A 144,179-nucleotide genomic window follows, 5' to 3' on the forward strand; every position below is an offset into this window, starting at 1 on the left:
ACAGTCAACAGGCAGGACGGATATACTTAAACATGTAACCTCACAGACACCAACCGTATCACACAACATTTCAAGCCCTTTTTGGATATTTGTCTGATCATGGGTCCTTTCAGACAGAAGAACGTGTGGGTTGGCGGTGGACTGTGCATATACCAGATATGCAGGACCGGGTTCTACAGTATATTGATGAACGCCAATATGAACTCCAGGCAAGTGGCCCACCAATGTGGTGTAATCCAACATAAGATAATGTGTGTCCTGCTTGACAGTCACCACTGCCCCTATCGCCTTCAATACTTGCAAGGATTATCAGCAGCGGATTTCCCACTAGAGGAAGGCTTTTGTCGATAGATTTTGCACCAGACCATCACATTTATGGGATTTCTGTCTTCAATACTATTTACCAATGAAACAATCTTTGCCAGAACCGTCATCATCAGTCCACATAATCGTCATGTGTGGGCTACAAATATGGCACGTCGTCAGAGGAACTTTTATTCGTCAGTGCCATCTACCATGGAAATGATGCATTTTCCAACACATGTTGACAGGATCTTTTTCCCTCCATTTCCAGTGAGAAATCCGTCTCTGCAATTTATCAGTTTTATTAATATTCGCCATGTATAGTAGGGAAGTTGTTGTAGTTATAAGGAGATTATATTCTAATTTTTATGCCTGTTTCACTATTTTTTATGTTTCCTCGAAATGTTTTCATTTTGTAAGATAATCAGTTATATTAATTTATTAGAGTTTACTTAATTTCTCAGAGATTTTATTACTGCTTGTTTATTCACTTTTTCTTTATATTATATGTAAATTTTGTTAAATTATATTTTCTTTTTGCAATAATTTCGTTCCATTCATCATCTCAAGTGATTTTGTGATTTTGGAGCTAAGAATTGACGTAGTAGCAGCATAATTCATGCCAGCAACTACCCTTATACAAATTATCGAAGTGGATAATTTTGTTTAAAGCAGTTATTTATATTTTTAGAGTAAGATGAAATGTTAAAATTTCTTGTGGCTCTTTTTATGAATCTGTGAAACTTAAACAAAAATCTACGTTCAACCTGGTATTTTAAATATTAATCATATCTGCAAGTGTGCTATTAGTTAAGGGAACATGGAAAGTGAAAAATGTGAAAAATACGGAATTTTTGTTTTTTGCATATTAAAATTTTACTGAGTCTTCTGATTAATTTGCTTCAAGAATCACACATCTACCTTAATTCTAAGTATTTAAAAATAAATAAGTAAGAAGTGTTTGCGCTGCTCTTTGTGGGCTTTTCCTGACCCGTTTGACAGGTTGTTTTTTTTTTTTTGTGGGAGAACAATTCTTACATCTTTTGAATTTCCCTCTATTTTCTTCGACGAAAGGGATAGGGATTTTGCATGGTGTGGATTTTGTGCAGAGGCTGGCATCTGTAGCAGAACCTAATACAGTTGTACATCGAAGTTTGTTGTGTGATTTTCGAGATCGGTATTGAGAGTGTTGTTCTGACGTGTGTTGAGTAGGTAGACAGACTGGGTGCATTCCTGTTTGAATATATTTTTACTCGCGAAAATTTCACGTGTGAGTAGTAGAACATTTAAAAAGCGGAAATAGGTAGGGAAGAAACATGTTTGGAAGAACGTTTCTGCAAATGTAGAAGTTATTTCTGAACCAGATAATGAGGTTTCCTCCTCCCAGCGCAGTGTATCCCAGATGAAACAGAATACTAGTGAAGACAGCTACAATGAAATGTCTCAGGAAACAGATGAAAACAGTGTGAATGAAATATTTGACGTAAGTGTACGTCATATATTTTTAAAAATTATGTTATGTGTAAAAACTGTAATCAGGAAGGTCTTGAGTCTCACGTAAAGCGGCATTTTGGCGTTGCATGTAAAATAATGGTATCATGTGATATGCGTGATTGCAAAGTATCTTTTTTTTTTAACTTTTCTATACAAAGTGAGTCAGGAAAGTTATTTGAACTTAATTTGAGACTGGTTTATCCCCTTCGCTCTAATGGAAAAGGTGCAACCCAGGACAAATGATGTGTGGTGTATTGAACTTACCAAAGCCTCCCACAAAATTTAATATTTACAATAAAGCATTGGGTCTGTTGTGGAAGATATTGCACAAGAAACCATGCAGGAGGCAGTTGAAGACACTGTTAGAGTCAATGATAGTGTTAACAAAATGGACCTTACTCTAGCCTTAGACGCTTTGTGGCAAAAGAGAGATCTACAGTCACTCAGTGGTGCAGTAACAGCCACTAGTGGAGACGCTGCAAAAGTGAGTGATTCTGTAATTTTATCAAAATATTTCAGATGCCCTGACAGAATTAAAAATAAACATTCTGAAAACTTTCAAGCTAATTATGGTGGTAGCAGTGGTGTATGCCAGTTGAAGAGGTAAAGAAATATTCTATTGGTCTGTCTCATTGTACCACGCTAGATATGTAAATTTCATAGGTGATGGCGACTGCAAAAGTTCCAAAAAAATGAAGAATTGAAACCCTATGGTTTTTTTTAATAGAGGTGGAGCCCCTCCACGCCCACACCGGCATGATGGCCAACACAAAAGGTCTACTGCCATCTCTGCATAAGGGTTAGTATTCACTAAAGTGAGGTGTCGCAGGATGTGGGTACTGCGATGTTTGCGGACGTCTGGTTAGGATTAACCATTAATACGCGCTCATCTGGAGATAGATTGGTCGAAATCTGACGAAGGGTAGCGGTTTGAAGGGCAGAGGAAAAAAAGTGCCAAGGCAAGAGCCAAGGGAAAAAAACCTCTGCGAAAGTTAGGTCGGTTGGTAAGAGCAGTAGCGGTTGTCTTGCTGCCTGCGATAGGTTGTGCAAGGATAGGCTTTGTTAGTAGTGGGTATCATGCATGTCGATACCTTGACGTTGTGCGTTTGTGCTGCTCGGCGGCTGGCGCTGGGTGCTGGTACAGAGTCTTCGTTCAGCGTCAGCAACCTGCAACAGTTAGGTTTGTTCTCGATCTTGTGTCCGATAGGTCATATACCGGAGGCACAGTGTGAGAAACCCTATGGTAATGACATCAAAGTATAAAAGCTGGAATGTATTGGTCACATTCAGAAGAGAATGGAGTCAAGACTGAGACAGCTCAAAAAAAAAAAAAAAAAAAAAAAAAAAAAATAGGAAGAAAGTAACTTGCTGATGGAAAGCTTATTGGAGGTAGATACATTGGAGGTAGGTGCAGGCTGACAGATGATGGCATAGACAGATCGCAGAGATATTATGGGCTTTGCATAAGGCGGAATACCAAATGTGTAAGAAATGTGTAAGTGATATGATAAAGGCAATTTGGGCATTATTTTTTTCATACAATTTCGACAAATGCAAAACCTGAGCATAGTTTAAGTCCACCTGGTCTATCAACATGGTGTAAGTATAATAATTTGAAAAATACAGTAGAAATCTGTGCCAGAAACACAATTTACCTGCAGCAATTATGAAAGTAATTAAGCCAATATTTAGAGAATTATCAAATGGAACATTATTGGAGAAATGTCTACATGGAAAAACATAAAGCTGCAATGAAAGTGTGAATTATATAATTTTTATCATGATTTGTTATATTACAAAAAATATATGTATCAATTTTCGAAACATACTTCGTACTCTTGGCTTCATTTTCTGCACTAAAATAACTATTTACGAAATATTCTCTATGATCTCACAATAGTTTCCATGGAAAGTAACAATAACAATATTAAATTACACAGTGGAATGTAGCAAACCAACCACATCCGTGTGTTCTTGTGATTACAAGCTGCTCCTCACCACTACACTGACTTGCTGATATTTTAATAGCCATGCCCAACAGCTGGCAGAACTTGTGCATGATGAAAAGGTTGAACATTCACAAATGTGTACCTCAGGTTACGATTGGGAAAAATACTTGTGTTGCAGCTAAGACACAGCAAAAGCTAATGTACACAGTTGTTACCAGGGGGTCTGAAATATTAAAATAATATGCCAGAAATAAATGTTAAAAGTAAAATATTTGATGATCAATACCTTTCAATTTCTGTTCCTGTTATTAATCCAATAAGGAAGGATCGTAAAATAATAAAACTTGTTACTGATACAGGTTGACAGGGTTACATCTCCAACTACATAGATATTCTGCAAGCCACCGTACGGTGTGGGGCGGAGGGTACTCTGTACCACTGCCAGTCATTTCCTTTCCTATTCCACTCGCAAATAGAGCGAGGGAAAACCGATGATTTATATGCCTCCGTATGAGCGCTAATTTCTCGTATCCTTATGAGCAATGTATGTTGGTCGCAGGAGAATCGTTCGACAGTCAGCTTCAAATGCCACTTCTCTAAATTTTCTCAGTAGCGTTTCACGAAAAGAACGTCAGATTCTCTCCAGGGATTCCCATTTGACTTCCCGAAGCATCTCCGTAACCCTTACGTGTTGTTCAAACCTACCAGTAACAAATCTAGCAGCCCGCCTCAGAACTGCTTCAGTGTCTTCCTTCAATCCGACCTGGTATGGATCCGAAACACTCAAGCAGTCCTCAAAGACAGGTAGCACTAGCGTCCTATATGCGGTCTTCTGTAAGGTGAACCACTCTTTCCCAACATTCTCCCAATAAGTCAAAGTCGGCTATTCGCCTTTCCTACCACAGTTCTCACATGCTCCTTCCATTTCAAATCTGTTTGCAACGTTATTAATAATGTATCCGAAAGTTAGAGGTTTGTTCTTCCTACTCTCCCGCATCACCTACATTTTTCCACATTCTTGTATCTTTCTTTCTACAGTGACTCAACATCGACACCTTACCACGCACCACAGCATTATCAGCAAACAACTGCAGATTGCTCCCCATCTTGTCCGCCGTATCATATTTATATTATCAGCGGTCCTATCACACTTCCCTGAGCAGTACTGACGATACCCTTGTCTCTGATGAACACTCGACATCGAGCACAACATACTGGGTTCTACTACTTAAGAAGTCTTCGAGCCACTCACGTATCTGTGAACTTATTCCATATGCTAGTACCTTCATTAACAGCTTGCAATGGGGCACCGTGCAAATGCCACCTAGAAATCTAGAAAAATAGAATCTGCCTGTTGCCCTTTATCCATAGTTCTCGGTATATCGTGTGATAAAAGGGCAAGCTGAGTTTCGCACAGGCGATGCTTTCTAAAACCATGCTGATTCGCGGACAAAAGATCCTCAGTCTCAAGAAAGTTTATTATATTCGAATTGAGAGTATGTTCAAGGATTCTGCAGCAAACCGAAATTAGGGATATTGGTCTGTAATTTTATCGGTCCATTCTTTTACCCATCTTACGTACTGGAATCACCTGCGCTTTTTTCCAGCGTCTTGGGACTTTGTGCTGGATCAGGGATCCACGATAAACGCAAGCGAGGTACGGGGCAAATCTTTGTAAAACCGAACTGGGATTCCATCCAGGCCTGATGATTTATTTGCTGTCAAATCTTTCAGTTGCTTCTCTATACCATGGATGCTTATAACTTGAAATATCGCTTCTGGGGGCCGAGATTTCTTTCCAGTCCTACCTAGTTTTTATACCGTTGAATTACACCCAGACACCCGCCCGTCCCCCACCCTCCCCTCGCCCCCACCCCCACTTACACACACACACACACACACACACACACAGTGAGAGAGAAAGAGCTGGAAAAGGCCTCCCAGACATATCCAGAACGAATAATACACTGGTGTGCAAAACGTAAGGATGAAAGTAGCTTTCACATGATATGTTAGTGCCAAGAAACATAGCTCGATGAAACTTGGACCATACATAGCAAAAGCTGCTACATCATAGCACTGAAAGTAACTGAAAGAAATACGCAGTGTTATGTACAGAAATGACATTTTTATTCAAAGGTAATAATTACACTGAAGTCACCGCAACTTATGAGATTCCCATAGGCATTACCATAGATGGGACGTGGTTCTTAATTCTAGCAATACCAAGGCATTTTCCATAACGGGCATTGCCTAGTGGGGGTACTTTACATCCATCCTGCAAAAAGTTAAAAAAGAACAAAATTCGTTAATTGTTGTTGAATTATATTAAAAACATATTTTTTGAGAAGTACTCTGTCAGTCGGGTCCGAAACCTTTTAACAGACTCTTAGCAATACCAGTGCTCTTTCACTAGCATGTACTACCAACTTTATGACGACGATAAAAAATAAATGCAGATTTCGTTCATTGTTGTTGAATTTTACTCTCAACATACTTTTTTAAAGAGATATTGATGTGTAAGGCAGTGAAACTGGAAATACTGAATACAACTTTCACTGGGGAAGTGACATCTACTACTGAGACTTAAATTTTACGATTAAGTTTAATGGAAAAATTTAAAACATATATGGAATCTGGTAGAAGAGTTTGTTAAAAACAGTAAATATTTCTTTCAAAATTTTAAAACATAATGTAAGTTGTTAAATTACAGTATTTTCAAAAGGTGGGCATAAAGTACCCCTTTTGATATTGCAATGGTTAATTTGGTGTGTGCTCACCATGGATGGCAACACACTGTCCTGCACATGTTCCCTAGGTGGCCAGAGGGTTACTAAGAAGAGTAGATAAGCAGGGCGTATTCTTGAACAGATAATGATATTATTTCAAGGTCATTGATAAGGACTTCCATTATACACAGTTATGATAACTATATTCAAGGTCACCCTCTATCCCCCCCACAGGGACTCCTTTGCATTTGAACAAGGTCACCCAGGACCACGTCTGTTCTGCTTCCTCACCTTCGGCAACGGTGCAAGTTCATGATGTAACTCAACCCAGGTCGCTTGTGATACAAAATTGGCAGGAAACTTTTGGACGAATGGGAGCACATTAAAAAGGCAGGAAACCCTCTCTTGAATCAGTAAGATACGAGATCCCCCCCCCCCCCCATTTTATCATCCTTTACAACTATGTGAATTGCAAAGATCTTTTCATTCGAGGTCTGTGCATCAAGAGAAGAGCTTGATTTATCATCATAAACGAATTATTACTAACAATAATTCTATAGTGGAAGGGTTTGGAAATAACAACAATTATATTAACAATTAACTAATGGTTTATTATTAGCAACTTTTCGCAATACAATTTTTTACATAATGTTAATTTTTGCATATTGTTAATGTTTATTAACAATTTCTTTCTGCTTTCGGTCTGTTTGCAAAGCTATTTTTTGTGGGAAATATAGATTGGTTTATTCAAAAAGCTGTTGTTATGTAAAGACATATATATATCAAACTAAAAAACTTAAATACTACTTTTCCCATTTTATTTGCAGTTTTTCAGTCGATATACCATAATTACATTTTTCCTTCCGATCATTCTGTTTACATTTTAAACATTTTATGTCTATATATATGGGAAACGAGGACTAGAAAAACCAGGCACACACACATAACTACACATAATATTTACACACGTTCATAGTGTGCAGTCGTGCTCGCGTAGTGTACAATCGAGATTGCATACCCACACACCCAACTACGATGCTTGTTCCAAACAACCATTTCATACATGCGCCCACTATTTACATATATATAAATATGTAGTCCCACACGTAGTCACTCAACGAATAGTATGAGTACCGGAGGGACCTGATCCCATCCCAACGGATGAAGTGTTTGTTGTCATAACACAACAGCCCATTGTCAGCTGAAGGGCAGTATGTACTTAATCGCCTCGTGATCAAAATACCATCTGGTGTACCATACGCAGAGTGTCACCAACGCACCGTGGGCGATCTCCTCTTGTAATCCTCAATCGTGAGAGCCTCTGAGGCCGCCCGGTGTGTACCCTTATACCACCTCCAGTTTGCACCTGTATATGATATGCATACATTTTCGACCTGAGCCCCACAAACACCACAGTCTGCGAACCATTCGCCCCATCTTTCATCAGGCCAGTTACCTTCTTGTTTTATGGTGGCATTCCATAAAGATTATCGGTCACATATGCAGAAGTGTCGAATTCTTCGGGTTTCTATATAATTACTTCATGTGGATCACATCCTTACACCCAAAAGATGAAACTGTTTGTATCCATATCAAGTAACTTGGGATTTTCGAAGTTTAGTTTGGAAAACCCATAGCAGAATTGGTAACTGGAGTCTGGAGATGTCCAGAACACACATGTCAATACTGACAGTCTTCATGAACAGTGTGAGTACAGTAAAGCAAAGATCCATGATGACAGCGAAATGTTCCAAGGCATGGAAATTATGGCTGCGTTGGCAAACGAGCTGATAACAAGAACCCATACCACGATTTTGATGACAGAACAGGCCAGGGTGCTGTTTGCAGGCGCGGCATGTAAATCATCGATGGACTGGGGTGAGGCGATGAACGCATCACCATCATGTCCGGTTGTGGAGTGATTGTTGCAGGGGCAACACAAAAGTCCGGACGTCAATGACATCTGAAAGAGAGGAAGAAGAAATTAATCATCAGATTTCTGCTACTATGAACACACAAATATACAAAAAAAATAATCTTAAGTGCATACCATTAAGATCACTTGAGTCTAAGAAACTTCCTGGCGGATTAAAACTGTGTGCCGGACCGAGATTCGAACTCGGGACCTTTGCCTTTCGCGGGCAAGTGATCTATCAACTTCATTTATTCCTTTTTTCATTTTGTTCGATGTAGTTGTTGCATTTTTTTCGGCGTGGATGTCCCAGGACACCCGTTCAAGTTCAGTGTTGATCCGTTGACTCAGTGTTTTCATTACAGAGGGCAGCTAACCCTCTGACCGAACACATTGAGCTACCGTGCCGGCACGATCTGAGCCACCCAAGTACGACTCACGAACCGTCCTCATAGCTTCACTTCTGCCAGTACCTCGTCTCCTACCTTCCAAACTTCACAGAAGCTCTCCTGAGAACCTTGCAAAACTAACACTCCCGGAAGAAAGGATAATGCGGAGACATGGCTTTGCCACAGCCTAGTGGATGTTTCCAGGATGAGATTTTCACTCTGCAGCGGAGTGTGCGATGATATGAAACTTTCTGGCAGATTAAAACTGTGTGCCGGACCGAGACTCGAACTCGGGACCTTTGCCTTTCGCGGCCAAATTCTCTACCATCTGACAATCTGAGCTACCCAAGCATAACTGACGACCCGTTCTCACAGCTTCACTTCTGCCAGTACCTTGTCTCCTACCTTCCAAACTTCACAGCTCTCCTGTGAACCTGCAGGAGAGCTTCTGTGAAATTTGGATGGTAGGAGACGAGGTACCGGCAGAAGTGAAGCGTTGAGGGGGCTAACTGTGCTGTATTGGCCATCTGAGATAACAGAAAATAATACACATGGCAGAAATTTTTCCGATGTCTTTATGCAGGGTGATTGTGCGATGATGTTACAAACTTTTAGGGATAATGGAAAACGGTAAATGTATTTATTTCAGGTAAGGGACAATGTTCTTTAAACAACTGAGTCGAAACTTCCTGGCAGATTAAAACTGTGTGCCGGACCGACTCTTGAACTCGGGAAGCTGTGGGGAGGGGTCGTGAGTCTTGGTTGGGTAGCTCAGATGGTAGAGCACTTGCCCGCGAAAGGCAAAGGTCCCGAGTTCAAGTCTCGGACCGGCACACAGTTTTAATCTGTCAGGAAGTTTCATATCAGTGCACACTCCGCTGCAGAATGAAAAGCTCATTCTGGTCACTTCAGTCTAGTCGGAGACGATTATTAGTCCCCGATAAACCATCATCATAACCATTTTAACTATTGCGTTTCATATCTGAACCAAAACGATTCCCATTTCTAGCCGAAAACCATATTCCTTTGGTTATTTCAGCCAATAGGAATCGAGTAGGTTCATCTCTAGTCCTGTTGTTTTAGGCAGAATAGCACCAGCTCACACCTGTGCTTAGGCAATGCTATCTTACTCCGTTTCCCCTATTGTTATTAAGTATTATATTTCAGCGCAGGTGCGCATGCTACTTCATCACGTGGACAGTGGAATAATGCAACATATTCAATGATGAAAGAGAGGTATAATTTTCAGACGCTTTGAGACTTGAGACGTGGCGCGACCTTTATGTGCGGCATGCGCGCCGACTACTTGGGTGTGCCGGGGCTCAGACATAATCTGCTGGCTGCGCCACACCCACAAAATTCTTAGTTTGATAAAAACAAAATAAAATATATATTTCTCATTTGCCTTTATCAAAAAGTAATTAACTATTAAAACAATGAGATGGAAGTTAAAATTTCTGAGCTCTTATACATACCTGTTTGTTTCAGATATCTTTATGCAGAGGCAACCAAGCAACAACTCACCCTTCTCTGGCCAAGTCAAAGGCACTCCCCAGAATAACATTCAAACTATACTGTGAATGAAATCCCATCTTTTGGGCTTGCTTTCATGTTTCCTTACAAGTGACACACTACAATAGGCCCGCTTCATTCGCCAACAATTGTTTCAAAATATTTGCTTGCCAATTTCTAGCAATAATAAAGAATAAACCGAGATACAAGTAAGCCAGTTGTTACAGACTGCCTCAGTAATTAGTTTATAAAAACATAACAGCGGTGTTGTTTAAGATTTCAGTGAAACTGTTTTCACGTAATCTGGATTGTTATCGTTTTGTTTGTTGATGCAGTGGCTTTCAAGGAAGCACAGCAATCATTTTAAAAAATATCGAGACCCCCCAGGAAACATATGTTACATTCCAACATTGATACGCATCCACAGAAATGTTTGAAAGCCGGCTCGCTTGATGTACTGTACTAGCCACGCTCCAGACATAACTGTTGGCTGTGCCGAGCGGTTCTAGGCGCTACAGTCTGGAACCGCGCTACCGCTACGGTTGCAGGTTTGAATCCTGCCTCAGGCATGGATGTGTGTGATGTCCTTAGGTTAGTTAGGTTTAAGTAGTTCTAATTTCTAGGGGACTGATGACCTCAGAAGTTAAGTCCCACAGTGCTCAGAGCCAATTTTTTTGTTGGCTGTGTTCAAAGGGTACCACGCATATTTCAACAGCAAAACTTTGCAGGTTTCCGCTAGTGCAGAAGCCGTCAGTGTCATGTGTGGGCCGGCCGGTGTGGCCGTGCGGTTTAGACGCTTCACTCTGGAACCGCGTGACCGCTACGGTCGCAGGTTCGAATCCTTCCTCGGGCATGGATGTGTGTGATGTCCTTAGGTTAGTTAGGTTTAATTAGTTCTAAGTTCTAGGCGACTGATGACCTCAGAAGTTAAGTCGCATAGTGCTCAGAACCATTTGAACCATTTTTTTTTGTCATGTGTGAGCGTCAGGTATCGATCATACTCCAGTACTTATCACAGTACACACCACTTCTGCAATAACAGTAATGGGAGGTAGTGCGAATAATTTGTACTCTGCCAGCGAGAGCACACGAGAGAGTTGCAAAACATCAAGTAGCAGCAGGCACGCATCGTCCATGGCTCTGTGTGCACTGCCCCCATCTGAATAGACAGCCATATGTCTGTATCAAGGTGTTACTAGCATTGTGTGTTAAAATATGATAAAAATTCGAATGTTTTACCATTAGCACTATGAGAAGAGTGTTTATAAATCGCTCTGTGATATTTAATATGAGTACATCAACAGTGTGAGTTTGTTAAGCGATTTCCACAAACACAGTTTAGTCGATTATTCATACCGGTAGCAAGAGCCTCGGAGTAAAAGCCCAAGATGGCAGCAATTTCGGTCATACCTGCAAAGTGTCGATGTAATTCCAGTCCAGTTACATAATTTTTCGTACATGTGCTGCGACATGAATACCCCACAGCCAGAAATGTGATTTTTTTGTATTCATAGTGTTCCTCAACACACCAGGACGCATACTATTGGAGGAAAATCACTTTACCTTTGTCGAGGCCCACTTTATAGCAGGAGTGTAATTACTTTTTTTTAAAAATGGTAATGCATGACGTGAAAATGTTAAACATCTAAAAAAAAAGACATAAGACTCCGACAGTATCTCACAAACTAGTAGATAACGATGCTGGGCGGCCATGACGAATCAGAAGTGCTGAGCATAACCTCCCATTCACAGCAGAGGTGAGATATGGACAGCGATCGAGATGACAGAAACTCTGGACTTCTCTCCCTCCAGTGTGCATTGGCTCTACTCCAAAACAGTCGATTGTATGTGTTTCGAAAGCAGTATGTAATGTGTACTGCTTTTCGTTTGTGAAATCATGGCACTTTACATTGCATCAAAATATTTTAAAATTCCAAATAAAAATGGTTCAAATGGCTCTGAGCACTATGCGACTTAACTTCTGAGGTCATCAGTCGCCTAGAACTTAGAACTAATTAAACCTAACTAACCTAAGGACATCACACACATCCATGCCCGGGGCAGGATTCGAACCTGCGACCGTAGCGGTCACGCGGTTCCAGACTGAAGCGCCTAGAACCGCACGGCCACACCGGCCGGCGGTCAAATAATTAATGTGTTTTAGAAAGCACATAGACATTATGCTACTGGCCTACTTTTGTTTCTATTCCTTTGATATATGTTTATTTGTTTATGTATTTAATAATGTGTGTTAGAGCATGTTTATGGTCCAGCCGTAGGAATATTTATTTAATTTCAGGTTATTTAAATGTAAGTCCAGTATTTCGTATGTGTTTCAATATGTTTGTGAGTGTGCGTTGGCTTGGAGACATGGCGGGAGCGCTCTAGACCGTAGCGGTCGCTCGGCTCCAGACTGTAGCGCCTAGAACCGCACGGCCACTTCGGCCGGCAAAATTCCAAATAATTATGAATTGTAACTCGCGTGTATTGGGAGAGAATACTACAGAAGTCAGAATCAAAATAAATAACATAACCATTTCCTCAGACACTCAACTAGTGGGATTGTGAAAATTTTTTCTTGTCACAACGTCTCTCTTGAATGGGGCGTGTTGCCACTGTTAAATCACAGTGTCAATCCATGTCTTACATCTAGTCGTTACATTAAGGACATACAGTGCCTCTCTACTCCATATTCTGATTACTCCATCCGCATAATGCTGTTTGGGATGTGTGACGTCATGTCTCTCCCACCCTCTGTATGAATAACGAACTTCATACATTTTTTGTGAGGAGTCAGCGAGTTCTTTCAAACATTAGTGCAGATCTCTCAGTCATTTTGGGAGCAGATGATGTTGGTATTCTCATAGTTCTCTTTTTCGATACAAACTTGTGGCTTTCTAGGAAAGGATCTGTAGACACTTTGAGCTAGTGCTTATGTCACAAATTTCTTATAAATACAGATATCCTGCATGACCATTTAGTATCCAAATTTTACCGTATTTTTGACATTTTTGCCGTTTTTTCCACATTTTCCACCTTTTACCACGTTTTTCGATTTTTCCGTTTTTTCCATTGTTTCCATTTTTCCGATTTTTTGCATAGGAATGGCGTCGCACATACATTTAGAAATAAACCAGCATTACACAGATGGAATAATCGGAATATGCAAAGGGGAGGGACTGTAGGTCCTTAATGTAATTATTAGATATAAGAGAGGGTTTGGCTCTGCATATGGTTTAACAGTGAAAAGACCATTCTAGAGAGACACTGTGACAAGATGTTCAAATGTGTGTGAATTCCTAAGGGACCAAACTACTGAGGTCATCGGACCCTAGACTTACATACTATTTAAACTAACTTACGCTAACTTATGCTAAGAACAACACACACACCCATGCCCGAGGGAGGGCTCGAACCTCCCGCTGGGGGAGCCGCGCAATCCGTCACATGGCGCCTCAAACCGCGCGGCCACTCCGCGCGGCCTGTGACAAGACGACAGTGTCATATTCCCTCTAGTTCTTCGTGTGAGAGAATGGTAATGTCATTTATTTGGATTCTGAATGCTGTGGAATTTTCTCCCAATACATGCGAGTTGCAAGTCATAATTATTTGGAATCGTAAAATATTTGGATGCGGTGTAAATTGGTATGATTCCATAAACAACAAGCAGTACACACGAATCACATATTGACAAACCTAGGGAAGAAATTACGATAAGTTTGCTGTGGAGGATAAAGGGAATCTGCATACATGTCCAAAGAAACAGAAACCACACATTAATATAACTGATTCGTCTTGAAGAGCAATGCATCCACCAAATTCAGTGCAGGCGCACAATTACGTTCGGCTCCCTACAGGAATCTCGAAGTAGCGAGTATGGAGGACACGGACGGGGCTGAGGATAGGTGGCGCTGGGTGAGAATGTGGGTCGGCCGAGAGGTGTGCCACGATACTCTGCTCCATTGCGATAAACACTGTGTCCGGGTGGCGCAGTGGTAAACGCAACTGCTTAGTAAGCAGGAGATCCCGGTTTCGAATCCTTGGTTCCACTCTTTTCCTTTCCTTTCTCCCCCCCCCCCTTTCCACCGTCAATTTACATAATATGTCTCACAGCTGCGAATTCCACGTAGTGTCTCTTCTTTCGGCCATGTCCGAAAGAACAGACACCACGCATTCACGTAACGCATTCATATGATGCAACATTCCGAATTTCAGCTGCAGGACAGTATGTACCTCATGTTCTTGCTGATCGAATGACTACCTGCAAACACCACCACAGCCCGCTCCGTCATCATCAACGTGGAACGGGCTGATGTCATCAGGTCGTTTACCAACGTAGCTACGCTCTCTGCGCCCTGAACCATTTTACAAGTGAAACGGACCGTCGTTTCTAGATTCACTCAATGATAATATTGCAGTGGATGTTGATCCGCTTAATGAAACCACATTGCCCGACATAACGACATTTTCTAGTAAACTAACAGACACTCCCATAACGGAAGATCAGTACGAGCACACAGTGAATATTTAGCATGAGTTTGGCATCCCTGATTTGCTGAAATACGCTAGATTATACATGAAGATCGATGTACGCCTGCTCGCAGACATGTTTGAGAAATTCCGGAGTGTATGCCCGAGCACGTACTATCTGGATCCTGCCTTCCATTACGCCATGCCAGGGCTTTAATGGGACGCAATGTTAAGAAGAACACGTGTCAGCATGGCACTGCTGGCCGATGTTGAGATGCAGCTCTTCTTCGAATGTGCAATTCGCAGCGGAGTCTGCCAGAGCATGCAATGGTTCGCCAAGGGGAATAGTCCGCGAATGGTCGAGGAGGAGGCCGGCCAGGAAGGCCGAGCGGTTCTAGGGGCTACAGTCTGGAACCGCGCGACCGTTACGGTCGCAGGTTCGAATCCTGCCTCGGGCATGGATATGTGTGATGTATTTAGGTTAGTTAGGTTTAAGTAGTTCTAAGATTAGGGGACTAATGACCTCAGAAGTCAAGTCCCATAGTGCTCAGAGCCATTTGAACCATTCGAGGAGGAGTACACGCCACCTGACGGTTCAATCTGCATCCTTCACTTGGATGTAAACTTCTACATGGAAGTCATACAACAAACTTTGCCGTTTGGAAGGTTCTGATGGATGTACAAAGAGGAAATGGTCAGACTGGCTGCTGATTATGATGAGAGATATGTTCTGGAGGTAGAACTGACTTATCCTGTCATTTGCATGAAGCGCACAGCCACTTGTTTCCGTTTCCATAGCACCTACTCCGGCGAAATAGTTCCTTAAGCAGAGGTACATTCTGTACTACAGAATCCTCCAGCAATGTCTCTTTGTGGATGGAGCGTTTTAGAATCCCCCACGGAAACTGCTTCAAGCAGTATTGCCGGTTGAAGAAGTATATTGATGTAAACACCGAACAGAGGGCTCTCACGACGTGCGACTTTCAAAAAGACTTAAAAATTAATAAACAATTCAGTTTTCGGAAAAAATGGAAAATGTTAGAGAATACCGCGATATTCATTTAGTTTACTGGTGGAGGGGGGAGGGTCATTTTGGCGGAAGAGATTATATCACCAGGTCATATTTCCTATTCAGTGAAGGACTAGTCGCTGTCGAAGGCCAAGGTTTCAGTGGAGTTCACGAAGCCTAGCTATATCGGTATCTGTATTCTGAACCTTTCCTAATTCCACATGTACCGATTCCCCTATGAGTTTGCGCAGCCAAACTTTGTTGGTCCCAAATTACTTTCACCAACTGTGTGAAAGGCTACAATCCGTATAACGTAATTAGGTATAATCACATATAATGTGACACATATTGATATGCGATCGATAATCCTTATCGAATTACACCACAAAACAAGAAAGTTATTGGCCTAATGAAAGACGAGCTGAATGGTTCCCAGACTGTGGAATTTGTGGGGCTCAGGTCGAAACTCTATGCATACAGCATAGATACAGGCGTCACCTGGAGGCGGACTAAAGGCGTGCATCATGCGGTCGCAAAGGCTCTCGCGATTGAGGATTACAAGAGGTGCATGTTGCGCCAGGTAGTCTTTCGATCTGCGAGAACATGAGGTACATACTGTCCTGCAGCTGAAATTCGGAATGTTGGGTCATAACGACAAACAGTTCACATGTGGGGCGGTATCGGTACCCTCTTGTGCGTCCACTATTGAGTGATTGAGTGTGTGACTGTGTATTTGTTTATTTGTAGATTTGACGACCAAAAGGACACTGTTCCTGGGCACATTTAGAACCCATGTATGGCGAGAGGTCCCGCAAATGTTTGTCCTACTGTACCAAATGTAAGTAAATATGTAACTGAAGTATAGTTCGTGTATTTGCCTGTGCGCCTGAAACTCTTTGGTCTCTGGTCTCCTGTTATAGCGATCAGACAACTTTGTGGTGAATCTATGCAGACTTTTACTGTATACATGACACTCGAAAAGTCGATATGGCTTTCTTTTATGGACAAGCAAAGTAGTTTGGGCAGCCTTGTGGTTGTAAGATGAATGGTATGATGATCGTGCCAAACATCACGATATGTCTCTGCAAACATTACTAAAAAATGAAGAACTTGAAAGTGTGAAGAATAAAATACACCAACGAAAAAGGACAGCACCTTATGGAAGAAATGCAACCTTCAGTAGAGCAGTGGTAACACACAATACACATGTCTTGAATGGGTGAGTCCGATCTATCATAGGCGTGTGATGAGAAAACTACATTCCAACGCATTTCATCCTTTCGACATTTTGTTCCATCCACATACTCATAGCAATACTCTCCAAACTGGTTATAGTTCTCCGAACTGTGTCCACAAAAACTGCAATGTGATGGGGTGTTATCTGTTTAGAGATGAATCATCGTTTACAAACTAATGACAGATCAGTCTTTGGAATATACACTACTGCTCATTTGAAAATCCACACCAGCTGAGATAAGGCAATAAACAATGCTATAGATCTGTCAACGTGTCTCGCGTGCTTTTCGAGAACTGCATGATTGGCTTTTGTTTCAGTGATGAGACACCAACATCCATAAGTACCTACGCTCCTTAACATATATGCTGCTGTCGTTACTAGAAGACATCCCACTAGACAGAAGGCAGTCCATGTGGCGCTATCATGACGGATGTCAAGTCCATTTCGCACAAATATTAACAGACCTTTCTATCGAAACATTTTGCGATAGCTGAATGGGCCGCTCGGGAAACATAAAATGGGCTGCACTCTAAGCAGACTTAATCCTTTTGAGCTTTTATCTGTGACGAAAATTAAAATGCATAAAATCATAACTCAACACTATAAAATGAAGAACAACAGAACACTGAAAAACACAAACGAGCTTATAACACAGTTAATAAACTTACACATTCCACAAACAGCTGCACTCTTATCTTTCGATATAGAGACATTCTCCACCTTAATAGCGAATGCTAAGCCCGGAAAACTAACTGAAGAGAACATACTGACACACAAAAAACTAACAAAAATACTGTAGAGAAAAACCAAAACCGTTAATGTAATCACATATCAAAGCTATTTCAAGTTTGAGAAGGTATATTACTTACAAACAGATGGCCTGCTGATGAGATTTCTAACTTTAGGGAATTGGGAAACATATTGTTCTGCTAAGTAGAAAATGCAGTCGTTGATACCATAATCACAGATGATGGATATAAAATTGGTTACTGGTACAGGTTTGTGGATGACATGTGTAATATGTGTGGTAGGGAAACCGATAAAGGAAATAAACTTCATGCATACATAAACACAATCGATGAAAGTGTTACTTTCAGCACGGAAAAAGAAACAAAAACAAATACTCTTCTGGGACATAATAATTAAGAGTGGCTGCAGTAAGCATAAGTTTGATCTTTTGCAGAAAACCAGGAAGCAACAGACATGTCACATCAAATACCCAGAAGTCACAAACTAACTGCTCTCCAACACATGATACACAAAGTCAATGAATTGCTACTCAACAAAAAATACTCAGGTGACAAACATCATGGGATACCACCTAATACCATGTCGAACCTCCTTTTGCACGGTGTAGTGCAGAGACTCGGCGTGACGTGAACTCAACAAGTCATTGGAAGCCCTTGCAGAAATATTGAGTTATGCTACTTCTATAGTCGTCCATAATTGTAAAGGTGTTGCCAGTGCAGGATTTTGTGCATGTGCATGTGCATGTGCATGTCGGGTGATGTGGGTGGGCAAATAATACTGTCGAATCGTCTAAAATGTTCTTCCAACCAATCCCGAACAACTGTGGGCTGGTGAGATTGGATATTGTCCGCCTCGATAGCTGAGTGGTCAGCGCGTCGGATTGCCGTCCTACGGGCCCGGGTTCGATTCCCGGCTGGGTCGGGGAATTTCTCCGCTCAGGGACTGGGTGTTGTGTAGTCTTCATCATCATTTCATCCCCATCCTGAGCGCATGTCGCCCAATGTGGCGTCAAATGTAATAAGATCTGCACCAAGGTGGCTGGAACTGACCTGTAAGGGGGCTTCCCGGCCAGTGACGCCATACGATCATTACCATTTCCACATTGCACATTGCCGTCCATTAAAATTGGGGAAAATTTGGGACTATGAGGTCGACAGATAGCTGCAAATGGTCTCCAAGTAGCCAAATACAACCATTTCCTGTCAATAATCGGTTCAGTTTGACTAGAGGGCCTAGTACATTCCATGCAAACACAGACCACAGCACTATAGAGCCACCGTCAGCTAGCACAGTGCGTTTTTGACATCTTGACGCCTCCGTGGCGTCATGGGATCTGCGCCACACTCGAACCCTACCATCAGCTGTTACCAAGTGAAATCGGGTCTCACCTGACCAGGCCACGGCTTACAAGTCGTCTGGAGTCCAATCGATATGGACACGAGCCCAGGAGAGGAGCTGCCGGCAATGTCGTGCTCTTAGCAAAGGAATTCGCGGCGGTCTCTGCTCCCATAACCCATTAACGCCAAATTTCGCCGCGTTGTCGTAACAGATATGTTTGTCGTACATCCCACACTGATTTCTTCAGTTACTTCACGCATTGTTGCTTGTCTGATAGCGCTTACAACTCTAGGCAAACGGCGATGTTCTCGGTAATTAAGTGAAGGCCGCCGGCCACTGGGTTGTTTGTTGTGAGGGGTAATGCCTGTAATTGGGTATTCCCGGCACACTCTTGACACTGTGACTCTCTTTACATTGAATTCCCTAACGATTGCGGAAACGAAATGTCTCTTGCGTCTAGCTCCAACTACCATTCCGCGTTCAATGCCTGTTAATTCCCATCGTACGGCCATAATCAATTCGGACACCTTTTCACATAAATCACCTGAGTACAACTCACAGTTCCACCAATGCACTGCCCTTTTATAAATTGTGTACGCGATACTTCCGCCATCTGTATATGTGCATATTGCCATCCCATGACTTTCATCACCTCAGTGAATTAAACAGGAATCAGAAACAATACTGCTTACAGTAAAAAAAAAGGACATAACACAAATATAGCACAAATACTCAGTAACAAAATCAATACAAAACTAAAGAAAAATGAAAGTAAGCAGAGGCCACAAGAACCACAGACTTCCGCAAACAATGCAAACGCTACAGTACATACAAACACAAAGAGTAGAAACACTTACGACATGACTAACACAAATAAATGGTTCACGTTAACATAAGCACACAAGTCATCACAAAGGATAGAGAACGTACTCAAGAAACAAGGAAACACACTCCAGTCATATTTCCCTCGTCAGTAGAAAAAAGACAAATACCAAGGAGCCTAAATTTACCAGCTAGAATGTCAAGACTGCAAATCAGCTTACCTGAGAATGACCGCCAAAAATTTCATAATTAGATACAAAGAACTCTTAACAAGATGGGAGTATGAAAATATCCATTCTACCTTTGTCGATCATCTAGTAAAATTGCAACACGCAACTCCTAACATTACAGGAAAATTTTCACATCCGAGAAGCCCTTGCAATGAACGAGAACGTAATATAAGACCAAATTAATGTAACAAGTCAGTGATCATGCTAGCGACTAAATTAAAAAATACTGAACCAGACGAATATCAAACTGCTGTTATAACACAGAACAGTAAGGGAGTCTGTCGCAGGTGGGTCAGGCCCTCGACACAGTACGACACTGTCTGCCATATAAGAATACGCATTCAGCAGAAAGAAAACCAAAGGAAGTGAGACAAGCATATGCGTTAGCTCGTAAGACATGGTGCAAGAAACGCTATCTCATATACAAGAGCGTGTGGTGAGGAACTGACACAGCAGTTAACAGCCTAATAAGTGAGTACAGCGGAATAAGGACACATGCAGTCATTACGAACCAAGCCTCACATCATAGTCTCATACCAACTTCCTTTAAATACTCCAGCGTTCTAAATCTTATCATGAGTTGATCACTGGGATCGATGGCATTCACAGCAACAGCACTAGGTTCCAAGATGATGATACTGTAGTGCGCAACTTTAAATTGAACAATGAAATAAAGGGTACATTAAAATTATAAACAATTGAAAAGCAAGATTATATAGGATTAAGATAATCTTAAACTAGAAGAGAGAGCATCCCAGACTTCAGCACAGTCAATTAATTAGCCAACATGTACTTGAAATGATGATCTTCATCTGGTGAAGTTCATGCTGCTCGCCGCCTAAGATGTACTGATGGAGAAACTGACTATCTTCCAATACAACCACATCAGAAGATGATGTCAGCACTAAACATCACCACAGAAGCCAGCAACATGGCCTGTTTGGGTCCACGTTCCTATTGAGCACTCAGTCACCTTCAGGTGTTGAAATCTACTGTGCAGTATGGGGAGGAGATCAAACGACCACATGGCAACTGACAGAAATACATAACAGATGGGTCATCAAGGCTCATTGCAGGATTCGGAGCATGACCGAGCACACTCAATCAGACAGCGCAAGATCACTTCATGCCTGGCAATGGCAGCCCCTGCTCGCAGACAATGTGCTGCAGCACCAGGGTTTTGTCCTGGGCTTGCTAGAACGTAACACACAGCTCAATCAACACCATCTGAGGCTGGTGTGGCAGAACGACCACTTGTAAACATTGTGAATAAATGATTGAACTCTAATAATGTTTTGCTAGCATCAAAGACGCTTCACAGCTTCCCAACAGCTATTCTGTCTTCTCTCGGTCCCTCTGTAAATTGGTGCCAGAAGTGTGCATCCGATGCTGTCATCGGAGGATTTGGCATCGAAAGTCTTCGACTCCAACACCTGGAATTTAGAGGCAGTGCTTCAGTCTGGAACCGCGTGACCGCTACGGTCGCAGGTTCGAATCCTGCCTCGGGCATGGATGTGTGTGATGTCCTTAGGTTAGTTAGGTTTAATTAGTTCTAAGTTCTAGGCGACTGATGACCTTAGAAGTTAAGTCGCATAGTGCTCAGAGCCATTAGAGGCAGTGGTCTGCATCTATGCAGCAATAACCGCAGTGCGGTAAGTACAAAAGACATTTTTCTGTTTCTTTGGTTGTGAGAGTTTAGGCATAATGATGGGTGTGCTATATTCAAAGCATCTTTCGTGAAACCTGTGGAACCTGTTGACTTAACAGAACTCAGGCGAAATTGTAAAGAGACATATTTGGTATCTGTAAGATGTACTACTTGAAGTTTAGCGGGCTATAGTGAACTGTACACTAAGTTCATATCAGTAACTTGTTCTGATTGTAGATTGTATGGTCATGCAGCACACATGTGTGGTGAGTGTCGCTGGCTGATGATCAGGCGAGAATACGCATTCAGAAGAAAGAGGACAGTGACAGAAAATCAAAGGAAGTGAGAAAAGCATACTCTTTAATTCGTAAGACACGGTGCAAGAAACTCTACTTCTTACACAAGAGCACGTAGTGAGGAACTGATACAGCAAGTAACAGCCTGGTAAGTGAATATAGAAGAATAAGGACACATGTAATCATTACGAACCGAGCCTCACATCATAGTCTCATGCCAGCTACCTTTAAATACTCCATTGTTCCAACTCTCATCGTGAGTCGATCATTAGGATCAAATGGTTCAAATGGCTCTGAGCACTATGGGACTTAACATCTATGGTCATCATTCCCCTAGAACCTAAAACTACTTAAACCTAACTAACCTAAGGACAGCACACAACACCCAGTCATCACGAGGCAGAGAAAATCCCTGACCCCGCCGGGAATCGAACCCGGGAACCCGGGCGTGGGAAGCGAGAACGCTACCGCACGACCACGAGCTGCGGACGATCATTAGGATCGGTGGCATTCACAGAAATAGCACTCAATTCCATGCTTATGATACTGCAGTGAATCTGTGTCCTAGATGCTCCAGCACAATCTATGAACTAGATGACAATGTACTCAAGATGATAGTCTTCATCTGGAGACCTTCACAGTGCTCACCACCTTTGTATACTGTTGGGGAAACTGACTGTCTTCAACAGTGCACATCAGAATGTGCTGCCAGCACTGAACTTCATCGCAGAAGCCAGCAACAGGGCCTTTTGTGGTCCCTTGATCTGTTCAACACTCAAGACACCTCCAGGTGCTGAAACCTATTGGGCGGTAGGGAGGAGATCAAACAACCACATGAATACCAACACAGCTATATCATGGGTGGACCATAAAGGGTCATTGTAGAATTTGGAGTAGGACTGAGGACACTCTATGAGCCAGCATGAGATCACTTTGTGCTGTGCAATGGCCGCCCGTGCTCGCTGACAACCCGCTGCAGCGCTAGGGCCGTTAACATCTTCTCAGTGACCAATAGCCAAGGCTGGTGTGAAAGATCGATGACTGTAAACATTGCGAATAAATGACTGAATTTTAATAATACTTTTGTAGTGTCGAAGACGTTTCACTGGTTCCCAAGAGCTATCCTGACGTCACGCAGAGGCGTCTCCGCTCAGCTCCTTTGAACTGCTTACGCACACCACAACGCAAAGAAAAGGCGACTGGAAAACATGCAGCGACCATTGGCAACACCATAAACAGTAAACAGACACACCCAGCACACATTTAAAAAACGTATACAACGAACTTGAAGTCTATGTTAATTGTGCTTGCAAATACTGAAAATCTGACCTCGTAGTGTACAAAGGACAACGAGGTAAAATTCCAGCGTGATACATATGTCATAACATGTTATGAATAAATCTTAAGTAGAACCAAACAGTAATTTGAGTTTACGAAAATTTCTCTCCAAAAAATTATTTGTTACCTACCAATAAGAAAATAACGAAACGCTTTTATATAATAACATATCTGTAAACACTAAACAACAAGTTTATTATACACATACAACAAATGTGCATTACAGGCTATTGAGGATGCTTCATGGATAAAAGGAAATGAAACGGGTATTACATAAAAACAAATATGATTTTAAATTGCAGTTGTTTCAAAGAAAATGCCTTTTGTATGCTGCACATCGAATTTTTTTTTATTTTTATTTGTGCACCCAGACTCGTTTCGCCTTTTTTACAAGGCATCTTCAGTCGGTGTCCTGAAATATTACATGATTTGTTCTTTTTACACATAGGTTATGATTTCACATGTAGGTTATAGATTTAAAAACAGTTATGATTTTAATTAGTTGCATATATGGACCACATCTCCACTGACATAATAATAATAACAAACAAGATGTCTACAAGGAAACACCGACCACTCCCAAGAACATGACATCCTGTGCCTGTGAGAAGTCCATATGAAACTCAGTTTGCACTTTAGTCTGTCACGGATCGTCTTATAGCACATGTCAGTGCTCTAGGTCATCTTGATATGACACTCGCAACAATAAACAGACGGATTGTAGTGGAGCTATACGTTTGCTTACCTTTGGAACAGTAAGGCTTTTGTGGGAATTCTTGTCCTGGCGGGCCAGTGGCTGGGGTGCTGTCGTCTTGTCACAACTTGATCGATTTTCACACATCTTACGTGGTTGAAGTCCTCTGTGAAGGTTGTTACCAATGTCACAACGTGAGTTCGAGGGCGTGCTGAGAAGTAATGCCTCCGAATTTTTTATTCAGTTCTCAATATCAGTGCACTGTTACGTGTCATGCACATTACTTGATCGGTTTTCCAGCTTCGCTGTCGAAAATTCCAACACTTTCACTAGAGGGCTCCGAATCGTAACGTGTAACATGGCGGTGTATGATAAACATAGTGCTGTAATCGAGTTTCTAACTGAAGAAAACGTACTTCCAACTGAAATCCATAGCATAATGAAAACTACTTATGGTGATTGTCGTATCGATATCATTAACGTGCAACGTTGTCTCTTTCAGGCTCGTAATGAAGGAAACGGTGGTGCTAACCACATCGTGTGTGACAGAGCTCAGAGTGGACGATCGTGTATAGCAACCGACAAGATTCATCGGAATCGAGTTGATGAACTCATCAGAGAAAATTGTCAGACAACACAGACATAACTCTCAGGTAAGTGTTGCATATCATGAGAGCGTGTACAGACCATCACTTCATAACAGCAGTACAGGAAACAGTGTGCATGGCGGACGCCAGAGTGCTCACTCCTGACATGAAACAGAGGAGACTGTATATCTGTGAACCATTTCTTTTGCGTTTAGAGCATGTCGATAACGGATTCCTTAACAACATTGAGGCAGGTGATGAAACCTGGGTTCTGCATTTTGTTTCCGAAAACAAGCATCAATGGAGTTCCGCCAAAAGCATCACCAACGACAAAAACGTTGAAAACCATGTCATCAGCTCCTATGAACTGGATACACACACCACAACGCAAAGAAAAGACGACTGGAAAACATGCAGCGACAATTGACAACACCATAAACAGTAAACAGACACACCCAGCACACATTTAAAAAACATATACAACGAACTTGATGTCATGCTCACAGTAAATGGCCTGTGTTGTGCATTTGGAATTTGTGCCTAACGGCATCACCATAACTTCTGTAAGGTACTGCGAGACCCTCAGGAAACTGAAAGTATAAATTCGAAAAGTTCGTCCACACATGGAGCACTTTCTCCTTCAACATGACAACGCCAGACCGCACACGAGCACTGCGGCGTCAGCAACAATCCGATGCCTTGAGTTCATTGTCACAGACCAGACTTGGCCCCATCAGATTTTCATCTGATTCCAGAACTTAAAGAAGCGACCAGCCAATACAGTTAGTGTCCGTTGTTCTTATAGTGTAGGTGATAGCACACAAGACTTCTCACTCTTTGGCTCGGTTCGATTCTTACTAACGTCCCATGTCCAATTTTTGTATCACTCTCTTGTTCGGTTTTAGGGAACCAAATGAAGAATACATTTGGCGATACCGTCTCCTGCCGACCAGTTGAATTTGCACGTACAACGACCTGATCGGCTAACTACAATGCTAATTAACTCGAAAACAAATGCGGAGTTGGCAGATGCCCATTTGTTGTATGGATTAGCACGGGGCAATAGCCGTGGCGCGGTACGTTTGTATCGAGACAGATTTCCAGAACGAAGGTGTCCCGGCAGGAAGACGTTCGAAGCAATTGATCGGCGTCTTAGGGAGCACGGAACATTCCAGCCTATGACTCGCGACTGGGGAAGACCTAGAACGACGAGGACACCTGCAATGGACGAGGCAATTCTTCGTGCAGTTGACGAGAACCCTAATGTCAGCGTCAGAGAAGTTGCTGCTGTACAAGGTAACGTTGACCACGTCACTGTATGGAGAGTGCTACGGGAGAACCAGTTGTTTCCGTACCATGTACAGCGTGTGCAGGCACTATCAGCAGCTGATTGGCCTCCACGGGTACACTTCTGCGAATGGTTCATCCAACAATGTGTCAATCCTCATTTCAGTGCAAATGTTCTCTTTACGGATGAGGCTTCATTCCAACATGATCAAATTGTAGATTTTCACAATCAACAGCCGGCCGTGGTGGCCAAGCGGTTAAAGGCGCTGCAGTCTGGAACCGCGCGGCCGCTACGGTCGCAGGTTCGAATCCTGCCTCGGGCATGGATGTGTGTGATGTCCTTAGGTTAGTTAGGTTTAAGTAGTTCTTAGTTCTAGGGGACTGATGACCTTAGAAGTTAAGTCCCATAGTGCTCAGAGCCATTTGAACCGTTTTTTCACAATCAACATGTGTGGGCTGACGAGAATCCGCACGCAATTGTGCAATCACGTCATGAACACAGATTTTCTGTGAACGTTTGGGCAGGCATTGTTGGTGATGTCTTGATTGGGCCCCATGTTCTTCCCCTACGCTTCATGCACGATGAAGCTCCTGCACATTACAGTCGAAGGGTTCGTACGCTTCTCAACAACAGATTCGGTGACCGATGGATTGGTAGACGCGGACCAAGTCCATGGCCTCCACGCTCTCCTGACCTCAACCCTCTTGACTTTCATTTATGGGGGCATTTTAAAGCTCTTGTCTACGCAACCCCGGTACCAAATGTAGAGACTCTTCGTGCTCGTATTGTGGACGGCTGTGATACAATACGCCATTCTCCAGGTCTGCATCAGCGCATCAGGGATTTCATGCGACGGAGGGTGGATGCATGTATCCTCGCTAACGGAGGACATTTTGAACATTTCCTGTAACAAAGTGTTTGAAGTAACGCTGGTACGTTCTGTTGCTGTGTGTTTCCATTCCATGATTAATGTGATTTGAAGAGAAGTAATAAAATGAGCTCTAACATGGAAAGTAAGCGTTTCCAGACACATGTCCACATAACATATTTTCTTTCTTTGTGTGTGAGGAATGTTTCCTGAAAGTTTGGCCGTACCTTTTTGTAACACCCTGTATAATCCGTACGTTAATTCTAGGTGGAGACTGATATGGTAAGGATGATATTTATGGCGATGCAGAACACGAACGACACTATTATGGCTCATGGCAGATTCCCTTGCGGTTTGGCCGGCCGTAGTGGCCGAGTGGTTCTAGTCGCTACAGTCTGAGGCCACGCGACCGCTACGGTCGCAGGTTCGAATCCTGCCTCGGGCATGGATGTGTGTGATGTCATTAGGTTAGTTAGGTTTAACTAGTTCTAAGTTCTAGGGGACTGATGACCTCAGAAGTTGAGTCCCGTAGTGCTCAGAACCATTTGAACCATTTTTGAACCTTGCGATTTGACTCGAAATAACACAAGGATCTCGAACCGCAGTGTCAAGAGTACCAATTTCCGTTTCCTCGTTAGTAACTTTCCTTTGCCGCATATGTTCCCGATGCGTTAAAGGTCCAGTTGTTCTCAATTTATCACACACATATTTAAATGTACGACGTGTAGGGTGAGTACGATGAGAATATCTTTCAGCGTATAAGCCTCTAACTCTCACTGAATTTCGTTGGCATTCTCCATAAATGAGAAGCATATCGACTCGTTCTTCGAAGGACTACGTCAGTCACATTCGCTTGATTCGACGATACTAGTCTTACCGTTCCTATTAGTGTTGTATTGCGAAACCATCGAATGGTGTTTAGATGTCAATGGCACGTTAGATGCATACGTCATATTCGGCGATATTTAATATTTGCACGATATACGAGAGAGAATTGTCAGAGCATGTGCTTCGACAAGTGCCACACTGATAAGGAATACCACTCAATCCATGAGAAGACGATTGCAACACTGCATTGATACCAATGGTTCTCACTTCCAACACCCTCTGTAAATGGACGTCCATGCCACGTTTGTGACCTTCGTTGACCTTTAAAGACCGTGCTGTTACACATCATTGGATTCGTCTCAATAGCCACTATCACAAAATAAGTACCAAACTATAGCATCCCATTTAAAAAAACAAAGTTGACCTTCATATCTCTGACGCGACCCCACCTAGTAACACAAAATCATCGTCATATTATGGCCCCAGTTGTCCCATGCGACGTTTGTCACACAAACTTTTCAGCTACTATTATACTTTCGGAGTTATTCTAGGTGGCAATAGTTAGTGACTCACCCTGTATATTTCATTCATCCTGTTTCTTGGTAATATTGGCTTCCACATTTCCAGGGGGGACAGAATGAAATCTTCGGATGTCATTCCAATCGCTTCAGAACACTCTTCTGTATAACTGGCTATACAAAACTCACGTTTTCATGTGTGTTGCTCATAGAAGTACTTCCCGATATCTTTTCATCTACGAATGATTGACGACATTCTTGGAACTGTTTACATAAAGGGCTATCAAAAGGTTTCCGAACGAGCCAGAATCGGTTTGCTAATGAGGCAGAATCGCCGAGCGCATTGAGGCAATCATCCTACCGACGCATCAGACTGAAGATTCCCGTTTGGTAAAATACTGTGTCCTGCTGTGTGAAGAAGTCCGTAACTGCTTGCTGCACATCCTCGTCCGACAGGAATCGTCGACAGTTCATAGCCTTTTTTAACGGGTCGTATGCGTGATATTCACATTTGGTAAGATCAGGCCTATAGGGCGGGCGCTCGAGTGTCTCTAACTTGAGTGTCCCACGTGATGCTGATCTCCCAAAATCGAACGGTGTCTTATGTCGAATCGCGACCAGCAAGGAACTTGGAGCACCATTCTACAACGGTAGTTTTCGACAGACATGCTGCCCCATACACATTCTTCATCCTCCGATGGATGCCTACCCGTGTTTATCCTCCGGGAGCCCAGAAAAGAATAACAGCACGTTTGTCCTATTTGCACGCATTTGGTAATAACGTCGCCATAGTTCACGTTTCCTAATTTATCGCACACACTTCGGAAAGACACGAATGCCACACCAATCCCTTGCCTACATGTCGGTGCTTATACACCTGTATCGAAGTCGCGCTACGTTGCATATGAATGTATGAAATGATCGTATGGCATTGTTAGTCGGGATGTCCCGTTCGGGTTCGGCCGCCAAGTGCAAGTCGTATTTCAGTCGGTGCCACATTGGGCGACTTGTGGCCGATGACTAGGATGAAATGATGATGAGGACAACACAACACCCAGTACCCGAGAGGAGAAAATCTCCATCCCGGCCGGGAATCGAACCCGGGTCCACTGCATGGGAGGCAAGCTCGTTACCATCCAGTTAAGCAGGCGGTCATATAAGATGCAGCGACGCCCTCAATCGGAAATTTTGTGATCACACATCACACCAAGCAAAAACTCTTTACCATAAACGCTTTGCAGGGACTGAAACATTTCGCCTTGACAAGGCGCAACGCCAACGTAACTTTCAGCTCTCACCTTCATGCATTGAATGGCAGTAGAGCAAAAATGTACTGCCCTCACAAAAATCGGCTCGTATTTGGCAGGTCGCTTGTGTGCAACCAAACAACAAACTCTTAGGTATTCTTCCCCAGCACGCCCCCGTTACTGAGAAACCACCCCTAACGTTCATGATACTTAATCGACCTAAAATTAACGAAATCCATAGATAAATTTAAACTGAGAATTTTTCGTCGTCATATATGGCGTCCGCAAACGCGTAATTTTCCTAGAAATCGGGGAAAGAAACTGTCACAACTGCCGCTTACACATAATCAGCCAGAACAGTATGACCACCTGTCTAAAGGCCAGCATGTCCACCTTTGGCAGTGCGTCGTGGTATGGAAGTAATGAGCCCCTGGCAGGTCGCTGGAGGGAGCTGGCACCACATCTGCACACATTTCACCTAATCCCCATAAATTCTGGGGAGAGGGGCGATGACTCCACGTTCAGTCACATCCCAGATATGTTCGATGGGGTTCATATCTGGCGACTTGGAAGGCCAACACATCAACTGGAACTCGCACTGTTTTCCTCAAACCACTCCATCACACTCGAGGCCTTGCGACATGGCGCATTATCTTGTTGAATATGCCTCTACCATCGGGAAACATGGTCGTCATGAAGGGATACGATACTCCTTGGCAGTCATGGTGCCTTGAACGAACTCCACTGGACTCATGGATGCCCACGTGAATGTTCCCCTGAGCCTAACTGAGCCGCCGCCAGCTTGTCTCTGCCCCACAGTGGAGGTGTCAGGGAGTTGTTCCCCTGGAAGACGACGGATTCGCGCCCTCCCATTGGCATGATGAAGAAGGTATTGGGATTCATCAGGCCATACAATGCTTTGCCACTGCGCCAGCGTCCAGTGACGGCGGTCACGTGCCCATTTCAGTCGTAGTTGCCAATGTCCTGGTGTTAACAATGGCACGGCTGCAGAGGTCAATCATTGGGAGTGTACGGTGCTCAATGTGTTCAGACACACTTGTACTCTGCCCAGCATTAAAGTCTGATGTTAGTTCCGCCACAGTTCGCCGCCTGTCCTAGTTTACCAGTCTGCCCAGTCTGTGATGTCCGACATCTGTAATGAGGGGTGACGCCCACCCACAACGCCTGGACGTGGTTTCACCTTGGTTTCGCCATGTGTTGAAGACACTCACCATAGCGCTCCTCGAACATCCTACAAGTCGTGCAGTTTCCGACATGCTTGTGCTGAGCCTCCGGGTCATAACAATCTGCCCTTGGTCAAGCTCGCATAGATCGTGCACCTTCCACATTCTACACATGGACAGCACGCTCACTGATACTACATGTACCGTGCGTTTGTCTGATTAGCAGTCATTCCTCGCCAGGCAACGCTGCTATCGCCTGGACGGGATTTTATCGCCAGTAGGTCGGTGGTCATAATGTTCTAGCTGATCAGTGTATGTACCCAAAAGGCAGACGCTGTACAACGACAGGACCGCTGATGTAACGACCAAGGCATCTGGCTGATTAACAGAAAACCTGTGTTCGATTTCCAAAATGCATTCCGCTGTGCGTTCTTTTGTTTTTGTTTTTTCATTTGTATTTCCTTTCATATCGAAACTGATAGGCGTACGAGAGGTAATATGGTAATCAATAAGTAGAAATAACAAGATAGGCAAATAAATTTTTCAAACAACTTTGGATGGTAAGGAATTAAAATTTTAAGCGTCCTTGTACGAAAACAATTCCGAATAACACTGCTGCGAATTCGTTACGAAAGAACACAAACAGTCACCCAGGTGATGCTTGTTTACAGCGATGCGCGTTGCAGGACTTTATTTGGAGATTTCAAAATTGCAGTATGCTTCTGGAAACCCAGCGGGAATTGCGCAACCGGGAGGCTGCAACAACAATCCATAGAATAATTCATGAACAACTTTCAGCAGCGATTTTTCGGGCAGTGTTATCTAACGCGTAGTATGCATTAAAATTAATTTCCGAAAAAAGACATATTTTAAAATGTACACCAAGTCTTTTTTCCGCCATATCTTCAGAAGGAACGATGTAGTTGCGCGAATATTGCATTCATTAGTTGTTCTTGGTGCCACGAGTATATTTATTTCGAATGTTTATATGAGAAGTGCCATTCTGGAACTTGTTGAAGGAAATTGAGGACAAGTAACAGGGTGAATGGAAGGGCTTTTGTGAGGCAAGTAGGACTAAAATTTCAATTCTTTACTAACGAAAAAGAAAAAAAAACAATACAGCAGAATGCATTTGGGAATGGAATCGAAATTCTCTGGTCCACAGGAAGATGCCTTGGTCGCCGCAGCAGAGGCGCTTTCGTCGAACGGAGTTTATCGTATGCGCAATCGTAACAGTTCACGTGCGGCGCTCGCTAAATGAAGGTGACGTCATACTGTCGTAGGGGAGGGGCGGGCTGTGGGACTGTCGTCGTCAAGTTACCAATCCAAAGCTATTTTTCAAATGAATAAACACAGGTGTTCAAACAATAGCACAGATGTTCACCAGATGTGGGACACTTGTGTATTTGTTTAGTACGGTATACCCCTACAGCGCGGTGACAAAAGTCATGGGATAGCGATATGGAATTATACATATGGTGGTGGTATTACAGACACAAGGTATAAAAGGACAGTGCGTTGGCAGACCACTCATTTGGACCCAGGCGATTCATGTGAAAAGGTTTCCGGCGTGATTATGGCGGCACGACAGACTCTGAACGCGAAATGGTGGTAGGAGCTAGATGAATGAGCATTCCATTTCGGAAATCGTTATGGAATTCAGTATTCCGAGATCCGTAGTGTCAAGAGCGTGCCGAGAATACCAAGTTTCAAGCGTTACCTCTCACCACGAACAACGCAGTAGCCGACGGCCTTCTCTTAACAACCGAGAATAGTGGTATCTGCGTCGAGTTAATGGTGCTAACAGACAAGCAACACTGCGTGAAATAACCGCAGAAATCAATGTGGATCGTACGACGAACATACCCGTTAAGACAGTGCGGCAAAATTTGACGTTAATGGGCTATGGCAGCAGACGACCGACGCGAGTGCCTTTGCTAACAGCACGACATCGCCTGCAGCGCCTCTCCTGGGCTCGTGACCATATCGCTTGGACCCTGGACGAGTGAAAAACCATGGCCTGATCCGATGAGTCCCGATTTCAGTTGATAAGACCTGCTGGTAGCGCTCGAGTGTCGCACTAATCCCACGAAACCATGGACCCAAGTTGTCTACAAGGCACTAAATAAGCTGATGGTGGCTCCATAATGGTGTTGGCTGTGGTTAGATAGAACTGATCCGATCATTGACTGGAAATGGTTATGTTCGGCTACTTGGAGACTATTTTCGTCCATTCGTGAACTTCATGTTCTGAAACGATGATGGAATTTTTATGGAAGCTATGTGCAGTGTCACCAGCCCACAGTTGTCCGCAGTTGGTTTTAAGAACATTCTGTACAATTCGACTGTATTATTTACCCTCCCAGATCGCCCGATGTGATTTCCACCGAGCATTTGTGAGATATAATCGAGAGATCAGTTCGTACACAAAATCCTACAATGTTAACTCCTTAGCAATTACGGAAGCCTACAAAGGCAGCATGGCTCAGTGTTTCGTAGGGGACTTCCAGTGAATTGTTGAGTCCGTGCCACGTCGAGCTGCTGCACTACGCAGGCAAGAGGACGTCAGATGCTATATGAGGAGGTATCCCAAACTTTTGCTACCTCACTGTAGGTCGTGAAATCTTTACTTTAAGGGGCTCCGGAAAGGCTCAAAATCATGAAAAGTTCAATTTCTACTTTTTTTGCGTTTTCTGAATCTGCAGACTATTACCTTTTAATAGATATATAATTTATTCAATTCCGGAGACTACAACTATTTTTAATTTTTTTTTGAAATGTGTTCTACATGGGCGTGACCCACTGTGGCGCTGTTAAACTGCTGTCAAATGGTGTTATTATTAACCAATTATTAATAATAATTAATAATAATAATAACTGAATTGTTGAAAAAGTGTATTCACGGAAAAACTCAAAACCCCAATGAAAGTGTAAATAGTGTTATATGGTCGAGAATCCCCAAGACTGTATTTGTTGGATTAGAAACACTTCACTTTGGTGTGTATGATGCTGTTGCGACTTTCAATGATGGCAACATTGTAAGGTGCAAGGTATTTAGAAATATGGGAATGAAGATAGGTTCTAACATGGTACGACCGATGCTTGCTTTAGACAAGGAACGCCTTCGGGCTGCAGACAGGGCTGTAAAGAGTCTAGAAATACAAGCAAGAGTAAACAGGAGGAGGAACAAGAGGAAGCTGGAGGAGGAGTTTGCAGAGGATGAAGATAATCTATCCTATGGACCTGGAATGCACTAAAAAGTTAATCCAATCTTTGTCGCTCGATTCCCAAAACTTTTATTTTCTCATACTAATTACATGTTTTCTAAGGATCTTCCAAACATGTTTGTTTCAAACTTTCAGTAAATGTTACACAGTACCTTCTGCATAATTTAACACAGCCTTTTTCCAAAAAACTGTATATTTTTGAATATATAAATAAAAAATTGCAAAAAAATGTTGTGAATTTTCATTACAATTGAAAAAAAAATCATCTTTCATAACTGAACTAAAATTTTGTAAAATCCCTGTGTTAAGTTGTAGCCCATATTCCAATAAATAATCTGTAAAAAGTTCAACTTCCTACCTCAAATACTTTGTGAGGAAAGATGTAATTTATAAGCGTTATTTTAACATTGCAAGTATAGGGCATTCCGGAGCCCCTTAAGTATCAGTCTCCTGCAGACGGTCAAAGGAGTAAATGATATAAGGAACTGAGGCCTTGTTATAAAGTATATACTGATAGGCAAAGTCATAAGCATCAACTATCGTGTTCCGCAATTAAAATTATAAATAAGGAACGTGAAGAAAACAAAGCTAAACAACAAGACGATCGTTCAAAAGCATCTGAAGACAATCGTAATATTACAAATGTATTTTTTGAAGGCGGATTGCACAAGGTTTAGTGTAAGTTATAGAAGTGTTGGAACCAATTTTAAAGAAACGTTCTAGTGAAGAAGAACCTGATGAAGTTACATTTGTATATAAGATACGTTCAACAGAACAAGAAGATACAATGGAGACTGATGGGTTACAAGTAAGTTACAATTGCTACTGAGCAGAGTAGTGTATATAGTTGTGGGACGGCGGGTGGAATAATTGTTAATAATTTGTTCCTATTATTTATTTATTTAATGCTGTTGTTTCCCGTTCTCAACACTGGCTCTCTAACTACAATATTGGCAACCAGAAAGTGATTAGCAAAACGTGAAGCCTGTAATTAGAATTCCTAGTGCCCACTTCATCTGAGAAATAAATTTATAGCTACAGCTTATAGCTCTGAGGAAATAGGAGATTGTCTGGGATTCATAATCAAAAACGATTCTGTCTAACATGTTCACTATATTCTGAAAGTCACAGACCAAAAAGAATCCACACAAGCTAACTACCAGAGCAGTTCAGAGTCTAATGCGCTGACGCAGCTATAACTGTTCAAATTAAATGTTTAAGTGAATGCTCGCCATAATTTGATGATAATGTTCATCAAACGCCACGCTAAATAATGGTAGAATGTCTGTCCCGCGGCGGCACGTGAAAATACGACATACGCAAACTGAAGATGGAACATTAAAGTCATCCCAGAATTAACACTTCACTCGAAAACGATTTCATAGTTACACGTATCCCTAGTAACTTATTACGGCATCCGAGGCTGTTTATAGCAATGATACCGGCGCGACTCGACTCCCGGCACAGGTAGTGCGCTAATCAGCGTCTTGAGAGAACTGGGGCCTTTTTCTCTCGCGCAGCGTTCTTATATATAAAGCCGCGGTGCGGACGGCTAAGGGAACGCCTGATCAAATCCGCTCTCCCGACTAGCCGCTGGGCTAGTAACGCACCACTTTTAAGTTATTGAATAAATCATTGCTTCCTTTGCTGATGGCCGATGAAGCTCTCAATTTAAATGTGCAATCAGCACACAGGTAAGTAATCATAATAAAAGTCTGACGTGGCTAAGTCAAATATTTGGGGCGAGAGAATTAATTTAATTACACTACACGCAGTAGACGAGCTCTGAACTTGCCCTTTGGAGATACGCTATCGCTATAGTTTTATAGTTATTCGGTTGAAACTTCTCACATCTTTATGATTATAGCGGATCTCCCCTCTACTTAAATTTAAACATCCTAGCTTTATTTATTCGCCTACTTAATCTATCTTGCTTCCTTAATTTCTAAGACAAAAACCAGAAAATCATGAATTTCAACTAAAATTTTAATTTGTGAGATCCAGAATACTGTGTCTATTAAATTATTATGCAAAAGGAATCCAAATATAAATTTTTAAGTTTCTAGCACTTTTCTGTTGGGCCAATGATTTTTACAGAAAAACATCCAAATTTCGAAAATGGTTAAAGTTATTGAACTGACATTCAACACATATTGATTTAGTATTACTCCTGACATGCTAGAAACGTTTCAGGTTATTTACTTGATTTTTAAAGTATTGCACAACATTTATGACATCAGAGCTAGTTACAGCGGACTGGCTGGCACACAATGGAAAGACTGATGCGAATTTTATAAGGCGTGAGTATGCTGCTTCCCTACATAGTGTTGATAGTGATAATAGCAGAAGAATAGTTATATACATTTTTAGGGCCTACTCTTTCTGAAGAAGATACTTTTAGAAATATCGAAACCTAGGTCAAGAGCTAAACAAGTCTTTGGTTTGCAACTGACTGACTGATTTTTTCAACCTCTTCAAATTTATACAGTTGATGATTCGCAGCCATATTCAAGATTTTTTCAACAAGTTTGATATTTGTATTTGATGTACATGTGATGTATTAAATTTGTTTCACTCGTGAGAGTGCAACAGTATTCGGACAGTTCTTTGTTATGTCCAAAGAGGTCACCTTGTCCGATATTAAACTGAGGATTTTGAGGAATGTATACCTCACACTTCTTTTAACGTTTATTGCTAAGCCAATCAACATATTTATGCATTCTTGATGTTATTTGTGTAATACAAATATTTTACATAAAATCGTAACAATATCATAAGCATTACCAAAAATGACTCCAACTGTTTCATCATTGTTAAGTTTTTTCTTCTTATTTTCTTGTAATGCTTCCTCAATGCTCACTTTCCTTTTAAGTGCTTTAGATTCTTGTACCTTTTCTTGTTTTGGTACTTGTTCCTTTTGCTGTTGGGCATTTGAATTTGAGCAATTGCAAGGTGCAATTACTTCCCTGGGCATATTTTTAAAATTATTTTGGAAGAAGTTGTTAATATCTTCATAAAGTATAGACTGACAAGCAAGATCATATGCATCATAATGCTTATGACCTCGCCTATCAGTATACACTTTATAACGAGGCATTAGTTCCTTACATCTTTGCTTATGACCTTGCATATCAGTATATACTTTATAACGAGCCATTTCAATTAAATCCCAAAAGGAGTATCTTTTTTCTGTTTTTATTCCTGTAGTATTTTCTACTTTCTCCAAACACTGCTGACTGTTCACAATAAAAATATGTATTGGTTTTGATAAAGAATCTGGTTTATTAGCTACAGACACACTTTGATTTCTCGTTTCCTCGTTTAGTACAACTGATTAAAACTTGCATTGTTCAATTTCCAGGTTTTGAATATTTGTAGAATCATGTAATACCGGTTTTGTTTTTCTTAGAATGATGAAGAGGTATAAATATTTTGGTTTCTCACTGAAATACTTGATAAGTTTTTGTTTTCCAGTACAGTTACTGACGCAGAAGACTTTGACAAACACAAGATGCCCAATTCAGTTATAGATGTAATGGTTGTATGTACATATGCATGATTCATGGTGTCTATCACAAGCATGGGTGATACGCAAGTGCTCATTTTAGAAAAAGAGGAAAAAGAACTCCCCCCTTTTATTCCTTTGATCAAATGTTCATACAATGTTTTTCGATAAGTTTGATATTCGTACTTGATGTACACAGGATAAGTCCAGTCTGTTTCACTTGTTAGACTGTAAGAGTATTCAGACAATTATTCGTTACGTTGGAAGGGGTTGTCTGGTCCAATATTAAGCTGAGAATTGTGTTTGTTGCTAAGCTAAACATCATATTTATGAATTATTGATGATTTTTTGTAATACGAATGTTTAACATATAATCATAACAATATCATAAGCATGACCTGAAATGACTCCATCTGTTTCATCAGTGTTAAGTTGTTTCTTCTTATTTCCTTCTAGTACTTCTTCAATACTCATTTTCCTTTTAACTGCTTTAGATTCTTGTACTTGTTCTCGTATTGGTTTTTGTTCTTTTTGCTGTTGGTCATTTGAATTTGAACAATTGGAAGATGAAATTGCAGTCTTGGACATATTTATAAAATGATCTTAGAAGAAGTTATTAATATCTTTTCGAGATGGTCTCCTGTAAAGGACAGAGGCATAAACGACAAAATAGTAATGAAGTCATATTCATAAAATTATTTAAATACTTTTGGAGACTAGTACGTTTAATTTCATGTGTTTAAATGCATAGTGATCTCGAATTGGCTGAATACAAACAAATGCCCATATTATGTTCAGATTATTATGAAAGAAGGAATGTTGCATCGTAATTCGGAGTAACACAGGCAATCCAATATCGTTTTTATCTGTCGACACTGGGCAAGCGACTTTCATGTAAAATGTCTCTCCTGTACTGGAATATGCGTAATGGCTGTACGAGTACAGGTTGTAGACAAATGGCTGACGACATACGAAAGTTTGGCTGAGGCCGTGAGTCATACTCGGATAGCCATATGGTAAGACGACTGCCCGCAATAAGCGGGAAATCTGGTTCGCATCCCAGTGTGGCACAAATTTTCACTGTCGTCATTCAATCGTACAGTTATGGTTGTCCATATTCGCAACTGTGAATTCATTTAATGTATTTAAATCTATTTGATACGGTCACACAAACTTGAACAATATTCTAGGGTGAGACCCATGAGTGTTTTGTGTCCTTCGTAGGCTGACTGCATTTTCCTAGTATCCTACTAATGAATGGAAGTCTACCATTTGCTTTGTTAGCCGTCGTTCGCCAACACATCAGGTGAGCATCCAAATTCAGTAGCCCACTTAGCGCGGAGTAAGGGAGTGATATACTGCTTCCACTAACTTTCCTCCGTCCCTCTTCCCCATCCATATCAGGCATGCAGTATTAACAGGAAGCAACTTTAAGATAGGTGAGCTAATAGAATGAATTCCTACTCAACATATGAAGCAGGAATCCAAGAGGGAAAATGGCTTTGCCAGTGTACTATTGACACAGGGGCTATTGACAGGGGAGGAGGAGGGGTAGTGAAATTATTGTTAGCTATATAGTGGACTCCTGTTCTAATGAAAGAAAACAACCAAGAACTGAAAATTCAAATTATTCATGGGGAAACGCTGCAATCAAAAGAAAAGTGTGACAGTATAGTGCTGTGAATTGTTACAAAAAATAAGATTCCATGAATATGTGTGGTTTTCTTTCCTCAGGTTTTCTTTTCTCAGGGTGTAAGGAGAAAACTACAAAGGGTGACAAAAATATGGAAACATCAAAAACACGACACATTACCATACCTAATATGGTGTAGCTAACCCTTTGGCATTAAGAAGTGCTTCCAGTCGTCTCGGAATTGATAAATACTGGTCCTGTATGGTTTTCAGTGTAATCTCATACTGTTGTTCCTGCAAAATAGTGACAAGTTCAGGTGAAGATGATGGAGGTATATAGCGATCACCCACCCTTCTCTCCAAAGTAGACCTCAAACGCTTAATAATATCGATATCTGGTGACTGTGATGACCAGAGGAAATGTGAAAATTCATCCCCGTGCTCACAAAAACAACCCTGGATGATGAAAACTGAGTGAACAGGGGCTGTGTCATCTTGGAAAACACCATCGCTATTGGGGAACAAACATCGTACCATGAGATGGACTTGATCAGCCAAAATGGTTACATAATCCTTGGATGTAATGCGACCTTGCAGAGTAACCACTGGGGCCCACGAAATACCACGATGTGGCTGTCAAATCATCAGCGAACCCCAGCCATGTTTCACTCAAGGAACATAAATTCGGCCAGCAGTTGGAAAAATTGTGCAACAAGACTCATCCGACGAAATGTCATTCATCTATTGCCCCATAGTCCAGTTTTCAAGGCTTCGACACCACGTTTTCGTGTTCTGAGATTTTGCATCACAGATGATTGGTTTTTGGAATTTCATCTCGTGCAACAAGTCCTTGCTTCTGAAACTTCCTTCGGTTTTTTTTTCTTTTTTTTCTGACAGTCTCCTTAAGTGCAATATTCAGTTTTGTAATGACGTTCGCAACTATCGTCCTCTTTATTTTTCTTCACAGTCTTGTCCAATGAACGTCAGTCACCAACACTGAACACATACTGTCGCCCGCAGTGTGGCTTAGAGAAGGATGATTTTTCGTTTTCCCTGTATGCGATACGAGTCTTCGATACGGTGCCTCTTGAAACACCTAACACTTGGGCTGGCTTGGTTACGGAAACACTTACCCTACGAGCACAGCGATTTTCCCACTTTCGAATTCACTTAGCTCCGACATAATGCACTCACAACTACACAGAACAGTGTTCTAATCACGGCTGACACTTGCAACGTGTTGAGGACAGTGAATAGGTGTCGTTCGTGCTCAAATACAACAGCGCAACTTGCAAGCTTCGCCAGTATCTGCATTTACACTGAGACGACAAAAGTCGTGAGATACCTCCTAATATCGAACCTAGTTTTCTCCCATGTAGTGCAGAAACTCGACGTGGCATGGACTCAACAAGTCGATGGAAGTCCTTTGCAGAAACGCTGAGCCACGCTGCGTCTATAGCCATCTATAATTACGAAGGTGTTGCCGGTGCAGTATTTTGTGAACGAAGTGGCCTCTCGTAAATGCTCAATGGGATTCATGTCGGACGATGTGGGTGGCCAAATCATTCGCTCAAGTTGTCCAGAATGTTCTTCAAACCGATGACATGGCGCATTGTCATCCATAAATAATCCATCGTTGTTTGGAAACATGAAATCCATGAATGGTTGAAAATGACCTCCAGGTAGCCGAACATAACCATTTCCAGTGAACGATCGATTCAATTGGACCAGAGGATACAGACCATTCCATGTAAACACAGCCCACGCCACTATACAGCCACCATCAGCTTGCACAGTGCCTAATTGACAACTTGGGTCCATGGCTTCGTGGGGTCTGCGCCACACTCGATCTCTGTCATCTTCTCTTACCAAGTGAAATCGGGACTCATTTGATGAGGCCACGGTTTTCCAGTGATCTATGGTCTAACGGATATGGCCACGAACCCAGGAGAGGCGCTCCAGGTAATATCGTGATGTTAGCAAAGGAGTTCGCGTCGGTCGTCTGCTTCCATAGCCGATTAACGTCAAATTTCGCCGCACTGTCCTAACGGATTCGTTCGTCGTACGTCCCACATTGGTTTCTGCGATTATTTCACACAGTGTTGCTTGTCTGTTAGCACTGATAATTCTAGGCAAAAGCCGCTGCTCTGGAGCGGTTAAGTGAAGGCCATCGGCTGCTACGTAATCCGTGGCGAGAGGTAATGCCTGAAATTGGGTATTCTCGGCACAGTTTTGAACCTGTGGATCTCGGAATATTGAGTTATCTTAACGATTTCCGAAATAGAATGTCCCATGCCTCTAGCTCCAAGTAAAATTCTGTGTTCAGAGTCTGTTAATTCCCATGTGCGGTCATAATCACGCCGGAAACCATTTCACATGAATCACCTGAGTTTGAAAGACTGCCCTGCCAATGACATTGTGTATGTGACACCACCACCATCTGCATATGTGTACGTCGCTATTCCACGACTTTGTCACCTCACTGTATGTTCAAGCATGTACTTCTCCCGTTGTTTCCATATTTGGTCCAACCTCTGTACCTCGCCATGTTTCCATATTTTTGTCCAACCCCTGTTTGTCTGCAGGCCCATAACACAAGTTATTACAACAGAAGAACAACCTGAAAGAGAAAGTATGTGAACCGGCATCGAAAGCAGGGGTTAATGGTCAGGAGATCCATGCGTTGGCAACATGACTTCCCAATAAGGGCATCCACTGCACCATAAGTAGATAATGAAACAGCGGTAAGTCAGCATCGCGCTGTCCTCTGGACGTAATCACGTACTTAGCCAGACCTCTAAAAGGCCTTTGGCCGTATAATGCGTTCCAGTCTCATTTAAAAGTCACGAACATAAGCACTTTTCGTCAGAGGTGTTCGTTTGATCCTTTCCTTTATGAAAAAGGGCCCCCCTACGCCAGTGATAATAACGCTCTGACACTACTCCAGCAAATACATAAATAAAATTAAGGTAAAATCTTCTAGGTTGTCAGGGCGCGTGACGTTCGTCTTCAGTTTATTCTTACATAGTCGACGTTTCGAGCCTTCTCCTGGATGTCCTTCAGTTACTACTGGTGTTCACGGTTAGCTGAATACTGTCAGAGGCCAGTGTCCGGTTCGCTTATGCAAGGGAGTTTTCCCGCATTTGTTCTCAAGAAGTAGGGTTATTAGGTGAAACTTCTCCGGTTTAAGCTTATCCATTACAGATATTTTAGAACCCGTTACTGTTAATTGAATGTAAATACATAAAACTGCAACAAGTCACTTTTTTGAATAGGTTTTTATTATTTCTTGAACCGATTTTCAAAACTTTTCAGGCTCATCTTCAGATGGTTTTTCTGGAAGTTGCATCACTATTTCTATCATAATGCTAGTTGCTGTCTGTGACAAGAACATGGAACACGTTTTATGTATGGCCATGACTATTGTTTAACTGTCGATATGGATGCAAAATTAAATTTTTTACTTACTGCGACAGTATGGGCGGTTTTTTCGTCAGTACCCATCAGTCTGCTTCCATTTTGATGGCCAGTTGGTACATCACTTCACACACATCTGAAGATGAACCTGAAAAGGTTCGAAAACCGGTTCATGGAATAATAAATACCTATTCAAAAATGTGACTGCTTGCAGTTTTATGTATTTACTTTACCGGCTACTGTTGGTGGGCCATCGTCAAAGGACAGATAGATGGCTTGGTTCAAATGGCTCTGAGCGCTATGGGACTTAACATCTGTGGTCATCAGTCCCCTAGAACTTAGAACTACTTAAACCTAACTAACCTAAGGACAGCACACACATCCATGCCCGAGGCAGGATTCGAACCTGCGACCGTAGTAGTCGCGCGGTTCCGGACTGAGCGCCTGAACCGCTAGACCACCGCGGCCGGCAGGACAGATAGAGAAACAACCAGAGCAAGAGAGGGGAAATGTTTACTAAAATATTACTATCGCACCTGCTAGATGCTTCCATTCCTCGCGCACCTTGTCTGCGTGTTTACTTCCTTGATGGCAGAAAGCCATGTAGCTGAAAATCTGTAGCTGTCTACTCGATTGCAATTATATTCGTTCTTAGAAGTCTCGGCCGCTCCTCGGACTTCCCTTCTGTAAATGTTACTGTCCTTGGCTAGACCTCTTACCTTGTTGAAATCTATATCTTGGCGCAGTTCTCCCCTTGTTCAGCTAGATGAAAGGGAAACTAACAGATTTATGAAGGCAGTTCCTTATCGGTGTTATTAGTACAATTAATAACACATAATTTGAAAGTCCTGCGGAATACCCTTAATACTAGCAGTGCGTTCCTTAAGAAATTCATCTCCGATTACACGCTTTTATTGTCACTGATACGAAGGCATGCGGAGACAGACTTCTGAGGACCGCTTCCTTCTGGGCTCGGTGGCGGTGCAAAATGGCATCTACAGGATGTTTCAAAAATGACCGGTATATTTGCAACGGCAATAAAAACTAAACGAGCAGCGATAGAAATACACCGTTTGTTGCAATATGCTTGGGACAACAGTACATTTTCAGGCAGACAAACGTTCGAAATTACAGTAGTTACAATTTTCAACAACAGATGGCGCTGCGGTCTGGGAAACTCTATAGTACGATGTTTTCCACATATCCACCATGCGTAGCAATAATATGGCGTAGTCTCTGAATGAAATTACCCGAAACCTTTGACAACGAGTCTGGCGCAATGGCTTCACATGCACATGAGATGTACTGCTTCAGCTGTTCAATTGTTTCTGGATTCTGGCGGTACACCTGGTCTTTCAAGTGTCCCCACAGAAAGAAGTCACAGGGGTTCATGTCTGGCGAATAGGGAGGCCAATACACGCCGCCTCCTGTATGTTTCGGATAGCCCAAAGCAATCACACGATCATCGAAATATTCACTCAGGAAATTAAAGACGTCGGCCGTGCGATGTGGCCGGGCACCATCTTGCATAAACCACGAGGTGTTCGCAGTGTCGTCTAAGGCAGTTTGTACCGCCACAAATTCACGAAGAATGTCCAGATAGCGTGATGCAGTAATCGTTTCGGATCTGAAAAATGGGCCAATGATTCCTTTGGAAGAAATGGCGGCCCAGACCAGTACTTTTTGAGGATGTAGGGACGATGGGACTGCAACATGGGGCTTTTCGGTTCCCCATATGCGCCAGTTCTGTTTATTGACGAAGCCGTCCAGGTAAAAATAAGCTTCGTCAGTAAACCAAATGCTGCCCACATGCATATCGCCGTCATCAATCCTGTGCACTATATCGTTAGCGAATGTCTCTCGTGCAGCAATGGTAGCGGCGCTGAGGGGTTGCCGCATTTGAATTTTGTATGGATAGAGGTGTAAACTCTGGCGCATGAGACGATACGTGGACGTTGGCGTCATTTGGACCGCAGCTGCAACACGGCGAACGGAAACCCGAGGCCGCTGTTGGATCACCTGCTGCACTAGCTGCGCGTTGCCCTCTGTGGTTGCCGTACGCGGTCGCCCTACCTTTCCAGCACGTTCATCCGTCACGTTCCCAGTCCGTTGAAATTTTTCAAACAAATCCTTTATTGTATCGCTTTTCGGTCCTTTGGTTACATTAAACCTCCGTTGAAAACTTCGTCTTGTTGCAACAACACTGTGTTCTAGGCGGTGGAATTCCAACACCAGAAAAATCCTCTGTTCTAAGGAATAAACCATGTTGTCTACAGCACACTTGCACGTTGTGAACAGCACACGCTTACAGCAGAAAGACGACGTACAGAATGGCGCACCCAAAGACTGCGTTGTCTTCTATATCTTTCACATCACTTGCAGCGCCATCTGTTGTTGAAAATTGTAACTAGTGTAATTTCGAAAGTTTGTCCGCCTGAAAATGTACTGTTGTCCCAAGCATATTGCAACAAACGGTGTATTTCTATCGCTGCTCGTTTAGTTTTTATTGCCGTTTCAAATATACCGGTCATTTTTGAAGCACCCTGTAAATACATATTTGCGTTTCTGGGCTTTCTATACAGTCTGTGTCCTAGAGTACTGTCAGATTTTCTATATACTAATACATATAGGAATGATAGATCGACCTCAATATCTACTTCCAAGGTGAAGTTGATTTTTGCATGAATCTCGTTTTAGAAAATGTGGAATCTAGGTGAAATTAGAAGTGCAGTAAAAGAACGTATTAAAGAGAACGAACGCCACGCGCTATTAAAACAACATATGAGATCTGAATTCCAGGCGAACTGTGGCCAAGATGAAGAAATAAACGTCGTACGAGTGCCACCCAAGGAAAGCAACACTGAAAGCAACATTTATAGACGAAAAGTCCAAGAAGTGGTTGAGATTTCTAAGAACGAATGTATTTGTGGCAGATAAGACGGATACAGGACCACATCGCTAGCTGAGCGGCCACCGCAGCTGACTTCTATGCTGAGGACCAGGATTCGATTCTCGATATTGTCAGGGATTTTTCCTCGATGGGAGGACTGCAATGACGTGCACTCCTCTTCGTGATACCAAATGAGGAGCTACGTGACCGAGTAATAGCGGCGCCAGGTCACGAAAACTGACAACGGCCAGCAGAGCGAAGTGCTCATGCCAAGCCCCTCCACACTTCACCCAATGACACCAGTGGTGGAGGATGACATGACGGCTGGTCGGTGCCGATAGGCCCCGCCAGTGGCTGTGGACGGAATTCACGTTTACGTTTAAGACAGCTATACACTTCCAGCTTTCTAACTTTCCGCCTTCAAGGAAGTAAATACACAGCCACGGTGTGCGATGAATGCAAACAACTAGCAGGAAGCCCCCACTTGAGGTCTCTCTGGATGGTTACTGCCACGTAATTTACGGTAGTTACGATTTTCTGCAATATGTCATCAATTGTATAATTGTACAGTAGTGGATTTCTTTTCCCATATGCACAATATGTTACATTAATTTACGTTCAGCGTCAACTGCGAGTGTCTGCACCTTTCATCAGTCCTCTGCATGTCATTCTGCGTTGCTACTTTCTTAAGTATAGACAATCGCATCATCTGCGAGCTGTCTCAAAGAGCTTCCGACTCTTTCTACTACATCATTTATATGCAGAGTGATTATAATTAAACTTCCAAACCGCCGTAAAAATAACACCACTGGTCAGAATGACGTCAAATTTCAGCAGAATATTATCGGAGAAGGGGGAAAACGTATGGAAGAAGAGAAAAAAATAGTGTGGAAATTGATCAATAGATGGCGCTGTATGTGTCAGAACACGCAAATGGAAACACCTATCATGCGCATGGCCCATTGAAGTTGGTATAAACATGCTGGGTACATGCTTTTCCTCCTTTCGCGTCTGCGACGTTCTCCATGACTGTCTCAATACAGGATCGCGCTCTGCTTGTAAAGCTGTATTACAAGAATGATGACTGTGCACACGTCGCTCTGCAGAAGTTCCAGACACTGTAGGGTTGGAAAACGGCGTTGGTCCGTTGACTGCCGTCGGTCCGGAGAAAATTATTCGTAAATTCGAAAAGACGGGTTCTTTTGGTGTGCAACCTGGTAGAGGGAGGAAACGAATTGATTCGACGACAGTGGAAGCAGTGGCCACAGCAATGCAGGAGGAGACGAGTGGTGGTGTGCAAACGTGTAGTGCACGAAGAATTTCCAGAACATTTGACATACCCGTGAGGACGGTGCGTAAAATCCTACGAAACATCCTTCTTTGCTATCCATTCAAAATTACCCATGTGCACGAGTTGCTTCCTGTTGACCTGCCAGCAAGAGAGACCTTTGCTTTGGAAATGGTTCAAATGGCTCTAAGCACTATGGAACTTAACGGCTGAGGTCATCAGTCCCCTAAACTTAGAACTACTTAAACCTAACCAACCTAAGGACATCACACACGCCGGCCGGAGTGGTCGAGCGGTTAAAGGCGCTACAGTCTGGAACCGCACGACCGCTACGGTCGCAGGTTCGAATCCTGCCTCGGGCATGGATGTGTGTGATGTCCTTAGGTTAGTTAGGTTTAAGTAGTTCTAAGTTCTAGGGGACTTATGACCACAGCAGTTGAGTCCCATAGTGCTCAGAGCCATTTGAACCATTTTTGACATCACACACACCCATGCCCGAGGCAGGATTCGAACCTGCGACCGTAGCAGCAGCGCGGCTCCGGACTGGAGCGCCTAGAACCGCACGGCCACCGCGGCCGGCTGCCTTTGCTTTGGAATTTCTCGTTGGCATGGAATTGGACAATGATTGGCTGTGGAAGATTTTGTGGACTGACGAAGCCCACTTCCATCTGACAGAATTGTCTAATATGGGCAATAGAAAATCCACACGCAAATCAACCACTACCACTTCATTCTAAAAAAGGTCACTGTGTGGTTCGAGTTTACGGCATTATTTATCATAGGGCTAGATTTTTTCCCTGAGACATGTGCTTCCGGTCCTGTTACTTGTACCGTCACTGGTAAGCGCTATGAGTGTCTTTTGCGTAACCACGTCATTCCAGCTCTCCAACAGCGTGGATGTGTGGATGGATTCATTTTTATGCAAGATGGCGCACCTCCGCACATTGCAAATCCAGTTAACCAACTGCTGAAGCGCCATTTCGGAAATTCTGGAATTATCAGCCGCCATTTCCCTACAGCCTGACCGTCCTGATCACCTGCTCTTAATCCGTGTAACTTCTGGCTGTGGGGCTATCTGAAAGATATTGTATTCAGTGTTCCGATTGAAAACTTAGCTGCACTGAACGCACGCATTGCGCGACACATTCTGAACGTGACCCCGGAAACACTTCTATCAGTTGTGGAACATGGTGTTTCTCGATTTCAACTTGTTGCAGAAAACAGTAGACAGCATATTGAACGTGTTTTGCGCCAGTCACAAGGAAATTATTAATTCGATTTGATTTTGATTGACATTTTTATGCGGTTTTTGTCCGCAGGACAATTAAAAACCGATTTTTCCGATCGGATGTGATATTACCTTGCCGTGGTGGATGGGCTTACGTAACTAACAGTATCACATCTGTACACCCATGCACACTGAGTAGTACGGTCTGTTTAACGCCAACCGTGCACCTTAGGCATTATTGTATGTTTCATTTAGAATTTTTAGTCGATCACTGTTAAATTATGATGCTTACAGCGCCATCTGTTGCTACATTTTGCAACTATTTATTTTTCTTTTGCTATATGTTTTCCCCCTTCTTCGATAATATTCCGTTGCAATTTGACGTCATTGTGACCAGTGGTGTTATTTCTACAGCGGTTTGGAAGTTTAACTTTAATTACAATCACCCTGTACATTGTAAAAGGTAACGGTCCTACCACACTTCTCTGGGATAATCCGGAAATTACCTTTACATCTGTTGATTTTGGCCGGCCGCGGTGGTCTAGCGGTTCAGGCGCTCAGTCCGGAACCGCGCGACTACTACGGTCGCAGGTTTCGAATCCTGCCTCGGGCGTGGATGTGTGTGATGTCCTTAGGTTAGTTAGGTTTAAGTAGTTCTAAGTTCTAGGGGACTTATGACCACAGATGTTAAGTCCCATAGTGCTCAGAGCCATTTTTTGTTGATTTTGTTCCGTTAAGAGTGACGTGTTGAGTTCTATCTGCAGGGAAGTTTTGGTCTGATACTCGGTATACTCGTACTTTTTTCACTAAACGGCAGCGCAGGACGTATCAAATGCCTTCCTGAAGTCAAGGAACACGGCATCAACCTGAACGCCGTCGTCTACAGCGCTATGGGTCTAATGGAGGAACAGAGCGATACGAGTTTCGCAAATTCTCTGTCTACGAAATTTTTGTTTATATTTGCAGAGGAGACTTTCGTTCTTCAAAAATGGCATGATTGTTGAGCATAAAACATGTTCCATAATTCTACAACAGACTGTTGTCAACGATATAGGCCTGTAATTATGTGCGTCTGTCCTACGACCGTTCTTGAAAACGGGAATGCTGTGTACGCTAGGTACGCTTCGTTGCTCCAGCGATCTACGATAAACTGCTCCTAGAAGGGGAGCAAGTTCTTTTCCGGAATCTTTGTAGAATCTTTCAGGTATCTCATCTGGTCCTAATGCCTTCCTGCTACTAACCGATTGTAGTTGTTTTTCTATTCCGCGATCTGTTATCTCGATATATGCCACTACGACGTTCGTAAGATGATTGAAAAGAGGGACCGTATTACGATTTTCCGTGGTGAAGCAGCTACGGAGGACCGAATTCAGTATTTCGACCTTCTCCCTGTCATCATCCGTTACGGTACCAGAATGGTCACTGCGTTACTGAAGACATGATTTCGAACCCTTTACTGATTCTGCGTAAGACCAAAATCTCTTAGGGTTTTTAGTCAGATCGGTTGACAAAATTTTTCTTTGAAAGTCATTGAACGCTTCTCACACTGTTCTCCATACGCTCAATTTCGCTTCGTTCAGCTTTTGTTTATCAGCTAGTTTTTTATTTCTCTCGAATTGCGATGAAGCTCCGTTTGTTTACGTAGTAGTTTTCTAACACGGCTATTAAACCACTGTGAGCCTTTCCCATCTCTTAAAACTTTGCTCGGAACATAATTGTCAAAGACATACTGAACGATGCTTTTCAGTTTTATCCATGTACGCTCCACATCTTCCTCAGCTATGAATATTGAATGTTTACTACTCAGATACTCTGCAACTTGTATCCTATCACTCTTGCTAAGCAAAATAATTTTACTACCTTTCTTAAAATTCTTTATAATACCTGTAGCCATAGCTGCTATCACAGCCTTTCTTTGTAATACCCGTAGTCACAGTTGCTATCGCAGCCTTACGATCACTGATATCTTCCTCTGCGTTAACTGATTCGATAAGTTCTAGTCTGTGTCAATGGCTGTACGAAGGTGGATATACCTGTTTCCGTCAGGTAACCGAAGTTAAGCATAGTCGGGTGAGGCTATAACTTGGATGGATAACCGTCCGGATACGCCGAGTGCTGTTCACAATTTTCGCTTTGCCTTTATGGCAGATGGGCAGGAGGGGTGGTGGCGTCAAGTCTCGACCACCAGTCTTTGCGTCGACGTCCTGGATTCAATTCCAAATCTCTTCGCAGTGTTCGTGAAGTGACGCCATGCGATACTGTTGATGGTGATCTATCTACATCTACATGGATACTCTGCAAATCACATTTAAGTGCCTGGCAGAGGGTTCATCGAACCACCTTCACAATTCTCTATTATTCCAATCTCGTATAGCGCGAGGAAAGAATGAACACCTATATCTTTCGTACGAGCTCTGATTTCCTTTATTTTATCGTGGTGATCGTTCCTCCCTATGTAGGTCGGTGTCAACAAAATATTTTCGCATTCGGAGGAGAAAGTTGGTGATTCGAATTTCGTGAGAAGATTCCGTCGCAACGAAAGACGCCTTTCTTTTAACGATTTCCAGCCCAAATCCTCTATCATTTCTGTGACACTCTCTCCAATATTTCGCGATAATACAAAACGTGCTACCTTTCTTTAAACTTTTTCGATGTACTTCGTCAGTCCTATCTGGTAAGGATCCCACACCGCGCATCAGTATTCTAAAAGAGGACGGACAAGCGTAGTGTAGGCAGTCTCCTTAGTAGGTCTGTTACATTTTCTAAGTGTCCTGCCAATAAAACATTTTCTATGTGTTCCTTCCAATTTAAGTTGTTCGTCGGATGGGGACGTAAAACTCGTTGCTTGGTGCTCTTTGAGAGGAGTAGGGTATGAGCTGCCACCGGCTTCCACCCTCTCCCTTGTCTCATCATCTCGGACACGACTCTACACAGCACATACACCGTTACAGTCATCTACACTTAACAACTTCACTTCCACACAAAACTCTCATACTTTGCGAAGGAAAGGTGCCTGCCGGCGCGGAGGTAGGGAAAAGTTTTTCCAATTCGGCGGCTGAATCTGCCCTTCGGGGTCTCCCAGCCATTCACGCCACACGACTTTAATTTTACTTTAGTTGTTGCTAGGAGGTCTAAGACGTTCCCTTTACGAATCGCTTCTCTAATCATCTGTTCGAAGTAATTTTCGGGCAAGAAATTCAGAATAATGTCTCACGAATCCCTATCTCTGGCAGCACTTTTGGTAGCATAAGTCTCCCAGTCTATACCTGGAAAGTTGAAGCGCACCTCTATTACAATAGTATGATGAAAGTTATTAACGATATTCTGCATGTTGTCTCTGAAGCCCTCTACCACTACAGTTACTGACGCAGCATGCAGGATCCCTGAAAACCTCCAAGCATACGTAAGCCTTAGGCTTGGGCCTCCTCATTTAGCTCTTGTTATTCGTGATAATCTTAACATCTCGCGGTCAATATTATACACTACGGAACAAGCTTACAATAACTAATTTAGTTTTATGGTACTTGATATTTGTCGTACTTATACTTAAAATATGAGAAACAGGCTAACAGCTCGACGATGGCAGTAGCCGGCGTGATAGCGGAGCTGATGGCGGAACATGCGGCTAGATAGCTTTCTACGATAACGGCGGCCAAACAGAGGCCAGCGAGAAGAGGCGGGGGCGTGCGCCACAGCTCAATAGCGGCAGCGGCCAGAATAATTCACGTGACCGGCCGCGCAGCCTCGCCACTGCCATGTCTGCTCTAACTTATTCACGCAATAATGGGCACTACTCGCCATTCACAGTGGACAGCAAGATTATCTAAACCACCGCACAGACTGCTCTAGATAATTAACACAACTGAAACTCGTGCACATAGACGTCCGCAAGGGAGGGGGGGGGGGGGAGGGGGGCAAGACGAGTTACTTGTCTTCTCCTGCAAATTGGGACACTAATTCTTTTTATTCATGCAAAACTGGCGTCCATTTCTATGAATTGTTGCGATTCTGCTGAACTGCTGGTTTAGTATATTCTGACATTAAGTTGCCGAGCGTGATCGAATATACATGATCTTCGTAATCGCTCCCCTCCCTCCCACCCCCACCCCCCCCACCCCTTTCCTCCGTCTCAGCAACGCGATGATAAATAGCAGTAAAGGTTGGATAAGGCGACTATCTTCGTTCTTGAAACGAAGCCTTTGGTCTATTGCCATTCACGTGACCTCATATAAAAAGTGCGCACTTGTGAGATTGATATCCTGCCACGGTTAAATGGAACACCCATCATAGGACTCGGCATAACACATGTGAAACGGTTATAGTAACCCGACGTTGGTCGCGACGTACTTAGTTGAGAGGCTCATGCTCAGATCAGAGGCGAAGTGGGATTTTTGGTCATCCGTTTCGTGGTACGCGAGCGACTGCGTACAGGAGTGAAGCAGCCATGAGGTCAAACAGATACAGGGGTTGGAGACAGTTTCGAGTGGTTCGGATGTTAGGCTAAGGAAGTAGATATGGCAGTGATAGGGGAAATGAGACTCTGAGTTAGCTTACTGGTCTGCTTTTCATTGCTTCTTCAAGTTGCGGGCTTTAAAAAAAAAATGAATGGTGGACCTCAGCTACGTACCCTGAGTTGAAATACTAAAAGTTTTGGCTGGTTTCGTTGTCTAGGGGCTGGGATACGTAGTTGCCGCATTACAAGCCGAATAATGCTGAGTTTGCAGTATTCAGTATGAATATACACATGAATCGAATAGTCGAACGTTCCTATCACTCGGCAATTAGGAATTTTGAATGTAAAATGGAAATTTATAAATGAAAGATTGCAATTAAATAAAATCTGCAGGTACTATTTTAACGACTTTAAATGATGAGTACGATAGCAGAAGTACCTTTAAGAATGCCGTTTATTACTGTAAAATACTTATTGGTGTCGATGGTCCAGCAATCGAATAAAATATAAGTTGAATAGCAGGGAAACAATAGATTCCTACTTCACATGATTAGTTATGAACCACAACATAGCTCGCGAGATGTTCACTTCTAAACGCATCATACATATTCACTGCAGAAGCCACGGAAATCTCACAAGTGCACAGCCGGCACTACGAAACCACGCGCAAACTGCTCAGCACTCTCCAAGTATTTCCTGCGACCGACCGTCGCGCCTTCCTGTTCAGCATTCCATGTCCCGTGCGACCCCATGCTCCTCCCCCACTTCCCTCCAGTGTCTCCACTGACTTCGCTTGTCGCCTACCGTAGCAACGAGCGCTGTGATTGGCTAGAGCGCTCCCGCCGTGTCTCCAAGCCAACGCACACTCACAAACATATTGAAACACATACGAAATACTGGATTTACATTTAAATAACCTGAAATTAAATAAATATTCCTACGGCTGGACCATAAACATGCTCTAACACACATTACTAAACACATAAACAAATAAACATATATCAAAGGAATAGAAACAAAAGTAGGCCAGTAGCATAATGTCTATGTGCTTTCTAAAACACAGTAATTATTTGACCGCCGGCCGGTGTGGCCGTGCGGTTCTAGGCGCTTCAGTCTGGAGCCGCGTGACCGCTACGGTCGCAGGTTCGAATCCTGCCTCGGGTATGGATGTGTGTGATGTCCTGAGGTTAGTTAGGTTTAAGTAGTTCTAAGTTCTAGGCGACTGATGACCTCAGAAGTTAAGTCGCATAGTGCTCAGAGCCATTTTGAACCAATTATTTGACCAATTTCCTCATGAATAGTATATATCGGATATAAACAAAGACATAGACGAATAAATATATTTATAAGCATGCTGCTACCGTTTTTTTCGTGTAACTCTGGAGTACTTATGGTCTGACGCGATCAATAGTTCAAATGGCTCTGAGCACTATGGGACTTGGCATCTGAGGTCATCAGTGCCCTAGAACTTAGAACTACTTAAACCTAACTAACCTAAGGACACACATCCATGCCCGAGGTAGGATTAGAACCTGCGCCGTAGCGGTCGCGTGGTTCCTGACTGCAGCGCCTAGAACCGCTCGTCCACACCGGCCGGCGCGATCAATAGTAATCGGCCCCTTTGACCTCCAATAACTCATGTACTGCTCAAGTTACATGCCTGTAATTCATACCAATTTAGGTTTACACTAATAGCTTTCTAAAGAGACGTCGATCGACAAAATCGGATGAACCATTTAGATTTTGGAAATGTGTTGCTGGGTGTTACTTATATAATTTACAGTCAGATACTAAACTTTAAACTAATAAAGATATTGAAAATCTGATTACACCATCAGAATCGTCACGCAAATAATGGTAATGTACATGTTTCTTTTTAAGGTATCATGATTCCTCTGGCTATTATTAATTTCTACATGAACTGTGAAATGTCTGTCATTATGGTTTCACAAAGTCCGCCATCTTTGGCACTCCTAGCATAGAAATCTCCTTCATCGACACGAAGCACCGTCCTCGACACAGCGTCTACATGGAATTCCGAGCCACGCGGTCGGCCTAGATCACGCGCTGGGGCTACCCCTCTTGCTCCGGCTAACGTCCGGCACCACGCGGTTGCTGACGAGCCCCGGCTTGCCGGGCGGCCCGTGCCGCCACGCCAACTCTGAACTTAGAACATTTCCAGGGCGCCGCAACTCGCCCGTTACCTCACAAAATGTTAACAAGGAACATGCAGAAGATCATACACTCCGGTTTACAAAAACATAGATCGAGCTTGCAATATCAGAACAAACGGCTATCCCAGTTTTCGGGTATACACAGTAATGTATGATACCACAGACCACGAACCATGGAAGTGCCAGAGCCCACAGCTCTAATCAAACCCTTAGTTTCATGTACTCCTCACAAAGTATGTGACACAAAGACACTATGTAGACAAATGTATGATGGAAACCAATAACCCCAGTACTGAGGTACGCACAGGCAAGCTTTGCAAGTCCTTCTTACAAGGGAACCTCCCCATCGCACCTCCCTCAGATTTACTTATAAGTTGGCACAGTGGATAGGCCTTGAAAAACTGAACACAGATCAATCGAGAAAACAGGAAGAAGTTGTGTGGAACTATGAAAAAAATAAGCAAAATATACAAACTGAGTAGTCCATGTACAAGATAAGCAACATTAAGGATAGTATATGCGCAAGAGCGCCGTGGTCCCGTGCTTAGCGTGAGCAACTGCGGTACGAGAGGTCCTCCCTCGAGTAAAAATTTTAATTTTTTATTTTCAGACAATTATCAAAGTTCAGGCACTCACATATAATCAACTTCGCTCTCCAAAATTCCAGGACATGTTCAGATTTGCTTGGACATACGCAAGATTTGACGGTCTACACACGGAAAAATTTGAAAAAGGTTAAAAACATATGTTTTGACAGAGCACAGAGAAAACTGTGCGACTGTGAAACTGTTTCATTAATTTGTTGCAGTTTATGTGACAAACTCTTATGTTTTCATCACTTATTGGGAGTAATTATCACATCCACAAGAAAACCTAAACCGGGCAAGGTAGAATAATCTTTTTACCCATTCGCCAAGTGTACATGTTAGGTGGGTCGACAACATATTCCTGTCATGTGACGCACATGCCGTCACCAGTGTCGTATAGAATATATCAGACGTGTTTTCCTGTGGAGGAATCGGTTGACCTATGACCTTGCGATCAAATGTTTTCGGTTCCCATTGGAGAGGCACGTCCTTTCCTCTACTAATCGCACGGTTTTGCGGTGCGATCGCAAAACACAGACACTAAACTTATTACAGTGAACAGAGACGTCAACGAACGAACGGACAGATCATAACTTTGCGAAAATAAAAACGTAAATTTTTCACTCGAGGGAAGAGTTGAACATAGGACCTTCCATTCCGGAGCTGCTCACGCTAACCACGGGACCACAGCACTCCTGTGCTCAAATAATCCTTATGTTGCACATGGACTACTCAGTTTTTATATTTTCCTTATTTTTGTCGTAGTTCCACATAACTTCTTCCTGTTTTTTCGACTGATCTGCGTTCAGTTTTTCAAGGCCTATCCACTGTGCCAACTTATAAGTAAATCTGAGGGGGGTGCGATGGGGAGGTTCCCTTGTTAGTGCACAAAGTTAATTGAGCCTGGCTGCTCAGTTACATAGCATCTGCTGTAGGTTCGTTCATTCCAGCCAACTGTCGCTAGATCTCTTGTGTTCACTGGATGTCTCAAACTCCTGCCTTTCTTGTCGTTTGAGGGCGTCTATATAAGGCGTTGAAGCTGACGGCTTATGGATGATATGTGACTGCGTCGCTTTTTATCTACGTTTCCCAATCATTGAGCGTGAAATCAGCGGTTTCTCAATGCGTATGATCTCTTAATGGACTGACGAAAGCGGATGGCAATGTGCGTCCCTATCTAAGTTTTGAAGCTTACAGCTCGTATTCGTATTTAGACGATTTTTTTCTTTTTTCTGGTAACATTTCATGATTCGATCATTACACAGTGAAGGCAGACCAACCTCCAATGTCCACAAATTTCAAATGTAAACATAGCGCGATAGCAACATATTCACATCGAGAATACAATGAGTACTGTATCAGATTGATGTGTGCAAAATCATAAAATGAACTACAGATTACAAACATCAGGTTGAAGAATTCTACCTTTAAAACACTGATGTCAGTCTCCTAGCGCTAGGCTTTTTTGTTTTAATGAAATCAAACATTTATTTCCTCCTCCTCCGTTTTTGAAGAGTGTTATCCAGTGACATTTTATAACAGGTTATTTTTTAGAGTCTATCAGGATTACTGCTGTTGTTTCCATGTTTTATATTATATCCGTGTCTGCCTCATATTAATGATATATGAATAAAAATATCATTTGTGAATATTTCATTCATTCACTGTGTTTCCAAACTTGTTGATCGATTTTCTAAATACCTTCAAGTATACATGTACTATTTTAAAAATGCAATGAGAACATGATTTCACATAACTGAGCTGAAAATGTGATACGAATAATCATATTAATATTATACAACAATGTGTTTAGTAATGCTAATAATTCACGTGTAGCTTTTAGGTATAATTGTCATCTACCCACAATTAATACTGAATGGAAACAATCATTTATTTGGGATATAATAAGTTTCGTGAATATCTTGTAAAATATTGGTTATTGAGGCGTGATACGATTCAAACTCACTGACTAGTTTATATAAACAATGAAAATTTTTAGAATCTTGCCGCCTCCCATGTATAAATTTCAGAGGACACCAATGTTAATACATATTTGAGTGAGCGTAGGCTTCCGCAGCCGTAATCATTTTCAGCAAAACGTCACCGGTCCGGGAACGTCACCACATCGCCATGTTGTTTTCTAGACAAATGTTTTCGCCACTGTTCCGAGTGCCCTTCATTAGGTCGACATATTTACTACGAGACCAATACTACGTTCAGATCTTACGTAGCCTAATTTCGTCCTTTCCAACTATCGCTGCATTTGACTTAAGCGATTTAAGGGTCTCGTGAAATAATTATACACTGCCTGAGAAGAAAAGAAGAAAGAAAGAAAGAAATGAAGCAACCAGAAGGGGAAGAAAATAAATGAAACTTCACTGCATGATGTTATTTCACCCATTACAAAATCGCGGAAATTATCGTTGAATTCTTGTAAGGTGTGGAAATTTGTTGTGTACACTTTATCCTTTATCGCTCCCCACAAAGAGAAATAGCACGAGGTTAAATCGGGAGGTCAAGTGGGCCAAATATCGTTGTTGATTACTCTTGTCATGGAAGACATCGTGAATTGCATGCAAATTGGCCGTATGAGCCTTTGCCGAATCCTGTTGAAAAAATTCAGTGCTTCGTTCTCTTTCACTCACTTAATTAAATATCGATTGCAATTTGTTTCGCACATATCTTTTACTATTGAATGTGTAATTAAAGAAAATTGGTCCTATTATTCTGTCACCACTAACTGCACCACACTCGTGTTTTCTGATCGTGAAGGGGTGTCTCATGAAGCGGAATAGGTGTATCGGCGCTCCAGTGCTGACAGTTTTGGGAATTAACATATCTGAATAAATGAAACCAAGCCTCATCTGAAAACAGAATGAGGTAAGAATGTACACTCCTGGAAATGGAAAAAAGAACACATTGACACCGGTGTGTCAGACCCACCATACTTGCTCCGGACACTGCGAGAGGGCTGTACAAGCAATGATCACACGCACGGCACAGCGGACACACCAGGAACCGCGGTGTTGGCCGTCGAATGGCGCTAGCTGCGCAGCATTTGTGCACCGCCGCCGTCAGTGTCAGCCAGTTTGCCGTGGCATACGGAGCTCCATCGCAGTCTTTAACACTGGTAGCATGCCGCGACAGCGTGGACGTGAACCGTATGTGCAGTTGACGGACTTTGAGCGAGGGCGTATAGTGGGCATGCGGGAGGCCGGGTGGACGTACCGCCGAATTGCTCAACACGTGGGGCGTGAGGTCTCCACAGTACATCGATGTTGTCGCCAGTGGTCGGCGGAAGGTGCACGTGCCCGTCGACCTGGGACCGGACCGCAGCGACGCACGGATGCACGCCAAGACCGTAGGATCCTACGCAGTGCCGTAGGGGACCGCACCGCCACTTCCCAGCAAATTAGGGACACTGTTGCTCCTGGGGTATCGGCGAGGACCATTCGCAACCGTCTCCATGAAGCTGGGCTACGGTCCCGCACACCGTTAGGCCGTCTTCCGCTCACGCCCCAACATCGTGCAGCCCGCCTCCAGTGGTGTCGCGACAGGCGTGAATGGAGGGACGAATGGAGACGTGTCGTCTTCAGCGATGAGAGTCGCTTCTGCCTTGGTGCCAATGATGGTCGTATGCGTGTTTGGCGCCGTGCAGGTGAGCGCCACAATCAGGACTGCATACGACCGAGGCACACAGGGCCAACACCCGGCATCATGGTGTGGGGAGCGATCTCCTACACTGGCCGTACACCACTGGTGATCGTCGAGGGGACACTGAATAGTGCACGGTACATCCAAACCGTCATCGAACCCATCGTTCTACCATTCCTAGACCGGCAAGGGAACTTGCTGTTCCAACAGGACAATGCACGTCCGCATGTATCCCGTGCCTCCCAACGTGCTCTAGAAGGTGTAAGTCAACTACCCTGGCCAGCAAGATCTCCGGATCTGTCCCCCATTGAGCATGTTTGGGACTGGATGAAGCGTCGTCTCACGCGGTCTGCACGTCCAGCACAAACGCTGGTCCAACTGAGGCGCCAGGTGGAAATGGCATGGCAAGCCGTTCCACAGGACTACATCCAGCATCTCTACGATCGTCTCCATGGGAGAATAGCAGCCTGCATTGCTGCGAAAGGTGGATATACACTGTACTAGTGCCGACATTGTGCATGCTCTGTTGCCTGTGTCTATGTGCCTGTGGTACTGTCAGTGTGATCATGTGATGTATCTGACCCCAGGAATGTGTCAATAAAGTTTCCCCTTCCTGGGACAATGAATTCACGGTGTTCTTATTTCAATTTCCAGGAGTGTATTTCACCGTCCTGCACTTGTTTCAAAACCAGTTCGCAAAACCTAACCATGTGTGCGGAATCACCAGGTTTAAGCTTTTGCACTATTTTTAGTTTATAGTACCTTAGCAGGTCTTTGTACAGACGTGCAAGAAATTTGCGTTTGCTGTTAACCCGTGCAAGAGACTCCAGAAAAATGTTCAAATGTGTATGAAACCTTATGGGATTTAACTGCTAAGGTCATCGTCCCTAAGCTTACACACTACTTAACCTAAATTACCCTAAGGACAAACACACACACCCATGCCCGAGAGAGGACTCGAACCTCCGCCGGGACCAGCCGCACAGTACATCACTGCAGCGCCTTAGACCGCTCGGCTAAGGGGAATTTTCCAAGCGGTATATTCCCGGCGGAGTCAGGGATTTTCTCTGCCTCGTGATGACTGGGTGTTGTGTGATGTCCTTAGGTTAGTTAGGTTTAAGTAGTTCTAAGTTCTAGGGGACTGATGACCGCAGATGTTAAGTCCCATAGTGCTCAGAACCATTTGACCCATTTTTTTCACAGTGCGAATGATGCAGGCTACAAAGTCGAGTAATGCGGCATTAAAAGGGAAACGCGGGAGCCATTCGACCGGCATGCGCGGCTCCCGTAGCAGGCAAACACAGCCCCGCGCGTGCGGATATCAGACAAATTGAACATCCAGCGATAATGCTCTCTGTGTAGTGACATGGACAGGGGTGAGAGATAACAGCTGGATCAACATGGTTCCCCGGATGTGAAGAAAATTTTATATCATGAGTCGACCTATCACATCTTTGACAATCTTGACACAACGTGTTCTGTGCGTTTGTACTACTGGAGAAAGATAGGAAAGAATTAAGGTTTTTCGACCCGTTAACCACGAGATTATTAGTGACGGAGCTTGCAATGGACAATGATAGTGAAGGGAATCAGCTGCATTTCTTTTCAAAGAATCCAGCATTCGTATTATTCGGTCCAGAGGAGATTTAAACCCTGATTCTCCCAAATGCGAGTCCAGTGCTTTAACAATTGTCCCTCCTCACTCGATGTGTATCAGTGGAGCGTCAGCGCAGCTGAAATTGTAATCCGAGCGCCCAAGAAATCTGAGAGACCAGGGAGACGTAGATCATCATGCAGTGACGCTACATGTTGAATACAGCTATGCACACTCGGGCTCTCGTAGGCCTCGCGGCGTCTGCTGTAATGGCGTTTGTAGTGCCAGGGGGAGGTGGGGGGGGGGGGGGGGGGGGGCTCGGGAGCTGCGCCTTAAGCCGTCGGCACAGGGGCCGTGCTGTCGAACGTTGAGCGTGCCGCGTCCAACGTGCTGCTGAACGCTCCAGAAACTGTGCGACTTGTGCAGACGGTACGTGGGCCACAACGTGGTATACGCGATCGCAACGCGCTTCAGCGGCGGTTGTCAGCTGTATCTGGCTCATAAATCACACTATTTGCGAAATGGACGGGCGTAAATTTCAAACATTAGCTCTACTAAAACTTACTTTCCTCCCTTGTCCACATGCTAGTCAGGTTGTTCTGTCTGTAGTATACATATATAAAAACTTCAATATCCGTGAAAATATTATAATGCGAAAATGAAAGTACCACGTCCAGTCAGTAAGGACATCGGCTTATAAAAGTTCCTTTACAAATAGTACGATACAAATTTACAATAGTTCTCCACATAAGATACAAATTATTTCATCATTCTCCGATTTAGTAAAACACTAAGTCATTCTTCAAAATGGTTCAAATGGCTCTGAGCACTATGGGATTTAACTTCTGAGGTCATCAATCCCCTAGAACTTAGGACTACTTAAACCTAACTAAGCTAAGGACAGCACACACATCCATGCCCGAGGCAGGATTCAAACCTGCGACCGTAGCAGTCGCGCGGTTCCAGACTGTAGCGCCTAGAACCGCTCGGCCACTCCGGACGGCTAGAGTCATTCTTACTTGATCATTGTTCGTACTCAGTAGCAGAATCTCTACAACATGTGAATTACGAAACTTAAAAGAAAAAACGGCAAAATATCTTACTGCAAGTAGTGCAAGGTATTCTGTAGATTAAGCAAAGCGAACAAACTCACTCCTCACAGAAAGAGCGCACTTATATGAGGGTTGGAACTTTAATAGTGGCAGCTATTTATTTACAGCTTGTACAAAACAGATACGTGTTTCAAAGTTTTACTGACGTTCAAAGTAGTCACCATCATTGTGTATAACCCGTTCCCAGCGATGTGGAAGTCGTAGGATACTCTTGACAGTGCCAGTTCGAGCGGCGTGGTCTATTGCCCGACAGATTCGTAGCAGTTCTGAAGCGAATGCCGTGAAGTGTTTCCTTCAGTCTAGAAATTGAACTGAACTCACGATGGCTTAGGCCAGGGGAGTACACTAGGTGGTATAGCACTTAGCAGCCCCATCAGTCAAACAAATCAGTAACAGCTTATACTGTACGTGCTTGAGCATTGTCCTGCAAAATGATGGTCGGGTCCTGCAGAAAGTGTCACCACTTCTGTCTCTATGCTGTTCATTTTTGGAACACAACCTACGACCAACTTGGAGACAGAAGTGGTGACAGTTTCTGCAGGACCTGACCATCATTTTGCAGGACAATGCTCAAGCACGTACAGTATAAGCTGATACTGAGTTGTTTGACTGATGGGGCTGCTAAGTGCTATACTACTGCACTCCCATGACCTAAACCCTCGTAAGTTCAGCTAAATTTCTAGACTGAAGGAAACACTTAACGGCATTCGCTTCAGAACTGCTACGAGTCTGTCGGGCAATAGACCACGCCGCTCGAACTGTGAACACAACTGTCACTGTTAAGAGTATCCTACGACTTCCACATCTCTGGGAACGGGTTATACACAATGATGGTGACCACTTTGAACGTCAGTAAAACTTTGAAACACGTATCTCTTTTGTGCGAGCTGTAAATAAATAGTTGCCACTATTAAAGTTCCAACCCTCGTATTTACATAACATCGAATATTATAGTATATATTTCCATTAAATTAATAAGAAAGTATCAGAACATATTAAAAATGCTTTGAAGTTGTGAACAATCAACATATCTTTTTTCACGTCATGATAGTGTGACGCTATTCACTGCGTTAACGCGACCGTTGCGGCTGGATAATCATACCTATCTTGTTACCATGTCCTGAAAGCTTTATTCGGAGTTATATTATTAACTGAAATTTTATTATAACAGTGTGTACTAAGAACAATGCGTTTTTAATGGCTCCTCGACATACCGTTGCCTTCAAGTGGCATACTCCCATAATACGCAAGTTATAATAATTCTTTTACCACGAATATGACGTTTCTCGTCATTTTATTACAACAAATCATACATCTCGGGTTTTCGAGAGCTCCTCAGTTTTCTGATGCTCAGAAACGGCATGTATACACATGGGGTTCATTTGAAAGCAAATATGGCGCCTCACAACTCTGCATCGAAGGGAGATAGCGAACATGTGACATGTGGCGTTCTGCCATCTCATTGGTCAACGTTCAAACGCACGTTCAGGATATTTGACATGCTAGATATTACTCTGCACGTGCGGAAATACTCCTCAATGTGCTATTCCACGCTGTAACGCCAGAAACTCGGCTCAACGCTCAATGTCCGGATGCACGGTCCGTGTCCGACGGCTATTCCACGGCAGGTATGTTGGTCGCTCTGCTCGCAGCGCACAGGTCTTGCATTACGGAACGCCAGAGGAATGCCTTCAGTATCGGTTCATTAGAAGAGCTAGTAGCTTTGTGCGCATTTTCGATATAAAAAGGAAATGCATGAAAAGACGTTCTGCGTACATCCCTTAATTGCTGATCGTGATATAAACGGGTTATTTCACACATTGATTATTTAAGAAATTACAGAGCTAAATTTTTCAGTTTCGAAACAAAGTGAGTACATTCATTCGACGAGTTAGTGGAGATCTCCCGAGATTAACTCAAGAAAAGGACAGTGTTTTAAGGAAAGTAATCCCAACACAAAAAGATTTTCGTTATCTGCCTAATCGGTAGAAAATTATTTGTTGTCTGCAGTCACATTTATCGTTTTAGTTGTGACTTTAAAGTATACATAGACGCGAATTTTCTGTTTTTATTTTAAAAGTATGTTATTATGAACTGAATTCACTTTACAAATGTTATACACAAAAAGTAGTAAACCTTCTCATTTGTTTATATATCTTATTTCCTAGGCCGGCCGCGGTGGTCTCGCGGTTCTAGGCGTGCAGTCCGGAACCGCGCGACTGCTACGGTCGCAGGTTCGAATCCTGCCTCGGGCATGGATGTGTGTGATGTCCTTAGGTTAGTTAGGTTTAAGTAGTTCTAAATTCTAGGGGACTGATGACCACAGCTGTTAAGTCCCATAGCGCTCAGAGCCATTTGAATTTTATTTCCTAAAATATGTCTAGTGTGACTGATGTACTGGACCCATTAGTATCACTTTATGCAACAGGAGATGTATCTGTGGTATTTAGATCTGGAAATATGTTTTGAGGAAAACTTCCTTAGCCCGGACAGTAAAATATGCTTTTTCTGTGGTGTAAAATTCTTGTGATTGGAGTTGAGCACCAGGAAAAGGCTGTGAGGCAATTTAGAATCGATAATTTCCACGATTGCCGGCCGGGCATAGTCCAGAGGGCGCGCTATGATACGTAGTTTGAACGTGATTGTAGCGTGGAGGGGCTTGTTCTTCAAAGTTCCCGTCATTTTCGACGCTCATAATTCCCTACACTTTTTTCCAGTTCGAGTTTCCAGTAGCCCTGAGGTGGAATGTCTCAAGTTGCTGGTCTCACCTGAATCTCACAGATAAAAGATTCGGTGTCGAAACTACCCATAGCGCTCACTCGGGCTGATAAAACTAGTTTGGGGTGAGTGGCAGCTAGCGCTTAGCAGATCAGCTGGCGCCGTGGTGCGGGAGCGGCCGCGCGCCGCCATTCCACTGGCAGGTCTACCGGCAGAACGACGTGGCGGTCGCTCTGCCACTCTTAGGTAGTAGCCATGTGCAGGAGGCTCCATTGTGTCTCATGCTTCTGTCTGGCATTTCTGCCAGCAGACGTGCAGTGGCATCCCAGTGCGGTAGGGTCCTTAGGGTGAGACTGAGTAATTGCGAGAAAAAATGGTTCAAATGGCTCTGAGCACTATGGGACTTAACATCTGAGGTCATCAGTCCCCTAGACTTAGAACTACCTAAACCGAACTAACCTAAGGACATCACACACATCCATTCCCGAGACAGGATTCGAACCTGCGATCGTAGCAGCAGCGCGGTTCCGGACTGAAAATTGCGAGAAACCTGTCATAGAATGAGTTATTTGCAAGTAGGCAAACGTGTTAAATTTTGTGTAACAGGATAGTCTCTTTTGGTCAGTGAAAACAATACAAGTAAAAAAATAGTTGTAAACTTATGCATCTACAGTGCGGTAGCCATATATACTGAAGAGCCAAAGAAACAGGTACACCTCAATCTTGAGGAATCGGCCAGTATTGTCTTTAGTGAAGTATGTAATTGGTTTGTAAATAATGGGTTATCACTAAATGCTAATAAGACCCAGTTTGTACATTTCCAAGTAATGAAAAAAGTTGAGGATCAATTAAGTATTACATTGAATGGTAGTGAGTTACTATAAGTTGAGTCAACCAAGTTTCTGGGTGTACACATTGACAACAGTCTAAAATGGTCTGAACATATTTTGCACCTCCACAAAAAACTCATCTCAGCAACATTCGCTGTTCGTATTATTTTCAGTGTATGTGACCGAGACACCACAAAAACTGCTTATTTTAGTTATTTCCATGCACTATTGCTGTATGGCGTAGTTTTCTGGGGTAATCAGCCATTATCCAAAAAAATATTCATTGCCCAAAAGAGAGTTATTAGGATAATGAGCGGAGTCCAGCCTAGACATTCTTGTAGGAACCTTTTCAGAAAATTAGGGATACTGACAACTGCATGCCAATATATCTACTCCCTGTTATGTTTCATTGGTAAAAATGGACAATCCTACTAAACCAATGATTCATAACATACCCACAATACCAGGAGGAAGATGGACCTCCATTACGGATCAAAAAACCTTACTACTGTACAAAAAGGAGTCCATTACATGAGCTGCAAGGTGTTCAATGCTCTCCCACGATCACTGAAATTACTTATCCACGAGTTTCCCAGATTTAAACAACAGCTCAAACAGTATTTATTAGATAATTCCTTCTATTCGGTAGAAGAATATTTCAGTAGAGTTAACTGTAATTGATTTTTTCATTTAATAACTTGATGTGCTATTGTGCATTTCGATACTCACAATCACTGTTAACATTACTGTGTCTTTCATTTAGCTATTAAGATCTACCATTTTTAATGTAATTTTTTCTATACGTATTAATGTGTATTTTGTCCTATACCAGATATCCTCTTGCAAGAGGTACTTTTATGTATTCACTTTGTATTATTTGTAATAATTCTGACACCTCCTACATCCATGCGAATGTCTAGCAGTATTGTATTTATGGGATATAAACAAATAAATAAATAAATAAACACCTGCCTAATATCGTGTAGGGTCCCTGTTTCTTCCTTCTTCTCTTCTCGTGATAAGGTATTTACTTCTCTGTTCAAGGTGCTGCAATTGTCCTGGGTCGGTGCGTCATTCTCTTTGGCATGGGCGCTTAGCTGTCAATTCGAACGTTTTTCGGGGTTTGGTGGTCTTACCTCCACCTCTTCTATCTGTATTCTCTTTTCTTGTTCAGCTTGTTGATAGTGGTTTCTTTGTTGATAATTTGTCGGTCTATTGGTTCTCCAGTACCCGTTCCGGTTGTCGTTATTCCCTCTGTAATAGTTGTTGCCGTTCCTGGGTGAATTATAGTTATTGCCATATTCTCTTCTAAATCCATAACCGGTTCTTTGTTGAAATCTATTGTCGTTTCTTGGTGCGAAGTTATCACGTAGTTCGTAATTATTGTTTCTTCGTACTGTGTCTTGTGGATTCCACTGCTTTTTGCTTTCGTTTTCACGTGCGCTTCGTCTTTTTCTTGCGTCATCTTCCGAAAATATGAACTCCAGTTCCCTTAGAATACCTTTAAATGCTTCGACGTCATTGCCTCCGCGACCTGCTAATGATTGCTGGTATTTCAATGGTAACTTCATCGCGCATAATTTAATCAACTCTCCGTCACTGTATGGTACATCTAAGCATTGATTTTCCTTTGCCACTAATTCGAAAAATTTCACGGGACTCTTCTCTCCTGAATTTTCAAAATATGGGTTCTGTAATAATTCGTACTTCACTCTGTTCTGTGCTTCGCTGGACCAATATCGTGAGAGAAACTTCTCTCTGAAATCTTCGTACGACCGGCATGTCGCTGCAACATTTTGCATGGTTTCTGCGAATGTTCCTGACATGTGTGCACATATAAAGTCTAATTTGTGTGCTGGCGTCCAGTGTTCTGGTAATCCTACTCGGAATTGATCAATAAAAGTTCGTGGATGTAATGAGTTTACTTCTCGAAAGTGTTGAAATTTTCTGACTGTGAGGAAATGATCGTCGTCGTACTTCGTCATAATTCCATACGAAATTCGCGATTCTTCGCCACTTTTGTTTCTGATCATTTCTCCCGTCGTTCTTTCCGGTTGTGGTAGAACCATTGGATATTGTCCATTGTAACTTCCGCGTACCCTTGCGTAGTATCGTTGGAGTGGTACGCAATAATTTCCTTCCATCGGTTGTGAACGTGTAGCTGAATGCGGTACACTGTACTCTTCGCGACCTGGCTTTCCATTGTCAGGTATTGGTTCGGTATCTTGTTTGGCTAACCTTGCTGCTTCATTGCACGATCCAAACTGTCTTGAAACATACATTTGTGGTTCCGCATGTGTTTGTGATGACGTTTGTTCATCAAGAATTTCGAAACGTGCTTGTTGCTGTGCAGGCTGTCTGATTTCACGTATGTTGCTTTCCGCCTGTGATTGGAATCGCAAATGCGTAATATCTTCGTTAATTGCTTGTTTTTCCGGTGCTGTTACAGATACGGATGTGGTTGCAGACTCAGTGCTTGTTCGATCCTGTTCACTACACTCGTCAATGGTTTGCAACAACTCTGTTCGCAATTTCTGAAATTGTCGCTTCGTTTGCGCTTCTATTTTGACTATGCGGTTATCATATCTTTTGAGCGCTGCTTTTGTGATACATTTGTGTAACACACTGTTTTCAACAATTTCACGCTCTGTACCTGCTGCTTGTCTAGTAATTACGTTTATCTGTTTCTTTAGTTTCTTGACTTCTCCCTGGGTGTTGTTACGTAATGTTTTGATCTCGTCCTGAGTGTCATTACGCAATGTTTGTACGTCCGCTTGTACCTTCTCAATGTCTGTTCTCAATTGATTGTGACCTGTTACTAAGTTTCCTATCACTTCTCGAGATTCTTTTGCCTCGTCTTCAATATGACTTAGGTGTAACTGAATTTTTTTTTGTTTTGTTCTTTAATCTCACGCATTTGTCTCGTCATTTCTGCAATTTGGTTCGTCGTTTCTGCATTCTGAATTTTAATTTGGTTCGCAATTTCTTTATTTTGTCTTGTCATGGTTTCCGTCATTAATTGTAATAATTTTGCCAGATTGGTGGGTCCTATTGCGTTTTCTTCCGACGTCCTACGCTCTGTCTTTTCGCCCAAGTGTTGGTTTGCAACCGATTGCATTGAACTGTGCGGTGACACGTTTCTGCTCGAATTCCTTGTACTCTGTGGTGAGGGAGCTCTGATTACTTGTACTGTGGGTTCTACGTATTCAAAACGCAAGTTAGAATCCTCATCGGCTGTCTCTCTACTTTCCTCCTCCTCTGTCGTATGCTGACTTATGTTTTCTATGCCTTGACGTACATTATCCTCGGTATGGTGCGTTATCTGTCCTATTTCTCGCGATACTGCATCGTCTGTTGTACTGTCCTCTATTCTCTGTCCGTCTTCATGCTGGGTCTCTACCTCAATTCGGTCAATGTCTCGATCTGCCATTGCTAATCTTTCCGAATCCCTTATTTTCTGTTTTAAAAGCAATTCACGCGCCCTACTTCGCGTCAACATGGGCTCATACGATCTCACGTGTTTCATAAACTTTTTGCACACACGACTTGACAATCAATTCACTTACTTGTTGGGTCAGAACCAACTTGTTAACGATGTATCCGCCATCTGTGAGCTTGCATTGGAGAGAAAACTTAATTCTAACAATATTAAAATTCATAACTTAATTATGCTATTGTCTCTGCCAGAATGTCTCACTTTCTATTGAATACTTTTACTATCTATCACTGCAGCTACTGTTTTCGACTATGTATAACTCTACGAAAAAAAATTATGTTACAAAAATTTTTCAACAAGATATTTTTCTGACATAGTTAGGCATGTGGTCGACCTTCAATCATGGTATTTTACCATCCTGGCAGGGTCGCCATTCTCTAACATTCTGCGTGATGTCTGTTGTTGTAAGTCGTGTCTCCCTACCACTTTCGCACGACGACGCTCTGAACATGTTTTTTAGGGAATTTACTAGTTTGAACCTGGGACCTGTTTCTGGTAAGGAGACGCCAGACCGCACGTGACATGTAGAGTTCAGAAGAGTTCAGTGAGACTAGCGATGATATAACCAAATACTTAATGATTTCAGCTTCAGCTCCACTGCACTCCCTGTAAAAGAATCTTAATACTAACTAAATTTAGTGGAAGGGGTTCAAGGCTTTCCTATTTTTAGTTAGCTGGTAAAATAACGTCGAAAAAGCAGTTAAGTTTACCATTGGAAATTTTATTCTACTCACAAAACATTGTTTATAAATTACACTATTGATAAAAGGAAATGTTTTAATACAGGATCAAAAAAACCAACTGCGTTCAACAAAAATGTGAACGAATATTCCCTGAATGGGTTTCCAAGTTCTACAATGGATCAAAGGATGACCTATGCCATATCACATCTATAATCTAGGTTTAAATTAAGTTTCGCAAAAGAGAAAACTATCAAAATGGTCTACAGTGGCCCTCAATTATCTTTAATTACTTATCTAACTTGTCGTAAATTACAGTGGCTGATGTGGCTTCTCAATAATTTTATAACAGAAAAATCATCATGTTTCAGATTTTAACTTACATAGCAAATGTGAATACTATGAGCTTCAATTGACGATCGACACTAGTATTACGTAAGAAGGGGATGTAACAGATGAGACTTCTGCAGTTCTGAGTAAAGCCTTATGCCTTATGCGCTCAAAAATGCGGCATTGTCGGTGTTCGTAAGGGGCGGTGGCCGGCGCAGCTCCATACAGCTCGCCGTCTCCGAAGCAACTCCTTCCTAACTTCTCCTTACTACAATTTACCGAAGTTGGTTTAAAAAAAAAACAACTATCTGGCTGTGTTTTCATCTGATCAATCAGGGTCTCAATGTTAACCTTAAGCTCCGCCTACAAAAATTCTGTCTCTCCAATGAGAAACGTTATACTTTTCGTGGCGGGGCAATGTTTTTAAAGTTTGCAACGTAACAGAGACGCGAAAAAGTCTCACGCTAAAACTTGCGGCTGGTGTGGCCCTTTTAGTGTTATCGTAAGATCTATACTGTTCTTCTGGAGGGCTCTAGCTTTTAACATGGGCTGGAGGGTGGTCCTGTCGGTTAGCTGGCAACGTGGGTGTCCGTCCCTTATCGTAGGGCCTTCTAGCTTAACACGGTTCTGCTCTCGGCTTCTGTTCTCGTTTCTCCCCTCGGAACTGCGTCTGTCTCACGGTGGGAAGGTATGACATGTATTTAGGCATTCTTGTGTTAGTCTGTGGCATTCCATTTGCTCACTCGTTACTCGTATTACTTTGGTTAATTTAATGTCACGATTTATTCGGAGCTATGTGACATGCTACTGGATTTGCTTATCATGTCAGGGTTTTCATGGAAGGTGTTGGATTTGCCTGACACCTTACAATGCCTATACAAGTTTCTTTGTCGCTTCAGTGTTTATCGTTGTGTAGCACATAGTTCAGGAGATACAACGTCATAAACATTAAACTGCGTGGAAATGAAATCTCAGGGCAAAATTCGCTAGACTTATAGGTGAAATATCTGTACAAATACGCGTTAAATATGTTAAATGAGTGTGAAAAAATTTGACATGTGCGAAAGCGAGCAAAGCCGTGGGTATCAAGCTCATCCTAAACGATTTCAGTTAAATTTGGTACACATATTAGTTACAGTCTGGAAAGAAATAATGTAGGGGTAAGAACCACTAGACAACTAGCTTCGCACTTAGTTGACTGTGGTAACGTGGAGAGAGAACGGAGGGCGAGGAGATGGACAGACAGCGAGGTGGAAGGAGCAGATAGGCACAGCCAGAAGGAGGAGGGGGAAATGCACAGAGATAAGCGAGAGGGAAATGGACAGTGAGAGGGGAGAGAAGAAGTTGCACAGGAAAGGAAAGAGGAGGAGACAGGGGGAGGAAGAGACAGCCATAGAGATGTGGGAGGAGGAGATGAATAGACAGAGTGGAAGGAGGAGATGAGATGGACACAAAAAGGAAAGGGAGGAGATGAACACGGAGAGGGAAGGAGGAGATGGAATTAGAGGGGGAGGAGGAGATGGATAGAAGGGGAAGGAGCAGATGGACAGAGAGGGGATGAGCAGACTGACAGAGTGAGGGGGGAAGAGAAGGAGAGGAACAGAGAGAAGGGCAGGAGGAGATGGACAGAGTGCGGGAGGAGGACAGAGAGAGAGGGTGGTGGAGATGGACAGTGAGAAGGAGGGGTGGAGGTGATGGACAGGAGGAGAGCAGATGGATAGAGAGAGGAGGGAGGAGAGGTGGATATAGAGAGAGGGTGCAAGAGGGAGACGGACAGAGAGAGGGGGCAAGAGGAGATGGACGGAGAGAGGAGGAAGGCGGAGATGAGCTAATAGAAGACTGGAATAATAAATACCCATGTATTGCCAGGTTTCTCAGCAAGTTACCCTATACGAGCACCGCATATTTAGTGAGCAGCAACAGGAGAGTCTAGTAGTTTAGACTGCCAGTCCTACATCTTGGCGTTCAGAACCTCTTTCAGCTGGTTCAGGCGACCAAGTGCTTTGTCGTGGACATCCTCCATATGTTGACGCACATCAAGTGAATGTCACAAGGAGTGGCCAATCGCACGAAGTTGAGTGAGTAAAGCGAGATAGAAAGAGGGAGACCGCCCAATAAGGGAAACCAGAATTACAAAATAATTTATACAAGATGTTTGTATGGTGTGAAAAGTGGCAATTGACGCTGAAAAATAAAAAGTCTGAGGTCCTCTACATGAGTAATAAAAATTACCTGTTAAATTTCGGTTACACAATAAATAATAGAAATTTAGAGGTTGTCGATTCGGCTAAATACGTATGGATTACAATTACGAATAACATAACTTGGAACCACCACATACAAAATGTGAGGATGTTGAGGCAAAGACTGCGTTTTATTGATAGAACACTTAGAAGTCGCTACAGATCTACCAAAGAGACTGCCTACGCAACGCTTGTTCGTCCTCCACTAGAGTATCGTTGCACAGTATGGGATCCGAACCAGATAGGATTGACGGAGGATATCGAAAAGAAGGGCAGCTCTATTTCTACTATCGCGAATACGATATGCGAGCTGTTGTGGCAATCATTAGTTTCTCCTCCGAATGCGAAAATATTTTGCTGAGTCCCTCTTACGTATGGAGATTGTAATAAAATAAGAGAAATTATAACGAACGGAATGAATGTAGTGTTTATTTTTCTTACTTGCTAACGGCAGACAAATCATCTAAGAGTGGTTCTACGAACCCTCTTCCAAGCACTTGGATGTGAATTGCAGGGTAGTGATGTAGATGTAGAAAACTGATTTTCACGAACGAGAGTGGAAACTGTGCTGGCGTAAGCTGGCGCCAGCACACCATGCGGCACAGAGGTTTCAATAAGAGCTACAGAGGCCAAAAACAGACTCGCAGGAAACGCGCCGCTGACGCCCTCTCGGTCGCCAGTATTTAGGATCGCCGCCGCCCACCGGAGGGCTAGCCATTCCAAGTCGTGCACGCAGAGACAGCGGACGTTGTTGTCACAGCGCTCGCCCGCCTTTGTGCTGTGACGATTAGGAAGATTTCAGACCGCCGCTCCTGTATCGAGCAGGCTGCCTCTGACGCTCGGAGCTTGTGTACCTTATCGCCGCTAAGTCAGGATTATGCATACGGGCTAGTCGGAAGCTAGGCCGTTAGATAGGGAATATGGAGTACCAGGGTAAACCCGCGCACTCCGAGGCAAAGGCAGATTTTCTCGCCATAGACAAGCCAACCTAATCTTGCTGGGATAGCAACAGCACTGCCGCCGTGGCGTCCCACGGGACTACCATGGCCGAAGGGGCCTCAGCGCCCCTATCAGTGTCATCATCATCATCCACGTCACTCACACAACATGTAGAACAGAATCTAGAAACAGGCTATCACAACACAAGCATGGTACCGACTATCAAATCAACATCACGGAAACGCAAGGCAACCAATGAAAACCAGACGAAGACTGAGACAACCAGCAACAAAAAGAAAACTCAGGAAACAACCTAAGACGCCAGCCCCAACACCGAAGACGAAAATGACGAACAAATGGAGTACGAAGTTCCCATCTCCAACAAGTTTGATCCACTCCCAGACAACGACGAGGGCAATTCCCGCGCAGGTGAAAATCAGCAATCTACAAAAACATAGAGATTGTGCACACCGCCGATAGTGGTCAAGCACACTTCCCAATACCTAGACGTAGTAAAAGCACTCCGCACAAAACTTAGAGGGAGCCTCAAAACCAGAAGTCAAAGCGGTGGTGTCACTTACCAATTTTCATACCCAGATGACTTCATAGCTTCCAAGCAATATATGAAAGAGAACAATACACAGTACTACACACATGATAAGCACACCTTGAAGCCACTGAAGGTGGTAATCAAACGACTGTTACCAACCATGGATCCCAAACTCATCCACAGGGTCCTCCTACAACACAACCTACCAGTCACCAAAGACGAGCACATGACGTCAATCGACAAGAAAACCCAGAAAAAGTGATATTACGCCACTTCCAAGTCACACTCGACAATACTGAAGAGGCGAAGCAAACATAAGACCTCAAGGCCATGTTCCACATGCAGGTGACGGTCGAAAACTATCGAAGTCCACGGGGATTAACCCAATGTCACAACTGCCAGGAGTATGGCCATGGGTCATGTAACTGCACCCTCCGTCCGAACTGGGTAAAATGTGGGCAACAACACAAAATTGCCGACTGCCAGAAGAAACCTTAAACGGAACCGACATGCTACCATTGTAAGGGGAACACACGAATAGCTACAAGAAATGTCCAGTATATCTGAAAATCGTGCAGACGCAAGAGAAAAGGAATGCGAAAACCTCTGCACAGAACAGGCTGGAGAACGGAAGAAACAAATAGACCTCACAACTAAATCTCGCCAACTTTCCAGCCCTACGACATACAAGAGGATGGAGATGGACACAGCCAAACACCAAGCTGATAACAGAAAACAACACTAATACCTCCGAATCTCCATCGCAACCAGCAGCAGGACTCGGTGCAGACATTCAAGAACTCCTAGGTTTAATCACCCAATTTGACATCCCAAAAATTGTAAACATGATCAGAACAACTGCCGAGAAATTAAGACAGGCACAGGACTCTTTCACAAAAATCACAATTCTATTTTAAGCTGCTGTTAGCCTTCTCGACAGCAAGCAGAGCAATAAATATGATGAATTGGAATGCCAATGGCACAATAACTCAGAAGAATACCCTAGCGGTATTACTAGACGAGCATAAAATAGATATAGCTCTCATCAAGGAAACACACCTTCAACCACACCAGACCTTCAAAATCAGAATCTATAAGGTCCACAGAAACGACAGTGTAAGTTTGTTACTTTGATTTGCTATGGCAGGGGTACAAATGTTCAATAATAGCGGGTTAAAAGCTGTGAGCTGTCTGGGGAAGTTAACCTTGCATTACTGCGCAACTGTTTCACCAGGTATCCAGTCTAGCTTACCAAATTCCCAACCAGACTAACATTAATTATAATCTTTTAATAGTCATACGACAACCGGTGATATATATATAAAAAAGTGAATTTAAATAAAAAGAAATAAATCAGTTTATATTTGGAAATTTATTTTAACATTGATCATTGAAATTTCAGCATATTAAACGTGAGTTATAACTGAGCTGGTGCCTTATTTAGGACTGTGAAAATGTGAGTTTGCAATCTTACGGAACACATCAAATATGGAGGCAAGATCGGGAGACTGCATACAACACTGCATTCATAAAACAACACACAAAGAACGTTGAAACGTATGCAAGAGAAAGTTAACCACTACCAACAGATTCAAATTTTCACCCAAAGAAGATACGTTCGTAGCACAATCCTGTCCGTCATGTAATTACCACACACTGGTATACTAAATTCATATTAACTCTGTGAAATATTCGCGAAAAGAATAGCTGAGGGCTACTTTGATGATTACACCACTTGCTTCACGTGGTCGACTTGGTTTACACAAAGAGTGTAACTCCACAATAATTTTGATAATTAAAATAAATTAGATCGAAAAGCAATTTACAGAAGAAAAACCTCGAACTGGTTACTAACGTCTTACTGTTAACCTGACGGGTCAAACAGTTGTATAAGCACGTGGTACTGGTCTCGCAAAGTACACCCCACGTGGGTTGAACATAAAGAAAAGTTGCTATATTGCAAAAATATTGTCAAGACGAGACGTTATAATCACACAAGCATTCGCATTTAAGATTGATCTTAGTTAGAGTTACTGATCAACACGTGGTTCCACTTTACTCACAAAGTAGTGACAAAGCAACTACCGGAAAATAATCTGAACTTCACACGAGAATTACACTGCGCTGCAATTTAAGATAACATTAGATATTTTAGAGCTAAACCTGAAATAAAGGTGATTAAATTTTCAGTTAGGCTGAACTTAAGAAATCCATTGTCCTACGGACTTAGCAGACACGCGCTTAGCCGGAGATCTTACCACTTCAGGCGCTCGCCACGGACCCACTGACCTGGTCCCTTCCTGAGGGTGGCTCCCCACTACAAACGGAAGTGGCCAGAGGGGCAGCTTCCTATACCAACATGACAAAGGACAGACAGGACCATACTAAGGATAGAAACCTCTTTGCTTTTAGAAAGCGTAGCTACCTGTTCCGACATTGGTCCTACTGTTCTCTAGCAGACAGGCTTGTCTGCTACCCTGAGGCATGCAACTAGAAATACATTTGCTCATTCATCCTCTCACACAGAAGGGAAGGGGGTTGACAGTATCTTATCATATACAGTATATAAAAGAAAGCGGATGTAGGTTCTGTATGAGACTGTGTGACATGAATTACATATAAACTGTGTTTTAAAGTGTAGTTGTGTGACAGATCGTTCTTGTTTATGTGTAAAAGTAACACGTTCCACTACTCAGTCACCTCCCAGATAGTCAGAAACGCCACAGTAAATTTAGAAGAGGAATTTATGCCGTAAATGACAACAGATTTAAGAAATTAACATGAAAGGAATCCAACAGAGTCCTTTCATAACCCCAACGCTCCGGGAAAAGTCTGTGCAGGGAATTTTCTAGCCATGCTAGGACATTCCCAAGCAGGCTTCTCACACCTGACTTAAACCAAAAATGTAGAGAAAAGGCAAAAGGTCACCAGCTACTTGCTAAACCACAAGAATTTCAACACATCTTTAGAATCTACCGATTTCAAAGAGAAAAAAAAACAATCTATGACACCTATTTAAAAGATAGTGTAGACCTAATTCGGTCAGTAAGTAAAAACAATGGTTCCTGTGTCATTAATATGAAAACAATTTCTGGTTGTTACCCTTATGGAGTTCACCAGTATTTGCTCATTGCAAGAGCCAACTGATCACAGGAAAATTTATGACTGTTTATTAATGAAAATAGCAAAGGTGCCACAGTAATTAAAAAAGAACATGAAAATAACATCAGTATTATAAAGCAGAACATTACAATGCACAATCCGCAAAAGCAAAAAAAAATGATAAAAAAAGACATGTTTTACAAAGTGGTTATCGCAAAAAAATTTCTATATCTTATAAAACTAATAATTTGTAGAATTAAAATAACTATGTGACACTAATTTAATCACTCTACTATATTTCAGTTAGTTAGCAAACAATGAGCACTGTGTCATTATACTGAAACTACAATAATTATGTGATTGTTACCCTTAAGGGGTTCCCACAATAAATATGCCCCATGCAAAGGCTAATCGATCACAGTCCAATGAGAATGAATAGCTATCTGACTGATAAACGAAGCAATGCCACTTGAATGAATTTACGAAACAAAATATCACAAATCTAATACATCACACAAGAACAAACATTGATCAATAAAACAGTACAATAGTCAACATCTAAAAAAACACCAATAAATAAAACACCTGCAAAATACAAGAGTCAAAGTCTAAAAAAAGCAATAAATAGAACACCTGCAAAATACAAGAGTCCGTCTAAAAAACACCAATAAATCGAACCCCTGCAAAACACACGAGTCAAAGTTTCTGTGACAGAAACACACGTATATGCACTGGACTAAGAACCGTATAATCACCGTTCACTGACACACTCAGTACTTCCACTGTTCCGAGGCACAATATAAGGGGTGGGGGAGGGGGTTCGTCGCCGTAGCTGTCAGTAGGGATTTTTGTCCATCTGTTGCGTGCAATCCCGCCGTCTCTGCCCTCTCATGAAGTTTCTCTTGGTGGCCCGTGTCACGTACATCTGGATTTGGTTCCATGTTTGTGTTGTCAAATTCGTGCGGTATCCTCGTTTGACACGCCAGATAAATATTCCTGGGCAAGGATGACACTTAATGGCTCTTCTTTGTGCCACCCTTAGCGACCAGAGAACATCGAACCATGATTTACTGTCGCTTGACAGTGGGAATCCGTCAGGAAATGTTGATAGGCGTCGTTGAAGTCTGCCAATTTCTCTGGACAGTACGTGTCAAAAGGCTCCACACCCCTTTATCCCCTGTCTTCGGTCGTTTCACCGCGGCCGTCTCGCCACGGTCGCATGCGTGTGGTGCGTTGCCAGCAGATGGATTTCCGCGCGGTGGACCGCTCGGACATCTCAGGTCATCGCCTCCAGGAAGGGTCGCACGGGGCGGCCGCCCATTAGCTCCAGGTGCAAGGGAAAGTGTTTGTCGCGTGCCCTTCTTTTGTTGTCGACCGCGCTCCCGAAGTGGCCCGGTTGACAGCGTGTCCTGCTGGGAAACCCGCCAGTTTACAACTAGCCCTCCTCCTCGCTGCTCCCGCTGTCTAGTAAGAGTTTAGCCGGTTCGCTTTCACATTCTCAACTGCATTCACAGAAATTGTTCATCATATTTATGTGATTACAAAATGTCATACATAATACCAGTTCGTATTGTCTTTCACAATTTTTAAGAACGAAAGTGAGACTTAATTTTTTTTAAATAAAAAAGTTACATGAATCGACAATATAAAAATAAAAGTTAAATGACTTGACAATATAAAAAAAAAAATAAAAGTGAAATGACTTGACAGTATAAAAATAAAAATTAAATGAACTGACAATATAATATTTGAATCCACATCACTAATGTGGTTCACTTACGTTTTAATAAATCAAATGCTACTTAATAATTCACTAAAATGAATAGGATTATGCCTTGTGCAAGTATAGGTCAGGACAGCATAGGGTTCACATGTTATTTACACACACACACACGCACACCTGTTGTCTATTCTACAAACTGACTACCCATAAACATGCATTACTCAAACTTCTACTTCTATACACTACTAGTTAATCCAACAAGCTACTTCAATGCTACTTCAACAAAGTGTTTACACCACTACAACATTGTTCTAATTCGTCCTCTTCCTGACGCTCGCAGCATATGTCTTGTCACATAATAAATATGGAGAACTTTCCTTAAACATACACAGTAAAAAGAACAATGGTTATTTACACGCCAAAACATTTATACCAGTTGACACACCTGATAAGAGACTCGCAATTATACATTTATCATACTCATATATTCACACATAAAACAGTAAGAAAATTTCATCTAAAATTACGTTATCACAAGAATTAATCACGCAGATGACTCTGAGAAGGGTAAATTTTTTTTTTATCCTACAGGTTAGATTACATTTTCTTACCCATTTCGTTCCTTCTTTAAGTTACCTATCGCTTCCAAGTCAGTTATTTCGCCTGTGGTGGTTATTCTGGATTCATTTCTCATGAATGGCAACATTGTGGTCTCCTCTATTCTGTAAAACAGTTTCATCTTAACATATTGAACTTACAACACACACAAAAGATCCGAGTCCTCCTGTAGCTTAAATGACAAATGTTTTGCTTCATCCTTATTACCTTAAACCAAGCTTTCCTTCGGTCCCATAATCAAATTTATTTAATCTTCCTCTACATTCAAGAGGGAAATATCCTCAGTACAAATCATATAGGCTGCAGTGCATCCCGCACCAGCGAAAACAGTAAGCTGTAATGCTCACAGCATCAGCAAAACACATAAACGTCGCTTTTCTAGGACAAGTATTAACGCAGAATAATTTTTCAGGCTTTGGCTCGACATCAATGAAGACTACAGAAAGGATCCATATTTCTGTTCCATTCTCCATTTACTAAAAAACTGCTCGTATTTGACTACCACAATAATATTTCAGGGCCACGTAAATTACACAAACCACAATTCTTCTTTCACCTTGAAGGGAATCAATATTCTTACGAAATCCACAGACAGCACTTTACGTACTCAGCTATAAAGAACAAAAAAGACATATATCATCGCATATTGGGAAGCCAAAGGTTAAACAATCGTATTATCGCATCCTGTTTTCAATATTCCAAACTTACTCTTTCCTTTCTCAGAGTTCCCCTATCTTAAAATATTCATACAGCACGCATACTATAGTAAGAGATCCTCATTTATACTGACAGATATAGAATAGTAATAGATAGATAGTAGCACTGAAAGCAGAAAATCGGAAACAAGGTTACTAACAGCTGGGGACCTGGGTTTGCCAGACCCATAATACCCACAGATCGGATATTCCCCTGAGTTTTCATTAATTCAACACAGATCTTGCTTCTCTCAGGAGCGACTCTTTTCAATTTACACAAAAAAACAGCATTTCACTCGTTCACAAGGAAACCTTTTATCTTCACGTTTGAATCAAACTAAATCCTAATTGCACAAGGAAAGAAAAAAAATTAAAACATCACTTCAATCAATCACATAGAAACATCTTTATCATTATTTTTACCAACATATTATTCAAAATGCATTTATCACAAATGTAAACTAATCAATTGTTTCTCTTCACCGTCCTCTCTAGTCCTCACTGTCCTTTCTACTCATTTGCCATGTCGCTCATTTGTTCCGATTGGGCGCCTTCTGCGCTGATCGTTTGTCATTGCCGGTTTTGTTCATTTCCATTTGCTGGATTATGTCTAGGGTTAGCCGGCCGAATTTCAACATCATGAGGTGCTCTGCCTACAGTCCTATTCCCACCGTATTCATCGTAGTATCGATTCTGGTTGCCGTACCTGTAGCGTTCACGATCTTGTCTACGTCCTCGATCATTTCCGTTGTTCCACCTGTGTTCGCGACTGTTACCCCAGTTTCTATACGGCCGGTCCCGATTATTGTTCCGTTCGCGTCGCGACGACCAGTCACGACGTTGGTTAGTACTACGGCCACGACTGCGATCGCGCTGCTGTGCCCCGTAATAACTTTGTGCCTGATTAGGCGGGCATTCTCCTGTATTGTATTCCAACTCTTGGAGAAGCGTCTTAAACGTGTCCACGTCCTCTTTGCATCGACCCGCAAGAATGACGTGGCGCAAGTGCATCGGCAATTTGGTGATGCATATCCTAATTAGTTCCGCAGGCCCGTAAGGGTCGTATAAAAATTGATTTGCCTGCAGCATGTGGTCGAATAGGCGTGCTGGGCTGCCGAAACCAGACTGGTTCAAATTTGGCAGCATAATTATGCCATGCTTGACCCTATCTCGTGCCGCTTCCGACCAATAGGCGGAGAGAAAGGCTCGTCGAAACTCCCGAGTGGAGTTGCAGTGACGCGCTGCTGACCTCATGCGAATCGCCGGTTCGCCTTCCAAATAGCCACACATATATTCTATCTTATGTGAACTTGCCCAGTCGGGGGGAAGACAAAACTCAAATTGCTCGAGCCATGCTCGTGGATGTTTTCCTTTTTGCGAATTTCGAAATATCTCAAACTTTCTCACCGTAAGGAAATGTTTGAAATCAAATCCCCGCATTTCCTCCTGGCGAGGCCCTTGAATGTTTCTATTTTTCTCATGTCTGCCCCTCAAATTACATTCTTCCCTGTCGTCAAAATCTCCCTCGTGGCCGGAGTCCCTCTCTGCACTGTTCGTACGGCTATTTTTAGTGCTATTGGCGAGTTCGGAATCACACGCCATGTGGTTTTCCAGATGCGCCACGCATTCTTGTAATTCGCCTGTTACAGCTTTGTGCTGCCTGTTCACTTCGAACTGTCCCTTCTGAAATCTCAGAAGCGAACGCACTTCTTCGGTCTCTGCGGCCCCTACCGGTGTAGTATTGTTCTCGCTTTCCGTCAGCTTCATCGTGCCTACAATGTCCACTAATGCCGCAATCTTATCATGTATTTGTCTCTTGTCCTCCGCCCCAGTCTGCTTCAATTGTTCTACTTGCTGTTCCAGCGCGTGGATCGCTAAACTGTTGTCCGCTATTGTGTTGCTAACGGACGTGGGACAATGCGTTTCTGCCTCTTGGACCCTCGAGAGTACCTGCTGGTGTTCTCTTTCGCATTCTTCTCTCAGCGCTTGGAAATTCCTAAGTAGCTGTTCTTCGCGCTCTTTCGATTCCGCATCGCGACTCCGCTTGCTCTGTTCTAAGGCTTGCAGACGATCATCGATTTGTTCAAATGTACGGCCTAATTCTTTCACAATATCACTTTTTATTTCACTTGCCAGATTGTTTATTCTTTGTGAGATATCATTGGACACTCTGTGCATCGACTTGTCCACTTTATTTGTCTGCTGGATTAGTTTTTTGTCTATTTGTTCGCCTAGCTCTCGGATCGATTTTGCGGATGATTCTTTTTGTTCTCGGAACGATTTTTCTGATGTCTGCGTCATTTGTTCACCTAGCTCGCGGATCGATTTTTCGGATGATTCTTTTTGTTCTCGGAACGATTTTTCTGATTTCTGCGTCATTTGTTCGCCTAGCTCTCGGATCGATTTTTCAGATTTCTCTGCGTTTTCTTTATTTTGTTGCAATAAGGCTTTCATGAATTCTGCCAAATCAATTTGGTTAGTTGGAGGCAAACTAATTTCTGGCTCTGATGTGAGCCCGTTCGTCCTGTTTTGCATTTCCTCTGAAGTATTCCCCATTGCATTTTCGGAACCGTCCGGCGTGTTAATATTCGAAATCAAATTATCCCCATGGTCCATGTTGCTTAAGTTGTCGGACCGCTTACTTTTAGCTTGGTTACGTGTCTGCATTAGTGCAATTTATACCCGGTACGCGACACACTAATCAAAATAAATGTGTCCCCCAAAAATTACGACAGTCACACGAAAGATACCCAACCTAGTACACACTTTTTCACATGCAAAACGAATTTTTATCTTTGATCTAAACAGTGGAATTTACAAGCGAGGAGAAAAAAAAACACACACACATATAAAACACACAAATATAGACAACAAAACAAGACAAACAACTCAACGCCGCTCAACAACGCCGTGAATCTTTTGAAAGTCTGCTCAGAACAACGCAGAAGTTGTTTGAGCGCTGCAGGGAAAAAAATTAAGCTTATACAACGCACGCAATCTAACGTTCCAGAGATTCCAGAGTCTAGCGGAATCACAGAACAGGGTCGCCATGTGTAAGTTTGTTACTTTGATTTGCTATGGCAGGGGTACAGATATTCAATAATAGCGGGTTAAAAGCTGTGAGCTGTCTGGGGAAGTTAACCTTGCATTACTGCGCAACTGTTTCACCAGGTATCCAGTCTAGCTTACCAAATTCCCAACCAGACTAACATTAATTATAATCTTTTAATAGTCATACGACAACCGGTGATATATATATAAAAAGTGCATTTAAATAAAAAGAAATAAATCAGTTTATATTTGGAAATTTATTTTAACATTGATCATTGAAATTTCAGCATATTAAACGTGAGTTATAACTGAGCTGGTGCCTTATTTAGGACTGTGAAAATGTGAGTTTGCAATCTTACGGAACACATCAAATATGGAGGCAAGATCGGGAGACTGCATACAACACTGCATTCATAAAACAACACACAAAGAACGTTGAAACGTATGCAAGAGAAAGTTAACCACTACCAACAGATTCAAATTTTCACCCAAAGAAGATACGTTCGTAGCACAATCCTGTCCGTCATGTAATTACCACACACTGGTATACTAAATTCATATTAACTCTGTGAAATATTCGCGAAAAGAATAGCTGAGGGCTACTTTGATGATTACACCACTTGCTTCACGTGGTCGACTTGGTTTACACAAAGAGTGTAACTCCACAATAATTTTGATAATTAAAATAAATTAGATCGAAAAGCAATTTACAGAAGAAAAACCTCGAACTGGTTACTAAAATCTTACTGTTAACCTGACGGGTCAAACAGTTGTATAAGCACGTGGTAATGGTCTCGCAAAGTACACCCCACGTGGGTTGAACATAAAGAAAAGTTGCTATATTGAAAAATATTGTCAAGACGAGACGTTATAATCACACAAGCATTCGCATTTAAGATTGATCTTAGTTAGAGTTACTGATCAACACGTGGTTCCACTTTACTCACAAAGTAGTGACAAAGCAACTACCGGAAAATAATCTGAACTTCACACGAGAATTTCACTGCGCTGCAATTTAAGATAACATTAGATATTTTAGAGCTAAACCTGAAATAAAGGTGATTAAATTTTCAGTTAGGCTGAACTTAAGAAATCCATTGTCCTACGGACTTAGCAGACACGCGCTTAGCCGGAGATCTTACCACTTCAGGCGCTCGCCACGGACCCACTGACCTGGTCCCTTCCTGAGGGTGGCTCCCCACTACAAACGGAAGTGGCCAGAGGGGCAGCTTCCTATACCAACATGACAAAGGACAGACAGGACCATACTAAGGATAGAAACCTCTTTGCTTTTAGAAAGCGTAGCTACCTGTTCCGACATTGGTCCTACTGTTCTCTAGCAGACAGGCTTGTCTGCTACCCTGAGGCATGCAACTAGAAATACATTTGCTCATTCATCCTCTCACACAGAAGGGAAGGGGGTTGACAGTATCTTATCATATACAGTATATAAAAGAAAGCGGATGTAGGTTCTGTATGAGACTGTGTGACATGAATTACATATAAACTGTATTTTAAAGTGTAGTAGTTTGACAGATCGTTCTTGTTTATGTGTAAAAGTAACACGTTCCACTACTCAGTCACCTCCCAGATAGTCAGAAACGCCACAGTAAATTTAGAAGAGGAATTTATGCCGTAAATGACAACAGATTTAAGAAATTAACATGAAAAGAATCCAACAGAGTCCTTTCAACAGACCAAACAGACCAGGTGGAGGAACGGCCATCCTGGTCAAAAGCTAAATAGTTCACAGACCTATCACCTCACCTCACCTCGTCTCACTGTGATGAAGTCAACGGCAGTAGAAACAACTCTTCAATAAAACAGTCACCATAGCCGCAGCCTATAACCCACCAACTGGAAGGAGCATGTCCCCGCAAGACCTTGAGCTCCTATTCCAATTAAATCAAAATGTTCTGATCAGCGGTGATCTAAATGCAAAACACAGAGCCTGGAACTGCAACGCTACGAATACCAACTGCAGAACGCTCGGCAGATTCCTGGACAATAATCCAAAGACGTCAATTATAGCTCCAGACAGGCCAACGCACTATCACCACGGCACAAGATGCCGCCCCGATATATTGGACATCTTTTTAGCTAAAACTCTCTCGTGGAACACAACAACTACGGCGGTCAGCGACTTAGACTCGGACCACAACCTTGTAGTCCTCGAGATAAACGGGAACCTGGTCAACTTTCATAACAATAGAATTCCCAAGGACATCAGTACAAACTGGATAAAATACAACCAACTAGTTGCGTGCCCCCCCCCCCCCGCCCCCCCGAGAATTACCTCTGCTTCAAACTGAAACCCAGATAAACAGAGCAATAGAAGAAATTACCACAATCATAAAAGAATGTGCCAAAAAAGCCACAACAACAATAACTCACACACCAGAAGATACACACTACCCCACATATCCGCAACCTAATAACAGAAAAAAGGAACGCCAGAAAAAGGTGGCAAAATTATAGAGACATAGCCGACCGCCGAAAAACTGAACAACTGGCCAGGAGGGTCAAAAGGGAGCTACAAAAACACCGAAGTGAAGCCTGGGGGGCAACCTTACAACAAGCTGAACGAAATGAGGAAAAAGTCTGGAAAATCATTATGAACAGGAAAATGAACGAAACATCGGTACAGACGCTCCATGGAGAACGTGGAATAGTATACGAACCCATAGATCGAGCTGAAGCACTGGCGGACTTGCATGAGGGGCAATTTCAAGCACCAGAAGCAGTGCACGAAGACAGCGACGACCACCAGGAAGCGGTACTTAGGAGGGTAAACCGCATAGTAGGCGCCCTGATCAGAACGTCCGTCAACCCAGTAAATGCAGACACCACATGTCACCATATCAAAAACATACATACCAAGAAGGCTGCAGGCCCAGACTTCATACAACCACCACTTCTGCATCACTTATCACCAGTAACAATTAATTTTCTAACGTCAATATATAATGCCTGCTTAAGCCTGAATTACTTTCCCAAACAGTGCAAACAGGCCCGTATCATCACTCTGCTAAGGTCAAATAAGAATTTACTCTTCCCACTAAACTACAGGCCAATTTTCCTGTTAAACTTCCTAAGAAAAATCCTAAAAAAACTCATACAAGCTGAACTGAAAAAATTTCTTAAGGGCAACGAAATTATGATCCCAGAACAGTTCGGATTCCGAGAGGAACACAGCACAATCCACCAGGTGACCAGAATCATCGAGCACATATGTCAAGCCAGGAACGTAAGACACAGCACTGTAGCGGTCCTGCTTGACACTGGAAAAGCGTTCGACAGGGTGTGCCATTCCGGCCTCATCTTCAAGCTGCATCAGTACAACTGCCCCAATGGTATCATCTATGCCATAGCTTCATTCCTCCGCAACAGGACATTCTATGTTCATGTCACAGGAGCAAAAGTCATACTAGAGCAGTAGAGGCTGGAGTCCCACCAGGCTCAGTGCTGGGACCCATTCTCTGTTCTATCTACACAAATGATATCCCTAAGCAACAACGAGGTCACTTATCTCTATTTGCAGATGACACTGCAGTGTACTGCAGTAGTTCCAGCCTGCAGTACATAGTTAGAAAAATAGAACAACACCTCGAGAACATTCAGCAATGGGCAAACCAGTGGAGATAACCATCAAATCGGAGAAGACGCAGGCCATACTCCTCACATACAGAAGGGTACTTCCTAACTTCTACATCAGATTCAGTGATAAAAATCTCCCATGGTCAGACACTGTCAAGGACCTTGCCATCAAGCTAGACAAGAGGTTGACATTTCGAGATCATGTCTCTGACATCTGCAATAAGGCTACAGGAACAATATTCAGACTCTACCCCATCATAAAAGGCAATAGAATCAACATGCGAGCCAAAAAGAAGATTTTTAAAACCATCATCGAACCAGACGTCACCAATGGGTCTGAAATCTGGTCAATGGCCGCTGACACTAGTATAGCAAAGGTACAAAGAGTACAAAACAAATTCTTCAGAACTGCTACTGATGCTAGGCGGTAACAATCAAACAGAGACATCTACACAAATCATAACATACTTAAAATCCCCGAAATCACTCAAAAGGAATCCATAAAATTCTTTCACCAAACTGTGCGGCTGGTCCCGGCGGAGGTTCGAGCCCTCCCTCGGGCATGGGTGTGTGTGTTTGTCCTTAGGATAATTTAGGTTAAGTAGTGTGTAAGCTTAGGGACTGATGACCTTAGTAGTTAAGTCCCATAAGATTTCACACACATTTGAACATTTTTCACCAAACCTCCGACTCCAACCATCTACTCACCAGAAATCTGAGTCTAAATCCACCCAATCCCAGAACAAAATTTCCCATCATGACCACTAACAGAAACTTTAACATTCCATGATAAACATTATATGACTAAAACAAGCACCATAACACCCACACACCAACATCAAATATTTTTGCACAATCATGACATTCCCATCACATTGCTGCGATACCATAATCATCAGACAGAAGTCAGGGATTACACCATATCCGATCCTTCGAACACAGGGGTTCAATATCCATCAGACTACCTCCAGGAGGGCCAGTTAGATAGTTCACTTACTTCGAGTTAGTTCGAGCGTGTCACCGAGACGGAGCCGCAGTCACAGCCTCTAGCTAAGAATCAGGCAGCACATCGCGAACATAATAGTGTTCATAGCGAACTTTGTACTTCAACAGCAGTAAGGCAAAAGTGGACTATATAGGAGAGCTTGTACCACAGCACATGGAAACTGAAGTTAAGTAGCCCTTTGTCTACGAATAAAGAACCCAGTTAACAGTTGCATGCAGTTTGTGTAATACAGCGAAGATACCGGCAGCCAACCAACTTCCTCTCCTTGCTTCCTACGGTACAGCTCTAAAGAGACGACGAGGCGACATTAAAGCGGATAGCGAGGATGCAACAGAAACAACTAAAATAAACAATATTTCTTTCATTTACACGCTCGCATAGCCAAACTTTGCAGGTCTGTGTTCACAATAACAGCGTCAAGTGAAATATTGATAGTGACTACCACACACTTCGATATTATATCGTGTAAATTATGACATTACCAAAGTTGTGCGAATTTGTTGGTATAGTATTTCCTAGAGCGTTCACATGACCCATGAGCTTCTCAAATTTTCAGGCAAATTCTTCTAACATTATTCATTTTTCTCAGCTATAGTTTCTTGCAAGTTAAGCCAAAGCAATGTACTGAGCCATAACATAAACACATTATAATTATTATATTAAAATATTTTACATATTTTATTGTTATGATTAAAATCCTGGACATTTATGGTACGTTAAAATTAATGGTGATGGTAAATTACTTGTTTTTTTTTTGGGGGGGGGGGGGAGGTAGGCGACTGTGAGGAGGATGAGGTAAGACACTGAGACATCCTCCCTCTCTTCAGTCCCAACCCTGGATCGGCGCCTGAGGTTACAGGTAAACAGGATAGAGAGGAATGATCCCAGCAGGGAATCCTGTGTGAACCCAGCACAAGTCAGGCAGTGACGAAACACCTCTCTCGGTGCGTACGAGAAAGATCCGCTTCTGTCGTGTAGTCTGACGTGCGATACAAGATTTCTTGCACCAGCAACTTGCGCCGGCCGCGGTGGCCGAGCGGTTCTAGGCGCTTAAGTCCGGAACCGCGCGACTGCTACGGTCGCAGGTTCGAATCCTGCCTTGTGCATGGATGTGTGTGATGTCCTTAGGTTAGTTAGTAAACCTAGTTCTAAGTTTTAGGGGACTGATGACTTCAGATGTTAAGTCCCATAGTGCTTAGAGCCATTTGAACCAGCAACTTGCAGAGCATTTCCTCATGCCACAGAGAATCGCAGGCGTGAAAGACGTCATGCAGCGTTGCTCCAATGCTCCAATGTACTCTCGATGTTACACGGTTTCCAGGTCGTCCTTCACTAATCGCATCTGTTGGCGTGCTACCGAGTGTGGGCGCCGGAGTCCGACTTGCCCATCAGGTATGAGTCCCTTTCTGCTGAACGTTCTGCTATAGCCTCTTCAAGTACAGTAGCTCTAAGACTTTGGAGGGCTCCGGATGTAAGGAGATGTGGGAGAGTGTGAGTCTTCCCGTGGCTTGGGAATGGCCGAAACCTCTGCGTGCTTCCGACATTCCGAGTACTCCCCAGAGCTAGTGACTGCATTGAAGCCGCTGCAATCTTCTCCACCGTTAAGGGCGGTATTTGCCGCAGCATGATATTGATGACGTGGTCGTCCCCTCTGCGGCCTTCCTCGCGTTCGGCTGTTGGGGCTGGCGCTGCACATCTGGTGCTGTGGCGGGAGCACGGTGGCTGCGCTCATGTTACACTGCCAGGCAGGGCGGCAGCCGCTGTGTACACCGGGTCGGGCGGGCCATCTATCATCGTGAATTTTCAACAAGTATGTCCGCCAGGGGCGTCCGGTTCGCAAATGATGGTGTCGCCCGCGTGCAGCGGCCATATTCTCTGCGTCTTGCTAAGCGACTGCAGCGTCACCTTCCTCGCCGATCTGTTCTCTACCTGCAACGAGGGCTCTTTACACCCGTGTTGGATAGCGGTGAGCTTCCTCTTCCGCCTTTATCTCCCGCCGCATCCTCTTGGTGGCAGGATACAGCTTCATCTGTCACACGCGAAAGACAGGCTTCTTCTTCATTCTGGCTTCTAGCAGGTGTGGAAGAAGCAGCCTCATCATCTCCATTCCATTGTAACTGCTGCCAAACCGTGCGCAAGCTTTCATACACTGAGGCCAGCCTCGCTAGTTTCCTTGCATCTTAAATACTATAACAACTTTGAATACGCTGCCTGACAAAAAAAAAAAAAAAAAAAAAAAGAAAAAAAAAGAAAAGAAAAGAAAAGCGAAGCACCCTGAAGACATGGTCGGACGTCAACGTAACTCCTTATACGTATACACCATAGGCGGGTATGAGTTGCAGTTCTCTGTGACAATGGCTACCATAGTGCATTAGTGTTGTTCCTGATTAGTGTTGTTATCATGCCTTTTAGGGTATAAAACGGCCGGGAACAGCCTCAGACGTTCACTGATCACTGTGAAGAACACATTCGTGTGAGACAGCGTTATTACCACCTAACAGAGTTTGAAAGGGGCCTCATTGTGGGTATCCATTTAGTTAGCTGGTCGAATCGTCCAATATTCAGATTTGTGTAGCATGCAGATGTGACAGTGGCCCGATGACTGACTGCATTAGAACGTAAGTGCATGCATACTCGTCGACAAAGTTTCAGTCGACTACATCTGACCTCCATCAGGGAGGATCGCCGTATTGTGCATCAAACACATCATAACCACTTGACCGAGAACAAGTCACGGACTTCCTGCAGCATTCTGTGTCATCAAATGGTTCAAATGGCTCTAAGCACTATGGGACTTAACATCTGAGGTCATCAGTCCCCTCGACTTAGACCTACGTAACCCTAACTAACCTAAGGACATCACACACATCCATGCCCGAGGCAGTATTCGAATCTGCGACCGTAACAGCAGCGCGGCTCCGGACTGAAGCGCTCAGAACCGCTCGGCCACAGTGGCCGGCTCTGTGTCATCCTACACTAATGGTCGGATATTGGCACCAGCCGAACTAGGGAATTACGGTCGCATTCTTAGGCTGCCGTAGCCCCACAAATCAAATGGCTGCGTTTCGAGTGGTCCCGTAACCATGAAGCATTGACCATTGGCGAATGGCGTCGCTTTGCGTTCAGGGATAAAACGCGGTTCTGCATTATCCTGGACGACCATCGTCGGCGACTATGGCGGTGACGTGGAGAGAGGCACTATTCTTCCAACGTTTCAGAGGGGCAGAGTGGTGGTGCTCCTGGTATCATGGCGTGAGGAGTCATCAGTTATGACTTCAGGTCACAGTTGGCAGTGACTGAGGGAACTGTGATGGCCAAACGGTACGTTACGGCGATTATGGTAGTCAGCTGAGAAGAAGACCGAGTCTTCCAATCTTTTGGAGAGGTACAGCGTGTTACTCATGGGACATGAAGTGGGGAATCACCGGGTAGAACATCAGGTCACCGTTTGTGGTAGTTGAGGGAACTCGTATGTCATGGACATCCTTTTTCCTCGTATGTTGTTACCTCTTATGCGAAGTATCTTGGTTGCATTTATCAACAGGACAATGCTCGTCCACACATGACACATATCTCTATTAACTTTCTGCGTGATTTTCAGGTACTCCTGTGGCCAGCAAGAGCCCCATGTCTATAGAACACGTGTGGGACCAGTTTTGACGTCGGCTCCGTCCCGCTGTTAGTATGCAGGATATCAGTCACCAGTTACAACAGTTGTGGGCCAGCTTTCCTTACGTGTGGATAAAATGGCTTTATGACGCCCTCCCCATCCGAATCAATACATACATTCAGGCCAGAGGGGGTGCGACCTCATATTGTTAAGTGGGTTCATACTGCCACGTTCTTCGTAAATTTTAGTCAACATTGTAATCATTAAAATAATATCATTTGTTCTCTCAACCCTTGAAGTTTCATTTGGTTTCCGCCTCCCCTTGTGGGTGTTTCCCTGTTTTTTGTCAGGCAGTGTAATTATTGGACTCGTGTTTTCACACTGAATAAAACTGTTTTGTATTTAACTGTATCTTTTATAGTTTCCGTGACAGTGTTGCAACTTTTCGGAATTAGTGACATGCACTAAAAAAATTTAAAGTAATATATCAGAATGCAATTGGCATATCATCCTTATAGGATTTAGCATTGTCTTTGATGTAGTTTGTCAGAACAATTGCATTTAGCAGCGTTTATGAGATATCATCCTAATTAAGTAAAATAAGGAAGAAATCTTTTTACTATGTTACCTTATCCCACACATTAGAACAATAGTCCTACGACTTGCTGGTTAGGTTGTATTGATTTACTGTTGATGAAACCCGTGAAATAGTTCTAATTAGAAGTTTTCCAGCTTTAGGGGCTATATAAATAATCATACAATATAATTCAGCTTTTAGCTCTCCTGAATGACTAACTGTTGTCATATCTATTGTCACAGTAGCCGTTTCCGTTTAGTAGCTAATAATTTCGCAGTCACTGCGCTAATTACACTATTCTACAAAAACTAAAACCTTTTCCTGTTGGTGGAGGGAAAAGTTGTGATTCTTATAGCAGATTCAAAGGTCAGTCGTAATCAGTTTTCATATTTCTCCATCGTGGATAGACCATTTATCTAATACATTAGTATATAAATGTAAACTTATTTCTCGGAATTCAAGAGACAACATTTCAGTTACGTAATCTAACTCTAACCTATTAGGGAAGCGTTGGAAGGTGATGTCTGTGGCTGTATTCACCAAAGCATTCGCTTTCTACCATATATTTTAAAAAAGAGAAGAGAAAATAATACAAACTGGGCAACAAAAAATTACATGTCTCAATTTTTGTATCTTGTATGGAGTGTCTTTCTTGTCTCGAATGATACTCCAGCGATAGTCGGCTAACATTGTAGGCATCCACTTTCCTTCATATCATTTTTCCATAGCAGATATGTGTTAATGCAATCTTTCTCCGTGATTGTCTGATACATCACCCCAGCTCGCTGAGAAGAAGTCAGTGTGAGAGTCCAGGAAATGTATTTCCAAAGACATGTTGCAACCAAGATTTTGATAAGCGTGGATCTTTAGATTCACGACTTCCTTATAATTTGCAGCTCTTTTTCTCCAAAGGAAATTTTTTGGGACTTTCTTAAAACATTGCCATGCTCACGCTTCTGGATCGGTTAGGCATGTTTCAAAATTTTGATCTAACTAAAGTTTTCTGATCTGTGGGCCCACAAACACATCTACTATTATTTTTGCTTCTTAGGAAGTTTTTCGGAAAGATAAGCAAATCCTCTGCCAGCTTGATCTATCGCCTTTACAAATTGTTTAAGTAAACCGAGTATTATGTGAAGAGGTGGAAGAAGGATATCTTCACGAGCTAGCAGACTTTGACGTTGAACATTATTTTCACCCACCTTCCAATTTCGTTCAAGCCATTTCTTTTTTATGTAGTGGGATTTTCTATCACGACTATCCCACTTGTATAGAAAACATGCATATTTTTGTAGCCTTGTTACATGTCCAATAACAATGCAATTACTTTGAAACCGCTATAAATCATTTACGATCACTGTTTAAAATTAATGTGAGAAAATTTTCTAAAATTTCGTAATTTTCTTTAGCCAAACTGGTATACGCAATTGGGACAGAGTTTTTTAATTTCCATTGTGCCGCTAAATACTATTGAGACTTATTTTCGACGCATCTATAAAGAATCTCCACTCGTGCGGATTGTATTTGAAGTCGATTGCTTTCATTAACCCTGCAAAACGTTGCAAAATATCATTGCCCCCCGTTTGCGAAGTAGGAAATAAAAATGCGTTGTCTACGTCTAAATTCGCTGATATTCGTACTTTGGCGGAGAAACTTATATTCATGTAACCTCGTACCAAGGAGTTCTACCTTTTTTCTTAGTACTACGTCACGCACAAAATCATTTAAATCCGCTTGTGTGGCGTTGAACTGCTACATGTGTACCGGTACAGAGGATCATATCTTTTAGGAGATGTTATAGTTTCTTTATTTCCATCCAGTTCACTGTCATTATCAACTTTTTCGTCTGTATGCCTTGAAGGAACTGGAAGACATTTAGAGTGTGACACTGGCGTCTTGCGGAGTGTAGGTCCGGAGAAACAATGTGAGTGTTTGGTTTCTTGTTTGTAAATACCTGAACATTCGTTACACAAAAATAACAATAAGAAATGTTGTCTTTTGGTTCTTTCCAAATCATAGGTGCATCAAATAGCACAGCATTTTCTTTTCCATTTCACCTTTTAATTAATTTACAAGAACAAATTGCACAATATACATGTGGCTCCCTTTCTTTATACTGACCTCCAACAGCTATTCCAAAATAATATTTGTAAGTATTCTTTATACAGGGTGAAATTCAGTTTCTTGCACACGTGAATTCCCACAAATGTAACAGAATTTGGCCCAGTATAATTTTTAACTGATAATATATAAAGACATAAGTATTTACTCCCTTCCTCCTTACCTATGTACTTAGTTACTTCTCACTCCAGTATTCCAAAAAATCAGAATCAGTCACTTCAAACGCAATAACACTTGAGGCTTACTGACAGTGACTCTGAGATTAGGTTTGATGAAATCCGTGTTTATGGCGGTACACAATCGAGACTGTAGTACCAACATTTCAATGCTAACACAGTTGTCATAAATACTGAAGTTAATATTGGCAATTATTATTTACAAATCTTTTCCCTGTTTACCGCAAATAATGCTTTTCTTGTTATATAAATGTTCAGATAACTGGAAAACTATCTCTGCAAGCGAAATTCTGATTTTAGATCCGGACTTCGCATTAAAATTCGTATAGAGTCACACCCTTTTACCCCAGAAATAGAACCCTTAGAGAACAGTATTTTTTGTGGTTCGGTATGTGTAACTCTTAAAGCAAGTGACGCACAGAACAGATCAATGCTACAGTAATTTTATTTTAGAAATAACTTTAGTTTGGTCTATCTGTCACTTCCTCATATGTGAAATTCTACCAGTTGTTTTATTCGCTGTTATCCGTAGGTAGTGTTTTTGCCGCCATTGCACACTAGCAGTAAGTTCCATATTTTCCGCAGGCGAAACTGGAATTGTCAGGCCGTCGATATCACGTGTTTCGTACCTGCCACAGACGGCTAGCCGCGTGACACTCGCCCACACTGAATGTGACACACGGAACTCCTCCCTCCAGCTTGTCCGGCTGCCCCTCACAAACTCCAGAAATCCTATACATATAAAAATTCCATCGCTTTGCCAGTTCTTTCTGAACACGGCACACTGCCACAATTCCACCAACATATACACGTCTTCGTTTTCACCTTCGCGTATTTAGCATCTTGTCCCAACGCAACTTTATCAGTCTCCACTTCCAGTGAGGAGGCGAAATATAATTTGCGTCGGCAAGGCCGGGATTAAGACTTTTTGGTTGCTCTCTCGTGAATACACAACCTACAGGTGAGCAAGCAGCCCACGCAGATGCTGCAGTTGGGGTACGGATTTAGGAGATTTAGAAACGGCTGTCTGACTAAAGTGCTTTAATGCTCATCTCTTTTATCAAATCAACTGTTCATTTAATAAATTTTTTCTAGAAGGATGTACATTAATCAGAAACACACATTTACAGTAACTTCCAGTGGCAATAAAAAGTTTGCTTCTAATAAAGTTGAGTTAAAAGGGATACTAAAGGATTAATTTGTTGCCAACTTCTACGTAACTGACGAATTTCATATAAGAACCAAATGATGTATGTTTGGTTATACATTTCAGTCAGAGACACACAGCAGCTGTTATCGTAAATTACACCGTAAGAAATACTGCAACAAACACAATTTTTTTTGTATAATTTCATTGTACCACTACTAGTTTCGGGCCCGAACCAATCGCTGGATGGTAGCGTTGACTTCTTTTCTAGTTTTAAATTTGTGTCCCAAAATACAGCAAAGCTTTTGTGATGCAAAGTTTACAAAAGATTTTACATATGCGTCCTAAAACATAACAAAGACTTTATGATTACGTAGTTTTAAAACATATATATGCTCTATGCATTGTACTTACTTGACATATAGAGTGCATATATTTTGCACTCAGTAGACTATTCTTCATCATGATCAAAGGCAAGAGTTTTCTGTTATTATTGATAAATGCAGGAGTTGTTTATGAATAACAGGTACATGTTTAATATAAGTTCGACGAAGTATTGAAGCGATGTTTGATATATGCTTGTTTTCCGCTTTTTTTATTTTATGTTTTTTGAGAAAATTGCGTTTTTTATCACTATATGATAACTCTGTATTGTTTTCTTTATTTTTACCACAACATTCCTCTATTTCGCGTTAAAAATCAACAATTTTCTAATAAAACCTGAACTAAGCTTTGACGGTTTCAATGCTGCTATAAATACAGTTTATTTTTAAGTAATAGACGGAAAGATAACTATGTAGAACAAAAAGTTCCGTAGGCTACTTTATATAACCTCACTCAGTTTCTAGACGGTTCACAGCTTCAAGCTTCTAGGGGAATCTGTAAAACGTTTACAGCTTACGCAAAGAAAGCAATCGTTATGAGGTAACAGCCGACAGCTATGCAACACACGTAACGTACAGATCACATGAGCGCGACCTTAACTGACCAAAGTTACTAGGAAAGCAACCGTTGCCTGCCGTACTTATGAAAGCCTACAGCAGTCTACGGTAGTTTTACAACTCTACATACAAATAACACTGCCAGAAAAACAAACCTGAGACATAATCGAGTAGTACCAGATGCAAGCTTGAGGGCATAAATTGGGCATTGTTGTTGTCGACAGCAAGTTCCGTAAGTGAATAGCACACGTTTGTTTCCAAACAAGACGCACAGAGTATACGGTCGACATCTGCACTGTTGTGCACTATTTTCAGTGCAATAGAGATACAAAGCAAACAGAGACAACAAACCAAACGAAAATCCAATTACTCTATAACGAGCCACGGAGACCGTGGGTCCGTTACACCAAAATACGCAGAACGTATCTCTGAACAATCTCTGAAAGTTTGTCTGTGGAGTTTTGCTTCACCCTGTTTAAGTCATTATGAAACTCTCTCCTGAGCCATCGTCAGCAATTTTTCGTTGTCCGTCTTTCTGATATCCCTACCAAAAAGGAGTAACAGCTTAATGAGAAAGTCAGAAACTTGCAATAAGTTGTGGGAATCTTCACAAATTTGTTTATTCAGAGCATTAGTGTAACAGGTAAGTAAAAGCCAACATATTGTTAACGAACTGTTTTTCGATCTTAAAAACAAATCAAAATGTAAATATATTAATTACATGCCACTGATGATGCTTTACCTCAAGAAAGCGAAACGCGTCTGGTGAAAAAAAACACGTACTTTTTGTAGTTGCAATGACAGAATGAAAATACGCTTAAGTAACAGGTGTATTCAACACACAGCTCTACAACAGAAGGAACCAATGGTTCCAATGGCTCTGAGCACTGTGGGACTTAACATCTGTGGTCATCAGTCCCCTAGAACTTAGAACTACTTAAACCTAACTAACCTAAGGACATCACACACATCCATGCCCGAGGCAGGATTCGAACCTGCGACCGTAGCAGTCACGCGGTTCCGGACTGTCCGGACTGAGCGCCTAGAACCGTTAGACCACCGCGTCCGGCAAAGGAACAGGAAAGCGGGGTAGTGACACTGGTACAGTACGTATTGCATCATCTAAAGCATACCGTGGCTTTTCCAACAAAATTTACATAAAAATGAAACCTTGGTGAGTTTTCCGTTGCTCGAAACTACGTCAGGTGCTTACCTAGATTTCTAAATACACCCAAAGAAATTCATGTCGTATTTAAAAGGTGGTTCCAAAGGCAATGTCAAGGTACTCAAGGACGAGATTGGAACTGAAATTAAGGGTAGCACAGCGAAAGCAAATTGCTTAACTCCATTTCTGATGTTCCTTTACAACGTAAACCCATGAGAACTGCCACATTTTAGTTCTCGCAGCATTTCAAAGATGCGTAGTACAGTTACTTGTGTCAGTGGTGTTGACAAACAGCTGAAATTGCTAAAGTTGGGCAAATCTCCGGTGCCCGATAGAAACTCTGTAGACTCTATACCGAATCTGCGGCTGAGTTAGCCGTTCTTTTAAGAATAATATACTATGGCCATTTCAAAGAGAAAAAAACAGTGCCACGTAGTTTAAAGAAAGTACAGACTACATCCCTCTACAAGAAGGAAAGCAGAAGTGATTCACAAAACTCAAAATGTTTGTGAATTGCTAATGTACCAAACTGCTTAAGTCATCGGACCCTAGACTTACACACTACTTAAACTAAATTATACTAAGAACGACACACATATCCATGCCCGAGGGAGGACTCGAACCTCCGGCGGGAGTGGCCGCGCAGTCCGTGACTTGGCGCCTCAAACCGCGCGGCCACTCCGCGCGGCCTCCACAAAACTATCATCCAATTTTACATGAACAAACATTTGAAGTAAGTTTACAAATTCGTAACACTTTGAAATCCTATCGACATTCGAGTTAATATTTGTGCAGCTTTTTTCAGACAGTATTTCATTATAGATGACTGCATGATCTGCGAAGAGTCTGAGACATCTACTAAAATTTTCTACAATCTCATTTATATACAGCATGAACAGCGATAGTCCCAACACATTTCTCTGGGGCACACACGAAGTTACTTCAAAATCTGTCGGTAACTCTCCATCTAAGATAACTTGCTGCGTCCTCGTTACCAAGAAATCCCTAATCGAGTAAAATTTTTTTGATGATATTCCCTACGATCGTACTTTTTGTAATAAGCGTTGGTGTGGTACCGAATTAAATTCTTTTCGGAAGTCAAGAAAAACTGAAACTTCATGACAACCTTGACCCGTGGCTTTCAGAATATCAAGAGAGAAAAGTGCGAGTTCAATTTCGCATGATCGATTTTCTCGGAATCCATGTTGGTTAGCATGTGTTCGAGATACCTTATGACGTTTGACCTCAGAATACATTCTAAGATGTCAAGGGACATCCATGTGTTGTAGAATCTTAGAATGTATTCTGAGGTCAAACGTAATGAGTTATCTCGAACAGAATGACCACCTACAAGCTAACCAGCATGGATTCCGAGAAAATCGATCATGCGACATTCAACTCGCACTTTTCTCTCTTGATATTGTGAAAGCCATGGGTCAAGGCTTTTTATTTCCACAGTACTCCTGCACAAAATATCTACTAAGAGACAGAGTATTAACAGAAGTTATCATGTACTAAATGATAAACTAAATGAGCCAGTTACGAAAGACAAAATTTGCTGCTCCACGTAAAGTGAAATGTGCAACAGATTTTGGTTGGTAAACAAATATAATAATTAGTTTTCGTGCTTACGAGAAGCAGTAGACGTTTCACTTGATATCATTCTGCCTTCCAAATAGCGACAAATCCGTTTCAAACTATTTGCGACTATACAAAATTTAAATCCTAATTCATCACATTTCGTTTCAGTGAAATATGAATAGAGAGGCTTTCCATGGATCACAACAGTACACTCAGTAGTTTGTAATTTTTGATTAATTTAGCTTTTGAAGTAATAGTGTAATCAAACATGGTAGAGATGCAGCTAGTTTGAAAGGATACCAGTCAATTGAAAACTAAGCGCTATCAATATGGCAATGACACCAAAATAGTGAGGTAAGGATGTAAAACGATTGAAAACCGAACAGTTTCACTCCTAGGAAAAAAATTAGATATAATATTTGGTGGTTAAGATATTAAGTACTCCACAGAGCTTTTTATTCCATTCAGTTTGAAGAAAATATGATGTTCAGGAGGGCCAGGAGGTACAACAAAAATCTTTGAAGTTTTATGCACCATATCTTTGTTGTTTTACCATGAATTAATATAAACATTTGTAAGAATCCTGTGGGCTTTCTGGACAAAATTTGCAGTACATAATCTTGAAAAGTGCAAGTGTTACTGCAGGTTGCGTATACATAGGGGCAGGGGAATTATCTTAAATATTTGAGGTCATCAAAATGGTGGTAGAGGGAATTCAAAAATGCAAGAAGGCTGAAAATTTAATAAAATTAAAAATTATACATATATTAAAAATAAAAATAAAAAATCCAAGATGATGGAACTAGCTCAGTTGAGCTATATTTTCCCTCCCCATCCCCCAATACATGTTAGCTAAAATACTATGCTAAACAAGGAAACCCACAACCAAATAGGCAGAGTGAATTACAACCAACTACTAGAAGAGTGTAATTAATTCCATTATTTAGTCCTATTCTTTGTGTAGGACACAATGCACTCTTAAATTAAATATTTCCACATCTAAATTGTTTTATAATGATCTACTCAAGTGTTACCATGGTATCTCAATGGCTAAAACGAGGAAATGTTATCGGTGGTTCGCAGAACATACTGTCATCTCATGCTGTTTCAACAAGTTTTTCGATAATGCTTCAACTTAACAAGCACCATTTTAGGGTAGATGAAGATGCTGTATCATGTTCTACACTAGAAAAATACAATCGATGATATTGATTGGCAATTACTGCTTTTATTACAAATTACTATGTATAGTCGAAGTTAGGTACAATAACAACTTTCATCGAAGGCTGCAATATTTACCAATCAGTACTACTGTGCCAAGGTTCTCTAAAACGTTTACAGACTGTTGGGTTGGGTTGTTTGGGGAAGGAGACCAGACAGCGAGGTCAGTGGTCTCATCGGATTAGGGATGGACGGGGAAGGAAGTCGGCCGTGCCCTTTCAAAGGAACCATCCCGGCATTTTCCTGGAGCGATTTATGGAGATCACGGAAAACCTAAATCAGGATGACCGGACGCGGGATTTACAGACTGTATTTCCTGTAATCAACTACCAAAAGAAACACCAAAATCTAATCAAAATACAAGTTGTAGAACACTCAATACACATAGCATGACCAAACGAACTCAAGAAACACTATTATAGGAAGGAAGGAAGGAAGGAAGGAAGAAGATATTTTGACAATTTTATTTTATTGCAATATATTACTTAGAGTATATTTTTTAATACACCAAGAGAACTTGTGTATTGTTTAAAGACTCGTATACAAAAACATGAGCAACGACAGCGCTGGAAAAGGACAGACATAAAACATCACCACAGATGATGATGCAACAACACAGAGACAGAAGGCTGATAGCTCGAAAATAAAACCTTTGTCCTGAAAGGAAATTATTTGTCATTTATCAAGTACCAAACACATTTAGGCTGCTTATCGTAATACACAAGAGTAATTACAGATCTCCGATAGTGAACGAAAATTCAAAGTTTTTGCACAATAAAATTGCGTTATTGCTTAAAATAGTTAATTTTGTGCCCAAAGCACATATAGCACTGCTATCATAATTTAATTTTTAATAAAAAATAATCATTCTTGCAGTTTTGGTTTTCCCACTACCGTGATCTTCACGGCACCGCTTCAATGGCATTGTTGCTACCCCTACATGTAGACAACCTGCACTAAAACTTGCACTTTTCAATAGCATTAAAGGGCAAATTTGATTCATAATGCCCATACCATTCATTTCATACATAAAATAAATGTTTTTATTGTAATTATCTCCGTTGAAGAAATGAGCTACTAATTTCTGTGATGAAGACAGCTTCAGTCAAAACATTCGAAAATATTAAATCGCATGCTCCATAGTCATTGTTTAGTTCCATGAGATAAAACGAAGTTTATGACAAAACAGAAATAATTTTCATGAATGATAAATATCACAACAACTTTTATATTCTTCAAAATGCAGTCTTCTGTACAAGAAATATGCATGGTGGTGGTGGAAGCTTTCATGATTCATGGAAACGGCAACAATATTGGTTTGACGTTTAAGAGAGGGTTATTGATTGTAAACATCCAAGTAGACACATTTTTGTAATGATTTAATTTATCTGCACAATTTGGACAGGCTGTTCGACTCATACCATTTGTTGAAAGTGTCGTTCCCCAAGTATAACGCAGACATGACAGTGTTGGACGAACAGCTATTGTACCCATTTGAACAATCGTTGTTGCGTAAATTTGGAGAACTGGTGTTCGAGGAAGTCTGCGACACAATTCTCATGGCTTCATCTTAGGTCTCACATAAAGACCATGAGAATAAGATAGAGAGATTAGGGCTAGTACTGAGGTGTACATTCACTTTTTCTTCACTCATTGCGCTTACAGTATAGGACAGAAAATCGCTAACATTTGTACGAAGTAGCAGTCGCCATGTACTATACAGCAGCTTGCGGAGTGTATATTTAGATGTATCATACGCAAACTAACGGCTGCACAATCGCTTTGCGTAGTCTATGCATGAATAATAACGAAACCTTGGTGAGTTGAGCAATTGGGGCCATGAGTGTGAGGGGAGTTTGGCTCGCACTATGTCGAGACACCATTTACTGAACAAACTGCAGTGGAGAGACATTGGCAGATGAAACTAAGTCAGAGACAGCAAGATCGTAAATGTTGGTCCTCCGTTATTGATAGACTGCGCCTATAACTTCTAACTACAAGCTCGCATCCTTTACCTACAACTAACGAGGACGAAGGGCTGCAGTTGTCACAAGTGATTGATATTTCCTGTTATACACTCGAAGGAACTGAACAGAAATTCCTCCCAACTACGGTCTACCTGTACTGAAACCACCTTTGCAGCACATTTTAAAGAATCAAAACACAAACCTCTCAGTTAATGATTTGATGAAGACTCTGTACAAAATAAATATAGGTGCATTAGAAGACCTGGAAATTTACAAATATCTTAGAGACAAGCCCAACAGAATTTTAAATGAAAAGAAAGAGTTACGAAATAATAAATTCCTCGAAAATTTTGCACCACTTCTAGGGCGAATTCCTGCAGCATCTTAGAGTTCGCCGGCATTGTCATGACTCAAAATCAACGCAGACGCTGTTCATTTGATTATGAAGATAGCTCAATCCTCAGATATTGTGGTTTTAATATGTAGAAGTAAAATGTTATCATTTTTATCATTGTGTTGTAACTGGTAGATTTAGCATTGGTATAATTGAAATGGCATCAAAGTCACACACTTTACTAGTCCTATATGCAAAATATTAGATATCCATAGAAAGCCTAGGATACATGTGTGCATCATGTTTGTAAATATGTAGTGTAACGCTGCTAAAAGTTCTTCGTAACACCATCTTCTGCTAGACTGGCAATATTTGCTATCGTAGATACACTCCTGGAAATGGAAAAAAGAACACATTGACACCGGTGTGTCAGACCCACCATACTTGCTCCGGACACTGCGAGAGGGCTGTACAAGCAATGATCACACGCACGGCACAGCGGATACACCAGGAACCGCGGTGTTGGCCGTCGAATGGCGCTAGCTGCGCAGCATTTGTGCACCGCCGCCGTCAGTGTCAGCCAGTTTGCCGTGGCATACGGAGCTCCATCGCAGTCTTTAACACTGGTAGCATGCCGCGACAGCGTGGACGTGAACCGTATGCGCAGTTGACGGACTTTGAGCGAGGGCGTATAGTGGGCATGCGGGAGGCCGGGTGGACGTACCGCCGAATTGCTCAACACGTGGGGCGTGAGGTCTCCACAGTACATCGATGTTGTCGCCAGTGGTCGGCGGAAGGTGCACGTGCCCGTCGACCTGTGACCGGACCGCAGCGACGCACGGATGCACGCCAAGACCGTAGGATCCTACGCAGTGCCGTAGGGGACCGCACCGCCACTTCCCAGCAAATTAGGGACACTGTTGCTCCTGGGGTATCGGCGAGGACCATTCGCAACCGTCTCCATGAAGCTGGGCTACGGTCCCACACACCGTTAGGCCGTCTTCCGCTCACGCCCCAACATCGTGCAGCCCGCCTCCAGTGGTGTCGCGACAGGCGTGAATGTAGGGACGAATGGAGACGTGTCGTCTTCAGCGATGAGAGTCGCTTCTGCCTTGGTGCCAATGATGGTCGTATGCGTGTTTGGCGCCGTGCAGGTGAGCGCCACAATCAGGACTGCGTACGACCGAGGCACACAGGGCCAACACCCGGCATCATGGTGTGGGGAGCGATCTCCTACACTGGCCGTACACCACTGGTGATCGTCGAGGGGACACTGAATAGTGCACGGTACATCCAAACCGTCATCGAACCCATCGTTCTACCATTCGTAGACCGGCAAGGGAACTTGCTGTTCCAACAGGACAATGCACGTCCGCATGTATCCCGTGCCACCCAACGTGCTCTAGAAGGTGTAAGTCAACTACCCTGGCCAGCAAGATCTCCGGATCTGTCCCCCATTGAGCATGTTTGGGACTGGATGAAGCGTCGTCTCACGCGGTCTGCACGTCCAGCACGAACGCTGGTCCAACTGAGGCGCCAGGTGGAAATGGCATGGCAAGCCGTTCGACAGGACTACATCCAGCATCTCTACGATCGTCTCCATGGGAGAATAGCAGCCTGCATTGCTGCGAAAGGTGGATATACACTGTACTAGTGCTGACATTGTGCATGCTCTGTTGCCTGTGTCTATGTGCCTGTGGTTCTGTCAGTGTGATCATGTGATGTATCTGACCCCAGGAATGTGTCAATAAAGTTTCCCCTTCCTGGGACAATGAATTCACGGTGTTCTTATTTCAATTTCCAGGAGTGTATTTTATCATCAAAGAGCTAACAAATATATCCAGTAAGCTATAACATCTAGCGTAGGTAATGTTCTGATTAATAACTACTTTTAACTTTAACTACATGTGGTATACTAATCCTCTAATATTGTTTGATTTAAAAAATTAACAAGATACATGAAAATGGCCTCTGGTTGAAACTGTACAATAGTTCGAAAATAAAATAAAAATTAACAGTTGCAGGCATCATGGAGTAATTCAAAAAATATCCATCAAAAGTTTCTGAAACAGATGTCTTCAAACGTTGTAGTGTCTCATTTCTATCGCTCTGTCGAAATCAGGCCTTCATGCCTTTCAGCGTGAAAATGTGACTGCCCAGGTGTGTAGATATGCCAAACTCTGCACTTATGTCTAGCGCTAAATCCCAGAGCTTATCACGTTGTTTCATAAGATGAGAGCACGTGACACTAGTAACGATATTTCGTCTGTCAGATGAGGACGTTAAGCTCTGCGGTCCCTTTAGTGTTGATCAAGGGGACTACGCTATGTGTGAGGTATGGTCTGTGTAACTTCCCTGTTTTTGGTACGGTTCTTTCGTCGAACGATCGGTTGTGGAGCATATGATCACTAAATATGGAGCTATTATATCAGCAATCTCTGAAAGGAACCAATTTGGTATACTGTCTTGATCGGAAGACTCTTTTATAAAGTGATTTGAGTTTTTTCGCTACTCCGAGGATATCTACTTTTAAGTTACTCATGTCGGCAGCAGTTCGTGATTCGAATTCTGGACTGTTTACTTCCTCTTCTTTGTTGAAGGAATTTCGGGAAACTGGGCTTCGTAACTCTCCTTTAGTGACACTGCCATCGGAAATATTACCATGCATACGCTGTCCTAATATGAAATATCGTTATGCTTTGTCATCTTAAAAAGTGTTGTTCTTTTCTTGGGTGTCTGTTCCTTTAGTTATCTTACTTAGTATACAATTTTATAATGATCATGTATGTTCCAATTAGCAATAACGATAATGATGTAAAATTATTCAGGAGTACTGCTCCTTCATAATTCTCGCACCACTGTAAGGATATACACTGATGAGCCAAAATGTTATGACTACTACCCACAGCGATGTCGGTTGCCGCCTGGTGGCGCTGTGAGCACTTGATGCAGCAACAAAAGTAGGTAAGGGGAACAGACACGAACGGGGGAACGGGGGATCGCCCTATCGAAGATATGGGCTGCAAATTGGGAAATCCATTGAGATAAGCGACTTTGACAAAGGGCTGATTATTATAACGCAGAGCTTGTGAACGAGTCTCTCGAAAACGGCGAAGCTGGTCAAATGTTCAATTGCTACTGTCGTGAGCATCTACGGAAAGAGGTAGAAGGAGAGTGAAACAAACACTAGGCGCTAAATGGTTGGACGACCACGACCCTTTACAGAACGTGGGGTTCATAAGCTTGTCTGCTCTGTAAAGTAGGATAGATGGCGATCTGTGGCATCTCTGCTGACAGGGCACGAAGTTGGTGCACGCACAAGTGTTTCGGAGCATACCATCCATCGTCCATTGTTGAACATGGAGCTTCGCATCAGACCACCCCTACGTGTTCACATGTTGACCCAACTACATGGTCAATTACGACTGCAGTGGACACGGGAACATCGGGATTCGACAGTCGATCAACGGAAACGTGTCGGCACATCGGATGAATCATATTTTTACTACAGCCGGTCGATGGGCGTCTCCACAAACGACGTCATCGAGATGAACGGCGGCTCGAAACGTGCAGCGCGCCACGAATGCAGGCTGGTTGAATCAGTATTATGCTATGGGAGACATTCTCCCGCGCTTTCATGGGACCTGTGGTAGTAATCGAAGACACGCTGACAGCTGCGAACCACCTACATCCCTTCATGCTTGATGTCTTCCAGACGGCGTTGTCCTACCAACAAACCGTCCGATCCCTGATACGGAGAATCAGTGATGTATTTCGTTCCAAAGACGGATAAAGAAGCTATTAAGCAGGTGGTCATAATGTTTTGGCTCATCAGGGTAGATATTCGTGTCAGTGGTGTTGAGAAACAGATGAAACCCCTAAAATTTAACAAAGCTTCAGCACCTAACGGAATACCAATCAGATTCTATACCAAATTTCTGTCCGAGTTAAACCCCTTTTAACCATAATTTATCATAGATCCCTTAAACCAAAAACGGTGTCCAGTGGTTGGAAGAAATCGCAGGTAACACCCATATCCAAGAAGCGTATCAGAAGAGAACCATAAAACCAGCGTTAAATATCCTTGACATCCATTTGTTGTAGAATATTGGCACATATACTCTAAGACGAATAAAGTGCCGCACCACAAAGGAATTACCCAAATGGGACGAAAATCGGCAGATGTGATGCACACGTACAAACAAATAAATGATTACAATTTCAAATGGTTCAAATGGCTCTGAGTACTATGGGACTTAACTTCTGAGGTCATCAGTCCCCTAGAACTTAGAACTACTTGAACCTAACTAACCCAAGGACATCACACACATCCATGCCCGAGGCAGGATTCGAACCTGCGTCCGTAGCGGTCGCGCGGTTCCAGACTGTAGCGCCTAGAACCGCTCGGCCACCCTGGCCGGCAATTACAATTTCAAAAACGGCTCTGAGCACTATGGGACTTAACATCTGAGGTCATCAGTCCGCTAGAACTTAGAACTACATAAACCTAACTAGCCTAAGGACATCACACACATCCATGCCTGAGGCAGGACTCGAAACCGCGACCGTAGCGGTCGCGCGGTTCCAGACTGAAGCCCCTAGAACCGCTCAGCCACACCGGCCGGCATTTCAGTTTCAGAAAAACTGGATGATTTATTCAAGGGAAAGGGCTTCAGAGACTGAGCAAGTCAGTAATGTGTTGGGCCACCTCTGGCCCTTATGCAAGCAGTTATTTGACTTGTCATTTATTGATAGGGTTGCTGGATGTCTTCCTGAGGAATATTGTGCCAAGTTCTGTCCAATTCGCTCCTTAGATCGTCAAAATCCCCAGCTGGTTGGAGGAAGCTGCCATTAATGCTCTCACTTGGGAGATACCCGCCAACCTTGCTGGTCAAGGTGTGGTTTGTTATGCACGAATCAAAGTAGTAGAAACTCTCACCGTGTGCGAGCGAGCATTATCTTGCTGAAATGCAAGCCCAGGATGGCTTGCCATGACGGGCAACAAAACGGGGCGTAGAGTATCGTCGATCGACGTACCGCTGTGCTGTAAGGGTGCCGTGAATGAGAATCAAAGGGGTCCTGCTATGAATAGACATTGCACCACAGACCATCGTTCCTGGTTGTCGTATGGCGGGCGACAGTCAAGTTGGTACCCCAACACTGTCTGGGGCGTCTCCAGTCACCACTTCGGCCAGAAATCTCATTGACTGGAGGACAATTTTCTTCAGTGATGAGTCTCTCTACGTTCTGAGCCCCAATGGCCAGCGAAAACATGTGTGGAGATGGCCCAGATAGTAGTGGAATGCCAACCTTACTGTCGCTCGCTATACGGCCCGACATCCAGGAGTGATGGTCTGCGGTGGCATTTCTTTTCAAAGTAGTATCCCTTTGGTTCTTATCTGCGGCACCCTTACGGCACAAGGGTATGTCGACGATATTCTACGCCCAGTTTTGGCTCAGAAACTTTGTCGGTGACGTTCAGGTTCACCCTGTATACATAGAAAAAGTCCTTCTCGTTAGAATGACAATGCATCTTATGCCCCTACCGCATGCTGATCCATGAGTATGTTTTATTTTAAAGTATGCTTCATCGAGCAGAAAAGAAACGATTTTTAAAATCCATCTTTGTAACTCCATTGAATTTTCTTAAGATCTAGTGGTAAGAAAAAAAAATATTATTGGGTCCGACAGAAATTAAAAAAAAAAATTTAATCACTTCCGATTGTAAAAATGTAGGCATTACAGTTCTTGTTCAGTCCTCTTCAGTCCTCTCCATCAGCGCACCGCGTAAAGGTGCCTTTCTCACAGCCCAACTGGTTCACCGACCCGCTCGACTGCGTGTGGACAAATGAGTGGCGACTGCTTAGCGGACCCTACCTGCCTGCTGTGACAGGGTATGATGGGCCGGGGCGGACCCTCGGGCAAGTCTCGGAGTTGGAAAGGGGTGCCTTTTCTGGGTGCCGTGCTGCGTTGTCATTGACGACATCCACACTCTGTGATGCCTTGCTGCGATGACAGGTTGCCGCTCGCTGCGTGTTAAATGCCGCTGCCGCGCTGGCTGGGCCCCCTACACGGCAGCTGCGCGCTCAGGCCAAGTCCGCTGTGTCCGCTCCTCACTCGCCGCTGCCGCGCTGCTCGATGCCGTCGCGTCGTTACGCGAACCAAATTCCCACACTCTTCTGTCTCCTCTTCGTGACGTCATTTTATTTACTCATCGGTGTTCATAACGCCCACACGTACGAGTCCGGATACTGCGCTGCCCAGGGAAGTTGCTGCACGTCTTGAGCAGCACGTTCAGTTTCATCGGTAGTATGTGGGCGAGAATTATCCTGTTGCAGCAACACATCTCCTTCCAGTTGCAAGAACGAGTCCAACAACATTCTGCACATACCGAACACTGTTTAGTGTCCCCTCCAGAAACACCAAAGGTGAACGAGAGTTGTAGCTTATCGCAGCCCAGACCAGACCTGGAGTGGGGCCATTGTATCTTGGTCAAATGTACTCTACAAGATAGCGCTCACCACATCTACATCGTACATGCAAACGACCATCACTTGCGTGCAGGCAGAATCTGTTTTCGTCGTTGAAGACCGTGGTCCGCCATTCCATTTTCCAAGTGATCCTCTGAGGGCACTAGTCGAGCCGTGCACATCGACGCTGTGCTGTGAGTGGAAGACGGGCTAGAGGTGTGCATGCCCGCAGTCCCACTGTTAATAACCGGTTTGCAGCAGTTCGTAGTTGATAGGTCTGGGCTCACAAGTGCTCTTATCTGTGCTGTGGTAGCTGTACGATCTGCCACTGCTGTCCTTACGATACGAACAGCTTGGCGGACGTCTGTGCTGCGCGCGCATCCAGAACCTCATCTACGGGTGTGAGAATACTCACTTGGCCACTTATATGAGCATCGTTGCACAGTTGACGCAGCACGTCCAACTTTTGTGGCAATTCTCCGAACGGATCATCTTGCCACTCGGAAGGCCACAGTTTGACCCCTTTCAAACTTGTTCAGTTTGCTGTAGGAAGCACGGGTGCGTACCCGTGGCACTGTTGCCTGCTTGATTCTCACGTTTGCACCAAAGTGAGCCTTCTGGTTGTGAGCATTTCCTGTTAAAGGGTAGGCACAGATGGCGCTCTGGTAGCCATGCCCCTACGCTAACTGTTAGCGGAAGACGCTGAAACTAATAGCAGTACATATACTACTCCCAGATGGCATATTCCATCATCAAATCAAAATCGACGTCACCTTTCCAGGTGTGCTTTTTTTCCCCGCAGCATATATGCCTTGGCTATTACCCGATTAGTTTTTAACAAGAGATGCATCTTGAGCTGACAGTTGGTCTAAATGAACAGCATTCTTTCTGTACGTTTGGTTTTACCTTTGGTACCTAAGGGTTCATGGTAGTACCACACTTCTTCCCACAGCCTTTAAGAAAGAAATATGTGTTTACTAGTTGGGATTTAAATTTTGTCTGAAACTTGTTATGGAGCCTTTATGTATTTGTGTGATACAATTTTCATTGAAAGAATCTAATATTATGATACAGACAAATTTGTGCTACACCGTAATTTTCCTTCTTCTATTGCATTATTTTATGTGTTGTCATGTCCTTTCAGTCTCACATTAAACCCAAATCTTTCTTTGTTTTGTTTCGAAAACATCTTTATTTTCATTGGTTGTTGTATCGGCTAAGATATTGATGCCATTTATCTATCCTAAAACGAAACAGCAGTTTCTGTTGTTCTTGTTGTTGTGGACTTTAGTCCAAAGACAAGTTTGATGTAGCTCTTCATGCTAGTCTATTATGTGAATGCCTTTTCTTCTCCACATAACTACTGCAACCTACATTCATTTCACCCTATTTATTGTATTCATCCCTTATTCTCCCTCCACAATTTTTGCCGCCCCCCCCCCCCCCCCACCGCCATACACCCACACCAACACGGTCTATTTATCTAATCTTCAGAATTCTTCAATTGCACTACATTTCAAAAACGTCTATCCTCTTCTTGTCTGAACTGCCTATTGTCCACGTCTCACCTCCGTACAAAGCTACACTCCAGATAAATACCTTCAGAAAAGGCTTCATAACGCTTTAAATTATGTTGGATGCCAAAAACTTCCTCTTTTTCACAAACGCTTTCCTTGATGAAGCCAGTCTGCGTTTTATATCCTCTCTTCTTCCGCCATCATCAGTTATTTTGATGTCCAAATAGTAAAACACATCCACTAATTTTAGCGCCTACTTTCCTAACCTAAACCCCACAATCGCTGATTTAATAGGACTATATTCCATGACCCTTGTTTTACTTTTGTTGATGTTTATCTTATAACTCTTTTTGAGGCACTATCCATTACGTTCAACTGCTCTTCAAAAAGTCCTTGCTGTCTCTCATAAAATTACAATGCCTCGGTAAATCACGAAGTTTTTATTTGTCCTCCCTTAATTTTAATTCCTTTCCCTAAATTATCCTTCATTTCTTTTACTGTTTGCTAAATGTACAGACTGAATAACATTAGGGATAAGCTACAAACGTGTCTCGCTCCCTTCTCAATTACTACTTGCTCCTGCAGTCTGGTTTCTGCACAATCTGTATATAATCTTTCCCTTCCTACATTTTACCCTTGTTATATTCAGAATTTCAGAGAGTGTATTTAAGTCAACAGAAGATTTCTATAAGTCTACAGATGCTATAAACGTTGGTCTGCCTTCCTATAAGCTATCTTTTAAGAGAAGTTGTAGGGTTAGCACTGCCTCACACTTTGCTACATTTCTCTGAAAGCCAAATCGCTGCCCCCCGAGATCAACTTAATCAGTTTTCCCTTTCTTCTGTAAGTAATTTGTGTTAAAATTTTTCATACATCACTTACTAAAACTGATAGTTCGGTAATATTCACACCTGATTTCCTTCGAACTGGAATTATTACAGTCTTCCTCAAATCTGAGGGTATTTCGCCAGTCTCATATACTACTGATCAAAAGTATCTAGACACGCGTACGTAATGAGGAATTAAGCGGGCCCACTGGTATAAAAAGAGGTGGAGAGTGTTGTGTTGTCAGTAGGGAAGCAGAGCGCATGTACTTGGGACGTGGGCTAGTCCCTGGATGTCACATGAGTACTAGATCCATCAACGACTTTTCAGTTCTTCTAAAGCTGCCCAAGTCGGCTGCTGGTGATCCGACTGTGAAGTGGAAACGGGACAGAACAACCACAGCTAAACTAGGACCTGGTAGACCGCGTGTTCTGAGGCATGGTGAAGTCACACATTGCAGAAGATGTTTGTGAAATTCGCATTAAATCAGCAGAATGAATCACTCCTGAGTTCAAAAGTGCTATCATCAGTCTGGCTAGCAAAATGAGTGTCCTTAGGAAATAGTGGGGCACAATAGTCGAGCAGATCCTCATAAGCCGCAAATTTATGTAGTCAGTGTTAAACGACGTTTGAGGTGATGTAAAGAGCGACACTACTGGAAAGCGGATGGCTGGAAACGAGTAATTTGGAGTGATGACCCACGCTGTACGCTGTGGAAAACAGTTGGAAGGGTTTGGGTTTGTCGAATGCCTGGATTACGTAACCTGCCATCAAGTGCATCGCGCTTAGGAAAACGATAAATGAGGAAGGACATGAACACATTTTACAATATTGTGTACTGCATACAGCAGAGAACTTGATGAAGATGGTTATTTGTATCAGCATGGCAGTGCACTCTGTCATATAGCAGTATCTGAGTGAGGCAATGGTTTATGGACATTAATATTCCTGAAATGAATTGGCCTGCCCCCAGTCCCAACCTGAACTTCATGAGAACTTTTGCGGATAAACTAGAACGTCGACTTGGCTCCAGACCTCTGCGTTCGACATCACTACCTTTCTGGTGTCGGCTATTGAGGTAAAATGGGCTGCTTTTCCTCCACAGACATTCGGACACCCCACTGAAAGTGTCCCCAGTAGACTTCAAGTCACCATAAAGGCAACGGATGACCATGTATTAATATCCAGCGATAGGTGCCCATATTCTTTTGATCAGATTGTGTGTTCTTGCGCATTAGGTGGAATATTTTTGTCCTCTCCCATGGATCTCAGTGATTCTGAGGGAATATCGTCTACTCTTGGGCCTTGTTTAGACTTAGGTCTAGAGTGCTCTGTCAGATTCTTGTCACTGTATCGTATCTCCCATCTCATCTTCATCTACTTCTTCTTCCCTTTCTATAGTATTATCTTCAAATTTATTTCCCTTGTAGAGCGCCTCTATATATGTCTTCCACCTTTCAGCTTTCCCTTCTTTTCTTAGTACTGGCTTGCCATTTGAGCTCTTGCTGTTCATACACGTGCTTCTAAAAATGGTTCAAATGGCTCTGAGCACTATAGGACTTAACTTCTAAGGTCATCAGTCCCCTACAACTTAGAACTACTTAAACCTAACTAACCTAAGGACATCACACACATCCATGCACGAGACAGGATTCGAACCTGCGACCGTAGCGGTAGCGCGGTTCCAGACTGTAGCGCCTAGAACTGCTCGGCCACCCCTTCCGGCTTCTCTCTCCTCCAAAAATTTCATTCATTTTCCTGTAGGCGGTATCTATATTTCCCCTCGTTATACGTGCTTCTACGGACCTGCAGTTGCCCTCTAGCCATTCCTGCTTAACCATCAAGCATTTTCTGTCAATTTCATTTTTCCGACGTCTGTATTCCGCTTCACCCGCATCATTTTTATATTTTCTTCTTACGACAGTTAAATTCAATATCCAAAGATTTCTAATAGGCCTTGTCGTTTTACCTATTTGATCATATGGTGCCTTCACTATTTCATCTCCCAAAGCAACCCGTTCGTCGTCTACAGTACTTCCTCCCTTTGTTTCAGTTAAAGGTTGCCTAAATGCTCCCTCTGAAACACTCAATAATCTCTGGTTCTTTCAATTTGTACAGGTTCCATTTCCTTAATTTCCTACTATTTTGCAATTTATTCAGTTTAATCCGCACTTCGTAACAAACAAATTATGACCAGAATCCACACCTGACCCTGGAAATATCTTACAGTTTAAAATCTGATTTCACAATCTCTGTATTAGCATTCTGTAGTCAGTCTGAAACCTTCTGTGCTCCAAGTCTCTTACATGTGTATAATCTTCTTTCATGATTCTTAAGCTACGTATTAGCGATGATTAAATTATGCTTTGTGCAAAATTCTACCAGTTGATCCAGTTCTGTATCCGATGCTGTTTGTAAGTTTGCCAATAATTTTACAACCACTTGGCTAGGTTACGGGCGCTGCGCAAGTTAAGTCGCGTGGTGGGGCTGCCAGCTCTGTGTATCGCTGACTGCCTGATCTTCTGTTGTGGCTATCTCCCTTAGGCAAACTGGCTTCACCGAGCCCTTAGGGTCCTTCTGCCCTATATTGTAGGACACACTGGTTCCTCAGTCGAGACCACCTCCGGTTGGGTGACTACCGCCGGATTACTACGAAACAAATAGTGCGCAAAGTAAAAAAAAAAAAAAATGTTCAAATGTGTGTGAAATCTTATGGGACTTAACTGCTAAGGTCATCAGTCCCTAAGCTTACACACTACTTAACCTAAATTACCCTAAGGACAAACACACACACCCATGCCCGAGGAGGACTCGAACCTCCGCCGGGACCAGCCTCACAGTCCGAGTGCGGCGGCACAGACCGCTCGGCTAATCCCGCGCAGTGCGCAAAGTACACCAAGAGTCGTGGGACTCGTACATTAGCGTCTTAGAACACACAGTAGACAGAAACATGCATACAAAGTCGTGAAACCTGTGAACGAGGAGGGAAAAGTCACTGCCTCACTGAACATTTTACCCAATAAACAATGGATAATTCACTATACAGACTTATTGTGTGGACAGAAGGCCGAAGATACACTGGAGAAAGTATGTACAGCGAAACAGTAGATCCAGTTACTGTGGAGGAGTTACAAGATGTTTCGAAAGGCATCAAGAACAGAAAAGATACTGGAATAGATGGAATAAAAGCTGAACTAATTAAACAAGGAGATTTATCACAAGACAAAATACTTTGACAATTAATAAATGAATTTTGGAGGAACTGCAAGATTCCAACCCTCGGTATACAGCAGAAATAACCTCTCTTTTGAAGACAGGGAAACACAAAGAGCTGCGCGGAGTGGCCGCGCGGTTCGAGGCGCCATGTTACGGATTGCGCGGCCCCTCCCGTCAGAGGTAGGAGTCTTCCCTCGGGCATGGGTGTGTGTTGTTCTTAGCATCAGTTAGTTTAAGTAGTATGTAAGACTAGGGACCGATGACCTCAGCAGTTTGGTCCGTTAGGAATTCACACACTTTTTTTTTCTAACACAAAGACTGTAAAAACTATCGTGGCACCAGTCTTCTAAACAGTGACTACAAACTATACTCAAAGATAATCAATAATCGCATGAAGAATATAACAAAAGCTATTATTTCTGAAGGACAATACGGATTTAGATCAAGCCGTTCATGTACAGACAACGCATTTGAAATTAAAAACTTTAAAGAAAAACACAGAAAATTTAATATAGAAAACCATATGGTCCTTATCGACCTTAAGAAGGCTTTTGATCATGTGTGCCATGATAGCCTATGGAAGATTATGTCAGAATGTGGATATCCTTATCATCTAACAAATGTAGTAAAAAGCCTTTACTAAAATACATGCGTTGTAATAAACACAGATAGGAATCAATTAAAAGAAATAATTATTACCCAAGGAGTAAATAAGGGTATGCGCTATCATCTACCCTTTTTTATATTTTCATTTATTTCATTCTTCGTAAATGAAAATCTAAAGTAAAAAAAGGAATTAATATAACAAATGAAGATTACCTAAATGAGCTTCTGTTTTGCACATGATATGGTTATTATTCAAAACAAAGAAGATGACATCTAAAGATATGTAGACCGATTGAATAATAAATGCAATAAATACAACTTTAAAATTTCTGGTAATAAAACGAAAATGATGGCATTCAGAGCAAAATAACCAGTCAGATCAACATTGTTTTTGATAATTCAGTTTTAGAACAAGGCTCTCAAATCTCTTATTTAGGCTGTGCTGTGAGTTTTGCTTTTAACTCTGATATTGAAAAGCAAGTACACAAATTCTAAGCTGTCTGTGGTATCACTGGCAGAATACTGGGAAACAAGATACAAAAAGAAACTATTCTGATATTCAATGCAGTTATGGCGGTTCCTGCATTATCCTATGGAAGCGAAAGCTGAGTTACTACAGCAAAATAAAATAACATTCAAAAAGCAGAGATGAGGTTGCTAAGGAAGAAAAAGGACTGCACAACAAGAGAGATGATTAGAAATGAATATATTAGAACAGAATTGAATATTTTCAATATGAATGAAAAACTCCAAAAGTGTCGCGCAGATTGAAGACATCACCTCATAAGAATGCCGGGTCACATAATTCCCCAGAAGATCCCGAATGGGAAGAAATATATTGGAAGACCTCGAAAAATATGGGAGTGATTTTTTTACGGGTTCTGAACAGACAGTAGCCTAATCTCTGAAAAGAAGATGATGCCGATGATGTAGAATTCTACCATCGAGCACCCTCTTTCATTCCCTTCGCCCAGCTCGTTTCCCATCTGTTTTTCCTTCTCTTCCTTTTCCTACTATTCAATTCCAGTCCCCTACCACAGTTAAATTTTTTCTCTCCCTTAATTATCTGAATCATTTCTTTTATCTCACTGTACATTGTTTCAGTCTCTTCATTATCTGCTGACCTAGCTGGCATATAGAACGAAAGTAGGCGCAGAAATGTCGAGTACCACCAGTGCAGGGGTCTGGTTGGTGAGCACGAGTTTCGAAAACCGATGTACTGTCTTAATTCACTATGTTCACTAGGGCACTAATAGCACTCTAAGTAAAACGAATGGAAAGATTCATTCATAAGAATAGATCTACTAACAGGAAATTGTTAACTCTGAATCTTCTCTGTAAAAACATCTTAGAAGTGATGTATTATGCTTCCTACTCTCTTGAAATTACTTCAGCTGTTTTGATGCTTTTCGAGAGATAAGAAACACTCTGTATACAGATATTTTTTCAATTGACTTGCTATTCCATTAACAAATTTCCATTCATACAACGCATCATATGTATACAGGAGAATTTGTGCTAACCATAGGGACATGGAGACGACATAGTGAAAAATTTGCTAGTGTACAGGAATATTATTTTGAAAAATGACATGAATTAATTAGGATAGCTTTAAAATTAAGCGCAGCTCGTATACATGCTGTATACGAACGTGCTGTCACTCCGTAATTTTAATAATTTACATCTCTTATTGTTTCAACTTTGATAACTAGCGTAACTGTATATTCAGATTTCTCTCACATCGTACGATCGACTGTAATGTACAATCGCACAAACTTTTGTTTAAGTGCAGTGCGAAGTTTACGGTTTGCGTTTTACAATGGCTTGCTGAGAAGAAATGTGTCTGAAAATTTTTATCGGAAAACTCTTTATCCTTTTTAAATACAACAAACGTTATTACATTCTACATATTTATTGTTCATGTCTACATATTTGCAGACCGCTGCCCTAAAGAGCTCCGAATTGTAGCGTGTAACATGGCGGTGTATAACGTAATTACGTCAATGCGTAAGAAATAGCGTGCTGTAATCGAATTTCGATTTCTAAGAGTTCGTTCACACATGGAGCATCTCCTCCTTCAATATGACAATGTCAGACCACAGACGAGACATCTGCAACAATCCGACACTTTGGGTTCACTGTCATCGACCATTCTATATACAGTTCCGACTTTCATCTGTTTCCAAAACTTGTAAAACACCTCTAGACGACTTCACTTTGACAGTGATGAAGCGGAACAAGCAGAGGTGAGGTTGTGACTCCATCAAAAAAATCAAACATTTAGCAGTGACAATATCAGCAAACTGGTCTCTCGTTAGGAGAAATGTGTTCGTCGTCAGTGTGACTATGTTGAGGTATAAATTTATATACATGAAAAATACAGATATATAATGTTAATACCGTTTTATTTACAAAGAATTTAGAGTTTTCACATAAAAAATTCGGAGGCATTACTTTTCAGCATGCCCTCGTATGTCTGACACTGGATCATCGTTGGATGTTCGTAATGAAGTAAACAACGTTTTGCAAAGAATTTCAATTTGGTACAACAAATTTCAGCTCCATCTAAATCCAAAATATGGAAAATAATACCTATAATAAAGAAAATATTAATGGTAAACTTCTAGAGTCCGTCACGGTGTTTAATATTTAGAGGGAACACTAAAATACAATAAGTCATGAATCGAAGACGTAAAATCAGTAGTGGGAAGGCTAAAATAATATTTAGATTCGTTGCAATGGTTTTGAGACAATGTAGGGCGTGTGTAAAGGAAATCGCATGCAAGACGCTAAGGCGACCAATTCTAGAGTACTGTTCCAGTATGTGGCGTCCTTAACAAATAGGCATGACAACAGATGCAGAAGGTATTCAGAGTCGCACCGCTAGGATTGTAACAGACGGTAAAGCACCATAGGTAAAGCATCCGAATAGGACTGTGCGACCATTGTGCTACCACCATGACAACTCTGTTGACGCTATCGTATATCGGGCCTAGAGATAATGACAATAAAATAAGAAAGGTCAGGTGGCGTACATGAACATATATATATAGTTTTTCCTTGCTCAATTCTCTGGTAACTCTTCCTATTCACAAGGGTGTTTCTGGCTCAGAAACGGACAGTTAGAGCAGTATGGTGTAATTTCACGAACCTCTCGTCGACCCCTGTCCAGGAGTCATGGAATTCTGAAATTAGACTCTCAATTTATATTTTCTTCGAGGTCGTTTGTTGTTAACAATGTGAGGTTATCGCCAAGAATTAGCAGCTTTAACTCAGTTAATACTAGGCAGAAATCCAATCTGCATTTGGATCGTAACTCCTTCACGCTTATATAGAGAGGCATACAGTACTCCGCTGCATCCAGTTTCAGTTAGTTACCGAAAGAATTACAAGATCTCAGAAGTAATCGTCGCACCTTCGAGTCCAAGTTGAAGAATTTCCTCATGGCTCACCACTGTATTCTGTCACCGAGTTTTTGGAAAAAAATTAATCAAATTCCTGTGTTATGTTGTTGATTATCCTAATATACAGGGTTCTCAGAAACAGTCAAAAAAGCTTGTAAGGGCATTGTAGGGTAGATTGTACCGAGAAATAACTGTTAAGAAAAAAATTCAGTACGTAGCGCCGTTTCCGATTTAATTAGCATTGAAGATAGTCAATCAGGTCGCTGTGCCCGCAAATTCAAGCAGCCTGCCAGAGAAAGTGTCGCCAAACCTGTTCTTCTTTTTGTTTCCTCAAGCCGAACAAATATAACTTTTGCTCACATAGCACAAATTTATCACTTTCAAAAAAGACACATTTCAACTGGTAATGAGCAGAATGAATTTTCGCTCTTCAGCGGAGTGTGCACTGATGTGAAACTTCCTGGCAGATTAAAACTGTGTGCCGGACCCAGCCTCGAACTCGGGTCTCGAGTACGAGTCTCGGTCCAGCACACAGCGGTAATGAACATTTGGACAAGTGGTAACTTGCAGATCCACAGATGTCTGTTCAATGCCGAATTTCACCATGTGCAAATGCTTGAATTTGCGCTCGCAACAATCTGATTGGATAACGCCAATGCTAATTTAATCGGAAACTACACAACGTAATGTCAATTTTTTTCTTAACAATTATTTGTCAGCACAACCTACCCTGCAATACCCTTACAAGCTTTTCAGGCTGTTTCTAACATCCCTGTATACTCAGCATGTATAGTCTGCATAGGAATCGTGTAAATTTTATTTTATTTATTATTCAGCTTTCTTATCTAATTCCATGTACTGACTCGGTCGATGATCATGGACATTGACCTCTTATTTGGCCCTACGTAAATGGATGTGTAAATAAAATCGTGAATGGAACGGGACGGAAAATAGCTATTACTTGTACAGGATCCTCCGGAGCGCACAGTACAGTGGTTTTCAGAGCATATATATGTAGATGTTGATTTTTATTCACCATTTAAGGTGGTCGAAAAAGTCAAAGAACACAGCAGTGAAAGTTCTCTGGGTGATGTCAGGCTGCGCATTTGAGCTACATTTTGTAATCATCATGGATCTGTTTCCTGTTGGAATGAGTCAACGTAGAATTAAGTTCGAAAGAGGAGCCGACGATGTTCGGGAATTCACTCAGAGAGACTTGACAGAAGTTATGTGTGCCCATATCAACTGTTAGCGGTGTTATTGTGAACTGGGAACGTCAGTTTACTATTGCCCTAATTCGACGAACAAAGGAATTGACAGACATCGCGAAACTCTAAAACCTACACACGCACCACTCGTTACATATCCGTGTTAGCTATTCTTCTGCACTTCTATTGGCCAAAAGTACAGACGTCAGTGACTGAATTATAGGACAACAGACGACAGGGCTCAGTACACTAAATGGTAATGTTGCGCGGAAGCCAGTCATTGTGATATTTTCTCATGTTTCCTTCTCCGCGCTAGACGTCGCATCAGCGGAGATGTGCTCCTCCCACGTTACCAGCAGTACGCGTATTGATCGGGCGAGGTGGCGCAGTTGTTGAGATACAGCGGTCAGAATCGAGAAGAACGGGGTTCAAATCCTCGTCCATCACTACTAATTTAAGTCTTCCGTGGTTTTCCTAAACTAGCGTACCCTACTAATACAATGGTTATTTCAATAAGAATATAGCCGCTTTTCTTTCCCACCCCTGTCCGGCTGATCTACTGTACCGTTTTAATCGCTTTTGCATCTACGAGACGTTAAACAGTAAAATTCCTTCCTACTCTTTTTCCTTCACCGTTACCAATACTGACATTTCACTATTACGTCGATTTCCGTGTCAAGACCTGTTCATTCCTAATTAGGATTAATTACGGGAACTAAAATTGCTCCGTGGATAGTACACGGAAGTACATTTAGAAGTTATCGTGAAGTTTCTTTTTTTATGATAAAATATTCTGTCATTACTCGCCTCATAAGAAAACGAGCATTTGGCTGTTTTGACAAAGAAGACAGTTTCTTTACTGAAGAAAACAAACGGGCAGGTACCTAGAATGATCTGAGCAAACGCTGAAAATCATCGTAGTCGCACTCGTCTGCGTTTCGATTGAGGTTCAGTCTGCGCAAGATTTAAACACTATTTCTGTTTCTGAAAAGAGCACCATAGGAAAATAATTAGCACGAACTGACAAAAGAAAAGGAAAGCAATTTAGAGTCAACATGCCATCAGCAACGAGTTCCTTAGAGATGAATGCTAAGATAGCGAAGCGAGAAGGAATTCGCCGTCGCATATTTAGCCAACCATCCCAGATTTCGCCTCAAGTCATTTAGAAAAAAATCATATATGTGTTTTGCCGGATGGCGATTGAATTCCACGCCTCGCGAATGTATTTGCTCTTCACCACGCATCTGTGACAAAAGGTAAAAGTAACTGCAAAAACAAAGAAAAATGCATATCCATGTGAATATCAGAGGAAAAGCATTCAAAACTAGTTAAAGTTTTAAACAAAGAAATTAGAAAAGAAAATAGTGTCTTGTTCTGGTTTTCTAAAGTAGTGTACGGAGTCGAAGGGGTCAACAAAGCTCAAAACGCCTGAAATTAATGTACACAATTTAGAGTAAATGAGAACACTCACACTGATTATGCTCCGTTAAAAAGGGCCGTCTATTTGATAAAACAATCGCAAAAAATTAGCTATTTTCGTTATAACACATAGAGTTGCATATTTAGCCAACCATCCCAGGCTATGCCTCAAGTCATTTAGAAAAAAATCATATTTTTGTTTGGCCGGATGGCGACTTGAATTCCACGCATCGCGAATATATTTCTACTCCACCACCCGTTCCGCAGTATTCTTTTTTTCAGGACTGCTTGTACCGCAAGATATGCAGGAGAACTTTTGAGAAGTTTTGGAATTTAGGACATGAGGTACGTAAAGCTCTGGGGGATGGTTGTAAGTCGAACATGGGTAGTTCATGTCGTAGAACATTCGTCCTGTATCATTGACTGGAATTTTTTTTAGAATAGGAGATATAAATTTCCAGCCGTTCCTGCCATAATGCTTGCAATACGGTCAGGTTGCATCGATGACGTTCGCCACGTTTGGCGAGTTGATTTGGCCATCCCAGGGATTTGCTGTGGGGTTATGATCTGGAGTCTTAGCGGGACAGGTATGACGGTAAGTGCTCCTAAAGCTTACTTGTGCCAAGCAGTCAGTGTGAGCCCGAGTGCTCACAAAGAATTGTCATCTTGGAAAAGAAAACTGGTAATCCAGAATGAGTTTTCACTCTGCTGCAGAGTATGGACTGATTTGTAACTTCCTTGCAGATTAAAACTAATTGCTGCATCAAGACTCCAACCTGAAAAGTGCTCTACCGGCTGAGCTATGATGGCACTATTCAGTTTCATCCCTCACAACTTTAATTCCGTCATTGCCTCGTCTCCTACCTTCCAAACTTCACAGTCCTCCTACATACCTCGCAGGACTAGCATTCCTGAAGGTTCATAATCTAGCCACAGCGAAGGGGACTGCTTCTTCAGGCTGTGGATAAGCCATGTCTTCGCAGGATTCTTTTTTTTTTTTTCAGGACTGCTTGTCCCTCAAGATATGCAGGAGAATTTCTGAGAATTTTGGAATTTAGGACATGAGGTAATTAAAGCTCTGGGGGTTGGTTTTAAGTCGTACATGGATAGTTCATGTAGTAGAACGTATGCCTGTGACTGGCAAAGGTCTCAGTGTAGAGACCCGATCCGGCACACAGTTCTAATCTGTTGCGGAGTATCAGAACTGGTAATGCCCAGCTGATTGGAAAGCGGCAAAATTTTGTTGTACAGCAGTTATAAGTCAACGTCCTGATTCGAGAAACTTGCCATCTCAATCACAGACTCCACTTCCGCCTAACTGAAACGAAGCCAGGACAATACAGCCTACTCCAACTGCCGCAGTCCTCTCAGAACGCTTCCTTTGGTCTTTGCATGATTCAGATACTGCGCTGCATCTCCGCTTGGTCTACACTTGCCAAGCACTTGACCCAAGTTTCACCTTTTCATTGTAACCTGTAGGCGCCTGAGCTGCTGGCTTAAGCAGGCCATATGATTAATGTTTAGTTCCGTAATCCGTGACAGTTACATCAAGAGCTTGAACGTGAGTTACATAGCTATGTGGGAGACAAGAAGTGAACAGTTTGAGGTTCAGATTCAGATTTCTGTTTTGCCGTATCTCTACCAGGGTTCGTATGAAAGTCAGCATGCCAAGTGGCAATCGAGAGCGCACGCCTGCAAAGTTGGCGCAGTGCTCTATCTGTGATATCAGCCATTCACGCCAACTTCGCATTAAGAAGTGCACCGACGGGAGTTCTCTGCATTAATGAGGTGCCGCTTCCTACCACATTAGATTCGTTACTGGGTGTCTCACATGCCGTTCTTCAACAGATGAACGCTAAGCCACACAAACTTCAATATCAACTGAAAATTAAACAACTGCAGCCGTCGCTTTCCCATTTCATTTATTTACGCAACCAGTTTCGGTGTTCCATTCCACCACCTTCAGGTCCCTCGACCAATGAAAAAGGGGTCCTTCTACCACCCCCCCTAATATGCAAAATCTAGCCACGTTACATCCTCAGATCTCTGGTTTACACGACAATACATCTTCGCTCATCAACCGACGACAGTCTTTGGTTGATAAAGGAGGGGATAGTGTCGTGTAAACCACAGATCTACGATTACCAGTTATATAACATCCCTTCGTGTTATCACAGCACAAGGATTGGATTCCTCCCAATGTACGCTGGTCAAGTTGCCTGAAGATGGTGGAATGGATCACAGAAACTGGTAGCGTAAATAAACTAAATGCCAAAGTGATGGCCGCAGGTGTTTTAATTTTCAGTTCATATTGTACAGCCGGCCGGAGTGGCCAAGCGGTTTTAGGCGCTACAGTCTGGAACCGCGAGACCGCTATGGTCGCAGGTTCGAATCCTGCCTCAGGCATGGATGTGTGTGATGTCCTTAGGTTAGTTAGGTTTAAGTAGTTCTAAGTTCTAGGGGACTGATGACCTCATAAGTTAAGTCCCATAGTGCTCAGAGCCATTTGAACCATTTTTGCCATATTGTACAGCCGAAGTCCTTGTTAACATCAATTAAAGGGTTGTGCATACAAACAAACCTCAGTACTATGGAAGTTACGTTACTGCTTCCTTGGCCAGCGACATCCCGGTTCATGGCATATCCCGACACTGTGATACAATTTTCCATCACCTTCTACTGTAGCCAAGGCAACCCACTCGACCTGGAGGCAGCCGGTTATAATCTTAGCAGTGGGAAAAATTCTCATCATCAGTTTTTGGCTGGCAGGTGGAGAACAGATGGCGACGTCGAGTTGTTTATTTTCAGATCTAAAGGTAATATCCTGGATTAATTTTAAAACCTCTTCCCGGTGTCTCATGCAATGACGGCAAGTGATACTGTTGACGGTTGTCTGTCAGGCGGATTGGACTTCAAGTTCGGTAGCCCCATCCGTGTTATTCGAGAGGACTAAACTTAATTCTGGTTCCTGGTTCACACTCTCCATTCTCTCTCATCACCACGGACAACACAATCTCCACACACATATGGGATCATTCAGCTGTACTGTACAGACAAGCTTAAGCCATTTGGTCCACAGACTACAGAAGTGTAGCCAACTAGAAAGACTGTATCAGATGGTGCGCCCCACGATTAAATAAATACGATTGCTAAGTCGAGAGAATAATCTCCCAGTCCCCAAGAAATGAAAATGATCTACAAACTTAGATTAGAATCAAGCTGTCAATGATTTCTCAGTGTTATATTAGAATATTATCTTGATGATACTACTGTGTAAAACGGGAGTCTCTGTTTTCATTGATTGTAGTGCATATTTACCCATTGGCTCTCCAGTGGAGTCAATAAAACTTAAACAGTTTGTTTCGCTTGATAGCTTGAGCGACTGGCGCTGACTTGTCAGTCAGCCTAAAGAATGTTTCCAGGAATACGATTAAATATTTGAAGAAGCAGTACATTAAAAGTTGATGGTGATATTCATGACGGTTACAGTAAAGGCTTGCTACTCTAGATAAGGGTCTTCAGCGCCAAAGCTAAAATATTTAGAGATGAGTGCAGCTAAAAATTAACGAACAGTCAAACCATCCAATAAATGCGTGAAATCACACACACAAATACACACACACACACACACACACACACACACGACACACTTTTTAAAACCGTGGTAACAGTCAATTTCTAGAACATATTACAAATGAGAGGCTATGGGAAAAGGGAAGTAAGTAAATAAATTTAGAACTAAAACACTAAGATATTCGACCTCCAACTTTAGTCTGGCGTCTGACCAATAGATGTAATTAAAAAAGACGGACATTATTCACCTCATGATTAGCTAAAATAGGGAGCCACTACTCAGCTAAATTAATATTTGTTTAATTATCAGAACACAGAACACCAACAGGTAAGAAGTAACATAATGAAAGGTACAAGCCAAAAAGAAACCTGCTCTCTAGCCAGAGTCGAAATTCATAAATCAGAGAACACTGCCCTATAATTAGACGAATCAGTAGTATTTCGTTTCTTTTCTTTCACTGGAACATCTACATCTACATCTACATTTATACTCCGCAAGCCACCCAAAGGTGTGTGGCGGAGGGCACTTTACGTGCCACTGTCATTACCTCCCTTTCCTGTTCCAGTCGCGTATGGTTCGCGGGAAGAACGACTGTCTGAAAGCCTCTGTGCGCGCTCTAATCTCTCTAATTTTACATTCGTGATCTCCTCAGGAGGTATAAGTAGGGCGAAGCAATATATTCGATACCTCATCCAGAAACGCACCCTCTCGAAACCTGGCGAGCAAGCTACACCGCGATGCAGAGCGCCTCTCTTGCAGAGTCTGCCACTTGAGTTTGTTAAACATCTCCGCAACGCTATCACGGTTACCAAATAACCCTGTGACGAAACGCGCCGCTCTTCTTTGGATCTTCTCTATCTCCTCCGTCAACCCGATCTGGTACGGATCCCACACTGATGAACAATACTCAAGTATAGGTCGAACGAGTGTTTTGAAAGCCACCTCCTTTGTTGATGGACTTCATTTCCTAAGGACTCTCCCAATGAATCTCAACCTGGCACCCGCCTTACCAACAATTAATTTTATATGATCATTCCACTTCAAATCGTTCCGCACGCATACTCCCAGATATTTTACAGAAGTAACTGCTACCAGTTTTTGTTCCGCTATCATATAATCATACAATAAAGGATCCTTCTTTCTATGTATTCGCAATACATTACATTTGTCTATGTTAAGGGTCAGTTGCCACTCCCTGCACCAAGTGCCTATCCGCTGCAGATCTTCCTGCATTTCGCTACAATTTTCTAATGCTGCAACTTCTCTGTATACTACAGCATCATCCGCGAAAAGCCGCATGGAACTTCCGACACTATCTACTAGGTCATTTATGTATATTGTGAAAAGCAATGGTCCCATAACACTCCCCTGTGGCACGCCAGAGGTTACTTTAACGTCTGTAGACGTTGATAACAACATGCTGTGTTCTGTTTTTCTAAAAACTCTTCAATCCAGCCACACAGCTGGTCTGATATTCCGTAGGCTCTTACTTTGTTTATCAGGCGACAGTGCGGAACTGTATCGAACGCCTTTCGGAAGTCAAGAAAAATAGCATCTACCTGGGAGCCTGTATCTAATATTTTCTGGGTCTCATGAACAAATAAAGCGAGTTGGGTCTCACACGATCGCTGTTTCCGGAATCCATGTTGATTCCTACATAGTAGATTCTGAGTTTCCAAAAACGACATGATACTCGAGCATAAAACATGTTCTAAAATTCTACAACAGATCGACGTCAGAGATATAGGTCTATAGTTTTGCGCATCTGCTCGACGACCCTTCTTGAAGACTGGGACTACCTGTGCTCTTTTCCAATCATTTGGAACCTTCCGTTCCTCTAGAGACTTGCGGTACACGGCTGTTAGAAGGGGGGCAAGTTCTTTCGCGTACTCTGTGTAGAATCGAATTGCTATCCCGTCAGGTCCAGTGGACTTTCCTCTGTTGAGTGATTGCAGTTGCTTTCTATTCCTTGGACACTTATTTCGATGTCAGCCATTTTTTCGTTTGTGTGAGGATTTAGAGAAGGAACTGCAGTGTGGTCTTCCTCTGTGAAACAGCTTTGGAAAAAGGTGTTTAGTATTTCAGCTTTACGCTTGTCATCCTCTGTTTCAATGCCATCATCATCCCGGAGTGTCTGGACATGCTGTTTCGAGCCACTTACTGATTTAACGTAAGACCAGAACTTCCTAGGATTTTATGTCAAGAACACATCGAACACCATAGATGGACAGTAGGTGCCACCTTCCGTAGCTGGTTGTCCCTCACCCTCTTTCAGATTCGCTGAAACATGGCCTTTGGCTCAACAGCGCGATAACGACTCTCGGGCAGACAATAAAACGTGTCGCAATAAATTCTAGAGGCGTGTCTTTCGCAACATTCTCGGCCTGCTCGTTTTCCTGGATTACACTGTGCCTTACTGCGCAGCAGAGAACGATACTCATCAATTGCTTTTGTAGCAGGACAGGGAACATTAATCGTCTGCATTATTTTTCCGCTGGTACATCTTTTCAGTGGCATGAACAGCAGTGAGAGAATCGGAGCAGATAAAAAATTTCTTCCATAGATTCCGTATGTGATAAAAAGTATCCGGACATTCCCAGAAACGTACGTTTTTCATTTTAGGTGCATTGTGCTGCCACCTGTTCCATATCACCGAGCTCAGTAGTCATTAGACATCGTGAGAGAGCAGAATGGGGCGCTCTGCGGAACTCACGGACTTCGAACGTGGTCAGGTGATTGGGGGTCGCTTGTGTCGTACATCTGTACGCGAGATTTCCGCACTCCTAAACATCCCTAGGTCCACTGTTTCCGATGTGATAGTGAAGTGGAAACGTGAAGGAACACATACAGCATAATGGAAATTGAAATGCCGTGTGGCTAGGGCCTTCCGTCAGGTAGACAGTTCGCCTGGGTAAGTCTTTCGAGTTGACACCACATCGGCGACTTGCGTGTCGAAGGGGATGAAATGATGATGATAAGGACAACACAACACCCTGTCCCTGACGGGAGAAAATCTCCGACCCAGCCGGAAAGCGAACCCGGGCCGTTAGGTATGACATTCCGTCGCGCTGACCACTCAGCTACCATGGGCGGACCACGTACAGCACAAAAGCGTACGGGTCGACCTCGTCTGTTGACTGACAGAGACCGCCTAGAGCTGAAAAGGGTCGTAAAGTGTAATAGGCAGACGTCTATCCAAACCATCACACAAGAATTCTAAGCTGTATCAGGATCCACTGCAAATACTATGACAGTTAGGCGGGAGGTGAGAAAACTTGGATTTCATGGTCAAGTGGCTGCTCATAAGCCACACATCACGCTGGTAAATGCCAAACGACGCCTAGCTTGGTGTAAGGAGCATAAACATTGGACGACTTAACAATGGAACAACCTTGTATGGAGTGACGAATCACGGTACACAATGTGGCGACCCGATGGCACGATGTGGGTATAGCGAATGCCCGGTGATCGTCATGAGCCAGCGTGAGTAGTGCCAACAGTAAAATTCGGAGGCGGTAGTGTTATGGTGTGGTCGTGTTTTTTATGGAGGGGGCTTGCACTTCTTGTTGTTTTGCATGGCACTATCACAGCATAGGCTGTAATTGATGTTTTAAGCACGTTCTTGCTTCCCACTGTTGACGAGCGATTCGGGGATGGTGATGGCATCCTTCAATACGATCGAGCACCTCTTCATAATGCAAGGCCTGTGGCGGAGTGGTTACACAACAATAACATCCCTGTAATGGACTAGCCTGCTCAGGGTCCTGACCTGAATCCCACAGAACACCTTTGGGATGTTTTGGAACGCCGACTTCGTGCCAGGACTCACCGACCGACATCGGTACCTCTCCTCAGTGCAGCACTCCGTGAAGAAGGGGCTGCCATTTCCCAAGAAACCTTCCAGCCCTGATTGAACGTATACCTGCGAGAGTGGAAGCTGTCATCAAGGGTAAGGGTGCGCCAACACCATACCGAATTCCAGCATTATCGATGGAGGGCGCCACGAACTTATAAGTCATTTTCAGCCAGGTGTCCGGATACTTTTGATCACATAGCGTATCATTGTTTTCTGTAGACGATAAATTAATTTTAAGTGGATTTAGAAGGCACGAAAATGGTAACGACGAAGCAGCAACAGGAATTTACTTGCTAGACGCATCAATGTATACAGCGAAGAATTTATGGTGTTTACCTAAAATATTGTCGAAGGAAAATTTAAGAGCTGCCTTGAAAGCGCATTCTTTCTTGTTTTAACTGACGACTTTAAGGAATTCAAGATGGCGAGCTACCTCAGTCTTTACGTAAAATACTAATTTTCGCTACAGCATTTTCAAAAAGAGCTTTTCTTACACGTATGGAAAAGAATCTCATTGTTCACAGACGATTATTGAGAAGTTGTTCCAAGAGTGAGGGGAAACAGTATCGAATATAGACTTGTGTGGTGAACATTTTTTTTTTTTCGTCGTTGTCACGAGAGATTGCCGCCTGACGTTAATTTGCAGCTCACCAGCCCCTAAGTAGAGGCCGGTAAAAGCGCTGGTCCTCAACAAGAGATCATCCTACATTTCTGACGAAAATAGTGACGCACAGGTACGGGGAGGAGGGAACTAAATGACGCTTCGCGGGTCGAGAGGATATATGATGCCATTACAGTGATTAAAAAATGGTGCTGTATTATAAAGAATTTGGTAGTGTGAGCTATGAGCCCACTTATTAGTACGACGTTGCAACCCCACTGCCGTGGATGCGTGCATCGATTCATTTTGGATTGGTCTCATAAAGCCGTTGTATCCTTTTCTGAGGCAGTCTGGCTCACAACTGTTGCAACTGGACCTTCAGACTATCGATACTGGCACTGGAGCGAAGTAGACGTTCGGGTTGGTACCACACATTTCCTGCGAATATGGAGATCTTTCTGGCCACGTCAGAGTCTCAGCATAGCTCGGACAGTTCCTGGAGACAAGTGCCATGTGTGGACATTGATTGTGCTGTTGGAAAATAGCACCAAGATACTACCAAGATACTATCTCATGAGCGGCAACACATGACGTCCCAGGATGTCCGTGACATACCGGTTGTGCCATAAGAGTTCCCTCAGTCACTACCAGCAGTGAGATGTGGCTTCCCATACCATGATGCCAGGAATAGTAGGTAAGGCAACGGCAGTGTCACCCCACTCTCCATTGTTGTCAAATTTATTCGAGATGGCGGATACAAGATGGCGGCAATAGATGTGACAACATCACTCTGACATCATGGAGGGAATTTAGAATTTTGGCCATTTCCCCCTCCTCCCTCCTCTCCCCTCCCCTCCCCATCTGGAAATTGGTGGGAAAAGGACTCAGTCTGTGCTGGGCTGCTGGATAGAATGGGCGTTAGTATTTATTTTGTAGGCATTGTTTATTTAAAGAATTTGAGTTGTCATGGACAGTAGACCTGTCCTGTGTGTTCACCTTGAGGTTTGGAGACCAACTGGCCTAGTTCAAAACTCCGCCGCCAGAGGGCATTGTCCCTCCTCCCTCCCATCCCGTGACGTAATGCAAGATGGCGGTCTGGGAAGAAATGGCGGGAAATTCTCTCAGTTTGTGTGTAGCTGCTGGACCGGGAGGATAGACATAATTGTTTATTTGCGCACTACGTGTTCATTGGAGATGTCTGTGCTAGAGAAGGAGGAGTTTAACGGGTATATTGGCTGTAATCATGCGGCTGAGGACTGTGTTCATAGCCATCTGCACGACGCTTGGAAAGCAATGATATTTTGTGAATGTATGAAAAAGACGAATACGCTTCATCATTATGGAGATGCAGCAGGATGGAGACGTTCACCCCAGTCTCCGCACGCCGCTGGATGAGGCCACGCGCCAGGCTCACGGCGCTGCCACGCAGTTGCCGCAGGGGCGGCCACACGCGCTAAGCAGGAAATACCTGAAAGCTTCCTCCTTCCCATCCCCTGCGCGCTGAACACGAACTGCTTCTGGAGTTATTACATCTGGTGTCTAAGCAATGAGCGGAATATTGTCACACATGTAACTTGAAAATATCACAGGAACTAAATGTACCACTGCACAAAGAGAGTGAGTTTTGTAGATGACGCAGGAATGTTTGAACAATTTTCGATGTAATTATACGTTTTATTCTGAGAAATAGTATTACCGCTCTTGAATATGGACTCTAAAAAAGATCGTGACACACTTGTGAAACCACCCCTGAGACACTTTGCGTGTTTTTCTGGAAAATACCCTTTTGTTTGAGCACAAGATGCTTCAGCAGTTACTACATACAATTTGCAGTGTATACCGCCACACTAGAACACAGACTCTAAAAAAAGATCACGGCACACTTACGAAAACTCTGTCTCCTTCCACTACTCTGGAATATTTGCATGCATAAAAAAATTAGGTAAAGTGTTTAACACCTCGATACATTTGCAAATTATGCTTTAAACGATTTGTTTCAAATACACTTGCAACAAAACACTGCATGTCTTCCCAGGTGCACGTGGAACGGAAATAAATTACGGCAAATACACTCGAAAATACATAGTGTGGGAATATTGTTTACAAATTGAAACGAAAATGAATGGGCGCAAATACACCGCATTGAAACTCTGAAAACGATCATACATCACGTAAAAAAATATTGTCAAATACACTGTCACAGTAGTTTGGTGCACGAGGTACAGTCGTAAACTCACAAACCGCAAAGCGGCGGCGCGTCCGTCAGGGGCCGAAGCTCGCCACGAAGCGAAGCAGCGGCGGAAGTGGGGCTTTCCGGTCGGATTCTCGAGCACGCCAAGACCGTGGCCGGCAGACCGACACCAACTCGTCCTGGGTGCTCAGACCAGCATTCATCTGCAGGTGGGGTAGAATGCCGTACTCCTATTGGCTCCCTGTGTAAAATGGCGGGATGGCGGGTGGTGGGAGGGGGGGGGGGTAGAGGTTACATAAACCTGCGTCGTGATGCAGTCGCTCTCATTCTGCCTTCGTCAGTTCGCCTGTGTGGTTCACTGTGTGTTCTTGTACTATTTTTTGGGGGGGGGCGGGGGGGATAAAGCCTACAAATTCCAGCGACAGTATCAGCAGTAGTAGCAGCAGCAGTAAACGCTTTCGCCAGGACAGTCTACCATGTGAGTCAGTTGTTCTAGTCATTCATTGTACCTGTGTGTGCCCAGTAATTTTAGTGTCGCTCACAGTACTTGTTTAGGTCGCAGTCAGTAGACGCATACCTCCGTGCTACCGAGCTTTTGAACGGCTCATTGCTGTTATTTTTAGCGTGTGACGATTTTTTTTATTCTGTAGCTAGTATTACAGTCCTCATTTTTTTCTTGTCGTTGTAGGCTTCATCCCTTAGATGTTAGCTGATCTAGATCGGCAGCTGGAGGCTAAGAGACTGCTACAGCAACAGCCTCCAGCAATAATAACCGAGTTGGCGCAGAAAGAACGTAAGGGCGTTTATTTTATATTTTATTTTTTTAACATGTGGCTGTTAGAGAAAATATTTTTTCCGTTCACGTTATGTACTGTGGTTCTAATGATAAGGGCTTGGGAATGTATATACATTTACTTTTCGTAACATGATGCATTCAGTTATCTGAGACATGTTCTTTGCTTTTCTACGTGTTTCTATGGATGAGGACGGATACGTAGAGGTATGTGTCGAGATCGAGGCCGAGAGCCTGGAGCAATCGATTCACTCTTGTAAGTAGCACAGTACGATTTTCAAATTCAGTGTGTTTCATAAATAAGTAATTTCAGTGAACTAGAGAATACGGTTTTCTGTTTGTATTTCAGTGAGCTATAGAAAACGATTTTCAGTACAATTTTCTGTGTGCATGTCTCTAACATTATAGAGAAATAATTACATTCAGTGTATTACTGTTGTAAATGGCTCTGCGCACTATGGGACTCAACTGCTGTGGTCATAAGTCCCCTAGAACTTAGAACTACTTAAACCTAACTAACCTAAGGACAGCACACAACACCCAGCCATCACGAGGCAGAGTAAATCCCTGACCCCGCCGGGAATCGAACCCGGGAACCCGGGCGTGGGAAGCGAGAACGCTACCGCACGACCACGAGATGCGGGCATATTACTGTTGTAGGTAGGGCCACTGAGCAAGATATATGGCCCCACGGTGAGAGTGAAATACCAGGGTGGGTGCAAGAGATGGCGGGTGCTGTAGAGGAAGGTGAAAGGCAGCGCCATCTAGCCCTTTCGGTAGAGGCTGAGGAAATACCGGTTTGGGTGGGAGAGATACCGGAAAATCCAACTGAACTGCTCAGTCCTTGGACCTAGACTGCAAAAGGTGATTAGAATGCAACCATCGTCGTTAGAGCATATAACTATTATTGGTCTGAAATGTTAATTATTTACAGTATACACTACTGGCCATTAAAATTGCTACACCATGAAGATGACATGCTACAGACGCGAAATTTAACCGACAGGAAGAAGATGCTATGATATGCAAATGATTAGCTTTTCAGAGCATTCACACAAGGTTGGCGCCGGTGGCGACACCTACAACGTGCTGACATGAGGAAAGTTTCCAACCGATTTCTCATAGACAAACAGCAGTTGACCGGCGTTGCATGATGGAACGTTGTTGTGATGCCTAGTGTAAGGAGGAGAAATGCGTACCATCACGTTTCCGACTTTGATAAAGGTCGGATTTTAGCCTATCGCCATTGCGGTTTATCGTATCGAGACATTGCTGCTCGCGTTGGTCGATGACTGTTAGCAGAATATGGAACCGGTGGGTTCAGGAGGGTAATACGGAACGCCGTGCTGGATCCCAACGGCCTCGTATCACTAGCAGTCGCGATGACAGGCATCTTATCTGCATGGCTGTAACGGATCGTGCAGCCACGTCTCGATCCCTGAGTCAACAGATGGGAACGTTTGCAGGACAACAACCATCTGCACGAACAGTTAGACGACGTTTGCAGCAGCATGGACTATCAGCTCGGAGTCCACGGCTGCGGTTACCCTTGACGCTGCATCACAGACAGGAGCGTCTGCGATGGTGTACTCAACGACGAACCTGGGTTCACGAGTGGCAAAACGTCATTTTTTCGGATGAATCCAGGTTCTGTTTACAGCATCACGATGGTCGCATCCGTGTTTGGCGACATCACAGTGAACGCACATTGGAAGCGTGTATTCGTCATCGCCATACTGGCGTATCACCCAGCGTGATTGTATGGGTTGCCCCTGGTTACACGTCTCGGTCACCTCTTGTTCGCACTGACGGCACTTTGAACGGTGGACGTTACATTTCAAATGTGTTACGACCTATGGCTCTACCCTTCATTCGATCCCTGCGAAACCCTACATTTCAGTAGGATAATGCACGACCGCATGTTGCAGATCCTGTACGGGCCTTTCTGGATACAGAAAATGTTCGACTGCTGCCCTGACCAGCACATTCTCCAGATCTCTCACCAACTAAGAACGTCTGGTCAATGGTGGCCGAGCAACTGGCTCGTCACAATACGCCAGTCACTACTCTTGATGAACTGTGGAATCGTGTTGAAGCTGCATGGACAGCTGTACCTGTACACGCCATCCAAGCTCTGTTTGACTCAATGCCCAGGCGTACCAAGGCCGTTATTACGGTCAGAGGTGGTCGTTCTGGGTACTGATTTCTCAGGAGCTATGCACCCAAATTGCGTGAAAATGTAATCACATGTCAGTTCTAGTATAATATATTTGTCCAATGAATACCGGTTCATCATCTGCATTTCTTTCTTGGTGTAGGAATTTTAATGGCCAGTAGTGTATTTTCTTTTTAAAAAAATCTTGAGTGTTGTACTTCATATTTTTTTTTCGTTGTTCTTATGTTACAGAGGCATCACAGTCGCCACCAGTGTCACAACAGCTGGGTGTAGCACGAGTGCCTAGAGCGGTGGTTGCGGAGGCGGGAATGAAACACGCGCCCAAGCAACATGCACCGCCGCGCAAAGCATTACTAGCAGCTGCACGAGAGGTGGGGGCAGTAGCTACCACCGCCGCAGCGCCGGCCCCCGCGCGAAGGCATACCCCTGGCATCCGTGAGTGGTTCAGTTGGAAGAAGAAGAAGAAAAAGAAGAACAGCAACGATCTCCCCCCCCCCCCCTCCTCTTAGGCTGGCTGTGGTGAAGGCTCCAGCACGTAGTGGCAGCAGAGGCACTGTCGCCGCAACTGGAGTGTTCCCACTGGCTCTCACTGCCGCCACATCATCCTACTCCCGCTCTGACTGGTCACCCTCGCCGACAATGGAAGGTGTGTCTACAATATTGCAGTGCCTTTGTTATTCTGATAACGAAGCACTGTGGCGACCACAGCTGTTACGGAACACAGCAGGTGAATTTTGATGTGTTTCGGATAGGTTAAAGCACCGCGAGTTCTACCAATACCCAAACGTCTTGTGGTTCTTTTTCATTCCTCATCCCATCCCTCTCCGCTCTTTCGACGGCAGGGCCCCCCGCTGCTGGTGCTTCAACTATTGCTCGAACAGTCAAGAATGCGCAAAACTCCCAAGCTCAGTTAGAAGAAACAAGAAGACATAACCGCACAATGGAAGCCACAGCCATCGGAAAGGGACTATACTTGAAATCGTACAGGAAGGGCTTTGGTCTATTCGAAAATTAAAAAAAAAAGAAGAAGCCCATTAGCAGTCCTACCAGACCGGTCACTCACAAATACTGGTCTTCTTAAGTTTGTTAGAAAAAAAATCAAGATTACAAGATTCCGTGGTGGTTTATGTGGGATACACTACCGGAGACTATGTGGAAAAGTGGTGAATGTGGTATTGTGAATTTAGATGTTTCTGGAGGTCCTGGCACCCACTGGGTGTCATATGTTGTGAAAAATGCAAATACCGTCTACTATTTCGACTCATTTGGTGATCTGCAACCACCAGAAGAATTACAACGCTATTTCACTCGCTGAAGACGTGTGTTCTACAATTTTCGGCGTTATCAGGACCTTAACACACACCTCTGCGGACATCTATGCATCATGTTTCTCTTGATGTTTACAAAGAATAAGAAAAATATATAAGGAAGAGCTTTAAACATTCCTCCATCAGATGCAATGTCGTACATTTTGACTGTAAAATTACTTCCCACCAACTGATTTGAGAATTGGTCAATGGAGTACTGCATTGATTGGACAGGAGACATACATCTGCATCCCAAATATCACCGAGACTAACAACAAACTGCATCTGGATATTAATAGTGAAAAAGACATTTTGGAAATAGAACCTGATGCATATGATGTCGATGATTTAAACGACGTTTTAAAACAGTCTGGAAAAGGTATTGACCTATGTGCAAACATCAATACACTTAAATCTGAAATAAGGACTGTGAATGCAACGACTAACATTAACCAGAAAGATTCAGTAGGGAGCCTACTGGGTTTCACAAAAGGACAGGTTTTCAAGAAGGATCCTAGTTAATTTTACATGTCAGATCAGACTGTGGACATACCACCTGTCAGCACAATCCGAGTCGAGTGTAACATTGCAACGAAATCCTATCTCAACGACCGTCTGATTCATACTATTTACGGATTCTTCCCCTCAGTTGTAACTGGATACAAGATTGTTGAGACTCCCATTAATTCCAATTACAGCTCAGACATTAGACTGTTTGGAGTTGTGTTTTGTGGACCAGAAAAATCAACTTGTTGACTTTCGCTGTGAGGAAATCATTATACGCTTACATGTAAGGTATGATGGACGTACCGTATAAAACCAGTGCACTCAATCCACAGCACGTCACTTTGCTGCCAAACCACAAAGTGATAACACGTGCGAGTTTCTTAAATCAGTTGGATTGAAACCTCACAATGACGTCCTTACTAAGTATAATCAGTCCAGTAGAGCATTATGAGCGAATCATATGGCAGGAATACTTCTCGCATAAACCTTATGCTTCAACCATATTTAACAAGAATGATGAAATTGGACTGTCATCCAGCACCAAGACGCACTGACGCCTCCATGCAAGAGTTTGATATGTTTGGAAGGACCACTCAAGAAAACCGACTGCAGTACTCAGTGGGATCCAAGTTTAAACGTAATGCTTTAGCATTCCTGTTTCCAGAGATACGTGATGAACTCAATGGGTCTGAGATCGATCGTACACACAATGTCGGCATAACATCAACTGTTAAAACATACGTCTCTGTATCACCCACGGATTTGAATGGTTTAGAAAATTCGGGATGGTTCATAGACGATCCGGCGGATAGAACAGTTGCAGAGCACAAACGATTTACTGCATGCACACCTCTAAAAATTCTTATGGGCTACTTTGAGGACATGAAGCAGATTATTATAAATACTAAACAGAAACTGATTCTAGTGCGACAGATAATAACTCATACAGTGAAGTAGCTCAAGAGGAGAATACGATCACAATCAGCAAGATAGTATGGCAAATTCGTCACATCAGGGTGTCAGACGAGTAGTGTTCGAAGTTTTTAAACTTCTGAATTCCGGTACATATCTATCACTAACATTTCGCTCTTGGGAGGTTTTCGATTACACAACGCTATCGATTGCAGACAAACATGGACTATTAAAACGTCTTCAGTCAGCCGCTGTGATCGAGCGGTTCTAGGCGCTTCAGTCCGGAACCGCGCTGCTGCTACCGTCGTAGGTTCGAAGCCTGCATCAGGCATGGATGTGTGTGATGTCCTTAGGTTAGTTAGGTTTAAATAGTTCTAAGTCTAGGGGACCGATGACCTCAGATGGTAAGTCCCATAGAGCTTAGAGCCACGTATAACGTCTTCGCAGCTAGATACGCCTAGATTCATCATACTCGAGCTTCAGACTGATAGAAAAAGGAATATAGCAAATGATTCCACTGTAATAGACAACTGCAAGTTAACCAATACCCAGAGTATTCCACAACGGCATCTCGGGGTGTGAACATCATTGCAAACGCTCAAGGTTTCTATGACGATGAGCATAGACAGTTCATATTTAAAGACATTGCATTTGTAGCATACACAGAAGATGCCGGAATAATAGAGACATTCTCCGTAAACATTGCATCACCGAGGTCTTTCAAGGATGTGAAATGCGCTGAAAAATGGAAGAGTGCAAAGTGCATAAGACATTTCTACCATGAAATTCACTGGGATGACCCTGGCATGATGTTCTCGCTTCGATTATTCGACTACACCGATAATATCATCTACATGAAGAGGAAGGGGAAGATGTCACGGATGCGTCGAATCTTCAAGTTTACTGCTATTCAAGACCTAGAATTCAACGAGTGTCCTGCTATCGATGGAAGAAGAAGTGTGAAAATAGTGTTTCTGTGTCTGCATTTGAAAATGTAAAATTATTTTCAAGTTGGATGAGAAATAAATGAATTCTTACCGCATAACATGTGTATGATTTCTCTTCACGCTGTTCCCACTTTGATAATATACAGTTTCGTCCGCGTACTATGTCCGTGGTTATCTTTGGGCACAGGAGAAAATATTTTAGATATGTTTAGTATACGTCTTTGGAATCGGTCGCGGTCACGTGCCTCCTGCTCCTATAACCCAACCTGTTGCTGCACGGTAGGCACAATTAGACGCAACCATCCTATATACACTCCTGGAAATGGAAAAAAAAAACACATTGACACCGGTGTGTCAGACCCACCATACTTGCTCCGGACACTGCGAGAGGGCTGTACAAGCAATGATCACACGCACGGCACAGCGGACACACCAGGAACCGCGGTGTTGGCCGTCGAATGGCGCTAGCTGCGCAGCATTTGTGCACCGCCGCCGTCAGTGTCAGCCAGTTTGCCGTGGCATACGGAGCTCCATCGCAGTCTTTAACACTGGTAGCATGCCGCGACAGCGTGGACGTGAACCGTATGTGCAGTTGACAGACTTTGAGCGAGGGCGTATAGTGGGCATGCGGGAGGCCGGGTGGACGTACCGCCGAATTGCTCAACACGTGGGGCGTGAGGTCTCCACAGTACATCGATGTTGTCGCCAGTGGTCGGCGGAAGGTGCACGTGCCCGTCGACCTAGGACCGGACCGCAGCGACGCACGGATGCACGCCAAGACCGTAGGATCCTACGCAGTGCCGTAGGGGACCGCACCGCCACTTCCCAGCAAATTAGGGACACTGTTGCTCCTGGGGTATCGGCGAGGACCATTCGCAACCGTCTCCATGAAGCTGGGCTACGGTCCCGCACACCGTTAGGCCGTCTTCCGCTCACGCCCCAACATCGTGCAGCCCGCCTCCAGTGGTGTCGCGACAGGCGTGAATGGAGGGACGAATGGAGACGTGTCGTCTTCAGCGATGAGAGTCGCTTCTGCCTTGGTGCCAATGATGGTCGTATGCGTGTTTGGCGCCGTGCAGGTGAGCGCCACAATTAGGACTGCATACGACCGAGGCACACAGGGCCAACACCCGGCATCATGGTGTGGGGAGCGATCTCCTACACTGGCCGTACACCACTGGTGATCGTCGAGGGGACACTGAATAGTGCACGGTACATCCAAACCGTCATCGAACCCATCGTTCTACCATTCCTAGACCAGCAAGGGAACTTGCTGTTCCAACAGTACAATGCACGTCCGCATGTATCCCGTGCCACCCAACGTGCTCTAGAAGGTGTAAGGCAACTACCCTGGCCAGCAAGATCTCCGGATCTGTCCCCCATTGTGCATGTTTGGGACTGGATGAAGCGTCGTCTCACGCGGTCTGCACGTCCAGCACGAACGCTGGTCCAACTGAGGCGCCAGGTGGAAATGGCATGGCAAGCCGTTCCACAGGACTACATCCAGCATCTCTACGATCGTCTCCATGGGAGAATAGCAGCCTGCATTGCTGCGAAAGGTGGATATACACTGTACTAGTGCCGACATTGTGCATGCTCTGTTGCCTGTGTCTATGTGCCTGTGGTTCTGTCAGTGTGATCATGTGATGTATCTGACCCCAGGAATGTGTCAATAAAGTTTCCCGTTCCTGGGACAATGAATTCACGGTGTTCTTATTTCAATTTCCAGGAGTGTATTTGGTTATTCTCTGTCTTAAACTTCACCTTGTAAATAGCACTCATCTTCAGAAAAACTAATATAATTTGTGACCTGCACAGCCTTTATATAACATACACACATAACGCAATAGGAGGATAGTTTTTTTATAAATAACAACGACAACAACAACAACAAAGACATATGGTAACGAATCTTTTCGTTTATTCAGCTCACACAGATATAATAGAGTTCTTGTGATTACAATTCAGTTCTTGAGGTACGATATAGCTCTTGAGGTACAATATAGTTCTTGAGGCACAACTTGATTCTGCTATTCCAATGCAGAGATACTTTTCACTTACACGCTACGTAAGTAACACTGGCTGAGAACTTTTCCTTTTTTTACAATTTTTTTTTCTCAGTAGCGCTACATGAGAATGTTTACAGATTTTCCAGATATATAGATCTACGCTAAAAACGCTAATGCAGAGATACTTTTTTTTTACTTCTACAACTAAATTCCACAGTCCCAGTAGCATAGCTTTCACAATAATTCTGATGGACTGTGTACACTTAGAAACTAATTTCCATAGCTCCCAATAGCAAAGGTTTTTACAATAATTCTGATGAACTGTGAACTATATGGATATACACACTTAAAAATTAATCTAACTTGTATGGCTAGTGGCAGGTGGAAACTTAAAAAACTGTTCTATTGACAAGACGCACATGACACATACGTTATGTATGGATAAATAAACATACAGATTTTTTCTGTTTACGCTTTTAATAAATATAAATATATTTTTCGTTTGTTTATGCTTTTTTAACTTTTTTCACACACTTGGTGTGCACATGCATGGTGTGTGTGTGTGTGTGTGTGTGTGTGTGTGTGTGTGTGTGTGTCGTATAAATATTTATTTATTTATGTGTACTACGTACATGTGTATACACACACACACACACACACACACACACACACACACACACACACACACACACAAAATTACTTACACCATGAAAAAAGGGTCATACTACTACTTTGCAGACTCTCTTTCTCTGTCATTAATTCTCTCCCTCTCACCCAGAGTCCCCCACCCCTTCTCTCGCTACAAGCGAGTAATGTGAGTACGGGAGAGCTTCAGTCTGGTCATCACAAATGACTCTTGTATCATCATGAGCCGACAAGCCGATATTACACTGCATCAGTGAACACCTCGTGTCCTCTTGATCGAATACAAGTTTGCCGTACCATATGCGGCAGCTGCGGTGCAGCACCCCAAACACCGCTGTACAGGCACCACAAATAGTCTTCGACATAGAGGGCTCTCGATGCCATACGTAGCACATCCTTAGCCTGCCTCTGGGTGGCATCTTTCAATGTGCAGTATGCATACATTTTTGATCGCAGACCTACAAACTCCACAATTGGCAATCCATTTGGCTCGTCTTTCGTAAGGCCGATAATCTTGTTCTGTGGAACAATACCATAAGGATTATCGGCTGTGTATGAGGACATGTTGAATTCATTACCGTGGTACCTCATTAGTTCATATGGATTGCAGCTCTTCACCCAATAGATGCGACTGTCTGTATCCATAAAAAGTAATTTAGGATCTGTGAAGTGAGGATTCGCCAACTCATAATGAAAGCGGTACTGTGGAGTTTGGACAGGTCGAGTAAGCACATTACCACATAAATAGGTTTCGTAAACTCTACTGCAGTCTTCGCCATCTCCACAGTAACAAAGTTCTTATTGTATATGGTTACCCACATAAAATATGGTCTGTCAGTGCATTTTCTTATGCCATAACGCCCACCCCATTTGTTTCTAATCAAAATTTCACTTAGTTCCCTCAAATTCTCTATTGTTTTACCGAAAATTGAAATATTCAGTAATTTATAAAAATCTTTCTCGAAGTCATACGTCGTGAAAGCTCTCTGTCTCGTATTCAGATCAATATACTACTTCAACCAGGGGGACTGCTTGAAGGAGATAGCCCAGCTGATTCTAGCCAGCTCCATCCCCCAGCTGAGACACTGCTGGAGATTACGACAATGAATAATCGATTTCCACTTATTCCCCATCGTTGTCATCAGCTTTGGGATGGAGTCTCCTCACGGAACTAGCTGCTATGGACACAGCGTGCGCATCATGCAGACTAATAGGGTATGTGAGTTCTGCCTCCACCACATACCCTACTTCAGAATCAGCTGCCAAGGCCCCCCCATAATTTTCCACCTAATCCCTTTCATTCTTCTTCGGGCACGTGTAGAAACTTGCCAATCAGCAGTGATTGCTGCATGGCGTGCCCGTATAAGCTATTTACATCCAAGTACATTATGTAACTCGACTCAAGGGATGCGTTGAACCTGTCACCCATACGTGGGTTATTTGCCTTCACATGCCTATTGACACATTGGCAATATCCGCCATGGATCCCTTACTCAAAGAAAAGAAACGTGTCACCACCAGTCAATAATTTTATGCTGCGCTTTGTTTTTCTTGAGCGTCCAAAGACAATCCAGGTGCCATGTAATAAAAGGTAGGATCCAGAGAATGGTCATGCATAGATTCCGGAATTACTCGAAAACGTCCGCAAGCAAGTGCACGTCTAGGTCCATGTAAAGTCGTGTGTACTCTCCTAAAGTAGAGATGTTGAATTATCGTCAGACATTCACAGTATGCTCATACTCTGCATCCGTTATGGCATTGCCTGTGAGGTTGCTGGAAAATGCAATTATGTTGGGTAACCTGGTTCTGTTGAGTTTTGCCGTACTATCCACATACTCGTATGGGAAAACACCCTTTCCAGTCACAAGCTGAAACTTTTCCACATCGGGAAATGCAACTCAAGTGATATGTAAATCCCCCTGAGGTAGAGTTTCAACGAGTTCCTGGAGTAGCCCTGGCATAAAACGTAGCGTGTCAAGGAAGCGGACACCATCGTTATCGTATGGTTTTGTTTTTGCTGAGAGCTGCCTGAGAGATTCAGTAAGAAGCTTAAAGGCCTAGTGTTTGCTGTCGATCCATATGCCCTAACCTTAGCAGCCATTACTTCTCTCAAACGGCTTTTCGCACCTGAGTGACTTTCTGCTTCATTGACATCTCGGTGTATACTAATCAGATATCTCTGCACTCTTCTTCCTCTTATTATGTGCCTGCTCCCCCTTCTCAATAACAAGGGCCTCTACATCTATTTTCCCTTCAATAGCCTCAACCTTTTCAGTTAAGTCGGTTACTTTTTTACAGATTTCATTAGCTAACTTATTAGATGCATCGATCATTTTCAGCAGAGTCCGGTAATACGTCTCTAGCTCCCTGTTCACACGTCCAACATTATGCACGATAGCCTGAATTTCCGCATCCATGCACACGCGTATATTCTGTCTATGTACACCCATTCTATCGGGTTGCGAGCCAGACATGCGCGCGAATTTGTCTATTGTGCAACGTGTACTAATACTTTCCAGGCTATGTATACAGAATCTCTTGGAAGTTTCGCCTATATCTCCCATCATTCAGTTTTCTTGTTTTATCAATAACGAGAAACCCATATTGTGAACGATTCCAGCAACTGGCGCATATTTTTACAAAATCATTCAACGACATGTCAGTTCCTACATGTGCTTGGTAATTGTGTTTTAAATTCAGATTGTCTTGTTTGAAGGCTATAATGAGGTATGCGTTATCCCTAACTTACTGTTTCGGGATTCTGGAATATGTTTGGCTTAGATAAAATACATCAGCACCCATATGACGACCGAAACAGAAATATTTTCGAATTTGTCTTGGTTTTCCCCATTAACAACGTCAAATAAAAAGACAGTGTTTGGCTTTACTTTTTCAGGTTGGGGGCTATCACCGCTTTCACTGAATTTCGTGTATGTAACGCCTTTTACACCGCACAGTATCTCCTGTAATAGCTCATACTTGGGCTGAAACAGTGTTTTTGAAAATACACAAACAAGTACAACTCGAACTCCATCTACATGTGTTAGAAGCGTCATGAGAACATTAGTCTTGTCACAGTTGGGTGGACCTACAATAATTGCTCGTATATTATCAGGAAGGAGTACCCCATTCTTCTTCTTCTTCTTCAGGACCTTTTTGCACCTTCACAGAACCATTCACCATACCGGCTACATCAGGTACCGACAAGTAGTGGGCAAGTAGTGGGCATTATAGAAAGGCACGCTTGTAAGGATGGTAATAGTATGTGTAGCCACTATAGCTAGCTCCATCACTGACCCAACTGATCTGAATTGGCTACACAGAGAATATATATATAGGGTGTTACAAAAAGGAACGGCCAAACTTTCAGGAAACATTCCTCACACACAAAGAAAGAAAATATGTTATGTGGACATGTGTCCGGAAACGCTTACTTTCCATGTTAGAGCTCATTTTATTACTTCTCTTCAAATCACATCAATCATGGATGGAAACACACGGCAACAGAACGTACCAGCGTGACTTCAAACATTTTGCTACAGGAAATGTTCAAAATGTCCTCCGTTAGCGATGATACATGCATCCACCCTTTGTAGCATGGAATCCCTGATGCGCTGATGCAGCCCTGGAGAATGGCGTATTGTATCACAGCCGTCCACAATAGGAGCACGAAGAGTCTCTACATTTGGTACCGCGGTTGCGTAGACAAGAGCTTTCAAATGCCCCCATAAATGAAAGTCAAGAGTGTTCAGGTCAGGAAGGCGTGGAGGCCATGGAATTGGTCCGCCTCTACCAATCCATCGGTCTCCGAATCTGTTGTTGAGAAGCGTACGAACACTTCGACTGAGATGTGCAGGAGCTCCATCGTGCATGAACCACATGTTGTGTCGTACTTGTAAAGGCACATGTCCTAGCAGCACAGGTAGAGTACCCCGTATGAAATCATGATAACGTGCTCCATTGAGGGTAGGTGGAAGAACATGGGGCCCAATCAAGACATCACCAACAATGCCTGCCCAAACGTTCACAGAAAATCTGTGTTGATGACGTGATTGCACAACTGCGTGCGGATTCTCGTTAGCCCACACATGTTGATTGTGAAAATTTACAATTTGTTCATGTTGGAATGTAGCCTCATCCGTAAAGAGAACATTTGCACTGAAACAAGGATTGACAC

The sequence above is a fragment of the Schistocerca cancellata genome, chromosome 4, assembly GCF_023864275.1.
Source record: "Schistocerca cancellata isolate TAMUIC-IGC-003103 chromosome 4, iqSchCanc2.1, whole genome shotgun sequence".
In the NCBI taxonomy this organism is placed as follows: Eukaryota; Metazoa; Arthropoda; class Insecta; order Orthoptera; family Acrididae; genus Schistocerca; species Schistocerca cancellata.